The sequence below is a fragment of the Phoenix dactylifera genome, chromosome 17 (genome assembly GCF_051530095.1).
Source record: "Phoenix dactylifera cultivar Ajwa chromosome 17, Ajwa_hap1_PhDact_Kaust_v1.1, whole genome shotgun sequence".
Taxonomy (NCBI): domain Eukaryota; kingdom Viridiplantae; phylum Streptophyta; class Magnoliopsida; order Arecales; family Arecaceae; genus Phoenix; species Phoenix dactylifera.
The window spans coordinates 18993858-19126591 of record NC_143206.1 but is presented as its reverse complement, the minus strand read 5'-3'; the positions used below and the strand labels follow the sequence as shown (position 1 = coordinate 19126591).

The 132734-nt window shown below is 38.5% G+C and overlaps 11 protein-coding genes across 19 annotated transcripts; 7 read left to right on the top strand and 4 right to left on the bottom strand.

Moving 5' to 3' along the window:
- Window positions 1-3884: 3884 nt before the first annotated feature.
- LOC103721989 (triosephosphate isomerase, cytosolic) lies at window positions 3885-10848 on the bottom strand. Its single transcript, XM_008812391.6, has 9 exons — window positions 10566-10848; window positions 10293-10368; window positions 9280-9403; window positions 8065-8149; window positions 7244-7376; window positions 6630-6724; window positions 4974-5052; window positions 4673-4755; window positions 3885-4166 (listed from the first exon to the last, which is right to left on the bottom strand). Exons 1-9 carry the CDS (start codon window positions 10602-10604, stop codon window positions 4116-4118), a joined length of 765 nt encoding a protein of 254 aa, XP_008810613.1. The 5' UTR covers window positions 10605-10848; the 3' UTR covers window positions 3885-4115.
- On the top strand, window positions 10830-16635 carry PSF2. Its single transcript, XM_008812390.5, has 9 exons — window positions 10830-11322; window positions 11424-11498; window positions 11677-11791; window positions 11988-12087; window positions 12177-12207; window positions 12288-12380; window positions 12729-12881; window positions 15993-16114; window positions 16467-16635. Exons 1-8 carry the CDS (start codon window positions 11275-11277, stop codon window positions 16011-16013), a joined length of 636 nt encoding a protein of 211 aa, XP_008810612.1. The 5' UTR covers window positions 10830-11274; the 3' UTR covers window positions 16014-16114; window positions 16467-16635.
- Window positions 16636-24884: 8249 nt separating this feature from the next.
- On the top strand, window positions 24885-29620 carry LOC103721987 (cruciferin (DUF506)). 4 transcript variants are annotated; one of them, XR_606395.6, is made up of 5 exons: window positions 24885-25773; window positions 27446-27662; window positions 27738-28235; window positions 28338-28386; window positions 28469-28719. XR_606395.6 is itself a non-coding variant. In XM_026810370.4 (4 exons), exons 1-3 carry the CDS (start codon window positions 25393-25395, stop codon window positions 28220-28222), a joined length of 1083 nt encoding a protein of 360 aa, XP_026666171.3. In that variant the 5' UTR covers window positions 24885-25392; the 3' UTR covers window positions 28223-28235; window positions 29392-29620. The 4 variants fall into 4 exon arrangements, 3 of the variants coding, with proteins under 3 accessions (XP_026666171.3, XP_008810611.3, XP_008810610.3); XM_026810370.4 differs by lacking the exons at window positions 28338-28386; window positions 28469-28719 and adding an exon at window positions 29392-29620; XM_008812389.6 differs by lacking the exon at window positions 28338-28386.
- A 4004-nt stretch (window positions 29621-33624) lies between these two features.
- On the top strand, window positions 33625-66691 carry LOC103721993 (E3 ubiquitin-protein ligase PRT6-like). 3 transcript variants are annotated; one of them, XM_089928205.1, is made up of 18 exons: window positions 33625-33983; window positions 34864-35967; window positions 36263-37503; window positions 37595-37735; window positions 41992-42235; window positions 42326-43048; window positions 44240-44437; window positions 44708-45366; window positions 48166-48211; window positions 48303-48730; window positions 48839-48951; window positions 63620-63828; window positions 63935-64470; window positions 64550-64654; window positions 64779-64845; window positions 64930-65007; window positions 65637-65705; window positions 65947-66691. In XM_089928205.1, the coding sequence occupies exons 1-18, from the start codon at window positions 33912-33914 to the stop codon at window positions 66019-66021; spliced, it is 6108 nt and encodes a 2035-aa protein (XP_089784331.1). In that variant the 5' UTR covers window positions 33625-33911; the 3' UTR covers window positions 66022-66691. The 3 variants fall into 3 exon arrangements, with proteins under 3 accessions (XP_089784331.1, XP_089784330.1, XP_089784329.1); XM_089928204.1 differs by having other exon boundaries at window positions 48303-48951; window positions 65947-66047; window positions 66224-66691; XM_089928203.1 differs by having other exon boundaries at window positions 48303-48951.
- A 1693-nt stretch (window positions 66692-68384) lies between these two features.
- Window positions 68385-70650, top strand: LOC120112923 (zinc finger BED domain-containing protein RICESLEEPER 2-like). The gene is made up of 2 exons (XM_039133108.3): window positions 68385-70372; window positions 70461-70650. The coding sequence occupies exons 1-2, from the start codon at window positions 68434-68436 to the stop codon at window positions 70544-70546; spliced, it is 2025 nt and encodes a 674-aa protein (XP_038989036.3). The 5' UTR covers window positions 68385-68433; the 3' UTR covers window positions 70547-70650.
- A 1879-nt stretch (window positions 70651-72529) lies between these two features.
- On the bottom strand, window positions 72530-75374 carry LOC103700543 (glucan endo-1,3-beta-glucosidase). Its single transcript, XM_039133170.3, has 3 exons — window positions 74141-75374; window positions 72855-73143; window positions 72530-72754 (listed from the first exon to the last, which is right to left on the bottom strand). Exons 1-3 carry the CDS (start codon window positions 75275-75277, stop codon window positions 72726-72728), a joined length of 1455 nt encoding a protein of 484 aa, XP_038989098.3. The 5' UTR covers window positions 75278-75374; the 3' UTR covers window positions 72530-72725.
- A 1924-nt stretch (window positions 75375-77298) lies between these two features.
- LOC103721992 (protein TRIGALACTOSYLDIACYLGLYCEROL 2, chloroplastic-like) lies at window positions 77299-84757 on the top strand. The gene is made up of 5 exons (XM_089928206.1): window positions 77299-78374; window positions 79757-80086; window positions 81340-81455; window positions 84158-84248; window positions 84332-84757. Exons 2-5 carry the CDS (start codon window positions 79823-79825, stop codon window positions 84422-84424), a joined length of 564 nt encoding a protein of 187 aa, XP_089784332.1. The 5' UTR covers window positions 77299-78374; window positions 79757-79822; the 3' UTR covers window positions 84425-84757.
- Window positions 84758-90645: 5888 nt separating this feature from the next.
- LOC103721984 (metallothionein-like protein type 2) lies at window positions 90646-91942 on the bottom strand. 2 transcript variants are annotated; one of them, XM_008812382.6, is made up of 3 exons: window positions 91773-91942; window positions 91270-91350; window positions 90646-91097 (listed from the first exon to the last, which is right to left on the bottom strand). In XM_008812382.6, exons 1-3 carry the CDS (start codon window positions 91835-91837, stop codon window positions 90980-90982), a joined length of 264 nt encoding a protein of 87 aa, XP_008810604.1. In that variant the 5' UTR covers window positions 91838-91942; the 3' UTR covers window positions 90646-90979. The 2 variants fall into 2 exon arrangements, with proteins under 2 accessions (XP_008810604.1, XP_008810605.1); XM_008812383.6 differs by having other exon boundaries at window positions 90646-91073; window positions 91773-91935.
- Window positions 91943-95613: 3671 nt separating this feature from the next.
- On the bottom strand, window positions 95614-102194 carry LOC103721983 (uncharacterized). 2 transcript variants are annotated; one of them, XM_008812381.5, is made up of 5 exons: window positions 101545-102194; window positions 100534-100780; window positions 100248-100324; window positions 96885-98769; window positions 95614-96494 (listed from the first exon to the last, which is right to left on the bottom strand). In XM_008812381.5, exons 2-5 carry the CDS (start codon window positions 100691-100693, stop codon window positions 95776-95778), a joined length of 2841 nt encoding a protein of 946 aa, XP_008810603.4. In that variant the 5' UTR covers window positions 100694-100780; window positions 101545-102194; the 3' UTR covers window positions 95614-95775. The 2 variants fall into 2 exon arrangements, with proteins under 2 accessions (XP_008810603.4, XP_008810602.4); XM_008812380.5 differs by having other exon boundaries at window positions 95614-96497; window positions 101545-101729.
- Window positions 102195-109111: 6917 nt separating this feature from the next.
- Window positions 109112-113358, top strand: LOC103721982 (putative protein phosphatase 2C 4). Its single transcript, XM_008812379.6, has 4 exons — window positions 109112-110910; window positions 111002-111115; window positions 112568-112832; window positions 112930-113358. Exons 1-4 carry the CDS (start codon window positions 109225-109227, stop codon window positions 113043-113045), a joined length of 2181 nt encoding a protein of 726 aa, XP_008810601.5. The 5' UTR covers window positions 109112-109224; the 3' UTR covers window positions 113046-113358.
- Window positions 113359-119437: 6079 nt separating this feature from the next.
- Window positions 119438-130114, top strand: LOC103721980 (pectin acetylesterase 5-like). 2 transcript variants are annotated; one of them, XM_008812376.6, is made up of 12 exons: window positions 119438-119706; window positions 119852-119934; window positions 121027-121153; window positions 122274-122353; window positions 122455-122544; window positions 122961-123085; window positions 124738-124798; window positions 125217-125270; window positions 125399-125476; window positions 125564-125669; window positions 125772-125917; window positions 129768-130114. In XM_008812376.6, exons 1-12 carry the CDS (start codon window positions 119493-119495, stop codon window positions 129870-129872), a joined length of 1269 nt encoding a protein of 422 aa, XP_008810598.3. In that variant the 5' UTR covers window positions 119438-119492; the 3' UTR covers window positions 129873-130114. The 2 variants fall into 2 exon arrangements, with proteins under 2 accessions (XP_008810598.3, XP_088569894.2); XM_088713768.2 differs by lacking the exon at window positions 125399-125476 and having other exon boundaries at window positions 119444-119706.
- Window positions 130115-132734: the final 2620 nt, after the last annotated feature.

The following is a 132734-nucleotide window of genomic DNA, read 5'->3' as shown; positions in this document are numbered from 1 at the left end:
GTCGATTGTTTTTTATGCTATCTGACACGGTCTTTCCGTTGACAATAAAATGGCCAACGACTGACTAATATATCAAAGTGGTGATGCATGGAGCGAGGCATATGTCAAACTACCGTAGACCCATGCAGAATTGCATTCTAGTATATTGGTCTGCCGCATGACATTATTATAGGTTCTTGCATGTGCTAAAGAACATTATAAAAATTTATCACCACGATTTTTGTTATACCTACTGAATAGAAGAATCTAAGAAAAATACTGGAAGTTGGTGGAGATGATAAACCAAAGCACAAGAAAACAGCCACTTGCTCACCGATTGAGTCATCATGATGTAATATAATCAAAACCCAAGCCAGAAGTTCCTCATTGCAATCCACAGCTCAGAAAAAGATCACCATTTGACATCAGATGCTCATCATGGCGCTGTTTATTACTTTTATGAAATTTGTCTGTGCAGCTAGAATAATGTGTTTTGACTCCCAGTGTAAACTGCTAATATGAAATGGTTTCATACACCCAACCACACGGCGATGCTGTCATTGGATTTGAGATGGTCGACTTTTTAAAATAGTACTAACACAAGCAAGCTTAATTTAGTGAATCCCTGTGATAGAACTGCATTAACAGCTAAATAATCCACATCAAGCAAGAAGGACCATGTCCGTAGGAGATGGCCCTGGTATGGATAAAAATTTCATCAACGGTCTTCCTCCAGTTTCGTGTCGCAGCATTGCTCATTTATAATTCTCGCTTATAAACGAGCTATATAAGCCAAAAGTTTAAATAGTTAAATGTCGCAATTGCTCTGATGCATCAATCAACACTATAGTCAGCATAGCCTGCCCTATACGCTAGGGATAAAGTCCCAGTGACATCGCATAAGCATCGGAACAACTAAAAAATGGTGGTAAAAGAAGAGGATTCAGAGGTAATTAAATAAAGTGCCTGGAGAATTCCATGGATCAGAAAAACACCACTTTAAAGAAAAGAAAACATAGCCAAAAAGTTCTGCTAAGAAAGGTTGATCATCAGCTCCTCATACTTTTGATGAATTACATTACAGACTACGAGCAGTTGGATCCTCTCAGCTGCCACGCAGGGATTTGATTCTGAGATGAACGTTACAGGGAGGTAAACACACTAACAACCCATTCTAGTATCACAAAAATACAATTGATTGGGAAACTTAGTTAAGCCCGTCTTGTTACTATATGTACGATGCTATTTATTCTCTCCTTCAAAAATAGGGGAAAAAAACTACAATGATTTTTAAATACCAGTCCTAGAATGATGCCAAAATCTGAAAGCAGACTTGTGAACATTTCAAATGTGGTTGTCCGCTAATGTAGAAACTTGCTTCACAATGTAGTTATTAAAGTAAACGCCAATATCTTGAGGACTTGCTCTCTAGCATTATTCTATTAAAAAACCAGGTATCATTAACTACTAAATAAGGCAATTCAATCTTAATATTCTTTGGACACTATGGCCGTGTTTGGGAGAACTGTTGCCTGTTGGCAATAAAACTTTTAGAAGTAGAGTTATTGCGAGTAAAGTTTCAAATGGGTCGGATTACGGCCCGATCCGATCTGACCCACGTAGACCCGATCCGATCCAAATTTTAGAATCCGCGGGTTCGGGTCGAATCCTAAAATTGGACTCGAATTATTTTATGGTCGGATCTGAATTTACCGAATGGAGCCGATCCGATTTGAATGGATCCGAAGAGAGAGAGAGAGAGAGGGGAAAATCAAAAGAGAGTCTTTTCTTTTTTTTTTTTTTTGTGTGGGTCGTGGTACGATTGGTCATTTTTAAGTGAATTTATGGCGGGTTTTCAAGGCAGACATAAGGAGATATATATGGGTTTCTTAGGAGCTTGTTAGCTTGCTCCCTAAGGGATGGAAAATGGAGGAAAAGCTTTGTACCAAAAAAGAAGAAGAAGAAGAAGAAGAAATAGAAAAAACCCTAAGAGGAGTAGGATTCAAGCGTGGAAGGATAGCAGGTTCACAGGATCCAAAAGAACCTCGGCTCGTCAGGATTCTCTCTCGATCTATTACACTGTTGATACCTCTGGTGTCTCGGTAGCTGGGTTTTCTTTTTCCTTCTGTTTTTTGGTTTTTGTTTCTTTTAACTTTTGAAGGGAGAAAGTGAGGGAACACTGAACTGAGTATGGGTCATGTGCCAGTTTTCTGCAATGGAGTTGGATTTTGGAGGGTCTGGAATTTTTTTGTCCTCGTGGGAGGGGAGCGGGGAGACACCAAGTTCCGTCCAATCAAGTCATATAGATAAAAAATAGTATGATATGAAATTTGGCTTGTAGACCGTTAGTAAGTCATGGGTCATTGTTATGACTGGAGGTCAATTGCAAGTCTTTCAAGTCATGGGTCACCCAGCACCTCATAATTATGATATGACCAAATTAGATTTGCCCAAATTCTTTCCCAAAAGCGTAAAAAAAAAAATAGACCGATTCCGACCCGAATCCGATCCGACTCGAACTCAATCCGATCTCCAACCAGATCGGACCTGGATTCAAAATTAGAACCCGAATAAAAAACCGGATTAGGTCGGAGACACATAAGACCCGACCCGACTCATTTGCACCTCTAGTTGGAAGTAGAGTTTTTATAAAAACTTGTTTGCTGTTTGGTAACTATATTTCTAAAGTGGGCACTTTAACATGTGTTTGGTAAACAAACTGAGAAAGAACTTTTGTATGACAAAATTATCATAAAGGACATTGCATAGTATTATACAACAGAACGTAATAAAATATAACATATATTAATACATAAATATATGATATAGTATAATATTACTGCAATGTAATATAATACTATTATAATATAGTAATATAATACTATTATAATATAGTAATATAATATTTGTATATCATATTATAATAATTTAATATAATATTAAATTATTTAACATAACATATCAATGTATTATGATATAAGGTAGCATAATATTATATTTATAGTATAATACAATAATAAAGGTACAAAATATTATAATTATTAGTACATTAATTTTTCATAATATAACATAATATTAAATTATTTCATACAATATATTAATGTATTATGATATAATGTAATATAATATTATATTTATAGTATAATACAATAATAGAAAACAAGAATACCTTTTCTTGCATGCAAAGGAGTCTGATCCACGGTTAGGATTTTTTGTTAGGGCTCCAGCATATTTTTAGGTTTATAAAGGGACAAAGTCTGTAATTGTTATATTTTATTATAGGTATTTTGATAAAAACAGCAGCTTCCCGACAAAACTCAAAATAGCTATTTAGGAAGGCTTCAAAATAGATCTTCTTCCAAAAAGCTGTTTCTAGCTTTCTGAAGAAACTAAAATAGCTTTCCAAAATTTTTACCAAATACTTTTTCATCCAAAAATATTTTTAAAGGGCCAGAAAGTACTTTTTGGCCCTCCAAAAATTTCTCTAAATGGGGCCTATATATTATCATCAGTGTCTAGACTCCCAATAATTAGGGCAATTAGAACCTTAATATACTTTGAGATGACATGCTGTTATCAGTATTTCGATTATTAATTTGTATAACCCGCTATTCATTTTGGGGCTGCTACCGTCCTGAAAGAAATTATAGCACTGTTCTATGATTTAAAAGGAATAATAAATCAAGAAAAAAAAAACGCAACCGACACCTTATATGTCTTGATGAATTGTTGTGTTTCTACGTGCAGTTTCATTTAATTAATTAATGTCTTAATTTACGAATTATTTTGACCTTATAATGAAAAATACTAGCATTTTAATTCATGGACTATGCACAAAGGCTAACCGACAGCATGCTGCCATTCATGTTATGAGCAACCTGAATAACAATTCTAAAGCACGGAGATGCAACAAAACAAGCTTAACATGGTAATGTCCATTTGATAGTTTAAATAATTGAACAGCCGATGCTTCCAAGGTTCATGGAAAACATTTTCGGGTTATTAACATTCGTAGCCCACTTCAAATTCCGGGCAAAAACTACAAAAAGCAGTTTCTAACACAAGATTCAGGGAGTTCAACATAGAACACCGTTCTTACATCTTTCAGACAGATTTCACTGGAACGAGTAAACGCCTTAGGCAGATGACTTCACGGTAGCAGACTTGATGATGTCCAAAAATTCAGCCTGAAAGACGAAAGGGAAGCTGACAAAAATGAGAACACAAGGACAACCAACATGCCAAAAGGTCATACCGGCTTAGAAGATTAGATAAATTAATAAAATAGTCAATTTTTTCACTGGTCAGCGCAGAAAATAGATTTACCACCAGGAAGAACACACGACTTCCTGTTTAGCAAATCAGGTGGAATTTTTGGTTATCATGTCCTAAATATCAGGAATGTTGTTCAGTGTAATGACAGTAATCAATCCACTCGGTAAGCACATCAAATCCAAGTAGACATTTGTTTATGTTGTATCATAGGTCTCTATATGAACAGCGCTTGAAATAAATGGTGGCAGGGGCAAGCCCCTGTAAGCATTAAGCACCGGACAACAGGCAGCAGGTATTTTATGGTATACATTTAGCAACCATCAGGAGTAGCCTACTCTTCACGAAATGTTGGTGCTTTAATGATTTTATAAGCAAACCTCAGTGTGTGCCTAAAAACTAAGAAATAAAGGATAAAAACCTTCAAAGAAGCCCCGCCAACTAGAAAACCATCGACATCAGGCTGTGCAGCCAGCTCTTTACAGTTTGCTCCATTTACGGAACCTGTGGCAATTATCAGCCATTGGTGATCCAATATTCCATATAGATGGTAATGCAGGCAAATTTTTAGCATTCCATGCTGGCACAGAATTCACAAATTCAATGATGAAAGAAGTAATTAGTTGTTTCTAATTCATAGCACCAAATAAAATGAGGAATGGAATTGTATATACCAGCATATTTAAGAAAGAAAAAAGAATCAACTTAGTTGGAACACTTACCTCCATATATGATCCTAGTTGATTCGGCAACTTGCACACTCACATTTGTTTGGAGCCACTTCCTCAAAGCAGAGTGAACCTAACACCAGCACTCCAAAAGTTGAGATGAGTAGAAATTGAACACTTAAATGCTGAACTTCAGCAGTGCCTTGTTACGTAGTGAAAGTATTTACAAAGAACAATGAGTCTCTACATACTCTCTCAATGTAAGTTACAACTTGGAAAAATGCTCCATAACTACTGATTGGATCTAAATATAAGCATTTAAGTGATCATCATATGACCAGACATATATGTCATGCACTTCAGTAGTAGCTGGAATTAATCATCATCATGATGAAATATTTTTTCACGGGATGCATGACCAAGGGGGAAGCTCCACTTTTAAGTTATTGTTTTTGGAATAGCATTGATATGTCCTTAAAGTGGAAAAAATCAATCAAGTAAATAGTATTTTATAATAGATTAGTAGAATTCTGATTCCAGCATATGCTCGGAACCAAAATGGTAAATAGAAATCCCAGACTGCAAATAAATTCAATCCAATGGAAGTCTCAATGATGGCCGATTTATCCTTCAAAATGACGGAAAAGTACTTTGAAAGTGCTATCAGTGCCAGGTAAACCAGGTATTTTATCTTAGAATATGCCCTTCACCACAAAGTGCAAAAGGTGAAAGCAAAAGATTTCCATCAATAAAAAAAGTATAGCCTATGACAATGATGTGTTTTTGATATTTTGTTCTTGTAATTGTGCTGCTTTCTTTTGAGTAGGAAATCATTTTACTAAATGAAAATGGTGAACACAGAGAAAAATATCCATCGTTGGAGCTATGAGAGTGTGAAATGCAGCCTATGAGAATAGTCATTGCCACACCGATGTTTAGAAGTGTAGAATTCTAAGAATATCTGATTGGTGGTAATAAGCAATCAAAAGTTCGGCACAAGCATTAGCAGCAAACCTTGTAAAATTATCATTTAAACATGGAACCACTGACATAACATAAATTGTGTCTGTCTACTCAATGAATGTGTAACGACATTCTCTGAGCATCAATAGTTTACGAGCTGGCAGACCAGCTGATTAAATCAGGTCTGATTGGAACCACCAGGACATTGTTTGGCAAGGTTGGTTCTTCTAGTAATCCATATGAACAGATCAAACCAGCAAGTTCCAAGCAGATAAGCCAGGTTGCATATCAGTGGCATGTTTGATTTATTAAAAGACTGTGCTGAAAGCATCAGCCAAGGTTCAAGCGAATGACATTAATTTGGCATAGAATCACTCAATCACCAAACAATAAATCTAATTGCAACCACTAGGGCATTTAAATGTAATAAAACTTTAATATTAAAGCACCATCAGCTAACAAAAAACTATAGCAGCATTGTTTAGTTCAACTAAAATGGAGCAGACAATTAGAACATTTTGGACTGGACATAAACCTATCAATTCAATGCCTATCCCAGATTGACAACATTGGGCACGTGTTCAAGCCAAAATATTGCACAAGCATGGGGATGCTTGCAGATGTGTTAGGCTGTGAGCTCCTAGGACAAAGAATGAATATCTTGCAAGCTAGGAGGAACATTTTCGTTGAAGAAACCTACTAAGAGGATGATGCAAGTAACAAAACAGTAACATCCACCACACTTACTTCCTGAGCCTGAGCTGGGGTTGCAACCTTGCCAGTTCCAATAGCCCAAACTGGTTCATAAGCCACAACTACATTGGTCCAATCCGATATACGATCTGCAAAAAAAACAATCTTGCATCAAATGTAGAGAAACACTGACACGACCACTAAACGCCATAAAACTGGATGCCATAATATGGAGGAGCTATAATTATTTGAACAAGGATACATTTCACTTCAGAAGAAACCCATTTATCTTAATACAATCCATGAATATTCAGTTGCCTTTGAACATAATTTTGCAAGATTTTTATCTCTGAACATGCCAATTTCCAATGCAATCAAAATATATTCAATATATCTGGCTGGCACAATTATTTTCAAATTGCATTAACCACCAAGCAAGAAGCGAGTTTCCCTAGCCTAGATCTGATAATCTTTTTCGCCAATAACCTTTAGATGAACATAAACTTGCAATTGAACTGCCAAAAAAATAAGATGCAAAAGAATACTAGAAAAACAATTGTCAACACACATTCTAGGTAAGTCATGCTAACAGATAGGCATATGACAACATTTTGAAACCACATCAAGAAACAAGGGAGGGTAAAGTTTTGCAAGGACATGCCCCGTACCTGCAATTGCTTTCGTTTGTGCAGCAACTACATCCATGGTGGCTCCTGATTCCCGGTGTTCGAGGGTCTCACCAACACAAGCAATCACCTTTAGACCTTGAGAGAGTGCATATGCGACTTTATCTCCAACGAACTGCCATCAGAAAGATGTAAAGCATATGTTAAACAAGAAATTATTTTAATATATAGAAATTTGATGAAAGTTATTTCTATTAGTACTACGGTATTTTATATTGAAAATGGCAAAACAATAATTCAAAATGTATTAAATACTGTATCGCTTTAGGACAGAAATTATATGGTCTCATTGTGTTTTTGGTTCCTGTAAAATGCAAACTAATATTTTTCCCGATGTATTAGAGACCTTCATTTGTGGAACCTAAGCAACTATTAAATTTGCAAGCTATCAAAAAACTGACTCATAAATGTACCACAATATTGTGCAATTACTTACCAACTTTGTTTTATCTCGATTGATATCAAAAATTAAAATTAGATTCTGGTACTTAATTCCCTTACTAAACCATACAGTTTTTTTTATTTCACCTAAAATGCAATATCTGCTTCTTTTTATTTGAGAACAAAACCCAACATCTGTTAGTTATTTGAAGATAACATAGCATTATTATGAGCTCGAAACAGATTACACTTTCAGCTTAGCTTAAGATAAATAAACATACATTCAACAAAACATGTCTAGTCACTATAGTTGCTGAAGATAAATTGGCATGGAATCATATGCGTTACTAGCTAATCCACATGCATGTACCACATACATGATATACATAATTTCTCTAAAGTATGCATCTTGGGGAGATTACTTCATTTGATTCGCCCAATAAGAGTCTTCTTTCTGAGTGTCCAAGAACGACCCAATGAATGCCAAGATTTTTAAGCATCTCCGCACTGCATAAACAAAAGTTTAATCAAATATATATTTATTTTAATCGCTGGTACACTCTCTGTTATAGAAAGAACTTGAATGTTTAAACTGGCATGGGTACTATTTTGACCAAATAAAATTCTAGCAAAACCATAAGATTAATAGCAAGCCTAGGACTTCAATAAAGAGAGTGGAGGTGGTTTTCCTTGTCTTATCATTAGCTGAACCAATAAAATCAAGAATTAGACACCTTTTTCTAAGAGAAACCAGAAATAGGCACCTTAAATAATAATATATTTACATTTTCTCGAGTGGGATATGCTTGATGGTTATGGTCATGGTATCATATTCAGCTTGCAATGGATCACCGATGGCAAAAATTACCAAATACATCCTCCTAAACATTCTTTGTATAAGTTGAATCGCCGAAGTGCATTAAAAAAGTAAGCCTTGGAATGTCAAGAATCTGCTGTAGCTTATTAACTCAAAGATAAACATGAAGGGTTTACACTTCACGGCTCCATTTTAAATCTTACATATCAATATATGTAGACACGCCGATCTTTTTTAAAATACCATTCGATTCCAATTATTTTTTGTTCCATAAACATATATTACCCTCAGTCTATACTATGTTTCTTTAACCATCTGTTTTATCTTAAATAAACTATTCTAATACAAAATGCTTTTTCTTTTTGTGAAGATAACATTCACAATCAGCTGTCTTCTACAATTCTGAGACACATAAGCTACTCCTGATGGCACTGAAAACTCTTCCTTATATGGTTGCAACATCCAGGATTCCCATTCACCAGTGACAGGCTAACATATAATGTTGCAAGTCATATGACATATGCGCTCTTCGAACATTCCATCCCTCTTTCAGATGATTGCAACAGTCCCCTCTCTCGAATATATTATAACCATATTGCCATCACCTCTTCAAATGCTTTAGCAGTCTTTCTCAGATGATCATAAACAAACATACAAGCATCGATAGGAAAAACAACTTTCCATGCCCAAAGGACCCCACATGTCACAGTTTTCCAACATAAAACACAATATCGCACGCAGCAGCATTCATCATTGTTATGAAATCAAGATTAAAAATAGACAGCAAGCAAACGGACGATTTAGGGCGCTCAAAACTTGCCTAATCTCACCAGTGAATGCACCTCCTTTCTTTACCCAACAGTTCTGTGCGGCAACATGAAAATCAGGACGCAGCGAACTTTTAACCAGAGGAAGAAACACATATGGTGGGCTTATCACAACCTCTACAAGCAAAACCATTTGCAACATATGAGTAGTGATAAAGTAATTCTACATTCAATAACTATATTATGGTCAAAAATGAGAATATAGTATGCATTAATCTTCTTAAGAAGCAAGTTCTTAGGTGACTGCAAAACCCACTTCGGCTCTATCAATAATATTATCACTATCTGCACATGAGGAAAAAGGACGAACATGACAAGAGATTAAATAAGCATAATGGGCCAATGGCTATCGGAAGGCAATGCAGTTAGAAATTAAACAACAAAAACACAAACAGAGTCGGAAGGCCTAGGTAATGCAGATGCGGTGATCATAATTTCAAGATAACATGCTACTATATGTCTATCTGTTTATAAAACCAGTGTAAAAATATGAAGACCTGCATTTAATACGATGAGCAACTGCATACCAATCACAAAGATCATATTTTGCTTTAAGAGTTTAGTCCCAATAAAAATAAAGTCTCCAAACAAATCTGCCAAAATGTCTTGTAATTATGATTGAAAGGGATTAATTGCTTAATGGTTTCAAAGGGATCAACTTCCCTGTAGTAATCTATTAGTTTCCCTAGAAAGCATTCCTATATCTCGAGTCATGACAACCAGTTGCCTGCACTGCCCAACAGTCAGCGCAGCTCATCCCATGAAGTGGCGATAGTTGAAACCCATGAATGAAGGATTCCATGGGTAAAATTTGACTGCGCATTAAAGGCATATCATCAATTCACTATGAACATTTAAGACGACCCAAAAACCCCACTAGGGCGCGCAAGTACGATATCAGCATCCAAACTGATGCCTTCCGGCATAGTAGACCTCCATAAGGATGCTGGAAATACAGCAATCTGCAACAAGCAACGGATCGAGATCATAAACCATGTGTCCATACCGACGACATCTGATGACGGGACTTGGCCATCATTCAAGGTGCTGACGATCTTCTTAACTTCCTCGTTTGTCCCGTTCTGCACAAAGGTCCAATCAGCATCACAGTTAAACAACAAAGATCGAAATTATCTTCGACGGAATCTCGAAAGGAATCGAGTGAATCAAACCAGAAAATCGGAATCAAGTGCCAATCGTTTTCGATCTACAAACAAAGCGTGACAGACAATCGATTTTAATTGAGAACAAGAGAGCAAAAAAAGATTGGGAAGATTACGCATTTCCAGTTGCCGCCGACGAAGAACTTTCTAGCCATCTATGCGAGCGATGCAAGACGAGGTTCAACCCAAGATTTTGTTGGCTTGGTGAGGAAAGGGATGAGATGAAGCGCTTTTACATAGCAGAGACGAGACGGCGTTGGAAAGAACGCCCTGAGACGTAGTGTATCGAATTACAAATTTGCCCCCGCGGGTCATCGACCTTACGGTGCGCGACTAATTGGACGGCGATGATCGATTTGGCTGCAAAATGACATTCTATCGAACAATCATCGGCCATCCGGCTACTAATGATCCCCGTGCTTAGAAATAATAGAAGCGAAGCGGATGTTCTTGTTGGAGGGCGCGATCAAAATGATCATCCGCTGTTCTACCCCGAGTAGCGAACAACGATATTCCTCTTATACTTTCCGAACGCGTACACACACACACAAAAAAAAAAACCCAGCCGCGGTCGCAGAGCGTCTCGCTGAAGCGGGCGGAGAGGCGCTGGGCTGCTCCGGAAGCAAAAGTTAGTTCCCGCCTTCCGAAATGAAAAAATTCTTTCCGGAGCAATTGCAAATGACCGCCCAAAGCCACTATTAGGGTTTCTTTGTCTCCATATCTCCTGCCTCTCTCTCTCTCTCTCTCTCTCTCTCGAATTCTCTACCTCCAGCTGATTCGCCGGGATTTTAGTAAGAAACCCTCGTTCTCTCCAAACCCAAGGCAATGGCGGGGCAATCCAACCCAGATCTGTCCGTCTTCTCGGCTCCGGAGGCACGCAATCTCTTGCATAGCTTATCATTTCTAGCATCGTGTTCAATCTGTATTCTATATAGTTCCCAAGATCAATAATTTTCCCTATTCCCCTTTTTCAGGTGGAGTTTCTCGCAGAAGATGAAATGGTGGAGATTGTCCCTAACATCAGAATGGAAGCTCTGAACATGATCTGCGTAATTCCATCTCGTCCTTTATGCTCATATAAATATATAATTTGTTCCCCGATGAGTTTTGATAAGCTGTGAACAAAACTCTGGCATAACTTTGATTAATACATCTAGCGTTTGATTTGAGGTTGGTCTGGATCTGCGAGGTGCCTGATCCGATACTACTGGGTTTATGTGCCATCAGGGTGATTACGGCCCATTCTTCCCACAAATTGCTAGCAAAGTACCACTATGGCTTGCCGTCGCTCTGAAGAAACGTGGCAAATGCACCATTCGCACACCAGAATGGATGTCAGTTGGTGAGAGCTTAATTTCTTTCCCTCGTTGAAATCCTCATGTGTCCAGCTAGGTTTACTGAAATGTGCTTATTTCTATATTCTTTGTCTCTATTTCTTTTCTTAACCATGTCCTAGTTTGATGTGTTTTGCTGATGATGAAGGGTAAAACACCATTCATATTATGGTAAGGTAGTTAATTGATTGCTGCTTTTGCCAGAGAGGTTGACACAGGTGCTGGAGGCGGAACGAGAGTCCCCTAGGGAATTCCAGCCACTGCCATTCCATTATGTAGAAATCTCAAGACTTCTATTTGACCAGTATGTAGTTCGGACTTTGTTTTCTTCCATGGTCCTTTTGTTTTGTTTTCCATTTAAAGGACGCTGAACTTACTAGACATCATTTCCAGTGCTCATGATGACATCCCGGATTTATATATGGTGAGTTTTGAAACATGCTCAGGCATGCAATCTACATTTTTTTTACCATTTTTTTAATCTATAGAGTTGTAATGTAACAGGCAAGATCTTTGATTGAGGATATAAGAGATGTGAGATTTCACAAGGTTGAGACTGGTTTAGAGACAATATCCGGTCGCACACATGCAGTGAAGGTATATTTATGGGATTCAGCTTTTATCATATACCATGCGTCCAGCTAATAGATCTCTTATATGATCCTTTTCTTGGGGCTTTGCCACATAAAACTCCATTGGAAAGTGCAAATTGTTGTGCTGAGTTTCCTCAGGTTAATAATTGTGTATAATTTTTGTTTCTTAAGTTGAGTTCTTATTTAGAACCTTTTTTAAGTTTGCAATGATGATGAAGAAACTGCAAGCCCATCATGAATATGGGACTTCCTAATTTAAATCTTGTTCATACTTTTGTTGAAGGCTGATAAAAATAATTGTTTCTCATGTGAAGCTGCTTGTCATACATTGAGAATTATTCATTTAATGCAGCTCAAAAATCTTTCTGCAATGGAAGTGAATATAGTGCGCCCATTCATGGTTAGAGCCTTGCAAGCTTTCTATAAGCACGATAGCCCGCATTTGATTCAGCAACCACGGGCAATGGGGAGCAGACAACCACAAGTGGTAGATCGTGGCCCACGAGTAAGTTGGCTCACCTTCTTTGAAGTAGTTATTTACGGGCAAAAGAGCTCTGTGATGAGAGGTAATAAGTGATACAATTTAATTTCATTGCCTGCACCTGAATGAGCTGAACCTTTGGCTAATGCTGATATCCACTATAAGAATCTATTTTTACAGTCATATTCATCATATAGGATTAATGGATTGTTTTTGTTCAATGGATACTCATGGCAATATACCAGTCAAACTGTATAATGTATGCTAACATTTGTGGCCACTCTATTGTAAGAAGACTGCTTAAAATTCCTTCTAAAATCCTTTCATAAAGCACATATCTTCACAATTTAATAAGCAAGAGATGTGCTTGTGATATCCTGCTTCAAGTTTTTCAAGTTCTTGATGATTGTACTCTTCAACTTTATTATGCAATTAATATTATATTATTACATAAAATATGAAGCTTTAGATGTAGCCCTGACCTTTTCCACTTCTTTCTTTTCAATTATCCTACTTCATTATGTAACAAGAAAAAAGGATTTAGTCATCCATTTGTGAGTATTGGACAAATAGATAATGACATCTATAATTATCAAATTTAGCATAAAAATCTTAGATCAATGTTTCAATGATGCAATTTTCTCATTATATCAGACCCCATTAAAATCGTTATCAACCTTAAGTTATGATGGTTATAACAGCAGGTATTTCCATCAAACTGTCTAGACTGTGATTATACAAGACTAAAATAATGATGATTACAGTGAATGTTATTTGCTCCTGTAACAAAAAAATAATGGTCAAATACCAGAAAAAGGATATCATGATTTGCTTAGATCATTGTAGAGTTAAACAAAAAAATAATTCTTGGTTTATTCAATTTTCAAGAACTCCCAAGCACACGTATTAGCTAGAAATGAGATAGATAATAAAAGGCTTGTTAATTAACAGCATGAGATGACCTAAAGACTCCTGTGGAGGTTTGTTCTATTGGATCCCCTAGTCGTTCCATTTTAGCATGCCAAAATAGTCATGGCCAAATCAACTAAATTGATTTAAAAAATATGACTTTATCTTTCAATGAGAGAGTCCTCTCTTTGTTTGTCTCTCCAAGTTTCTACTACTAAGTTAAGTAGCACTTCATTTGCTCAATTATAGAATAGATTTCGATCAAGCAAGCAGAAGAAGGTGACCCTTTCATCCCTTTGCCTGCTTCATGGCATCAAAATTTTTGATATTTGTAGATGAGGAATAATGGACCCCTATTTGTCTTGCTATTCTGTCTAGTGATAGAACAAAAAATGACAAACTGTTTCATTCTTTTTTTCATTAAATCAAACAAAAATGAGCAATTCTAATTCTATAAGGTTGAAAAAAAAATTCAATTGACCATTTGGTATAATTGCTATGCTTAGTTTTAAATGTTACTCAATAAAATTTATTTTTCTAGTTGATACAAAATGCTGTAGTTAAAAATTATTATCTTATATAGTAAATGGATGTTAGATAATGACCATTGTTCTTGTCTTTTAATGCCCCATACAACGAAATAACAATCAACGAGAAAAAACTATGACTTAGTTTGCTCATTATTAACATATATAACAAGGACCTCCTCAGAAACCATTATAATGGCTCAACCTAAACATGATCGGTCCAACCTGTTTGCTGAGTTGGGTTTCTCAATAATAACTTTGCAATGGCAAAGCTTCAACTTGACCTAACACAGTCATTTAGTTGCAACCTGACCCAACTTATCAACTGCACTGCTGCCTGCCATGATCTTGCTCATTAGTCTAGCATGCTAAGGGCAAAGTGTACCTTGAAATAGAGCCAATCTATTGTACGATATGCAGCCGAGGTTGGAAAAGGATACACTGTCAGACTTTTATATGGGCAATATATTTGGCTATTGGGAACAGCAATATCACTCTGTGGCTGTTAGCATTAAATTTCGGCAACACAATCGCTGTATCTTCATGTGGAAAACTGCCCCAAGTTTCTGATCAACGACCTTATCTTGCTCTGTGTTATGTTGTAAAGTTGCTATGCTGATACCAGGGTTCTATTTGGAACTCTCTATATTCTAAAATGTAATTTAGTAACATTGGTTTTTCATGAATCAACCAAGGTACCTTCAGCTTATGATTTTTTTTCTCCCCTTGTCTGATTTCTTCTCACATTATGGCGCTTTTTAAGTGATCCTTGACATTGAGAGTTGTGATCATTTTATGTGGCCTTATAGAAGTTTTGATGTGAACTCCCTGTCAATAAACTAATTATGAATTAGAGAGAGGTTTCTAACAGAACCCTAACCCTAGCTGCGGAGTCATTATCGTTGTGGATCCCTAATCCTAGATGACATCCCGATCTCGGCATAGAGCATCAAGAGAGAGAGAGAGAGGGGGGAGAGGAGAATTGAGAGAGGGAAGGGGGGGGGGGGAGAGAGAGAGAGAGAGAAAGAGAGAGAGAGAGAGAGAGAGAGAGAGAGAGAGAGAAGTTGAGAAGGAGAGAGGGGGGAAGTGAGGGAGAGAAGAATCTAGAGAGAGGGAGAGGATCAGGAGGGGTTTCTATAATAAAAACAATTCAATTCTAGAACTGGATTGACCAGCCAAATCATCCCAGTAACTGAATGGTCCGGTTTGGTAATGCCCCAAAGTGCCCACTTCAGGAGGGTTCCACCGGTCCATGTTTTGATATACATAAGCTAGTTGTAAGGGACAATAATTCTGGTGCATTTGAATCACGTTGTTTCATCTTTCCCTTAGATTGATGGATATTTATTTGAAATGTATTAAAAAGCTGAAGCATGCAATCGCTGATGAAGGGTCCCTCAAACTGCTATTTTGCTATATCTTTTATGGGATGATTGGATGGCTCCTTTGTATAACTGGCAGACTTGGTATATCTTACTTTGACATTGCATATATTCAGTTGTACGCTACGAAGCTGTCCAACTTTGTGCTCTTGCTACACTGCTAGTGCTATTTCAGTAACCATTTTTTTTGTTTGTGAAGTTGTACTCTGGAAGCGTGTGGAAGGGGTCATGCTCACCCACCAAAATAATAGGAAACCACTAGTATGTGGTTGAGATCATTGATTATCTTTTCTTAACATATCTTTTCTGCTTTTCAGCGAGATCTTCGGCCTAGGTAGATTTGCAAGCTTTGCAAGTTTTCTGTTGACCATTGATAGGCTTCCATCCAGCTGAACATCTTTATCAAGAAAATAAAATGCACATACATCAGTGGGAGAAGGTAATTGTTATTCACTCTGCTTCTCATGAAAATATGTGTATTTTATCCACATGTATTGTTATATAAATGTTATTTATTATAATTCTTTCTCAAATGATGAATTCTCAAATATCAATTTCTGTGAACCATCTATTTATTTGATAAGATAATCTTTTCTTTATAATTTGTTCATACATAGGGTTTTACGATATATTAGTCTTTCAGGAATTCATTAATAAAGTTATTCATTAGAGCTTAACTGTTTAATTCCAGCATATTGTGAAAGCCACCTATGTAATCAACCTAGTCTTGTTGCTGTCGCTATTTTAGTGCTTGGATTTTGGCTTAGCAATTTTTTTCTTCTACCTTGCAGTTTATTTTCCCTTGGACTTATCAAAGCTATCAGGAACTTATTCACTGTGTTGGCCTTATTGAACTTTAAATTGCAAACAATTTTTGTCTTACACTTTTGGAATTATACTTGTTATTTTGTTGCACTTTGTTAACGGAAGAAGGTGCATATGCCAACTTTCTTGTTATTATTGTTGTTCTTGTTCTTTTTTCCGGGCGTGCATCAGTATCATTGCATAGATGGAATGTGATATGTAAATATGTTGCTCAAGTATAATCTTCTTCATGCCAAGATCTTTATATGCTGTACCGAACATCTAATTTTTTTAGATTCATGTTAATACTAACTGAAATCAAATTCCGGCCTTCCATTTTTTATCTTATTAAATGCAAATTGGAACAGAAATTTCCCTTGTTAAAAGATTATAATCAATGGCCAATTGAACTCCATATGTACACCATAAAGCCAGCATTGTAATTGGATTGTCCCAGATAATAAGCTTGATGAGGCGTCACTCTCATGCCTAATGCGTTGAAAAATGTTCAGCAGAGCTGTTGTGTTCTATCTACGGATTTCTAAAACAACACAGACTATAGAACCCTACAAGTTCAATTAGCTTTTTTGTTGTTCTGGCCCAGCAGCAATGCTATTTATGTATGTATGCTTAGTAAGAACTATCTCGTAATTGCAACTATGAGATATTTGAACTCTATAGTGTAGCCGCCATATGGAATCATATAAACGTTAGGAAGTAGGCAGCAATGAGATTAGCATGGGCTTCTTGGTAATTATGTAAATCTCCTTCTTGATTTCTGCTTCATGTTTATCTTTTAGGGCCTGTTAGAAAAATCTAGCAGGATTAGATTGGATTTTCTATAGGAATCGTGCCCGCTAGCTTGCCCAACCCTTATTCTTCTAAAGGCCTATCCTAATCTTAGCCTCAATTTTATCTGTGGGCTTGTTGGCATGCAGGAGGAAAAAAAAACCGTCATGGTTTTTTTTTTCCTTCCATGGGATTTGGGCTGGAAAAGTATTGGATTAATATGGGCTTTCTAAAATAGGCTGCCCACCCCATGAATCCAATGGGAAATCTAGTCCAATCCTGCTGGATTTTCCAAATAGGCCTTTAGGGCTTGTTTGGAAACAACGGGAATGGCCCAAATCCTGTAGGATCTTTGGATCCTAGGGATAAAAAAAAACTATTACCATTCCTTTTCCCTATTTGGCTTGCTGAACCACAGGATAACAGAATGGTGGGAAGTGACGGATCTTGTAAAGAAAAAAAATCTCCTCCGAAGGTCATTTTTTTCTTGTGATCATTGGGCTCTCCCTTTGTGCCCCCATCTTGTTTGCAATAGATCTTCAGGATCCTACAGGATGTTCATTGGCAACGAAGGCACGCCTAACATCTGCCATCTCCTACCTCCCCTCGCCACCTCCGTTTAGGTGTGTTTTCTCCTACATCCTTGGGCAATCTTCAGTTGCTTTCCGAGTTGTAACGTGTTCTTTCCCAAATGCCATGACCAGAGGCTATTCCTCGAATGGGATGAACCAGGAAGCCATAGATTTGTTCCACTGAAAGAGGAGAGAAGGGATCAATCATGATTCCTATACTTTCTCATGTGTTTTGAAGGCCTGTGCTTCTCTGTTGGACCTTTGCCAAGGTTAGGAGCTGCACAAATTGGAAATGTGGAGCGGGTTTGAATCGGATGTTTTTGTTTCTAATTCATTGATTTCTATGTATGCGAAGTGTGAGAGCCTAGAAAGCGGCATCAACATTTTTGACAGAATGTCTCAACAAGACACCGTGTCATGGAATTCCATATTGCCATATAAAAGCATTACTAGGATCTCCTCTCTTGATATTTACTCTATACACAACTCTTTTGTGATTTGAGTGATGTTTGAATTTTAGAGGATTATTTTTTTTATCAAATATAATTTGAAGTCTATGGTTGTTGGAATGCACAAATTGGTCGCTGGAATGCTTGTGACATGCTAGCTAGAGAGACAGCCTGATTATATATTGTTGAAATGGTTGCACATTTACTTTATGCCTATGGTTGAATTCCTATATTGGCATAATGTTTTATTTACTCTAGTTGATAGTGTTGTTCTGGTCGACTTGGTTTTGATATGAGAACGAGCGTCCTTCCCTTTTCCTCTTATTATCATGAGGTTAAAAAAGTGAAATAACAATTTCTTAGCTTAGTGGAAGGTATCTTAAGAATAGAAGTGAAAGGCTCAACTTAAAAGAATACTAAGTCAAATAATTTTAAAGACATTCCAATAATGAGCAAATTAAATTTTATTTCCAGCTCATATCTTTCTCCCATATAGCCCATGCAATAATTTTGGTCCTTAAAACCATGTCAAATCTAGTCATCTACCCATTTGTTGGGAACGTTGAACAGGGTAAAAGAAGGGGTAGAGAGAGGAAGGTGAAGAGGAAGGAGGGAGGCGGAGGAAATCCTAATTTTTTATCCGAACATAGGATAGGATTAGTTACATGGGATTTTTCTCCCATTAGGATTTTATGTAGAATCCTATAGGATCAAAACCCACATCCCATCATGACTTTTATCCTAAGGTTATAAATCCTAGTCACCCAAACAGGCCCTTGGTAGTATAATAGTGAAGATCCTTCAATTAAGAATGGAATTTCATGATACTGAATATAATTTGAACATAAAGAACTTAATTCTTTTTTTTTAGTTATGGATAGTTTTGTGCCCACCTAGCAGCTCAACTACCACTTGTTTCATGTCTGACAGATCAAATTCATCATAAGTAAGCAGAATTTGCCTTACTCTGTTTACTTAACAGAGATAAGGAAGATAATTCTGTGACCTGAATTCTAACTCTGAATGGATGGTCCCCTTTGTTCATAGAGCTCTTGACTTTTGCATGTGTTCCCATTTTTCATCCATTAAAGCTGTTTGTTCGTTTCTATACTGGAATGGCCAATTGTCATCACTACTTTGAAACAGTAATCTGTCCTCACTCCTGTCTAAATCAAAAGGGTCATGGGAGTAGAATGCCCTCAGTATCATTATCAATTTTTCCAGTTAACACGAGGAACATGTTGCCACGTAACATGCCTGACGTTTCCTCTCTACCTGCCAAATATTTTCAAATGGCCTTGGATATCCAGATTGATTATGCTCCTTGAATATTGATACCTGCTGTTATTTGTTTTCTCTGGTTTTTTTCTTGGGACTCTCTGGCTTCTTGTATCTACTCTACACTTGTAGACGTGACATTTTACAACAGGACTAGATTTTTCTTTATCCTCGGTTTTCAACAAAGCATTATAAAGGGACTTTATTTATTGTAGTATGTGAAATGGAAACTTGTGCTCTTATGCAAAGGAGACTTAGGGGAACAAGAACCATATATTCTTCACAAATTCGATGGATGAGCCTATGATAGTGCAACAAATGCAGTGCATGTATTGGTTTATGCACACTGATGATAATTTTAATTGCAAATGCCTGTGAATTGATCAGTTCAAGAGATCAGACAGACACAGAAGTAGATACCTGGGGGTTGATGGGACTCTTGGTTCCTAGAGCTATATTGTATGCATGAAAGTACAGCAGTTTTGTAGATGGGTGAGTTCATTGCAGATCTGAATTATAAATTAGAGGTTCAGTTGACTCTAGGAAGATTCTTGCAGTGAGGTCTTGTGAATCATTTAGTTCCTTAGCTGTCAACGATTAGCACATGGGAGACAGGTTGTCAGATGCCTGGATCTTTATAAATGATTCCAAGGCTAGAAAAAGAGAGTCCGAAGAGTCAGCATCCATCTCTTTAGTTCAAATTAATCATTATGCTCTGAGATGAAGTCTCAATTTTGCATTGTGAAAGGATTATGTGTTGATAACTTATAATTTGTCCATCAAATTGTCATTTTGCAAGAACCGTATGTAATTAATACATCGAAGCTGCAATTCCATGATTAGGGCAACTACCAGGGAACATGAAGCGAGAAACTAATAAACTCTTTAGTGTTCACTGATTTTCAAGTTGTTTTTGTACCAATTCATCAGAAAATTTTAGAGAGATTGCAATTTGTGCTCTTTGGAACCTATTGAGCACATATCATTGGGTCACCGGGCAACCTTTAGGTGGGTCGATCTTAATCTTGTGGAAATCCACTGAGCTAAGGATCGGTATTTCAGTTCATGCCCAATCCGATTCTCTTGGCTAAATGCTGTTAAATACTACAAATCTCTACTGCAAAAAAGAATTCAAATTTTTCTGGGTCTGAGCCACTTGTTTTCCACTGCAACATTTTAGGTTTGGGTGGTTGTCTTTTTTGGTTCCTTGTTTAGTTCAATCAACTTGCAGCCTTCTGCTTTATCCGACTCCAAACCCCATCAGAGGCTGTAGTAATATACTGACAAAATTCTCGCACTTATCTCGGTTGTAGCGTGCCACCCCTTAGTGGCCCTATTCCCGGTGGTTGGGACGTTAGGTCATGCATGTCCAAGATCAACGTAGTAATAAATCCAGACCCCATCAGAGGCTCGGATGGCTACTTTTTGGTCATCATTCAAGGTAAGACAAAAGCCATTATTGTTGCTATAATAAATTTTTGGAGGTGCATTGGTAATCACAAGCGTAGATGATTGAGACACAGTGGTTTGAGATAGAGGATGAGCAATCATGGAGATAATGTGATAAGACTATTTGAGTGGGTTGAAAGAGACTGAAACCTGCTCCTACTATCTGTTGTGGTTGTCCTTCCACGAGTATACATATTTAGTGATGGTGTTCTAGCATGATAAACATGTCATGCTGCGTAACAGATCCAATCAAACAAGCAAAGTATGAGGCGTTGCAGTGTGAATCAATTATCTCATCATTTTGTAAGTAATCTTGTAGCCACTAAATCCTAATTTGATTATGGCTCTAACCATCATGATCTCATCACTGTGATTATATTGGTTTGCAACATTTCTTTCTTCTTTTCTTTTCCTCCATCTTTCTAACAGCTTGCCGTAACTGTTGTAATAGTTAATAGCACAAGGATGTAGAAATTTTTATTCGTCGCTTTCTGCATTCCTACATCCATCTCCACTGTACGATCGAGGCCATGGGAATATATTGGAACATCCGCAACTGTATCTAACAAAATAATTTGTAGGCCCCACCATGCGTATTACCCTACATTTGCACCACCTGAATTATATTATATGTTCGTTGCTCTCTTCCCGTTGATGGTTTTAAGATCTTCCAAATGGGGAGAGTTGGCGGAGCGTGTGCTGGCGAAAGGTAGACGTACTTGCTGAGCTGCCAGAGCCGACGGAAGGGACAAACTACGACACGCCACGTGGTGTCCCTCTACGCAACCTTCCACGTGGTTGGTGCATTCTTTTCTTTCATGGGAGAAATTATTACAGGGATCAGGTCGAGCGGGTCATTTCAAATCTCGATCTTAAATTGTTTAAATGGAAGGGGATATTGTGGCTTGTTGGACTGGTTCGCTGGATTGTGGTCCATGTCTAATAATTAGATCCTTTATGGTACCCTACTTCTTTTTTTTTTTTTTTTTTTTTTTTTTGCTAAAAAAAAGGGGAAGAGGGGGGAAGGGCAATTTCTTTCAGAACGAAGATTCTCATGGTTCCGTGACATGATAGTGGCATCCTTCTTATAGTAAAGTAACTAGTGTAACCTCTTTTATAGTAAACCGTCCTATTCTAGCCCGCTTGGCCTGCGGAATCCACTTGGAAAAAGGTAAGTGCGGTGCAGCGAGTTCTTCTCTCTTCGTCCCAGGAAGATGCCTGTGGTTTATTTTTGATCTTGTAGCTGTTAGATGGACAATGTGAGGGGTCATAGGAAGGATAACAGAACTCTCCAGGAATTACACTTGTCTTTGCATGTACGGCTGTTAATGAGCCGAGCTGCTCGGGCTCGGCTCGGTAAAAGCCCGGCTCGGGCTTGGCTCGTTAGTCAAACGAGCCCGAGCCCGAGCCCAATATGAGGCTCGTTTACACCCGAGCCCGAGCCCGAGCTCGAGCCCGAGCAGCTCACGAGCCCAAACGAGCTCTAGTCTCCCACTGAAAAATTTTATTTCAGCACTATAGTTCATAAAAATTTGACCACATAAAGAAAAATAGCCTATTATCAAGCCCGAGCCCGATTACGAGCCCGAGCTTGACCTCGTTCTGGAGCTTGTAATTGAAACGAGCTTTACAAGCTCAAGCCCGAGCCTTGGCTTTGCCAAGCGAGCCCGAGCTCGAGCCTAATATAGAGCTCGTTACCGAGCTCGAGCCCGAGCCCGAGTCCGAGCTTCTGTGAAACAAGCCGAGCCGAGCTCTCCCAGGCTCGGGCTCGGCTCGGCTCGTTAATAGCCCTATTTGCATGAGACATAACAAAAGCTCATGGTTTAAGAAGCACATAGATAATTCAGTTAAATGAACAGGTAATAAATAATCATAAAAGCCGGCCTTTTGATATACAATTGTCATTAAAATCCAGACACAATCATTATTTTCTTTTGTTGGGAGATCATAGCTCCTCCCAACAAAAGAAAACGGTGTTAGTAAAATTATTTATTTTATTAAAAGTTGAAATTGCTCTTGCCCTTGAGCAAAGAGGAGGATACACATAAATTTTATATTCTTGGGAGGATGTTATGTCACTTAAGGTTATTTTAGTCATTTAAAATTTTTTTCTGTTGTGTCATTTAGGTTTCATTTAAGGTTAATAGTTTGATTAACATTTTGTTAAGTTATGTGTTAAAATGTTGGATAAAAATAAATTTTATGGAGGTAAATGTAGGTTTTTTAAATTATAGGATGTAAATGTAATTCATCCCTAATTTCAAAAGATTTTTGTAATTTAGTCAAAAAAACCCTAAGAAAATAAGGAAAAAAAAATAGTGGTGGTTGAAAGGATGTAACACGATAATAACAGTACACCTTTACGATATCACGTCCTACCGCTTTTTAACCCACCTGATGATCATACAACAAGAGCTAATTAGTCTGAATTTTTAAGATTCATGAATTGAATAGTCTTGATATTTATAGTTACAGAATAACAAAGTAGTTATCTCTTTCCGTGAAAGGCATCATGGCATAGCATATTCCCATAGGATATCCTAAAAAGATTATTAGGTCCAAGCACATTTCACATGACTTGGTTTGATTGGCCCACACATCATACACCGAACAGACTGTTGATCTAGTCTCATGCCATTCCCATTATCCATAGGGGGGTCTTGACCTCAACGGTCGTCGCAAAAATTGTTCCAACTTAGAATATGAAATATGATTCCTTGCCGTGTAAACAGACCTATCCCCACCGATCTGTTTGCGAGGATTAGGAGGAGAAGAAATGGGGAAGAGGAAGGAGAGTCAAACCAGAGAAGGCAGCCATCTGAGGCATTGGAGATGAGGGATCGGGCCGACCGCCCATTTAAGGCGATTAGTCGCAGCGCCCCCGCGCCGCTCGTGAACCTTCGCACGGTGGGCCCCACGCCACCGCGGCGAGGGAGCGTCATAGGGGGAACCCGCCAATACAGTTCTGACACGTGTCAGGTATACGCGCCCGGCTGCCGTGTGGGCCACGGCGTCGCGGATTCCAGTCTGAGCGACGACCGTTATCTTTCGCTCGCCGGTTTGGACCGCAAACTTGGTCGCCAAGGCATTCCGATTCCGTCCCCACATCCGATTTACGGAAATGCCCTCCCTGGTTGGTTCACGCGACGCCGGCCCCCTTTAGCCCGAACGCGAGTTCGCGGTTTGATCCCAAGTGGATTTGCCCCAAATTGTAGGTCTGTCATGTTATTATCGCAATGCGATCTCATCCTAAAACATGAAATTGTGTTTCGAATATCAAATCATATCTCATATTACATATAATTTTGATCAGCCCAAGCTATAGAAGTTGTTCTAGCCGAGTAGTGTAAATCCATTCGCACAACTTGTAAAACTTAGGCACGAGTAAAACCTAATTAGCCAATGCCAAGGAGATTAGCGACTGCATTCGAGTCATAGAACCACAGCGAACCATGAAACTTGGCTCTATCCAAGTTGTGCCTGCGTCTTGAACTGCTAAAGAACCGTCCCGCGAAGGTTATAGCCATATTCTCGTTTTAGCTACCAGGAGTTTCTCACGTTAGCCTGCTGCTTCGAGTTCGTGCCTTATTTACCACACAGCTGTTGTAACAAATGGCTGCTCCAAATGACCGACCATCAAAATCCCCACCTCTAAAGGCCGTCCAAACCGGATCAGACGGCTCTCACGAATCCCTCAGCTACCAAATATCGTGGCCCCCACCAATGCTGTCCCCGCATCAACGCGATAGACCCAGTGACAGCAACCCGTAACCGCGCGATGGGAACGGCAAGCCCCATGCTTCCTTCCTCTGCCCTCCACTCGCATCCTTCTGATACCAACTCGATGGCTGCGATTTCGTCACCACACAGAGCAATCCCTGTGGCGACCCCATTCTAACGTCTCCGTCCGTCAAGAATCGGGTTCGGAGGGGCTCGTTCTCCGTTTCACGCCGAGGGAGGGAGGACCTCCCCGTCCTTTTCGTCCTCGACGGCCAAACGGAGAACGTTGGGGGTATTATCGTCGTTTCGCTTTCGCCGATGCCCACGATATAGATACCTCCTCCTCGGGGCATTGGCTTCTCATCCTTTTGGGTTGCAGCGGGCTCTCTTCCTTCTCCCACCCATTTGGATCCTTCGAGAGATTTCTTGACTGAAATAAAACTAACTAAAGGACCCCCCCCTGTTCAAAAGAATTAGGGTTAGGGTTTCTGAAATCTCGTCGATTGAATCCTCGAATCGAGAAATTTATCTGATCTGGACGATGAACTCGCCTCCATTTCGGTGTTTTTGATGTGAAAATTAGGGTTTCTTGATGCTGCACTTGGAATTCGATTTGAGGATTTGGGGTTTTCTGAAGGGTTGGTGAGTTGGTTTTCATGCTGTTGACGCGGGAATTCGGAGTGCGGGTAGGGGAAGGGCTGTCACCGCCGGCCGCCTCGCGTCGCCATCCGATAAAGCTGGGCTCGTGGGGAATGGATCCGCGGACGCCCGGAGGCTCCCCCGACCGCCGGAACTGCGGCGGCGAGGGCGACTGCCGTATTTGCGCGGCCGCGGGGGACCTCTGGGTGAGGCTGAATGGGGGTGAGGGGAGGGAGTTCGTGGGCCAAATTGGGGGGTTCAGCCATGAGAGTGAGCATGACCTGGCGGTGATGGTCAGCGACTTCTTGGAGAACGGGAGCAGTGGGGCGGAGTCATGGTACAGCAGCGACAGCGATTCCGGGTTCCCCGATCTTAATCATCTCGCGGAGAAAGTCTTGGTTAGCTCCCGTTTCTTTCTTTGTTTTTCTTTTGTCGGATATATTTTTAATTTCCTTGTATTTTATGTGCTTATCTTTGCCTTAATTGTATGATATTTTTTTTTCCTGAAAGTTGTGTTCTTTGTTATACTTTGAGAACGAAAAACTTATTGCAGTATTTCTGAGCTGAATTTAGAATAAGTTCTAAACTTGTGATTGAATCAATGTTAATAACCTTCGAGCTATCAAGTGCACGCTTACCCCATACATAATTTTTTGAACAGGTGTGGTATTGCATTGTTAATGCAATTGACTTTTGATCATTATAGAATCTGGATGCTGGAAGAAGTATTTTGTAGTTAGACTTTAAAAACGTAGTTTTAATGGGTTGGACTGTTTGGATAATTGAATCTGGAGCATCTTTTATTCTCATTAGGTTTGAATATTTGGAAATCTTTACTGCCTTTCTCTTTTATCTTGGAAATCTTTACTGCCTTTCTTTTTTATCTTGTTCCAGTGAGTTATTAGTTGCATGAAGTGAACGTAGGCTATTGCATAAAGTAGGATGAGAGGTATAAAATTCATAAAAGGAAGTTGTAGTTGATATAAATAATGCTGACTGACTGATGTCCCAAAAAATTGCTAGAGGAATAATCAGGAGATATGAAAAGGAAAGTTTTGAAATTTTGTTGATTAATCCATGTTCCAAGAAGAAAAGTTAGGAATTTACTTGATTCAATAGTTCCCCTGGTAATTATTTACGTTTTAGTGAGTGTTGGAGAGGGAAAGAAATGAAATAGATGATTTTATGATGACTCTACTACATCTATATGTATGTTGGGATATCTTTACAAGAAGAATTCATATAAACCTTCTCAAAGTAAAGTGATAATTGGAAGACCGCATCCACCTTTTCGGATCTATGTATATTTTACATTTGGTCCAATTTCTTTGCCCCCCCCCCCCCACCCCCCGCCCCCCTCTTCCCTTCCCTTCTTCTTTCTTGGTAAACAATAACTTGATGGTTGACAAGAAGCTTTGCATCCAATTTAACCTTCAAGTATTAAATTTATGGCAGTATACCATTTAATATCATCAACCAAAGGTAAACCATCTGCCTTTCGTCGATAGCTTGTTTATATGACAACCTTCCATGACAGAGTTTCTTATTTTCAGACCATAATTAGTTCATGAAGCAGTTCATTAATTACATTAGTAATCCATATCTGTGAAGTTTTTCCGTCATTCACAAGAAGGATTTTTGTAGCCTTACAGGAATATGATATCAATCTTGGCAAGAGACTGAATTAGATGAAAAGTCCAGCGGGAGTCTTAAGTTTTAGTAGTCAGAGAGGTATATATTCTTTTGTGTTGCCAGTGTTTTTGCAGAAGTAATGATCATATTTGAGGTTTGCGAAATGGTTGATTTCGATGGTTATGGATATGCATACTTGCATGCCCTGCTAGCTAGTTTGAGTTATTCATAGCTGTTCAAGAAACCATTATATAATTATGACATTTGGAGTATGACAAGGCATGGTCATTGGCATTTGGCATAGGTTGTACCAGGCTTTATTTTTCTGAGCAATAAAGGAAAGTATATTCCATAGCATATCAAACTTGTTAACCTCTAACTACTTTAATGCTCTTAGAAAAGAATTTACCTATAGTCTTTTGTTCTCTCATTCTGCAGTTCTACAAGCATGCCACAGATCAATATGAGAATGATCTTTTATCGGTTGTCCAGTCCCATCTTCTTTCTATCAACGAGACAGACCTTCATACTGTCAGGGAAGGGCAATGCAATGGCATCTGTATTCGTCGGTCGCTGGTAAAGCTCCTCAAACTTTCTGGTTATGATGCGGCGGTATGTTCATCCAAGTGGCAGGGTTTTGACAAGGTTCCTGGAGGTATGCCCTAGGCCTTCATGTCATTACATGGAGTATAGCTTTCACTTTTTCTGATTTGCTTTTCTTTCTCATCAGGTGATCATGAATATATTGATGTGGTTACCAATGGCTACCCTGGAGGTTCTGAGCGTTTGATCATTGACATTGACTTTCGGAGCCACTTTGAAATAGCCCGGGCTGTTGAATCTTATAATGCAATCTTAACTTCTCTTCCAGTAGTCTATGTCGGCTCTTTGACCAGACTGAAGCAGTTGTTACAGGTCATGGTGGATGCTGCCAAATGTTCTCTTAAGCAGAATTCCATGCCTCTGCCTCCATGGAGATCATTGTCGTACCTGCAAGCAAAGTGGTACTCTAAGTATGAGAGGAAACATAATTATGATGAACAGAACTACCTTGGGAGCAGTTATGGTCACAGTCAGTGTATTGGACATTTGAAGAGGCTAAAAACCTCCCTCCAGTCAGAAATTGAGACAGAACGGTTGTTTAAACCCATTATTAATGACAAGAAACGGAGGGTGAAATTCGAGAAGCGGAGACCCTCCATGCTTAGTAGCTAATAATGATGTACAGGTAATTGGAGGAGAAGTTAATTCATATTTTTGGATATTAAAAAAGGTAAAGAGTTCGTTAGGTGCAATTTTTTTAAATGAAACAGTCTACTGCTGGCAGCAGATGAGGCATAACCTTGAAGCTGATGGGGTTCTTCTCGCTGCTGGCAACAGTAAGAATAACATCCCATGTTTTTGGAGGCACACATGTTGGAGTTCCATTTTTTGTAATTCATCTTTCCTCTCCATCTGCAGGAAGCCGTCAAAGTTACAGCATGCTTGTTGTGATCTGGCCCGGTGGCTTGTAGTATTACCTTACATTTCTTCCATTCGAATCTTTGGGTCTCCTTCCCTTATTTCAGTCATACAGTAATTTATGCCTAGACATAAATTTTCTGTGCCCTGTGCCATCCTTCACATTATATGGTTGTTGGTAATGTTTTTCCCATATTAATATGATTTTGTTACGGGACACAAATGAATAAGATGTTTAATTAAATACACAAGATTTTATTGAGTGTGCTTGGTTCATTTGTTGTTGTGGAATTCTCTCCTAAGTTACCTAGCCAACCGTCTGCCTCACCACATTTTCAAGTATTTATAGCTGCTCCCATTTTAAATCCATGTATCCATATTGATTCAGTTGTCGATCTCTCTGTGAGAGAAGAATCAGAGAGCTGCAAGGGATCACGGCTTTACATTGTTTGTCATGTGCCCCAGCACTAGTTAGATGTAGCTAGTCCTGGATGTCCTCCTCCTTTGGTGTTTCTGGATAGCTTTCTATTGCATGTCAGTGTAACATTATAATTGGTTTTGGGGCTCAAAGATATACCATACTGTCCGGTTTTAGATTGTGCATCATCAGGCATCTGGGCCTGGTTAATTTTCCAGCATGAGTACATTTCCCTCTTTTTAAGAAAAGCCACCTTTTGTCTTCTAAAAGAATGGTTGGTACATTAGTCGATTTCTTTTAACTTCTTTTCAGAGGTTTATCACGATGACCGCAACTTCTTAGAGATTTCATAAATTACTAAAAAAATTCGACTTTCATATCTCATTTGAAAAAAAAAGAAGAGTACAAGGTCATCACATAAGGATTTGATAAAGCGGTCAGACAAAATCTAGTGATTTGATATACGGTTTGAGGTTTCATGTCGCCTCTTGTTTGCATGCTGCAGGGCGTATTTGCTTCAGGCATGGCGTGAAGTTAATATATCAGCGGAAAGTTTGGCAATTTTCTTTGCCAATACTTAATTGTTGACTTAGTATAATGGGTAGCCAGACTTATGATAAAATTCTGGAATTACCCGTCTCCTGTACTGATAAACTGAATAGATGGCACCGGCTTCCTGCTGGAATCACCTGTCTCCTATACTAGTCTTCGCGAAGAGCATTTCATATTCTCTATAACTTTGTTTTGGATTTCTGTCGGTTTGGATGATTCAATGGTCACAATTCCGTAGCAGAAAAAAGGATGTTATGCATTTTGTCGTTATAGATGGGATTTTATTTTGTTACTGGATTAGTGCAAGATCTGCAGCTTGTTCCATTTAATCTTTTAATCAAGCACTTTGGATTCTATGCAATATCTATCAAGAAGTGCAATTTTCTTGATGTTTCAGTGTTGCCCTATTAAAAGTGATTTTATGGCCTTAATCTGCAGTTGGTTGGCTATTCTAGTCCTTGAAGTCTTTGTCGTTGTTTCAATTGGAGAAAATCATTGAAAGGGAAAAGACACTGCTCATGCTTTCTAAATAAATCATACCTATCTCTTTGTCTTCCATCGAAGAGTGGGAGTGGGGCCTAAAAACAGTGTTGATTTTTTTTTTTCTTCTTCTTCTTTTTAATTTAACCGCGCTTCCTTTCTCACCTCGCTGAAGCAGTAGCTGCGAGGCTTGATGGTGTCTCCATTTCCCACCGACCCAAAGAAAGGCACGTAGTACCTGATCGTTAAATGGTGAGCTTTCTCTCCTTCACTGGCCTTTCTCTCGACGCTTTGGTATTCCCTTTTCTAGTACGCTGCCTTCCTTTATTTTGGTTGTGCTGTCACACTGCTTCTTTAAACCAAATTACAGCTATATATGTCTAAGAATATTACAGAATGAGTCTTGCCCGAGGTTTTCTAGAGGATGGTGTAAGTTTCTTGGCATTTTATTAACTAGTATTTAACATGTGTTATGCATATAAAAAACTTATTTAAGCTAGATTTCTATGAGTAATTTTTTTTTTCCTTTAGAATTCTAACAATTCTAAATTTTTATTTTCTTGCAACTCATCGTAATTATAATAACTGGAAAGCATTTTTTTTGAAATTTTCTCATTTCTTGCTAGATTCTTGTCTTTTCTTATGTATAATTACGGATACCGACTTATCAAAAACTTATTGTATGTAATGCTGAGATGACATCAATCTGAAATCGTCCGCTCTAGATTTTAATATAGAGAAATGCTACTTATGGGCTTGTAGGTTGGAGAGACGCTTGCCATATGTCGACTAACAAGTCAAAATATTTCAAAAAGTACATGTGAAGTTAAATGCGATGAGGAGCGAGAATATCTCCAATACTAGCAGATTGGAGACAATAGCAACAAGGGTTGAGGGTAAGGAAGGAACTATCGGATTCTCATGGGTGATGGATGAGATGATGTGGTATCGGTGCAGGTTAAACCTACGAGGAAGAAAGAGAGACGAATAAAAGTCGGAGAGAAAAAGCCTTTCTGTATTTTTTATTAAAAATAAATAATAAATAAGCAATCATTTGCCAATCTGCCTCATTATTTTCTGTAGAAATTTTTGATGAATTGGTTCCATCTTGTTTTCAAACCAATTTCAGAAGGGAATTTTTTTTTCTATATAAAAGGACTACGAGAATCTGTGTCTTATATAAATAGGACAAAATAATTCCAGGAACAACTCCAGTGATGCTTTTTATATTAGATTGGAAAATATAATCTTGATTCTATAATGATAAACTCTTTCAATTATTCATGAGTCCACTCTCCAAGTTCAAAATTATGATAAAAAATATATATTACGGTTGTAATTATCAATTAACTTTAAATGGATGGCAGATGGTCCTATTTATCCTATAGTGGGGATTGGGCCCAAAAAAAAAGAACGAGGACTATGTTGGGATTGGACCGAGAGAAAAAAAAAGGTCAAAATTTCTTTCCAATAATGCCTTGACTTCACCAATGGCCAGAGTCCATCCCTTAAAATAAATAAAGTTAAATAAAACAAAGTACTGCAACAAAATTCTTATATTTCTATTCTAAGAATTCTATTTTCTTAGTGATTGATTAATTAAGAATTAGAAACTAAAATTGTGTAGCTACTTTTTTAGCTGCTTCAAATTGACAGACCAACCGACAAATTTAATTGTGTTAAGCACCATCTGGTTTCAATGCAAACACACAGCTTTTATAAGGATCCATCGTATGCCAATTAGAAAATAATTATGTTTTTTTTTTCTAAGTTTCCCCCTCTGGATGCTTCTTTGGGGCTCTCTCTAGCACCTCCCTCTACGGTCAATCTCTCTTCTACAAATCTTCCAGGTGTCTCACACTCAACTCATCGCACGCAATCTTTCCTATGAACCCATTTAGTCTTGGCTAACTTGTGCAACCTCCACTCCTCTCAGTCATCGTAGGTACATTTTCGATCGACATTTGCTGAGTGGTAGTTGAAGCATTTCATACCGTCGCATTTGTCAATGATGCATTCGGAACATGGTAATGCTTTTCCAAATTTTATTGCTTCTACAAGGTTTTCCCATCAAAGCATTTTTTTTTTTTTTTATATCGGCTGCTTACACTGCTCTCGCATGAGCACAGTCAGCTACATCACTAGCAAAAAGACTACACAAAATCAAAAAAACATAAGATTATACAAAGCAATATTCTTATAAGTTACCTAAAAAGTAGAAATGCTGGTGGCTTGTAAAGTAGTAATGACCTCGATGTTTCTTTAACTTGACAACTTGTGCCGAGCTTTACAGATAGCCAAAACTTTGGTGCTGTGTCCTATTATAAGGCCACTTGAAAATCATAGCCGACCCTGGATTAAACTTGGATCCTCCATTGGGTGATTTGGGTGGGACAATATGCTCCTCCATGCATTCACATGCACTCCAGGTGCACAAGGCTGGTTGGATGCCAAATCTAATTTTTTTTCATGTTTTAAAATATCTGCATTTTTTTTTAAAGAGAACATCAGATATTTAGGCGGTCTTTAGTTGATCAATAGAAAAAGTCGAAAAATAGTAAGATTTGAAGGATGATGATAAAATGTGATTTTGATAATTACTACTCAAAATTGAACTATTTAATGCATAATTGATGCGATGCCAATTTATTTTGCTCAAAAAATTAAATTTTTTTTAAAAAATATAGAGTATAGAATTATCTTAATAATTTAATTATAAAATATCATGATTTTTCAGGACATCCTAAATGGACCATTAATCTATGCCATGGCTTGAAACAATTGCACCAAATAATTTTTTTATAGTATTTATTAATTGCACATGAAAAGTTCATCGAGCCGGTTAAAAATATGCTGATTTTGGAAAAAACCATCCTCCATATACTTCATCAAAGTCTGCAAACATATTGATTTTGTAGCAACATGTAAATAAAAAATATTTCATATGGCCGAGACGAACACCTCTTAATATGATGTTTATGGCAGTTTTTAGCCATCTCGTTTGATTTATACAATTATGTAGCAACTTAAATAGCTGTCATTTATTATTTATTTTTATAATATAATAACATGTAACCCATACGCATGCCCAAAGTGCAATTTTTTCTTCTTCTTCCAATAATTCTTGAAATGCTACCCAAAATATATATAATAGAATATCCAAAAAATAAAATAGAAAATAATAGATATAAAAGCTTATTTATTTTTTAAAATAAATTTTTGAGCTAAACTATCCTATATAAAATTATAAAAGTATATGTATGTCTGCATATAGTAAAATAATATATTATTTTAAAATAATAAGATCGTGACCCCACATGCATATAATAAAAAATAAAAAGTATTGCATTCAAAACATATTTAAATGCAATATAACGGGATTATTAGCGGGTGTACTTCTATTTTCAAACAAAATTATGGCCATAAAATTTTTTTTTAAAAAATAATAATATAATCTAATGACGTGGGATATGGATAAGGTATAATACTAATGAATAGTATTTTCATTAGCGGCGGTGTATATTAAGTAAATATTTTACTATTAATATCACTAATTTCTGTATTAATTTAGTAGCAATAATGAAAAGTCCTTTATTTAATATAGTTCAATAAACTAATGAGCTTCTAAGTAATCATATTATATTGTTATATTTTGAAAAAGTTTTTTAAATAAAAATCTTACTTATTATCCAAAATAAAGAATTTTATTAATAATAAAAGCAAACAGAGGCCGGATGGAGAAGGGCGCAGTGGCGGCGTGCCAAGAAAACGCAGCAGAATACCGCCTTTTTCCCGGCCGAGTACCGCCAAGGTAAACAAGGGGAAGGAATGATCTCAGATTCCCAAAACCCTAAAACAATAAAAGAAAAGTTAGGGTTTGGTAGATAGGGAGAAGCCCGCCACCCCTTTCTTTCCATCTCCTTTTTCCTCTCTCTTCCGGTCCGCAACCCTGGGGGGAGGAACTTCGAGATCGAACTACTGGAGTTGGGGGTCATGGCCGGAATGGAGGTCGATTCACCGCCGGAGCGGAATTCTCCCCCGTCGCCCCGAGATCGCATCGTCCAGGCACGACTGCATAATCTCTCTCTCTCTCTCTCTCTCTCTCTCTCTCTCTCTCTCTCTCTCTCTCTGTCTCTCTGTATGTGTGCGTTTGATTTTCTTCGCGCGAGGGGTTGCGGGGGTTTCGGATATTTATTGGCCGTCGAGATCCTTTCTTTCTTTTCAGCTTCCGATTTCAGCTTTTGGGTTTTAATCTGGTATTTCTTTTTTTGGTAAGGAGTCTAGTTTTCCTTTTAGCAAGAAAGGGTTGCTTCGGAATACGGTTTATAATCTTGAAAGGAATCGAGAGGTGTTCTTTTGCAAGAAAAGCTGTTAGTGTAATCATCAAATCTTCTTGCGGTAAAGGAAGAATCTTTTAATATTTTTCTCTTATGATTTGTGTACGAATTTTGCTGATCCTTTTCTATTCCTTTTGCCTTTTTGGAGAGGGAAGTCGAAGAAAAAGTTAGTAGCTTTCTTCAGACTCCCGTGAGAATTCTTTATTACGTGGAAATTTGCTGCAGAATTAATGGTAGTGCATGACACTTGGAAGCGAGTTCACTTGAAAATGCTGATAGGTTTTACTGAAAATATCCTATTCGTGTGCACTCAGACAAGGGATAATTTGAAAGCTAGGAGATCGCTCAACTCCTTGTAGCCTAAAAGGAAATGAAGCACTCCCGGAGGACAACGTTTCTTCTCTCATAACGATGAACATCTTGTGGTTCATTAATTATAGCTGATTCCAACAATGCATTACACGGCCATATTATCTTCTTTCTTTTTTTCTTCTTCAAAAATTTCTACAATTTCTTGAATTTCTGATAGCTTGTTTATTATTTCACACTGTCTGACATACATCCACATTTATTGCTTAGTGATCATAGTATTGTCTTTGAAATTTCAGAGACTTGTTCGGCAAGGGGTTCCCCTGGAGTGGCTGGAACAGTCTCAGTTGGGACTTGTAACTTTCGTGAAGGAAAACAGATCCTTTATTCCAGAGATCGTGCCTGCCATCTTACCGACCGATGTAGATGTATCCGAGCCTCGAAGATCATTTAAATCAGAGACTGGAGGAAGCTACAGCAGCATCAATGTTAAAGAATTTGGTGAGAGCATGTTGTGGTTAAAATGGCTCATGTTTGAGGGTGAACCACAGGCATCTTTGCAGGATTTGGCTCAGAAAGCTGTTGGCAAACATGCCGTGTGTGGGGCTGTTTGGGGAGAAAATGATTTGGTCTACCACTGTCGAACATGTGAGCATGATCCGACTTGTGCAATATGTGTTCCATGTTTCCAGAATGGAAATCACAAAGATCATGACTACTCCATTACGTTCGCTGGTAGCGGATGCTGTGATTGTGGAGATATTACTGCCTGGAAACGTGAAGGATTCTGTTCAAAGCATAAAGGCACAGACCAGATCCAACCTCTCCCTGAGAAGTTAGCAAATTCTGTAGGTCCCATTCTGGATGCTCTTCTAGTGTGTTGGAAGGACAAGGTTTCATTAACAGAGCATCAGAAGCGGCTCAGAAAAGGTGATCATAGTGATGTGCGTTTCAAGGTTGCAAATAAGTTAACTTATGCGATTGTTGATTTGTTGCTTGACTTTTGCAAATGTAGTGAAAGTCTTCTCAGTTTCATCTCAAGAAGAATGTTTCAGTGTATTGGTTTATTAGATGTTCTTGTGAGGGCAGAGAGGTTCTTGGACAAGGATGTTGTGAAAAAGCTTCATGAGTTGCTCTTAAAATTGCTTGGGGAACCTCTTTTCAAGTATGAGTTTGCCAAAGCTTTCACGAGATACTATCCAGTGTCTGTTAGTGAAATCATTAAAAAAAGCAGTGATTCGATGCTTGAAAATTATCCACTGCTATCAACTTTCTCTGTGCAAATATTCACAGTGCCTATTCTGACACCACGACTTGTACGTGAAGTGAATCTGCTGGGTGTACTTCTGGGATGCTTGAGAGACCTTTTTCTGTCTTGTGTTGGAGAAGATAATCGTATACAGGTAACACGTCTATGCATTTTTTTTTTCCAATGTCATTGCATCATTCCCAAATTTTTTCTGTATTTGTCATTTGAATAGCCTCACTGAAAAAGTTTTGCATGCTACTTGTCAAGGATAAACATTTACTTACGTTGCTTATGAGATTAATTAAGGACGCGATACTCTCACCCATTAGCACAACAACTTGGTCTTACTGATCTATTGATTCTTTGGGGATATTCCTGTCATTCTTCAATCACATGGTTGGTTGGATATGTAACATCATGGTGAATTTTGATCAGAAACCTTCTTGCAGGCAAATAAATGGGCAAATCTGTCTGAAACGACAATTCTTCTGGTTAAAGATACATGGTATGTTTTGAGCCATGAGGAGGTTCCCAAATACATTGCTCATGAGAGGCCTGAAATTTCCAGAACTTGGATCAAACTTTTAAGTCTTGTACAAGGCATGGATGCTCTAAAGAGAGCAACGGGTCTTCACACAGAAGAGGAAAATGAAAATCTGCCTGAACCATTTGTGTTGGGGGACTATCTTGGCCATGTCCATACTCTTTTGGTGCCAGGAACATTATCTGTTGTTGAGTCTAAGGAAATAAAAGATGTTATTGGAATACAAGGTTTGAATGACAGTGATAGTCTGCGCAATATAAAAGTGGGAGGGCTTTCTCAAGAATGCTCTACATGCAGTTTAAGCAGCGGAAACAGCAGATTGGATTTTGGATTGCAATATCATGATGTAAATACTGATATACGGAATCACTTGTCTATTCCATCTTCTGCCATATGGTTGATTTTTGAATGCCTAAAAACTCTTGAGGGATGTTGGGAACCAGAAACTGCTCCAAGGAATAATTCCTTTTCTTCTGATGCTCTTAGTGGCGGTGGTTATAGTTTCTCGACTTTGAGGAGGAAATTGTTTAGGAAAAAGAAGAGCACAAATAGTAGCAAGGTTTACAGGGCATCTGTGTATAGGGAGCGTATTGATGGAGACCAGGTGCCTACCCCTAGCAAGCATCATGAGAGGCATCGCCATCCTCTTATTCATGGTGTAACTGATAATTATTCAATGGATGTTGATGGCACCACTGACATGTATACTGAACATGCTTCTACGAGTGGATTGTCAGATGATAGTCTACTGGAGGTAGACCCTGGTACAGAATTGGAAGCATTGGGTATGTTGAGTATGGCTGATTGGCCTGATATAGTTTATGATGTCAGTTCACAGGATATATCTTTTCACATTCCTTTACATCGTTTGCTTTCGTTGCTGCTGCGAGAAGCAATGAAAACATGTTATGGTGAAACTGAAAAGCTGGAGAAGGCAATTGTGATTTCTTCACCACCTTCATCAGCACATCACCACGAATTTTTTGGGCAGGTTTTGGGTAGTTTACAGCCTTATGGATTTTCTGCTTTTGTGATGGAGCATCCACTAAGGTTAAGGGTATTTTGTGCTCAAGTGCGTGCAGGCATGTGGCATAAAAATGGTGATGCTGCCATATTAAGTTCTGAGTGGTATCGTTCTGTCCACTGGTGAGTCTATAATGCAAATTTTTGAATTTACAAATAGAAGAAGATCCTTAGTAAATTAATCCGAGGTTTTCACTTTTCCTTTCCTCTCTAGGCTTGAACAAGGGCAAGAATCTGATCTTTTTTTGTTGCAATGCTGTGCTGCATTAGCTCCTCCAGAGTTGTTTGTCAGGAGGATTCAAGAAAGATTTGGTTTATCAAATTACACATCTCTGAATCTTGCAGAACATAATGAGTAAGTATCTAATTTCTCCATGTAGGCATATTGCCATGCCAAATGTGCATTTAATCTCTTCATGTTTACTTCATGCATGCACACCAAAAATTTGTGATAATGCCCTGTAGCATATTCTTTGTTAGTGGAAGAGAAAAGGTAAGCAAATAATGAAGCATCTGCTGCCAGTTTCATGTTGCCACAAATTTGTAGAATTACGGTGTTCTGATATTCTGGTATAATAACTTGTTCGATTTTCATATGAAGCTTTGCTTGCAGATGTCGTTTAGCTGTTTAAACTTCCCATAAGACAGTGACATACTTGAATTAGTAGAGAAAGTATATCTTAAAATTTTTATTCTTGTGAACTATGCCACCGGACACCACACCTTTTGTTTTTATATTTTGATGTTTGTGAAGATCTAGCACTCATTTTTTAAAATATTGTTCTTCCATGGTGCTCACGAAAATATTGCTGCATCAGAATCTGTCGTTGTATGTTTTCTGTTGTTCTTACAACCAGTCAAATTTGCATCCTTTTCTCTTCCCTGGTAAAGCTGTTAGAAAAGGTTTAGTAACGGGAAGCATTGCAAAATCTCAAAACATGGCTTGGTCGTTACTTCCGATTGTTGGTTTAATCAACTTGTTAAAAGCGAGGAGTGTGCATAACTCAAACTCAACTCAACTAAACCTTAATCCCAAACTAGTTGGGGCTGGCTACATGAATCCCTCTCCTCCATTCCACTCTGTCTAGAGCCACATGTTCTAAAATATGTGGAGTGTGCATCCTTTAGAGAATTCTATGCATTTCTTAATTGAAAACGATGCATACATTTGAGACTACTTTCTTGACTTTCGCCCAGAACTGGCAGGGTAGAATCTGTATAGACATTCTTGTCAGTGAAATAATGCTTGCTGTTTACGTCATTGTTTACATCAGGGAATACATGGAGTATACTTCTCCAGATTAAAAAAAAACATAAATATCGAGTTTTGGTGTTGTGGATCGATCATTAAGTAGTGAAAATTGAAGAGAAGCATCATGTGTCAAACTGGATTTTGGCTTATTCAACAATAATTGGGGAAAAATGCAGCTATTTTTCCATTTAGTCTGTCCTTGTTTGAATTAAGGTCTCCCTTCTGTATCTTAAGGTTTCACTGCATTTTCAGTTATCATGTGTTAGTGATTGAGTTCAGAATGAAGTCAAAAAAATTTAACTTCCTCAAAGTAGAGCAGATTGGGTCTACTCTTGATTTTTCCTGTATCGTGCAACTCAGCTGTGAGTTTACAGATAGTAGAACGTATCCCTGAATTTAACTACTAGCCGCCTAGGCATTTTTGTTTTCACAAGGTGTTGGTTTTGACTGCTTTAAACTTTATGTTGCATCTTTTCTCTTTTCTTTTTCTTTCTTTTTTTTTTGTTGGGGGGGAGGGGTGGTGGAGAATGAGCAAGTACCTTGACAGTGGTTCCCAGGGAATGAAAATAACAATGATGCAGATGCTGACTCAGGCTTTACAATATTGATTTCTTCCTTCTCTCAATTTATCTCTACCTTCATTTGCAGTTTGAGGAAATTCTAACATGTGGGAACTGGGAACTAGCTTCTTAACTGTTTGATAAGTGATTATGGTAGTAGCACAGTAACATGATTCTGTCATTGAGGAAAAATCTACCATACTTGTATCCATGTCATCTAAACTTTGCTTACAGCCTCACACCATATACCTATTTTAAGAATCTGAGCAAGTCAAGAACTTAATGCAGATGAATGGCAGGATATGGGCAAAAGGACTGACATAGTTAATATGAGTGAAGTTTTCACAAACAATAGGTAAGAGGTTTCCAGTTGAGGAAACCTCGTATGATTGTAGCCCAAGTAGTGAATTCCTGTGGAGATAAGAGAGTGAATAAGTTTGGCATGGGTGAACTGATTAGAAGTCAGTGCAGAGCAAGAGTTTAAAAAAAACTAGTATCAAGCGCCACAGCAAGTGTAGTCAGTAAATAATATGACATCTCAATGATGGGTGCTATAGTATATTTGATTTGAGCATACGAGTCAAATTACAAAGGATAAAATAATTAATAACAGAGGGAACTAATGAATTCAGAAAAAAAAACACAGAGAATCCAAAATAGTTAAATTTGCTATCATGTGCCCTACTAGCCAAGGTAGGTAAAGTTATGTTGGGTCTACGGAGCGATGTATGGCGATGGCTTGAGAGAGTTGAAGTATTTTATATGACCGGCTGTTGATAGATGTGTTGAAATTGTACTGGCCGTGGCTAATACAAGTTAAACATATTTTCTCACAATTACTGCTTGGCATTGGATTCCTTGGCACAAAGCCACAAAGGAAGATGAAGTTCGAACGAAATCATTTTGTTGGGCAGTCATGAGGTCTTTTGAAGAACATCAATTAGGGGGGCAAAAGCTTTAGGATAACCTTGAGGTTTGATGAAAAAAACAGTATTAAAGATGCTGGCATGATCTATTTTTCACCTTCAAAAACTTACAATTATTATTAGTAGTAAAACGGCAATATGGATTTTTTTTTTTTTTTTTTTGGGGGGGGGGGGGGGGGGGAGGGGGTGGTATGGGTTCAGCCTGATCAAATTATACTGTCCTTTTATTTTTTCGGTTCTTTGTAATTAATAATGGTAGTGGTCCTGCGATATGAAATGGTGTTTGAGAATGGGTCTGGGGGTGACAGAGAGGTATAGGTTGGCATATCTACTTTGTTGTTATTTTCTTTCCCCTACTCTTTGTAATTATTATTATTAATCTACAATATGTAATTACTGGTGCATACAGGAGTAAGGGAGGTTTATAGGTTAGGAAAATCTAGCTTCCCAGGATTGAGCTAGACATAACTTCTAACATCTCTTCTCGTCTCTTTTTCTTTGCTGATGACATTAAACTTGCAACTTTGTAACTTAGCTGGATTGAAGTTCAAGGTTGTTTTTTCACTGATATATTTTCCACTTTTTGATGTGATAAGGTGGGGGGGGGGGGAGGGGACATCACTGTGGTTGAAGAGAGTTGTCTGCTTTCTTTTTGAATTGAGAGTCTCCTATATGGTTTATGTAGTTATAAACTGGCGCACTACCAGCAGTTCACTGAGGGATAAAGAACACCTAGAATACTATCTTGTTAATTACTGTCCTTGAGAAATGTTGGAGACCTCATGCTCTACTTATTTGCTGCAGAACATTATTATTTATTCTAGCTTCATTTAATGTGGTCCATGCTTGGGATCATGATTTATGAACAGAGGACTGGATAAGAAACCTGAATATACTGGAAGATGGGGTGGGTCAATAATGCAGGTAAAGAATAATGTCAGTTACTACAGGTTCGCCATGGTGTATTGCAAAATTGAGTCAAATGCAGGTGATGTTACCCAAGGAAATTGATCATTTTTTTCCTGCAGCTATAACTTGATGAAGCCTTTTGCCCTTTATAGTAAAACTTATTTCAAAGTAGCTTTCTTCCAACCTTACTTGAAAAGCACAGTGTTTTACTAGTCTAATTTGATTTGAAATTTTCTTCTTTAGATGGAAAATTTAGTAGAAATATCGTTAACTGGCTGTCTTGAATCTTTGAGGGCATGAAATATGCAATCTTCTCGTGGCTATGGTAAAATTTTCATCAGTTCATAACAAGTGCTTATAACAACTCCATTATGTGAATTCAACTCATTTTTTTTAACTATCATTTTCCCTGTATGTCAATAGCTTGAACTTAAATTCTACCTTCTAGAAATTTGTCCATTATCTTTACCTGTTATTTTTTGTTTGGCTGAAGTTCCTTACTAGATTCAAATATGTTAGAATGGAACATTGTGTGCCAAAACTTTTACATTGAAAGCTTTTAGTATGTAAGAGATGTATATCATTGGGAATAGTTTTAGAAACCATGGTTTCTTGCACATTTTGTGCCTTATTATGGTAGAATAATTTTTGCTGCATTTATCGGAGAAACAGATTATCATCTATTTCTCTCCTAGATTTTTGCATATTCGCATTTAATAGTAGTAAGTGCTACTCTTGGCACGTGGACAGAGCAGCAGAACTTGTGTGAAGATTGCACTTCCTAGGGCATGTGTAATTACTTTCTAAAAACTTTGATCTATAGTACAGAACCTTCATATCTGCATTTTGTTTGACGCTTTTGTAAACCAGTTATACTAGAGCCCCCCCCCCCCCCCCCCCCAAAAAAAAACATGTTCTAAACAGATCTTTCAGTCAAATGCCTCAAGGAAAACATTATTTTCAGGTATGAGCCAGTTCTGGTGCAGGAAATGCTCACTTTCATCATACAAATAGTCAAAGAACGACGTTTTTCTGGACTTTCTCTAGTTGAAAATTTGAAGAGAGAGTTGGTCTATAAGCTAGCTACCAGAGATGCAACTCATAGCCAGCTGGTAAAAGCTCTTCCTCGCGATCTTTCAAAGAGTAACCAGCTTCAAAATGTTGTCGATATGCTTGCGGTGTATTCGAATCCATCTGGCATGAAGCAGGTTCTGCTCTATGTTGTAATATATGTTTCTCCTTTCGAAAATTTTGGCCTGTGATCAGTTAAGGTAAACTGATATCTTCCTGCATTTCAGGGTAAATATTCTCTTTGTAATTCTTACTGGAAAGAATTGGATCTGTATCATCCCCGCTGGAATTATAGGGATTTGCAAGTTGCAGAGGAGAGATATTTTCAGTTCTGCCAAGTTTCTGCACTTGATGTTCAGCTTCCTCGATGGACTGCCGTCTTTGAACCCTTGACTACCATTTCTAGAATCGCTACATCAAAAGCAGTTCTTGAAATTGTCCGTGCGGTTCTATTTTATGCTGTTTCGACAGTGTCTCGTACTCCTGACTCTGTTCTCATAACAGCATTGCACTTACTTTCTTTAGCATTAGATATTTGTGATTCACAGACTCGTGATAATCAGTCTTGCATGAGCTGTTCAGAAGATTCTTTTCCTATACTGACTTATGCTAGTGAAGAGTTTGATATGAGTGCCTCTAGTGAGTCCATGTTCTGGAAGAACCAAAGCTTGCTGTCACTGCTAGTTTCATTAATGAGGAAGCATAAGGAAGAAAGTGACAACAGTTTTTCTAAGACAAGGCAGTGTAACATTTTTTCTCTGATTGAGAATTTATTGAAGAGGTTTGCTCAGCTGAGTACTGATTGCATGGGTGTTCTGAAGCAACTGGCGCCAGATGTGGTCTATCGAATGCTTCAGCAGTTTCCTGATTCTACCGTTCAGAGTTCCGCACCATCTTCTGATGCTGAGGAGCGTAGGGCAAAAGCACGAGAGCATCAGGCTGCCATAATGGTAAGATTTTGTAGCTTTTTGTTTTTTGTGTGATCAAATCTAGATTATTTTTTTGACTAACTATTTTAAAGTTTAACCTATGTATTCATTTTGAACCTTCAAGCTTGATTAATCCTTCATTTTTTTTAAAAAAAAGATTCTGTGCCATAGCTGCGCAAAATTACATGGACGTGTGTGATGACTTATCAACTTGATATATTTGAGCCGTGTGCTCCCTAACAGCCTTTCAAAGTTATGTGTGTGGTGAATTCAGCATGTGGTTTCTTGCGCTTATCATTTGCAAGATTGTTTCCTTGGGGCATTTGAAGTTAAAGTCCCTGAAGATGAAAGACGTGAGAAAGATGATTTAGGTGATTGAGGAAAATTGATTTTATGTTTATTCACACTCTCAAAGAAAGAAAATATATGCATGTAGAGTTGTTGACCTGCACATGTAGTTTCTGTCAGCTAGATATATTCCCTTTGAGAAGCTTTTCATGAGATACGTGATATTCACCCTTACCAGAGTTTGTAAATTGTCAAATTCCATGTTATAGCCTACTGTTCTCAAATCTTTAAACCAGGAAAAAATATAAAGATCTTTCTCAGGTAATCAATCTAGAGGAATCGTATAGACTTCATCTTTTGATTTTCAAGTTGCCCCAGCATCGGATTACACTTTTTCAAACTTCATTGGCACAATAAGTACTGTACTCTCTTGGTCATCGAATTATTTTCGAAACAATTCTCTATGCTGTTATAGAGAAACGAGTGTTTTTGACTCCTTTATGCACAATTACAATATGTTATCACCTTTCATGTGGCGTGTGATGATATTACTAAACAATCTATATAAATGACCATTATAATATATAATAGACCAATATCTCTAAAGGATTTATTTGGCATTTGGTTTGATTGGTCATGGGGCTATTCATGAATATCAAATGTATGAAAAATAAGGCTTGATGTTTGTTTGATCCATATATGCCAGATAGCCATGCAGTAAATATTGCATGTAATATTAACGGGCTGTGGGCATGTTTAGAAGCAGCTCTTTTTCGTTTTGAGGAAATTGATCCTATTTGAACTTGTTGTTCTTACAAATATTGTGATTTTTGGAAAATTTGTGATGTGCTTACAGATATTGTAATTTCAAGAAAACTTTGTTTATTTTTGTGTAACTTGTCTTGTTCATTGGGTACATTGTAGGCAAAAATGAGAGCGGAACAATCAAGATTTATCGCCAGCCTTAAGTCCATGACTAATGATGAACCACATGTTCCGATATCCAAGCAAGAAGTATCAAACCCAGAAGTTGATCATGTCCCCGAGGAATCAGCACCTATTTGTGCTCTTTGCCATGATCCAGATTCCCAGAGTCCGTTGTGCTTCCTGATTCTTCTCCAGGTAACAATATGTTTCTGATAATTTACTTTAGAATGTTGGGCATTCTTCAGATTATATCATAGTGAAATACTTTTGTATCTCATATTCAGTAAATTGTCAAAAAGAATTGCTCGCTAGAGTGCTTGCAGATGCATACCGATCACTAGGTCTTCTCATGATTTTCACTTTTTACTGTCAGCGGATACTTGTATGCCATCAAGAAATTACTGGTTTTCATTGTTGTTTTCCACTATTGACTGTACTTTCATTTTCTCACTTTATTGAAATTAGAAATCTCGGCTTACAACTTTTGTTGAGAGAGGTCCACCATCATGGGAAGATGGAGGCCAGTCAGATAAGGAGATACAAGCAATTGGAAAAGAAGGGCTTGTTAATGCATCTAGTGGTGACTCAAGCAATCCAGCGCAATTAGTTCAGGTTGCGGGCCTTGATTTTTCCGTTGATATAGAACCTGCAGAAGGTGATGCATTTCTATACTTTTGTAAAGAACGGCTTCCTGATATTAGAAATCAACTGCCTGCTGTATCATGTGATACTGGCACAGACACATTGTCTCTGGAGATGATAGAGGATGAAATCTATCAGTCTATTATAGGGGATATACATAGTATTGAATCCCATTCAGAGGCACCGGATGGTAAACAGACATGTTCTACTTTTCATATTCCAGTAGTTTCAAAGAAAAGCAGAAACATAGGGTCTTCTGTGCTTGGAGAGTGCATTGCATATTTGACAAAAGAAACTTCAAGACATCACTCTTCCATTAGTAATTTGCAACATCTTGCAAATTCATCATCAAAGCCTACTTCTTCAACTGCCAAAATCAATAGATTTGGTCCGAGCAATTGTGATGGGATTCATCTTTCTTCTTGTGGGCATGCTGTGCATCAGGAGTGTCATGATCGATATCTGTCATCCTTGAAACAACGGTATGCTGTGTAAACTGGAACTTGGAATATATTCATTTGTTTACAGAAGTTTCATTTTTTTTAATGATGCATTTAACTGTTGAGCTTGTTTGAATAATTAGAATTTGTTTATAGAGTTCCTTTTATTTGATGTTTGATATCCTGCTTGTAGAAGGAAATGAAGAATGACCATGTGATAAAGTTGCCCTAATGTGTGTCATGGGTATGTTGCACTCTTTGAGAAGACAACTGAAGCTCATCTCATAATACCATGAATTTCTTGAACAGTTGCAATTTTGGACATCAAGTTTTCCTTTTTCCATAGATGATTTGAGACAAATCTGCTATAGGATATTGTGAGCACCTTATGTGGCTTCACTCCTCCATTCAAAAGAATATTAATGTTGCCTAATTGCCTCTTCACTTTCTTTACCACATCAGTTCCAATGCTTATGATTTTATCCCCTGTTAGTAGTATACCAACATGCGCTTTGTTAGAATTTCCTTGATGTTCTGACCAAGTCACAATAACATTTTTTTCTTCCCTATAGATTTTGAATGTGGATGTTCGCTACAACCATGTCTCATGAGAAACTTAACTTGCCTGGTTGCATAGGAATTAAGAACTTAAAAAGATCCTTATTTTTTTGCAATACAGTCAAGTGTGACATTTGGCAATTAACATCCCTATCTAAGTGTGGCTTTGTGGATTTTGGTGATCTACCAAAATTTGAATGTCCTATGATCATCTTTCAACCTGGAATACCATTGATTCTAGGTGGCCTACAGCCCTCCCTTTTCTTAAAAAAAAAACCCCTGGAATACTGTTGACAAAATGGTGCCGAATTCCTAGTTAAGACAATTTTGAGCAAGATTGGTCTTGTTATGAAAGGTAAAGACTTGCTGTTGGGTGTGGAGATGTGACTTGTTATGTATATTTATCTCATGCATCAGGAAGGTCAAACTTCTAAAGTTTCTCCAGATTTAAGGAGAAAAATAGGGAGAAATAGTATTTGTAGGTAATATATTCCTGTATTTAGCAAAGTATTTTTGCTTAAAATGGTGATGTTTCTTTTTCTTTTTCCTTCTTTTTTCATTTTTTCCCTTTTTTTGGGAGGGGGGGGGGGGGAGGGCATGGAAAGTGAAATTTTGAAGTTTTGGCAAAAATTGAAACTAAAACTGGAATCTGCTGTTTTTTGTTGGAAAAGAGTCAAACTCAGGGTCAGAACAAAATTGAGTTAATGGACGAAATATATTGATATAGACAATTTATGATAATTTAACGTAGATATTTTAAATTTATTCTGGCTTGGTATCCACCTAAGCACTGGGGTAGCCTAGCTGCCTGTTTACCATATGCCTCTTCAAAATTATAAACATTTAAAAATAAGAAAATAGGTCTAAAACAATTGATTTATCTATATTTTAGTGGATACCAAATTGATCACAGGAGGAAAAGGATAATTCAGAGTAATTCATGAAATTCATGCATCACTGAAGTTTTTGCATAATTATACTGTACAAGAATAATTTAAAGGATTATTCTGCCAGATAAAAAAGTGCAAGTAGTTTGCTTAGTTACTGTTTACTAAGATAACATCATGAATGTTGCAATAAAACGATCTTTATTCCACCAATTCAAGTTGTGCTAATCATGCTTCATTTCTACCTATTATGAGCCATATAGTCATTCATAGTGTTCTCCTCTAGAAGGGCAGCCCAATGCACAAGACTCCTGCCATTGTAGGGGGTTTGGGGACAGTCAGATATATGCAGCCTTAGCTCCGTGTGAGGAGAGGCTGTTTCCGTCATAATGTTCTTCTCAAACTTCTTTTATTCTTTGCTCACCATTTCTGTTCTTCTCTCTTAAGTGAAAGTAAAGTCCCTGTTTTTGGATGCCACCCTTAACCAAGCAAATGTTGTTTTCAATTTACGCACCTGTACCATCCCAATCTCTATCTTGCTACTTTCTATTGGTGCAAATGCTAGGCTCTTTTGCAGTTCTTGTACCTCAGCATCCCCAATCCTGTATTGCTCAATATCAAACCTTACAAGGTTGCTTGAGTCTTCTGGTTGTTTGATAAGTTGTTCCATGAAGTTGTACTGACAGAATCTTACAGCAGTTGTAATCTGTGTCTGCTCCAGTTTATATGTTGCACCGTAGGTGTTCTGAACTTCTGATCTTTATCTGTGTACTACTGTCTAATTGTATACAAATATTAGATATAATCATGCAGGATGTCTTGTGGCCATACAAATAGGCCTGACACTTACCTGCACACAGACATGGCAACTGCATATTGTGTGCTATCTTTTGTTCAACTAATAAAAAATGAAAAAAATACTTTAAAAAGAAGTTTTTGGAGAATAAAAACAGCGTGTACAGGATAGAAGTCAAAAGCAATGTGTGATGAGATCAGATACCAGCATTAAAACAGAAGCTGTCATCTTGATTAAAACATTGGGACTTCTGTGAAGAAGGCCAGGTTTTAGATCTACAAGTATGGCGATTTCAGTTATTTTGGTTATTAGCTGATGAAAGTATTAATCAAATTATTCTGACAAAGTATTCTGGTATGGAGACAAGGATCCAAATCCTATGATTAGCGTGCAAGGATTAAACTTACAAGACGTGCTCGTATTTCAGCTTTTGTTGGGCAAAATAGTACTGAATGACAATTGATCTTATCACACTTTATAATTATATTTCATTTTCATTTGATAGGATTAGTGAAATTTTGTTGTTGATAGTTGACTATTGCTTCTCTTTTCCTTGAAAAGAAAATCGTTGATAACTTTTGTTTTCCTGCTATGTTTCAGACGTAGGCTTGGTTTTGAGGGAGCGCACATTGCCGACCCAGATCCGGTAGGGTTTATTTCCGTTATAATATTTTGTTGCAATCAATTTTCCATGACTCATTATCTTACCTTTTCCCTAAAAACTTGGCTTTTTCCAGGGAGAGTTACTTTGTCCAGTATGTCGCAGATTTGCAAATTCTATCCTCCCGGCATTTCCTTCTACTTCTAATAAAGCTTGGAGGAAGACAGCATCATCAATCAATAGTGCGACACAGACTAATTTATCGTCAATATCATCAGGTTTGGCTGGTGGCGTTTTACGCCTTCCCGTTGCATTATCCATTCTTGAAAGCACAGCAAAAATGGTTGGACAAAACAGATTCCTAAAAGCCTACTCTGGAAAGCCGAGGGAAACCATAGAACCAGCTCTGGAGCCTGCACTTCAAAAATTGTTTATGCTGTATTTTCCTTGCAGTTATGGTAGCTTGTCAGCATCTGGCTGGCTCAGTCATTCTCTGATTCTCTGGGACACGCTCAAGTACTCTATTATGTCTACAGAAATTGCTGCTCGTGGGAGACTGAACATGTATTCTGCTGGTTCAGACTCTTGCCTTGAATCTTTATATGGTGAACTCCGTTCTTCTAGTGGATTCATATTGTCATTCCTACTTGATGTTGCTCAATCTGCTCGCAGTTCAAATTGTCTTGAAGTGCTACTGAGGTTCAGAGGCATTCAACTTCTATCAGGGTCAATTTGTTTTGCTGTATCAGGGGATAGCAATTTGTCAAATGCTGATGAGCCAAGAGGTAACGCTTTAAATGTTCTCTTCCGGACCTTTAATGGTGTCTTGTGAATATCAGCCATGCTATAAGTTGCATATGAATGGCATTAGCATTCAAAGCTGTTGAAAATTTCTGTTTTATTAAAACAAATGGGAAAAGGTAAACATTGTATGTGTTTTGGCTGTTGATGTTTATTTAGTAGCAGACAACGAACTCAAGTTCCTCTTGCAAGGTTTTTTCTTTCTTTTTTTTTTTGTGTTTGTGCATGTGTGCTTATTTTGGTTATCATAATGGTGCAGGGTAGCAATGTCATTTAGAAAAAAAATCCAACTGCCTTGTGGTTCATGTGGTGCTCTGTTTGCATCTTTTTTCTAAAGTTTGCTGCTCAGTAGCTTGCTTATGATTATGCTCTACTTGATGTCCTCATGTTGCAACTAGGAAATGTAAGAAATTGCCGTGATGATCTACTGTGTTTATGCACTTGTTGAAGGAAGTTCTGTTCTAGCAGATAGGATAGGTATATTAGTTATGATGGATGGTATTGTTGAGAAGGAAGAGTTTTGTGAGACTGGGCCGCAGCACCTCATTGTGAGCAGAATCATCTTTTTTTTTCTACTAACAAATAACTTATTCACTTTTTGGCTTTTAAATGGTATCCTTTTCAAGCACATTCGTTTTATATCATTAAATTTGTGTAATAGATGGCAATTGCTGATCTGATTTGGGAGTATTGTTTGATGTTTACCTACATGGGCTGTTTCTTTGAGTGTTGATTTTAAGATAAGAAATAATCAGAATCCCTATCTTTTTGAAATTAGGATGAAATTACGGTGTACTTGTCGGTTTTTTTTGGGGGGGTTGGGGGTTGGGGGGTAATGGTATATTTCTCATGAAGCTTGTTTGGATTAGATGCATGAAGAAAGACAAAGTGATGGATGAAACATTATGAACAAGTTATCTCTGGTCAGCATCGGCAAGGGGGAGATTTTCTTATTGGAATTTGGAGTAGAAATTGCCATCTATTTAATTATAATTTAGAATATGAACCGAAATAAGCATTTAATAGCATGGCGTATTTTATGCACCCATTAATTACTTTTCTTTCCTTGAAGTTTGGACTATGACAAGGTGGACTGTCAAGTTAAGAAGGATTAAAAGGAAATTAAAGATAAGGGGTGGTGAATTAGGGATCCATTTAGGGATACGGTTTATCATGAACAAGGGGGAAAGAAAAAGAGAAGGTTGTTTGGTCCTAGCACAAAATGGAATATGAATTTCACTACTTAGGTAAATGCTTCTTGAGGTTAGACTATAAGGGGGTGAAGAGAGAGCTTTATAGAGTAGCCATGCTAGAATTAGTTATTACATGGGTATTTGGGGTTATTTTTCTAGTATAGGATCTTCAATGTGGATAGGGGTCTTCTGATGGCTGGTCATTTTTGATCTTGGGATTGAGCTCTGTTGCCCAGTAGATACAACCCAAGAGGGGGGGTGAATTGGGTCTTTTAAAACTTTTATGCTACTTCTAAAACTTTTTGATTAACTATGCTAAGTTGTATAGATGCACAGTGAAAGTTAAACTTAGCAAGGGTTTGATGTATAGACTTCGACTTGATTAAATATGCTTGCAACTAAAGGATGTGCGGATAAGAATTAAGCAAGCAATTTATCTAAGTAAGTAAGTGTGTTAGTTAGACAATAACTAGAGGCATTACAAACACAAAGGACATATAGTGGTTCGGTGCACCCCAGCACCTACATCCACTCCCCAAGACCTCTTGGGAATTTCACTATAATCCTACCGATTACAGCCGGTTGTTTTACAAGCTCACAGCCCAACTTGTTGTTTTACGAGCGCACAACGAACTCGGTCGGTTTTTCCAGGCTCACCGACTAGAACCAACTCCGATTGTTTTCCCGGGCTCACAATCAAACCCTTACACATTGGTTTTACCCTCGGCTCACCAACAAACCTATCACCGTTGGTTTTTTCCTTTGGCTCACCAACAAACCTTAACACCGTTGGTTTTTCTTTGGCTCACCAACAACCCTTAACACCGTTGGTTTTTTCCTTTGGCTCACCAACAAACCTTAACACCGTTGGTTTTTCTTTGGCTCACCAACAAACCTTAACCCCTTGATTCAATCCCTTGATTGAATCAAGTTACAAGATATTAAAACAAAGTATAAAACAAAACAAAGCTTCTTAAACAAGCAAATATGACAATATAAACAAATAGAGTAAAGAGAAGCCCTCAAACGAGTTTTGAAGATGGAGGAGCTCGGCTTCTTCTTTACTTGATCCTCCTCTGATTTGGCATGAAGTAGAGGATCCCCGAGGCAGCACACGGATGGAGAGGAAGCTTTCGGATTCACTTGGATGCTCTTCTTCTCTCTATTTCGTTTTGGATGGCCCTTTTGTGCTTGTGGGAGATTTCCTTTGTAATCTCTTTGAGATCTCTTTCCTAGATGATCTCTCCCACTTCCATGAGTTCTCCCCTAGCTCTCTTCTTGTTTTTATAGCTTTAGATGGCGTGGAAACAAGAATATAGCCGTTAGAGACAAGAAAAAGAGCCGTTGGACACAGTCTGCATTTCCTGACAATGTTACCGTTGGGATCGGAGTCGACTCGCGCGATCAGGAGTCGACTCGCCTGTTGCAGGAGTCGGCTCGTGCTTTACTGGAGACGACTCGGCCACTGTTCCAAATTTGAATTAAAGTGCATGCCTTGACTGGGAGTCGACTCGGCTTAACCTGGAGTCGACTCGCCAACTTCTGGAGCTGACCTGGCAATTTCGGAGTCGGCTCATCCACTGAAGTCCGTGGATCCAATTTTGAATTTTGTCCTCTCGAGTCGACTCGACTGTCCTGGGAGTCGACTCGAATCTCAGAGCCCGAACTCCCGATCCTCTGTCTTTTGGCTCGTCCAGTCTTGGAGTCGACTCGAACTTCCTTGGAGTCGATTCGGCTCTCAGTTTGCGAAACACAGCCTTCTGCCATCTTGGTGTAGCGCTGCCTTGGAGTCGACTCGAGCTGTCTGGGAGTCGACTCGAATCTCAGAGGCAGTAACTTGGTTTTCTGTCTGTTGATGGTCGCGGAGTCTCGGAGTCTCGGAGTCGACTCGTGCAATGCGGGAGTCGACTCGAATCTCAGAGTTCCAAAAATGCTCTCTGACTTTTTCTTTGTGTTCCGCTGAGAGTCGACTCTTGCTTTCTTTGGAGTCGACCTACCAACCATCGGAGTCGACTCGCGTTCCACTGGAGTCGACTCGAATCTCAGACCCGAAAACTGCTCTCTGACTTTTCTGCCTGTGACTCCTAGGAGTCGACTCATACTTCTCCGGAGTCGACTCATACTTCTCCGGAGTTGACTCGAATTCCACTGGAGTCGACTCGAAGACTGTTCTTTTGAATTTTTCTTTTGATTTTACTCCTCCAATTTGAATCCTTTGAACTTTAAACTTGGGCCAATAAATTGTAGCTTTCTTCCAACTTGAGAGCTTTGGAGGCCTTCTTGTGTTCTTCCAACTTGCTATGTTCCTTGCAAAATAAATATCTTTCTCCTTGCAACATAAACATTAGTATCTATACTTCAAGGTTTTGTGATCATCAAAATCAATCTATGAATCAATCTTTGGGTCATCAATCTCCCCCTTTTTGATGATGACAAAACTTGGAGTATATGCAATATAAAAGATATTGTTTTCTAGAAGTAATACATAGCTAAGTTGCATGAAGTAGAAGACATGTATATTTAAAACATACTTCATGATAATGCTTTTAGATTTAATCAGCTTAACACAATCAACATAATGATTTGTATTCAATTCAAAGTAATAAAGCATTCTGAGGTATATAGCATATACTTAGATATTTCTCCCCCTTTTTGACAACATCAAAAAGATAGTGAAACATTAAGCACAAAGATCAGAGCAGAACACATCGAGTGTGAATTCAAGAGGTTTTCTAATTTGATACCACAGATAGTTTTCTAATCAAGTGTAGGTGGAATCTTCCTTAGGTTAATTCAAGAAGTACTACAAATGATATTCAAGGAAAAACATGAGTGGAAATCTAACCTCTCTTCACTGAGTATGAAAGCTTGTTCATTTAAGACCTTTTGCCCAATCTATTAAGTATTTTATCAACCATGAGAGCAATTTAATTAATTTTCTTAATAACTTCAAAGTTCTTTTATGATAATAGGAGCATTGGGGCACAAATATCAAAATATACATTCATGCAATTTTTGATACATCTTAGAGCTCTTTTAAAGACTTTCTTTTATTTCTTTAGAAAATAAGCACAATTTGATACATAAAATAATGAATTTGCACAAAATTGAAGTTCCAAAAAGCAAGCCAATTAGAGCTCATTAGTGAAGTTCCAAAAATAGATTTTCTAAGAGATACTCAAGAAAATTTAACACATTATTCTCCCCCTTTTTCATTAAATTAGAGGCTCTTAAGATTTGCAATTTGGTTCAAGAGTGATGCATGAGATATACTAACCAAATAACACGCCTCAGGGTGTATCATACAGATTTTCAGATTTAAATTTTAGATGATACATATTGGAGAGTATTAGAATCACTTTTCATTTAGTGTTCTTTCTCTCTCCTTTAGTTATAGATTTATGCGATTAAGTTCCATAAGACCTCTTCTTCTGAAATTTTCTTTCTCCCCCTCAATTGATCATTCCATTTAAGAGTTTAGAATCCTAAGATAATGTTCAATAAGATTGTCAATCTCAAAAATATATTTCAGCTTATTTTCATAAGACTCAAGGTTTGAGATAAGACAACCTTTATAGAACTCATCTCAAGGAAATTAAAGCATGTCTTGCAATATAAGGAGGTTCATCAAAATCAATCCATAAAATTCAAAGTATGCATCAAAATAAAGTGTCTTTGGGATAGGATACTGAATATCTAAAGCTCCCCCTCAAAAGATGCATTCTTCTTTAATCATTTTAAATTGTTGAATTTCAGATTTTAGTGATAAACGTGAATAACACTGAAATTCTGTAATATCGAGAATGTAGAGTAATCTAGTATTATTCCAAAATTTGTAGTAATTACTCTTTCTAATCCTTTACGAACAAGTTATGCTTTCTCTTAATCTTAGAGAAAATGTATAGAAATATTAATCAGAAAATGATTCATTTGAAGCTCAATTTCTTTCAAAAGCATTTACATTTTCTTTCTTTTAGAGTCATTTGAGTGAACTGAAATATTTCTAGTTTTAAGATCATTCACTCTATTGATGGAAGTCTTTAATAATGTAGGAGAGAAAAACATATAGATGATCATTGAAGTATATCTATTTATAGAACTCAATTTCTTAATTATAGTTTTTCTGCAATGGATACATGAAGCATAATAAATCTTTTTAATATCAAAATAAACTCATATATTTAAAAATATTTGTTTGCAATTAAGATCATTGAAAGACACATCATTTAGACCAATATTAGTATACTTTGAAGATAAGAAATGATATGTTTCGGATGCGTATCGGAGCAATCAACCAAGGCATCAAAATTAATTCTGTTTTTCTTAAATTAAGATTTTATTTAGAAATCATATTGAGTTTAAGCTTTTATACAAAATCAGATTCTGAATTTCATAAAGATTTTCAATAGAGGCTTTTAAAGTCATAATTTGAGATATGGATCTTCCACATTGTAGCTCATTTTAAATCATTATGATTGAAGACACATATTTCACACATATAAGAGGATATTCAGAATATTTGTATTTATGTTTAGCACATTATATACCAAGGTTTGAAGGATAGAACAAACTCAATTCATTTTGCCTAAATAGAAATATCCTTCTCTTCTCCTTTTTACAAATTTATTCACCTTTCAGATTTTAACGATGATTGTGAATGACAAATCTGAATTTTTTTTTTAACAATACAAAAAAAATTTATATAGTATTCCAAATATTCAATCAAATTATTCAAGTATGAAACATTACAAAATATTGAGAACCCATAAATCAAGACATCATACCATATGCAAAATATACCATGTGTTAAGTCATGCATTAAAATACTAAGAACAAGAATGTCAAGGATCAAAATCAATTCTTTTCAAATAAACTCCCCCTATTTAAATATAATCTTGCAATGATTTCATCCTTAAAGTGTGTTTTCAAGTGATTAAAAATTTGACTTAATTCTACTTTCATTTACTTTGTTTTTCATTTATAACTTTCTTATGCTCTATGCTCTATTTGCTCCCTATCCGGTGGAGTTGGGAAGGGGCACGAGGTACTACCACTAGCCTCCCTCTTGTGCCGTCCCTAATATGCCCTACACCGAATAGTTGGGTCAAATAGTGCCGGGTACTACCACTAGCCTCCCCATTGGCACCATCCCTATGATGAGCAATATAGAAAGGTTAAAATGTTTACTTCAAAACCTCCCTGTTTTAGTGTAATTAATTATGGATTTTATCCCTTCCAAAAGAATGCTCACACAAGTCTCACAAATGTGTCGAATATATTAAGTTTGTTTTGCTTTTCCTTAAGGTTGAAGTGTTTGCCTCTACTTGGATTTTACTTCTCTTGAATAATATCCATTTTCTTTTCTTTATCTCTCTCTCTTTTTGTTATTCTCAAGTAATTTTCATGAGAGAGCAGAATAGAGAATTAATCTTACGTATCATATATATGTATATCATGCAAACAACATTTTCATTATGCTCAAGGATTCATAACTTCTCACAAGTTATTTTACATCAACATTTTAAGCATATACTTGTGTATTTCATGGTTATGACATAGGCAAAGATATATTTTAGTTTGGGCAAACCATGAAATAATTTCTAAAAGTATAAGTCAGTCAATACACATATAGACATTATATCAAAAATTAATAATTAAAGAATTTAATCATGCCATAATAAGATTTAAGTTACTGACTTTGCTCAACTAATTTGTGAGAAAGGTATCTAAATTACCTATTCATTATATGTTCTTCAAGCCAAACTAGATTTCTTATGTGTGAACTTTTGGCTGAAGAAGATCCTCTCTCTTGTTTGCATGTGAATGTTTAGTGTATCTTACATGAAGATATCCTTCAAGTTGAAATTTCTCATTTTTCTTTCTTGAAGGAAGGTCATTAGTTTCTTTAAGATACAAAGCATTCATCCAACATATATATTTTTTTTAACTAGATGACTCAATATAAGATATGACAATAGTTGCATGTTGAGTCACTTTACTCAAGAGATTGCCTAAATATAAGTAAGCACATATCATTTGAACTAAAGAGATAGATTCATTAACCAAGATAGTTTAAGTCAATTTAGTTTAGATTCTATTTGCTTAAGATAATTATCAATAAGATATGTTAACTATGTTTTAATCAATTTATCTTAAACATTTGTTTCTATCAAAATTCAGATTATGATTTATTTGTTATCAATAAAATATGATTAATTAAAGTTAGATTGAAGTCTTGCACAAGGTCACATAATGAGCATACAATCTGGTCTACTAGCTGTAAAATAATTATTCTATCATGCTTCAATACAGCTTTAACACAATAGATCTACTTTGCTCATCCTTTTCAAATTCTACAAGATGGGGTCATAGATATACCTTCTTCATGCCAATCTTCTATAAGAGTTTTCTTGTGGACTAACGTTGGTCAATGAAGATCCCCTTTCCTGTTTGTCTTAATTTGGAGTTTGAGAGAAGATGTTAATTCATTCATCATATTTCAAACTCACTTTGCAATATAACTCTTCATTAGTAGAACCAAAAATGATGTCATCAATGCATACTTTGAGCAAATAAGATATCACAAATTCATCTTTTTGATGCATAGATTTATCACTATTACTTTCTATCAAAAAGGTTGCTTAAGCTTTTATATATCATGCTTTTGATGCTTGTTCTAAATCACATATTGCTTTATCATATATGTAATGTGTATTTTTAAATATGGTGGTTATTTTTCATAGATCTCCTTTTTAATGAAGTAACCACATAGGAGTGACTTCTACACATTCATTTGACAGAATATAAAGCTCATGAAGCAAGCACATGATAATGATGATCTTTACTTCTAATCATGCAAGAATCTTTATCAAGATCTATTTCCTCTTTTCTTGATTTAGTCTTTTAGTAGTCATCAATTTTTCTTCATTAAGTGCATATGTAAAAGATTAACCATATAATTTGATTTTAGTATTTTGATAATAAATCATTAGTCTCATAAAGAATAAAATGAATTGATACTTCTACAACTAGAATTTTTCATGAATGTTCTATATGCATTGCTTGATGAATGATATCCAAGGATAGAAGTATCTTTATCAGATTTGGCATTATTTTCATAATAACATGTACGACTGAAAAATATGAAAGATATGCAATGGTTCATTTTCCATTTTTCAGAAGATCAAAATTTTCATCAAAAATAGAAATCATATGTATGACAAGCAGTGATGATAGTCTTTTAAAAATTATTTAAGTAGATGACTATCATACATAATTGTCTTTTTCATTTCTTCAAGAATTCTATTAATCCTATTTTGCTTATGGTGTCCTTGGTGCTGAAATCATTGGATTTAATATTATTTTCTGTATAACCTTTATCAGGATTTTGGTTTTCAACACTGTGCCATGATTCACAGTTTGGAAACCTTTATCATTTGAACCACTTTTACAAGATTTAGTAAATACAGAAAAATACTTCAGTTTTATTTTTCAAGAATAAATCCAATGTAAGCTTTTGAAAAACTTGGAGATGGAAACATCTTTAGATTTAGAAATGATTTTTGTTTGTTTCCTTAGTTAGCATGCATAGCAAAACTTTGACCTTTAAGTAGATAATCTAAGTAAGCCTATGGCAAGGTCTTTTGAGATTAAGTACATACTAGCATGAGTTGATTTTATATGCCAAGGATGGTTTCTTGGTATTCATAGTGCATATATTCAAAAGCATACCAAGTACACATTATCATATCTATGATCAATAAACAATAATGCCATGGATAATAACTCTCAATCAAGCATATAGAGAATTCATAGAGTTATTCTTAATAAATTGATTAATCATTTAACAACTTATCCAATAGTGAGTAAAGTATACTAAAAAATGAAGAGATTTGATTATATTTCCAAAAGTATTTTCTATATCACAAAATTGATCACTACTAGCAAATCATATCAAATACTAAAGCACAAATAATGATGAGATGCAAGAATTACTGATTTCATTATTTTTTTTTTGTTAATAACTTTTTAAGTTTCTTTATGTTCCATAGGTACCTTGGTACACCTATGTGTACATCCTCATTTTCTCATTTTGGGTACCCAAGCTTGCTTGAGTCCTTGAGAGTTAGGACATATGGTTCCTTTTGGAACCCATATCTGTTTAATAGTAATAACTTTACCATTTAATTTAATTATACTAGAACGATAGGTAAAGTTGTTATTCCCATTCTTTTCATGTTTGAGATAAGTTATCTTATTTAATGGTTTGCATGGTGAATTGATAACCTTTTTCTCTAGAGGTTTATTGTTAAGTAAAGGAGTCAAGCCAAGTTTTGATTTATCATAAGCAACATATTGGCTTTCAAACATCATTTTCAATCGTTCTGAGCTTACGGTGAATTTGTTAATAAAAGATTTTAATTGATTAATTTCTTTACTTAAGTTTTGATTTTCTCTAATTAAGCTATGATTTTTCTGAATTAATTCTTCTGAAAATGAGCTTAAGCTTTCATTTTCAGAATTTAGTTTCTCTTATATTTCATCATTAGAATTTTTTTCTTTTGAAATTTTCAGATTTAGTTTCTTAAGATTTTTATTCTTTACAGCTAATTTTCTACATTCACTATACAAATCGTGAAAAGCATTTAATAATTCATTATAAGAGAATTCGTCTTGAAAATCATTTGAGGTAAAAGTAGATTCAGATTTTACCTTGTCTTCCTGTGCCATAAAGCACAAGTCCGTTACCTCTTGTAGTTTCTTGGAGCTAATATCATCATTGTTGCTCCTAACTTTTATTTTCTGGCTTGACTCTTTCTTGGTCAAGGCTTTCTTCCTTTTTATCTCTTTCTTCCTTTCTTCTTGCTTCCTCTTTTTCTTTGTCTTTAGGAAGCTAATTTGCCTCGGAGTCGACTCGGACCTTATTGGAGTCGACTCGGTTATCTTGAGGGTCGACTCTGAAATACTTGGAGTCGACTCGACTGAGGTGGAAGATTCAACACCTTTTTCTGCAGTCTCATTGTTAGAATGTAATTGAAGCACATGAGAGCTAATCTGAGATTTATCATAAATATTTTCTAAAGTATCCCAGATCTCCTTAGCAGATAAGCATGCAGAAATTTCATTAAACTTTGTTTCTTGAATAGCACAATATAATATGTTCATAGCATCAGCATTCAATTGTGCTAAGTCCTTTTCATTAAAAGTTTGAGAGAGTATGTGAAGATCATTTATTATGATTTTCCATAAGTAATAGTTTTGTGATTGAATAAAGATGCGCATGCGTATTTTTCAATGTGTATAGTTTATGCCATTAAATAGTGGAGGTGTATTAATTGATTGTCCTTCTCCTAGAAAACTATCTATTTGAGTTGTCATGATCTTTGGCTCTAGTCGGTTAAGACTACAAATAATATTTGAGCACCTGCTCTGATACCACTTGTTGCCCAGTAGATACAACCCAAGAGGGGGGGTGAATTGGGTCTTTTAAAACTTTTATGCTACTTCTAAAACTTTTTGATTAACTATGCTAAGTTGTATAGATGCACAGTGAAAGTTAAACTTAGCAAGGGTTTGATGTATAGACTTCGACTTGATTAAATATGCTTGCAACTAAAGGATGTGCGGATAAGAATTAAGCAAGCAATTTATCTAAGTAAGTAAGTGTGTTAGTTAGACAATAACTAGAGGCATTACAAACACAAAGGACATATAGTGGTTCGGTGCACCCCAGCACCTACATCCACTCCCCAAGACCTCTTGGGAATTTCACTATAATCCTACCGATTACAGCCGGTTGTTTTACAAGCTCACAGCCCAACTTGTTGTTTTACGAGCGCACAACGAACTCGGTCGGTTTTCCCAGGCTCACCGACTAGAACCAACTCCGATTGTTTTCCCGGGCTCACAATCAAACCCTTACACATTGGTTTTACCCTCGGCTCACCAACAAACCTATCACCGTTGGTTTTTTCCTTTGGCTCACCAACAAACCTTAACACCGTTGGTTTTTCTTTGGCTCACCAACAACCCTTAACACCGTTGGTTTTTCCCTTTGGCTCACCAACAAACCTTAACACCGTTGGTTTTTCTTTGGCTCACCAACAAACCTTAACCCCTTGATTCAATCCCTTGATTGAATCAAGTTACAAGATATTAAAACAAAGTATAAAACAAAACAAAGCTTCTTAAACAAGCAAATATGACAATATAAACAAATAGAGTAAAGAGAAGCCCTCAAACGAGTTTTGAAGATGGAGGAGCTCGGCTTCTTCTTTACTTGATCCTCCTCTGATTTGGCATGAAGTAGAGGATCCCCGAGGCAGCACACGGATGGAGAGGAAGCTTTCGGATTCACTTGGATGCTCTTCTTCTCTCTATTTCGTTTTGGATGGCCCTTTTGTGCTTGTGGGAGATTTCCTTTGTAATCTCTTTGAGATCTCTTTCCTAGATGATCTCTCCCACTTCCATGAGTTCTCCCCTAGCTCTCTTCTTGTTTTTATAGCTTTAGATGGCGTGGAAACAAGAATATAGCCGTTAGAGACAAGAAAAAGAGCCGTTGGACACAGTCTGCATTTCCTGACAATGTTACCGTTGGGATCGGAGTCGACTCGCGCGATCAGGAGTCGACTCGCCTGTTGCAGGAGTCGGCTCGTGCTTTACTGGAGACGACTCGGCCACTGTTCCAAATTTGAATTAAAGTGCATGCCTTGACTGGGAGTCGACTCGGCTTAACCTGGAGTCGACTCGCCAACTTCTGGAGCTGACCTGGCAATTTCGGAGTCGGCTCATCCACTGAAGTCCGTGGATCCAATTTTGAATTTTGTCCTCTCGAGTCGACTCGACTGTCCTGGGAGTCGACTCGAATCTCAGAGCCCGAACTCCCGATCCTCTGTCTTTTGGCTCGTCCAGTCTTGGAGTCGACTCGAACTTCCTTGGAGTCGATTCGGCTCTCAGTTTGCGAAACACAGCCTTCTGCCATCTTGGTGTAGCGCTGCCTTGGAGTCGACTCGAGCTGTCTGGGAGTCGACTCGAATCTCAGAGGCAGTAACTTGGTTTTCTGTCTGTTGATGGTCGCGGAGTCTCGGAGTCGACTCGTGCAATGCGGGAGTCGACTCGAATCTCAGAGTCCCAAAAATGCTCTCTGACTTTTTCTTTGTGTTCCGCTGAGAGTCGACTCTTGCTTTCTTTGGAGTCGACCTACCAACCATCGGAGTCGACTCGCGTTCCACTGGAGTCGACGCGGATTCGGATTCGGATGGGGATGCTGCTTCTCTCGAATCTCAGACCCGAAAACTGCTCTCTGACTTTTCTGCCTGTGACTCCTAGGAGTCGACTCATACTTCTCCGGAGTCGACTCATACTTCTCCGGAGTCGACTCGAATTCCACTGGAGTCGACTCGAAGACTGTTCTTTTGAATTTTTCTTTTGATTTTACTCCTCCAATTTGAATCCTTTGAACTTTAAACTTGGGCCAATAAATTGTAGCTTTCTTCCAACTTGAGAGCTTTGGAGGCCTTCTTGTGTTCTTCCAACTTGCTATGTTCCTTGCAAAATAAATATCTTTCTCCTTGCAACATAAATATTAGTATCTATACTTCAAGGTTTTGTGATCATCAAAATCAATCTATGAATCAATCTTTGGGTCATCAAGCTCAAATTAGGAGGAAAGAGAAGCAGCCTAAGACGGTGAAGAGACCCATGGGCTGCCCTTGCATAACTCAAAATGTTTTTGGTTGTTATAAAGGTAGTCCTTGTCAAGGATTGTGTTAAGAGGGAATGGAGTGGTCCTTGCGGATGAGGTTTATGAAGTTTGGCTATCATCTTTGTAGTCCTACCTTAGTCTTCTGTGCAAAATGTCTAGATTTTAGAAATAAGAAGCAAAGTGGGACCTCCCGTTGAAAGTGAAACCTCTACCTACCTCACTGATGGGGGCTACACTTTGATCTTCAGTAGTTGTGATGGAGACCATAAATGTTTTTGCAAGATTGTATCTCCTTGTTATCGGCTTTTGCTTTGATTTTTGATTCTTAACCTTGCATGGAAGAGAAGTTTAGGTTTGTGACATAGTTATTAAAGTTGTCCTGTAGATCAACTTTGACCAAGGGTTTGGGTCATCGGGTTAGTGGGGTCCAACTGCCAGGTGAACCAGTTAGACCAGTTTATAATTAGAAATATTTAAAAAATCTTAGGTTATTTAGTTAGATATAATATTAGAAAAATATGCATAATTAGTGATAAATTACCTATTTTAAATACAACCCTGAAATAGTATGGGTCTATATTTTATATTACTCTTTAATTGTAGTACGAATAGAAACTAATCTTAATTTATCTATTTTATAAAATATAAAAATATATAATATAGCAAAATAATGTAGAACTTATTGATATTTCTTTTGTTTCCATGTTTCAATGGTGTTCCCAATGTCTCTGGTGGGTCTTCTTGGAGGTTTTTGGAATTGTGGAAGCAAAGGAATTTGGACGTGACTGTATGATGATGCATTGGTATTATGCTTCTAATGAATGCTCATCCGTTTTCCATTTAGAATATTATGAAGAAAAATTTAAATATAAGAAATTCATCAAGAAAATTACTTCATAATGAATATATTCATGTGCCTAATATTTGTGTTCCAGTTGAAATTTAAAAGTTTCTAGTTTTTGGATTGTTGAGAATGGAATAACTAAATAAAACTAAATTTGTAATTATTTTAATACTTGGTTTCTCTTTTTCTTTTTTCTGTTGTTTTGCTCGTGGTGTGCGGAGCAGGGGGGTGGGGCTTGATTTAGTGTAAGGTCTTGTAGACACCAGGAAAAAGAAGAAAATAACAATTGTATTTTATGATGCTTACAAAGAATGCCATAGATTTTGTATTTGATTGAACATAAGAGATGTCTACGTATTTTGCATGTTAAACCAGTAATACGGAGAAATGACCTTTTAAATTTTTGGAAACCAACACTTAGACATCTCCATATCTTCTGAATACTTGCAAAAGCAAATTCAAATCTGTGACCATGCTACTTAAAAACCTAATGTACCACTGATAAACAAGTTTCCCTCTTCTTAAAGAAAGAAGAAATGACTGAATGATGTAGTAGGCATTAAATATGTCATCTTAGTAAAGTGATCAGTCTTGACTAGTGGCCAAAAAACTGGTGCGTATTGAAATCCCAAGTCCTCAACAGATTTTGGATTGATTTTTGATAAAACTAATTTATTTTGGCCAAAACACTTTGGTTTCAACCTAATGCTAAAGTTCTAGAAAAAATGTAAATACATGTATTAAACTAATTTCTTTGCAAATGTGTTCTAATAGGTTCCGATAAACAGTTTTGGCAGCTTCAGAATAAGTGCATGACTTTAATAAAAAGAAAAAGGGAAGTTAAATTTACTAATACAATGGCATTGTCAAATGCACTGATTTACAGCCCCCATTCATTTCGTCTTTGGCAGGTACATTCTCTTCCATGCTGGAATGCTCTGACAAGGGAGAAACCTTTCCTGACACTCAGTTTTGGAAACGAGCTGCTGATCCTGTCCTTGCGCAAGATCCATTTTCTTCATTAATGTCGGTCCTTTTTTGCCTTCCGCTTCCATTTATGTCATCCAGTGAATTCTTCATCCCTCTGGTGCATCTTTTCTACGTAGTTTGTGTTGTTCAGGTATAGAAACAGAGTATTGTTCTAAAAAACTTGTGGTTGCATAGTTAAGTTTTGAGCACTTTTTCATTATTTGTATACCTTAATTTAGGGACATATTACTTTGCAGGCTTTGATTGCATGCTATAGCAAACACAGTTTTGACATATCGAGCTTTGGTGATGGCCTTCTTAATAATGTTTGCAAGACTATGGTGGAATCTGTACTTGTTCGACAGTATTTTGTTGCAAATTATATCGATACCTCTCATTGTCTGAGGGATATGATCCGCAAATTAACATTTCCGTATCTAAGAAGATGTGCATTACTCTGGAAATTGCTAGAGTCCTCAACATTGGCTCCACTCTATGGTAGTTCCAATACTTGGGAATGGTCGAATCTTTGTACAAGCAATGATGCATTAGATACTGCTAACCACCTTACTATAGAGCTTAATGGAATAAAGGAATTGGAGGATATGCTTCAGATTCCCTCTTTGGAATTAGTTCTGAAGGATGAGGTTGTGCATGCTTTATCCTTAAAATGGTGTAAGCATTTCTGCGAGGTGTTCAGAATTCGTAAACATATAGGTGTCTTATTTTCCACTCCGGCGGTTCCTTTCAAGTTGATGCAATTACCTCGGGTTTACCAGGATCTTTTGCAAAGGTTTGGATCAAAATATTTTAAAGAAATGTGGTAATGAATGTTTTAATTAAACTTAACATCATTGATGGTCATCAAACAGGTACATAAAGCTACAATGCTCCATTTGCAAGACTATCCCGGACGAACCTGCATTGTGCTTGCTTTGTGGTAAATTATGCTCTCCAAACTGGAAGCCATGCTGCCGGTTCGTATAATACTCTTTAATTTTGTGCTGATAAAGTCGTTATCCATGATTTCCTTTTACTTTTGGTCTTACATCTCCATACCATCACAAATGTGCTACCTAAATTATTGATGCTCTCCTTTAGGACAAGTACATGCCTAAATCATGCGGCGGTTTGTGGTGCTGGTATAGGTGTATTTCTGTTGGTCAGGGTATGTCTATATAGTCAGTGCTTCAACTGTAAGATGACTTCATTTGCTTAGCTGTATCACTGACATTGATTGTTTTGGTTACAGAAAACCACAATCTTATTGCAGAGATCTGCAAGGCAAGCCTTTTGGCCATCTCCCTACTTGGATGCCTTTGGTGAAGAGGTAATTAGATTATTTTACAGATCCAAGACTATGATTAGAGAATCCGCCTCAAATATGCAATGTGTTATTATTGTATATTTGACAAGCATCTGCTCTCAAAATCAAAACTCAAGTCTGAAGTTTGTAGTGTTCGAACCACCCCCCACCTCCTTTTCTTGCCACTCCTTTTCCTCCTTTATGCACGGGCATGAGGAACTTATGTCTCTAAAGCCAATAATCAATCTCTTAAAGGCATTGATCTGCATTTCAAATTAACAGCTTTAAATAGTCGCCTTAACAGTCAGAGCTAATATTTGGAAATGAAAGAAACATGAACACCAAAGAAACTTGGATTACTTGAGTTCGTATTGTTAGTGTAATCAAGAAAGCGATCACTGAAGTGATGCTGCTACGCAATGGGAACAATTAATTTTAGTCTAAAGACTCGATGGCTTCCTATACATCAAGTTCAAGTGCACTGCATGATCCAATATTGCGGATACATAGCTTTGCACATGTGCATAATTGCAGGAACAAACACAGCATCTTTAGCGTCCTCTCAGACTCGTGATGAATTAGCTCACCACTTTATAATACCTTTTCTCTGTTCATTGATTTCTTTGTGCATCGTGCTTCCTCTTTGGGTGCAGGATCATGACATGTCTAGAGGAAAGCCTTTATATTTGAGTGAGGAGCGCTATGCAGCTCTTACATATATGGTGAGCAAATTTTACTTTCATGTTTTCTTGTGATGTGTAACGGGACAATGATTGTCATAAATGGAGAGCAAACTTTAAGGTGTCAAGCCCTGATTTGCTGATTGTTTTTATTATGCTTTTAACTAAAGATAATTGATTCTCTATGTCTTTTTCTTGAGCTCTCTTTCTTAGATTATTGTTTTTTCTAACATCTGCTGCATAAGTTTTCTTCTGCATCTGATTCAATTCCCACATGATACAGGTGGCATCCCATGGTCCTGATCGGACTTCTGAAGTACTTCGCCAAACCACCATTGATTTTTTGGGCTCTGATTAGGACTTTTGAAGAAACTCTTTTCAAAGGTCAGAACAACAAAAATTTGGTAGTGCCTCATCCTTCGAACTGGCTCTGAATTGAATGGTAGTCCGACCAGGCATCGTGTGTTTTGCTTGTTGATGAGTAATTGTATTCAATGAGAAAGGAAAAATGACAAGGACGGTTTCCTTGTATTGGGATTGAATGGAAAAGTGAAATGCAGAAACAGGTTCAACTTCTCCATCTGAACACCGAGAGTTATCTTTGGAGAGTAGTTGACCGTCCGCAGGGGAAGAGAGTCGAGCACCGACTTAAAAGGTTTTTGTGCACGATTCTATCATCACGATAATTTGCCAGCATTCTCAGTTCAAGCACGTCCGCTATTGCCCGAGAGAGCTCCCTCCATCTCAGTTTGTTGTATCGCGCACCTAAGCACTCTGGGAGCTGTGCGGGTTTCTAATCAGTAGTGATGCAAGCTGTACAAGCGGTTCCTGGGTAGCGATGGCTTATGGGGCGTTTAATTTACTTCTTGTTTTTAAATGTATAGCCAAAAAGCGCAGATTGATGTGTGTATTAAACCATAAACATGCTAGTGTAAATTGGTACTTGTGAATTGAGCATACGAATCTCACCGTGTACAGACGTGAATGAACTCAGGTAAGGAATGCCATTAAAAGTTTAAGCAGCCAAAGTTTGTGGCCTTTGTCGAGCTCTTTAGCTAATCTCAAGAGATCTTAAATGCCCAAGCGTGATCTTTAGGAATCTCAGCTCGGCAACCGATGCCGGTATCCCATGTAATGCAAATTTAAAGATGGGGCTAACTCGATCTGAATCATCATGTTTCAGGCCATCAACTTTGATAGGCAAATTCAATGTGATTTTGTATTCTAAACTGCGTTCTTGTTTGTTGTTTACCTATGTTTAGGGCTGGAAGTGGGCTCGGGCCGGCCCGAAGCCCATCGGGCCGGGCCGCCCGCGGGCCGGGCTATGGGCTAGGCTCAATACAGTTCGGGCCGGGCTCGGGCTGAATGATTTAGCCCATATGTATTTCGGGCCGGGCTCGGATATACCATGGGCCCGGCCCGGGCCCGTCCAAGTCAGAGCCCACCTCCAGCCCGAATCGCGGGCCCGTCTGCCGCCCGGCCCAAACCCGAATCCCCTAAATCCTGAATCGACATCGCGGGCAGCACTGAAGCTAGGGTTTCTACTTTCTTCGGTCTGAGCGAACGAGCAGTGGCCGGTGGAGGCGACGAGGCGACGAGGGTTTCTACTTTCTTCGGTCTGAGCGAACGAGCAGTGGCCGGTGGAGGCGACGAGGCGACGAGCACCCTATCATCGGCGTCATCGGTCGTCGACCGTCCAAGATCTTCATCTCTTCGACGGTCCGTCGTGGTGAAGAGGAGTCCCGACCACCCTATCATCGGCGAAGCTAGGTTTTGAGGTACGATTACCTTCGTTTTGGTTAGGATTTGCAGAAGCGCAGAGTGGACGAGCGGCGAAGGCGTGGAGCTAGGGTTTCTTCGCTTTTTCTTGTCAGCTCGTCGCCGTTCGCCAGCCATCGTCGTCGACCGTCCAAGCTCGGCGAAGCGGGGAAACCCTAGATCTGAGGGCTCTTCGACCGTCCATCACAATCTTCCGTTATCTTTATTTGTTTTGGGATTTGGCATTTAGTCCGCTCATGCAAGCTTCACTTGAATTTCTATCAATTTTGATTCTTTGAATGTCAGTTTTTGCCTTTTGGTTTTGGTAGTTTGGACCTTCGGTACTTCCAAGCTAGTATCACCGAGAAACTTCACTGAAAATTGTTTACTCTGGATATTATACATTGTTAGTGGCTATTGCTGACATGAAAACAATGGGAAAGATTCTCAAATTAGCCTATAAACAAATGGCAAGCCCATGGATGTATGCCTATGTTAAATTTTTGGTTCTTTTCCTTGCAATATTTTCTGGATATGGTGCAAATTGTTTTGTATTTCTGTTGCATTTTAACGGTTACTGTATACGGTATAACATTCTACATCTTCAGGCTACATAGTGCACTTGTCATTGAGGTTGACATGTAAGTATGTAACTCTTATTAGAATATTTTTAATCTTTGAGTTAACTGCAATGTTGTGCACCTGTAAATTTTAGTATCTGACAGAGTGACAGGTCATATTGTATCTACTTATAAATGTCTGTAAGACTGTAACTTCTTGTTTGAGGCATGATGAAGCTACATTGTGATAAATAAATTGTCAATGGTTAGTAATTAATCTTGCTTTACATGAATCATTTCTATTGGTTTTGGTATTTCTATTGCTATAGTTTTGGTATTCCATATCTTTATTAGTTTTGGTATTCCTATTGCTATAGATTAAATGATATTTTTTTTGTTATAGGTTAAATTTGTGATGTTTATTTTTTTATTTGGGCAGATTATTTTTACTAATGTCTCATTCTAAAGTGGGTGAAAATGAGACTGTTGAAGATTTAAGGAATGAGGATGATATAAATGAAGATACTTCTGAAAATGTTTGTGACAATTCTTCTAGAAAAAGATCTTGGGTATGGAATCACTTTATCGAGGAAAAAAATTCTGAAGGGTCAATAGCTAAGTGCAAATATTGTAAAAAAGTTTTAAGTGGGAGCACTAAAGGAGGAACGAGTCATCTAAAACGCCATCTTGAAAATGTTTGCAAGAAGTATCAAAAGAATCCGACTAATCAGTTGCTCTTACTACCAAGTTCAAAAGATCCGATAAAGTGTTTCAAATTCAATCAAGAAGAGAGTAGAAAAATTCTTGCAAAATTTATCATATGTGCTGAGCTTCCATTTCGTATTGTTGAGCACACTGTTTTTCTGGATTTTATGAGATCTCTTCAGCCATTATTCAAAATTATGGGACGTAAGACTGTAAAACATGATTGTATGGCTTTGTATCAAGAAGAGAGGAAAAAATTGCATGATGTATTCAAGAACCTAAGTTCTCGAGTTAGTTTCACTACTGATATTTGGACATCAAATCAGAAAATCGGTTACATTTCTTTCACAGCATATTATATTGATTCTGACTTTACTCTGCATAAGAAGATTATTAGTTTCAAGAAACTTCCATACCCTCACACCGGCTTTGCAATTGAAGATGCTGTAAAAAAATGTCTTGTTGAATGGGAATTGGATTATAAAATATGTGCTATTACTTTGGATAATTGCAGCACAAATGATGCTGTAATGAGAAGGCTCCGAGATCACTTTTGTGCTTCAATGTTGTTTAGTGGGGAGTACAGTCATATTAGATGTTGTGCACATATATTAAATATTATGGTTCAGGATGGAATAAAAATCATTCATGAAGCTATTGAATGTATAAGAGAAATTGTTAGATATGTCTCTGCATCCCCATCTCGAATGCAAGCATTTAATGAAATTCTACAGCATATGAGACTTCCTGCTAGAAAAGGACTCACTTTGGATGTTCCTACAAGATGGAATTCTACTTATGAAATGTTGCATGATGCACTTGGTTATAAAGATGCTCTTATTAGATATGCAACTGAGCATTCATGTGTATGCCCCACCAATGATGAATGGAAAAAGGCTTCTATAATTCTTAAATTTTTAGAAGCCTTTCTTGATGCCACTAAAGTATTTTCTGGTTGTAAGTATCCCACATCCAATTTATACCTAAAAGAAGTTTGGGGAATTAGGGCTTTGTTGATGGATGAAAGTATCGATACTGATGAAACAGTAAAGCAATTAACAAATGAGATGCTAAAGAAGTTTAACAAATATTGGTCTCAGTGCAATAATTTGTTGGTAATTGCTTCTATTTTGGATCCCAGATCAAAGTTGATATTTGTAGAATTTTGTTATCAAAAGGCATTTGAGTTGGAGGAGTGCAAGAAAAAGATTGATGATATTCGTGCTTGTCTTTTTCAATTGTATAATGAGTATGTAGATGCAACAAGAATGCATCCCTCTATGAGTTCAAGTGAGCGAACATCTAATTTTGGTGGACAAGGTGATATAAGTTCAGTTTCTTCCAAAAAAAAATTTGGTATGGACTTTGCTCAATTTAGAAGTCAAAGTTCTTCAAAACGCCCTAAGAGATCCGAGTTGGATAGTTATTTGGATGATGATGTACTTCCTGATTTGGAGAATAAAGAGTTTGACATCTTGGCTTGGTGGAAGAGCAATGCAGCAGTCTATCCTATACTATCAAGAATGGCTCGAGATGTTCTAGCTATTCCAGTCTCCACTGTTTCATCTGAGTCGGCATTCAGCACTGGTGGTAGAGTTGTGGATCAGTATCGAAGCTCTTTGAGCCCTTCTACCGTAGAAGCCTTAGTGTGTACCCAAGATTGGCTTCGTGAACAATATGATGAAGGTATATAAATCTTTTAAATTTATCTAATATTTTTTATTTGCTTATTGTACTTATAATTTAAACATTTATGATTGATTTGTGTTAACAGTTGCAAATTGCTCGAGTTCTGTAACGTTGAATGTAGATGACGACACCCTGGACTCCTGGAGTGGGCAATTTCGGAGAACTGAATGACGATACCCTCATCAGATCTAGTTATTAACTTATTGTGCAGGGAACAACGACTTCAGGCCGATGATTTTTTTTATCCTCCTGTTTTTGATGGAATCCTTTTGTTTGGTTTCAGTTGTATCGTTGTACTTGGTTGCATGGAATGAATTTTTTTGCAAGTTATCTTCAAACCATCAGATGCTATTTTGTTAATGATCTGTCTGATTGCCTACTTGGTCCATCTTATATTTGATTTAAGTTGAATAGGTTGTTTGCTTGTCGACATTTTTGCTTGTATGTTTACAAGAGCAGCATATGCAATATTTTTGTTGAATAAGGTTCATCTTCTATGCTTTATTGTGCTTCTGTCTCTCTGCTTTATGTGCACATGGTGAAAGTCAATGTATACCTGATGATCCCCAGAGTGAAGAAGTTATACCTGGTGAAAGACGGTGCCAATTGAGGATACTGTAAGCACTAACCTTTTAAATTCAAGTTATGGCTTGTCCGAGTTGATTTTTTTTGTGTGTGTTCTTTGCGTCAATGGAACCAACATCTGTTTTGGTGTTTGATAGATGGGGGGAGCTGAAGAAGTTGGTGGAAGAGGGCAAAGTGAAGTACATCGGGCTATCAGAAGCCAGCCCCGACACAATCCGGCGTGCACATGCAACATTCCATCACTTTCACTCTACCAGTCCTTGCATGTTGATATGATGAAATCGAGCTGTTTTTCTGTCTCTTTCCTCATTAAGATTTAAGCTTTTCCTGTGATTTTTATTGAAATGCTTTGCCGATATATATATTCTTGTCATAGCTGTGAGTTCTTGTACTGCTGACTCCTTTCCGGAAGGTTTATCAATATAGAGAGCTGATGATTCCACTCGGTTTATTCATAGGTGTTGCACTGACAGATTTCTTAAAGGAGTTCTTTCACGACTATTTTCAGAGAAGTATAAAGGTTAACTTGTTGCTTACTTGCAATCTATCACTGCATTTTATTCTTAGTCGACAAACTTACATTGCTTTCACTGGCTGTCGGACAGGATGACTCTTTTAAGCTTCTCGTGGGCATTGGATTGTTTTTTGTGCTCATTAAGCTTATCTCGTTATGCTTGGAAATTCCAAGGCGGGTATTTTTTTCTCATATTGGGAATGGTGGCTTGATGCAAGTCTTCTGGTTGTCAAAAGAGTTGCAGCACACTAAGGATATTGGGAATCAGAAAGAGCAAAGGTTGGATGCCTCAGTGTCAGAAGTTCAATAGATTGAAATGTGCGACTTTACCGCATAAAGAGATTGCTGTCGTGAGCCGGATCATGAGTTATTATGTTGGGCTTTTGCTGAGTGATGATTTCTTCCTCTGCTATTTATTTTATGTAAATAGATTTCATATAGTTGCTCCTGAAGCTTCTTTCCTCTTATCATTATCATTTATGGCCCTGATTTATCCTTTTTGATGCAGCATTGTAGCCTTGTAGGCATGCCTTCTTTTTCTTATATTATAGGTTGTTTTGCTTGTTCAAAGACTTGTTTTCCTTTTTGGGCCGGGCTAGGGATCGGGCTGGCCCAAACGAGCTGGCCCAAACGGGCCGGCCCAGGTTAGGGCCCAACCGGGCCGGCCCAAATGGGCTCGGGCCGGGCTCGGGCATTGTTTCTTAAAAATTTTTCGGGCCCCGGCCCGGCCCGAAGCCCGGAAAAAAAGTCGGGCCGGGCTTGGGTAGGGGTTTGGCCCGACCCGGCCCGGCCCACTTCCAGCCCTACCTATGTTTTGTCAAACGTGCTTTCCCATTGATTTGCAGCAGAATGAAGCATGCATCCAAAGCAGGGGCTCTGCCGGACCCTACTCTGTACCGCTCTCGAGGGAGCTCAGAGCTGCATGCGCTGTAGGCTTTAACGAAACGACCAGACCTGTGATTTAGAGAAGGATCACTCCGGTTCAAGAGTATCATCAATTCTCCCTACCAATCAGTGCCGGCCAGCTCTTTTGAACTCGTCGCAACTCGCCCAAGTTTCACTGCACGCCCACACGGAGCCTTTTAAAAGTTGCCAGGCCAGGCAAAATTGAACTGAACATAGTCGTTTTAGAAGGAGAAACAGAGACTAGCAAGTAATCGGTACTCCATAGACATAAATAAATAAACGCCGGGATGATTGATGATGACATCTCCAGAGGCCCGCCCAAGAAGGCAATTATTTGCCTGTCCCTTATGAGCTATATGCGCAATTCTCGTAACCTGCCAAGATATTTAAACGTAACAGATGGTCAAAAAAAGAAAAAAAAGGTGCTACCGTGAATGTGTGAAAGAACGTTAGGTAGATAGGATGACAACATACTTGGGTCATCGCTAGTGAGGACGCCGGTGTGGGCGAAGTCGCAGTTGAAGTCGTGGCGGCCGGCGGCCTGGTAGTAGGCGTTCATGGCGAAGGAGGCGTGGGCCGCCAGAGTGTCCGGGAGGTAGCAGGCCCCTCCCGCCTGGATGGGTCCGCAGTCCACCAAGCCGCTCCCGCACGAGTAGTCGATGTTCGCCTGCAGCGCCTCCGCGCTCGCGTCCGCCTTCGCCACGCACCACTTCCCGTGTGGACCCGATGACGACGGTGCCGCCGCCGGACCACCACCGGCGAACTGCTTCGTCGCCGACCCCCACCAAACCCCCACCCCCCCCCCCCCCCCCCCCAAAAAAAAAAAAAAATAAATAAATAATAAATAAATAGATAAAAATACAAAAATAGAGAGAGCGACGGGGATTTTTTTTTTTTTAGTGCTTTCTTGTTGCAGGCGAAAGACACGCGTCGCTTGTTTCAAACCCTCACGCAAAACCACAAGCACGCACAGCTTCGGGTTGCATCTCTCGCACGAAAGAATGGCTAATCTTCCTTCGAACGTCGACCATTAGATTGCATCCTGCACAAATCTCGGAGCACTCCGAACGACCGCATAAGGGACCATCATTCTGTCGCGCGAAAGATGCAACAACCCCTGTCCCGCACGCAAAATGGAAGAGAGAGAATATGGAAGACATGTGACCCCGGCCATGTCACATGTGGGTCAAAGCGTGGTGCCAAAGATCTGAATCTGACAGCTACTCGGACAAGAGAGACACGTAATATGCTGACGAAAGTGCACGAACCTAGTGTACGTAGTACAAGTGTCCAGCAATAAAAGCACGTCTGTCGGAAGGACATGCAGGGCCGACTCGTACCCTCGGACTCAACTCTGGCTACAAACCAGCTTTCCAACCGGATCGAGCCCAGTAATCTTATGGGTTCAATCCGTTCCCGAACCGGACTGTCCTCGTAACTTCGGCGCTCATCAAAGCTTTCACCATTTTACCAACGTGGCTGCGACCGCTGGTCTACACAATGTAAAGCTGGTTCGAATTTTTCTGAACCAGACCGAACAATTCCCTAAAAAGAAGAGAAATTTCTCGCTTTTTGGAAGAGGAAAAAATCCCCGGAAACGAGACAGGACGGCCCACTGTTCCTCAGAACCGAGGAGGCTCTGGCCGACGAACCAGGCTCGTTTGGGCCGTATACCTCCCACCAGTATATATCCCTGGTAATTAATTCCCTTCAAGAACCCTGATCGATCAATTTAGAAGAAAAAAAACAGTGGGGCTAACCTGGCCTCCTCGCATGAGCCCGACGTCGTAGACCTGGGTCAGGTCCGGTTTGAACAAGCCGAAGTTGCGCTCCGCGGTGGGCCCCGGCTTCAGGTCCTCGTTGAAGAGCGCGAATATGTACGTCTCGAAAGTCCGATTCGGCATCAGCGGCGTCCCCTTCCCGGAGTTCACCTTCCGGATCAAGTTCCCGTTGTACGAAACGGCGTTCTCCAAGCTAACCGCCGGCTGGTCTGGGTCCCCCACCGACGGCCAGCCCGTCTCCCCCACCGCGACCTCCACGTCCCCGTACCCCAGCCGCTTCATCGCCGAGTGCACCGCGTCCAGCTGGGCGTCGAACATGTTGGTGTAGTTCGCGCCGGTGACCGGGTCGAATACCCCCGCGTTGGGCTTGAACAGCGCGTAGTCGAGGGTTTTCTCCGTGAATCCGAAGTAGGGGTAGGGGTTCACGACGAAGGGGGTCTTGGCCCGGCGGTGGAAATCGAGCATGGGGGCGAAGATGATGCGGTCGTAGCCCCGGCGGAAGCGGCCGGAGGACGGGGGCTCGGAGGCGGAGAGGATGCCGAGAGAGTGCGGGGTGGAGACGCGGATCTCGGGGAAGCCGGCCTCCGCCAGGGCGGTGGAGAGGGAACGCATGGCGGGGACGAGGCGGGCGATGAGGTTGCGGTCGGCGGTGGCCATGACCTCGTTGCCGACGGCGAGGAGGGAGATGTTGGTGGCCGGGTGGAAGGGGGCCACGTTGTTGGCGATCCAAGCGCGGGCGGCGGGGACCTTCGCGAGGGAGGGGACGTCCCCGTTGGGGACGGTGATCATGAGGGAGATGCCGGTGCCGGCGAAGGCGCGGATGAAGTCCGGGTTGGAGTCGAAGAGCTTGACACGGTCGATGAAGGTGTTGGCCTTGAGGAAGGCGGCCACCTGGGGCGGCGGGGGGAGGTTGTCGGCGACGGCGCCGTAGTTGACGCCGATCGAAATGGAGAGGGCGGAGGTGAGGAGGCGAAGAACGAGGGCGAAAAGGAGGGCGGATTTCGCCATGTTCTGGGGGAAGCAGATGGGAAGAGAAGAGTGAGTTTGAATTATTTCGAAATTCTTAGGTTTTGCGTGGGAAGGGACTGGAAATAGGAGGAGGAGGAGGAAAGGCATTCATTTATTCTTGACTTCGCTCCTTTACTGGTTGCACTTTATTTTGGTGATGACGCAATCGTACCGTGATTGCTCTGACATCTGATGCACCTTGAGGAGGAGGAGGAGGAGGAGGAAAGGCATTTATTTATTCCTGCCGTCCTTACAGCTATAACCAGAAAAATGATATATCATTATCTTGTATCTGTGTGGTGAAAATAGACTGTGATATTCTTAGATCTGCTTGGCTACTAGTTGTTGACTTAAACAATCTGTCGACAGCATTGTTGTTGGATCAAGTCGACAGGCCCAAATTAAACAAAGAACGATACTTTCGGCCCCAAATTATGATACTTTTGAGTTGGATTGTCCTCAGTCCAACCCAAATTATGATATATTACTGTTATCAAATGTTGTCTCAGAGATGAGAATAATTTAACAAATCTAACCTAAATAACGGAAGTACCACCTTGGTGCACGAATCAAACAGCGAACATCTGATGACCCAACGTAGCCGTTTAAAAGCGCTGATCTGGTAGGTATGAACGGTTCCGAACGGACTGCAAGTCTCCCTTAAGATTAATAAACCCCTTGAGATTGTTGTTCGTGGGTGTTGCTTCTCTTTTGTCATTAGTGTGGGTCAGAGATCTTCAGGCACTGATCAATAGGGAGCCCATGTGGTAGATTGATGGAGATGTCTATCGACCAAAAGTTTGTTAGCCAGGCGAGGCGTTCGGACTACTCTGTGTTGAGAGTTGTGCCCAAACATCGAGAAGACCATCTGCTATGTTCTTCTTCGGTGCTCCAACGCCGTGCAGATTTGGAGGTGAGAGTCGGCAGAGGATCGTCTACAACATTGTTGTTGGATCGAGTCGACAGGCCCAAATTCAATGAAGAAGCCATACTTTGGGCCCCAAACCAAAGAAAGAAGCGATGCTTTAGAGTTGGATCGTCCTCAGTCCAGCCCATTGGCATCCAATAAACGGGGAAAACGTAAAACCCCGAAAGCCCTGACGGAGCAGTCTCCATGACCGTCTCCCTCCCTCCCAAGATGCCCTCCGGCCCCATTTCCCGACACCTCCACCTCCGCCTCCGCCTCCGCCTCCGCCTCCTAACGCTAACCCTAGTTTCCTCCCCCGCTCCTCTCCCCTCTTCCTCCTCATCTCCCTCTCCGCGACCCCAATCCCAGCTTCTTCCCCCGGTCCCCAAGAGCCTTCTCGACCAACAGCGGGGTCGAGGGCCGCGGCAATGGCGATGGCACCTGGAAGTTCTCGCCGGAGAACGACGAGGTGGGCTCCGTATTCGGCGAGGAAGAAGGTAGCCTCGCCCGGATCGCGGAGGGCGGCGAGGCTGCCTTTGGATAGGAGGCGGCCGCTGGAGCCGCCTTTCTGTGAATCACTGTCCTAAACTTACGAAACTCACAACTGCTGATTGATTTCCCATGGTTCTCTTGACCCTTATTGGAGGTAGCCTCCTCTCTCTGCACGATCGTTATGCTGCTGTCTTCAGATGTCCCATCTAAAGTCTCACCCCAAGTGGAATCATATCAAAATAACGTTTCCTAACGAAATATTAGTTGTTCTCTGATAACCGTTCTGTTCTTTAGTTCCTTTAAATACTGATTTGCTACATTAAGAAACATAGGATCCTGTATGTGCCACAATTGACAGAATGATGTGGCTGAATAACTGTAATTTTTTTTTAAAAAAAAGACCTTTGGGTTTCATGGCAATGGCAGGATACTGTTTAGATAGCCTGAAATTTCACGCACTATTTTTTTTAAAAAAATGTTTATTAATAATAAAATATGGCCATCAATCTGTCGACTCGCAAACTAGGGGAAATTATGATAAATTACTGCGATCAAATGTTATCTTGGAGATGAGAATAATTTAACAAATCTAACCTAAATAAGTGGTGCACGAATCGAACAGCGAAACATCTGATGACCCAACGTAGCCGTTTAAAAGCGCTCATCTTGTAGGTACGAACGGTTCCGAATGGTCCGCAAGTCTGAAATTAATAAACCGCTTGAGATTGTTGTTCGTGGGCGTTGCTTCTCCCTTGTCATTGGTGCACTGCGGCGACGGCGAGAGACCACCAACCGTCGTCGCCGTCGTTGGACCCAAGAGAGAGAAGCGAGGGAGGACAATATAATAATCTAACGAGTTTTCTTTTTCTATCTCCATTCCTCTCCTCTCTTTTCAATCTAAGTTCGGATCAAAAAAACCCATCTCCAGGTTGCTTCCATGTCCTTCTCCCTCTTCAAGAATTCTATTTTTGATTGATGTTTGAATCTCTAGGGTTTTCGTTCTCTAGGGGTCTTATACTTTTATTCACTACGAGTGACTACTTGCACCATTGTTGTTAGTTCTGTACGGTTTCTCTTGCATCGCACCTTCTCTACGTTCAGCTCTTCTCATGTTTTCTTGAATGTCGTGACCCATTTTAGGGTTTGGTCGTACGATCTCCGGCTGACTGATTAGGTTTAATTTTAATCGAAATCTCAATCACATGTTTGCTTTCTAGTTTTCCCCTTGGATTCAAGCTAATTTGAATTCACAGCTGAAATATCCACGCATTGTTCGATCTAATTCCGATTGGCAGAGCAAAGATTTAGTGCTGGAAAGATGGTCGGCGGTCCATGGCTTCAGGCCTCCTCTTGTAAGTCTTTGATTTCACCTTTTCATAATTCTCAAAATTTTGTCCCCCATCTTCAAAGAAACTTTATCAAGTAAAGGCAAGTTCTGGGGGCGCGGGTCGGAATCCATCATCTTCTCCAAGAGGAAGGAACCCGCTGGCACTTGTGCTTGAAGTTCCTGGGACCATCTGGAAGCAAACTTTGCGACCACTTAGTGATTTTGCGTTTGGTCGGAAAAGCATCTGGGAGGGCGGCATCGGGCTGTTTACGGTGTCCGGGGCAGCTCTTCTTGCCCTCACACTTGTGTGGCTAAGGGGCTTCCACGTGAGGTCAAGGTTCAGGAAATATCATGCAGTGTTTGAATTCTCGCAAGCTTGCGGGATTTGCGTGGGAACTCCGGTCAGGATACGAGGGGTGACCGTCGGAAGTGTGGTTGGTGTCAATTCATCTTTGAAAAGTATTGATGCAACTGTTGAGGTGCGTGTGCTTTGCTCTATCAAACATTTCTTTTACGTGCAAATATTTAGATATTCTTTGGTTGTTGTTACGTATTAGTTCCTTGCAGATCACTTATTTGGCTTCAGTGAACTTTATAAACTGGATTATTTACCCTCATTCAACTTATTTTTGATTCCATATAATATTCTTCTCATCTATCCTGCGGTACTCATCTTGGAAATTATTTTTGGTTTCTACTAGTGTATCATTTCTTAGTAACAATGATATCGCATTTGCCACTGAGGCTTGGGTGTGTTTAAACTTGTACTGTGATAATTCAGAGAACTTACTTTTTTTATTATTATTATTAACGCTTCAGATACATGTCTTTATTTATATGCACATACATTTTAACATATTCTTCTCGGCATTTTAATTTCCATCAGTTTAATGCTTGCAAATGGTTTCTGTTTGTAGTTTAGTTTCACGTACTTTGACCTGTACAGGATCCTGTTTGATCTTCTTTTAATAGAAACTGTCCATCATCTACAGATCTGAAAATGAAAGATTGATTTTTAAGCCAGTAGATCAGGAAAAAAATTAATACTATTGGCTTCTTGGGCCTGTTCTTATAAAATAGTAGGCTAGAATGACCCTAGGAAGGAGGGATGAAGAGTTGAGGGATGGCAAATTTGATGGGAGTAATGGGAGATGATTGGAATGCAGTTTGCTATTTTAAGAACTTGTCCTTGAATAGGAACCAATGTTATAGAGTTAATCTTAAATTTAGTGCATTTTAATGTGATGAGACTACTTGTTGATGTCTCATATATATCCCATAGTTATGTTATTTATCATACTGAATGAATATTTTCTGAGAATACCGTAAAACTTCTCTTTTACAATCAAAGAGAATGGAAAATCTTTCCATAAAACCAATTGCACCGCATGCATCAGGTCAGCCGATTTCTGAGATTTGATTTCCATCTTCTGAACCAGAAATATGTCTTACTCTTAAAGTTCATCTTCATTTTTATCATATTTTCCTTAACTGCAGAGTAACATAATTTAAACTCTTGATTCCATTGGCAGTCTTTCAGATCTACAGGTTTTTATAGCATTAAATCTGAATACAGTGTTTGACATCCCTATATTCTTTGGTGAAACTCGCAAACTGCATTTAGAAAAGATTTAGACTCTGAAAGCTTGTCATTTGTTTTAAACAGTAAATAACATTGTATGGGGAAGGGTTTAATAGCAATTGCATGTTTTCTTATGATGATTAATGAGCTCAAAATCCACATACAAGATTTGCACTAACATAATTAAAGATTTTTAAGTGCCTGCAGTAGTTTCATTGTATAATGGATCAAATATTCAAAATTGATATATAATTAGTCCCTTAACCTTTTGTTTGGCAGTTTGAGGATGACAAAATTATTGTACCTCGTAATTCTTTGGTTGAGGTGAATCAGTCTGGCCTTCTTATGGAGACTCTGATTGATATTACACCACGAGATCCACTTCCCACACCATCTGCTGGTCCTCTTGATCCAGATTGTGCCAAAGAAGATCTTATTGTTTGTGATAGAGAGAAAATAAGAGGACAACAGGGGGTAAGCTTGGATGAATTGGTTGGAATATTTACCCGTCTTGGACGAGAAATGGAAGAAATTGGTGTTTCTCAAAGCTACAGATTGGCTGAAAAAGTTGCATCTGTTGTGGAAGAAGCACAGCCCCTCCTTGCAAAGGTGTGGACATTTATATAGTCTATTCATTTGTACGTAATATTTAAAACTCTACAGCATCTTCTATTATTCAGATGATAAAAAATCTGTTGTGATCTATCTGTTTTCGCACGCCTCACAGACCCGGTATTAAAATAAATTGGATACTGATCTATAACAGGGGTATCCAGAGGAATATCTCAGTCTGAAATTAGTCACTTGTCTCGTTAGCTTGTATGCAATATAATATCAGCAAAGAAGTAGTCCTTTTTATGATCATTCTGCTGTGACTCTGGTGGTGTATTGATCATGACAGAGTAAATGGACTATGTATTCATGATGGATGCGTAATCATGACCGAGGACTAACTTGTAGTTTCGATTAAAAGATGCTTCTCATACCCATGCAATTGAAGGCATGAAACACCTAGATACTATTTAAGAAATACGAGCCAGATTAAAGAACATCATCAGCTCATCTGATTTTTCCAGTCAATTTTTCTTCCCTTTTCCCTTAGTCTCCAAGGTCTTAACTTATTGAATTGATTTTGAAATTCTGATCTTCATATCTCAAATGATCAGTCTTTGTAAATCATTCTTATGGCCAAATGAGGAGTTGATTTCATTTGTGGATGAGTAGGTCGTGAAGGAAACCTTTGTTTCTTTTCTGGACTTTTAGGCTACTGAAAGTATTCAATATTCTTGTGAATCTATTCTTAATACTCAAAGAGGGACCAGTATTTTGTTTTCTGTATGTTGAATCTTTCTTGCTAGTTTGTGTTTATGGCCAGAAGATGTTGCCTTGACTTTTAAGTCCAGTTGGGTTAGCTGGTCATGCAGGAATAATTCCATGGTTCTACCTGGCTTGCAGAATCTATCGGTTATATTTTGTAAATTAGTTGAGGGTACCAGATTGAAGTGGCAATATGTTCATGAAACATCATACTAAGTCCTGAAAGTAAACCTTGATGACTGCTACTGTAAGTTTGAGACATTTCCATGAAGTTGGTCAACATCCTTATGTCTACTACTATGGCAAAATCTATCATAGCTTTTCTTGCTTCCTCTCTCTATCACAGCTTTTATCGCTTCCTCTCAACCTCAAGCAGACTTCACAAGAGAAGGAGCATTTTTTCATGCAAATTCTCAATATTTTAATGGGTCCATATATTTTTTTTTCGTCAGCTGTTCTTTTTGTGTTTAAGAATATAAGCATGATCCATAAATTATAAGCAACTAGGCGTGCTTACATAGATTTCTGCTGTAGTGATGTAACAGATTGAAGCCTTGGCTGAAAATATACAACCTTTGCTTAGCGAGGTTCGTGATAATGCTCTGCTGAAGGATGTGGAAAGTTTAACCAAAACGCTGGCTGATGCAGCAGAGGATTTGAGGTACAATAAGTGAACCTCAATTTTCGAGGCCAGCTTTTGTCTTTTGATTTTTATAGCATCTTGCTTCTATCATATGTTTTTACAAGTCTATTGATGCTTGAATTCTTCATAAATTGCTTGAGTGGTGATGTAATAGGATTTGTATCAGGTTGCATGTGTATACATGCTTAGAGTTGTTTTGGTAGTTTTAAGGGGTTTGGCATGGTTATTTTTCCCATTTTTCTTGAAAAAATAATGCATAAATTTGTTCATGACCCTTTAGGGCATGTAATAATCTTCAAGGCTTTTCTAAAACTTATCTCCTTTTAGCCTTTATAAATTCAGTCAAGCATTACACTTTACAGGAATTAGCTTAAGTTTAGTGATGACAAGATTTAAGGTTAATTAAGATTTATTGTTGTCTGAAGGTTAATTTAGTTTATAGATTTTAGTCATTGTTTTGGTTATGATAAATCTGTACTTTTACTCATTATTGCATATTATAGCTGGCATTGCGTTCTGATAGAAACAGATTCTTCATATGGCCCTTAGTCTGAGCAACTTTTTGTTGGTTTGTTTGTTTTTTTTTTTTTTTTTTTGAGTGACCTTGGTTTGAATCCATTGAAAACTTCAAAATAGTATTTAAAAGAAGGGATTTAGCAACTTCTCTGACAGTTATCCAAGTAGATCCTCTTTATGGATGTCCAAGTACAGTTACCAAAACAAGCTGTTGCTAGAATAGTTCCTTAGAATTTCTGTAGCTGCACACCTCCTTTTTTCTTTTTGTGCCTGTGACCTAGTCCAGCTAACACTTACATGTAACTGAAGGCCTGGTCTGCTGTAGTTTCTTATAGTTAGCTGGCATAAACCATCTTGAAAATTACAGAACAGCCTAAAATTAGTGAGCGATCCCTTGGGAATCAAGAAAAACTCTTGTTTAACTCTATCAAGTTTTTAATATAATTTTCTGAACTGAAAGATATAGCAATGAGGGATTTCTCTGGATTTGGATTCAAACTTTAATATTTACTAATTAACAAGTCTCAATGCCAAACTATTTGGGATTGGCAACGTGAATCCTTTTCCTCTATTCCGCTCGATTTAGGGCCATACTTTCTGAGAGAAACTTTAATGTCTGATGCATTAAATGATATCTAATTCATCTTCTGGTAACCCAAGCCATCTATAAGTATGCTTAGTTGTGTGGTTGATCATGCATTCTAACGGAAATAAGAGTGGTAGTTGAGCTAATCCTTCAGTGGAGTTTTCTTTTGCCTTATGTATAGACTTGATTAATGTGGTTGGTATGACTTCAATCATCTAAATACTGGCATCACTCTGGCAAAGCCTTAGCAAAAGTGAGGCTCCAATTTATGCTAATGTGCAGAACTAAGGCACCCCTCTGAGTAACCTTCTTCACTATTGTAGTACACCAATGGAAAATGGAACTTTTGCTCTCTCACTCTTTCTTTTTCTTTTCTTTTTTTTACTTGTTATTTTCTTTTTGTCTAGAGTCTCTAGACTCTTGCTAATGTCAAGGTAACCCCCCCTCTTGCAAAATGATTTTTCTGGATTCTAGGCAGGCCCATCTCTTGACCTGTTGTGCATTGTCATGAAATAAGCACCAATTTACAGAGGGTTGACAAACATATATCACACTTATGATAAAGCTGAACCATTGTAGTTAGAATAGGTCTTGCTGGTTATTTGCTTTGTCTTTTTATAACTTGTTGGATTAGGTAATAGGTCTTGCTGGTTATTTGCTTTGTCTTTTTATAACTTGTTGGATTAGGTATTTCTTCCATAGTCCATCATGTCTTCCATGTCATAGATTTCAGTTCTTGAGGAGATTGTGGATATTTTCAGTAAGTAAATTTGGTAAATTTCAGAGCATATCATAGCCCTTCCTATTTCCAATCAGGTTGAAGTTTGGTCTTATTCTATACTAGTAATAGAGTTTTCTGGGAATTACTAGTGATCCTTTTGAGAAAAAATGGAGTCAATATACAATTTCCTCAGAACGAAGTTGATTATGTCTGCACTCTCTGGGAATTCATTCATGATAAACATGTGGGGAATAACAGATTCAGAGAAAAGATTCAAATAATATAATTCAACCATGCAGAGCAGAAGTAATTGTAAAAGATTGTTTCCTGTAATTTTGTGATGCTTAGTTTTCTTCTTGGACTCTGCAAACTTGTGAGCTTATCTATTAAAAATCTAGATAATCTGGATTCAAATTGCATCAATTGTAGCACACCTACCCAATAAGTGCCTAGATGGTCTCTATTTCTATTTTACATATCTTTCAAACATGTTAAAATTCAAATCATTCAGATAATTACTTTGAAGGCTAGAGTGGTAACTTTTTTCAAATACATGTACACCTACTTTAGTTTTGAGTGCTCGACTACATGCTTGGATATTTTTTTTTTTTTGAATGTGCCTTCTGTTTGTTTTTTTATTCAGTCTTCACTATATTATTTTTATGTCTTTTATCTTTTTTAAGATAAGTATTCAATATGACTTTATTTCAAGGATTATGCTGCATATTTTTTTCCTTTTTGTTCCCATCAAGGTGAATTTAGATGGAAATCAAGGATTAGAGAAATTCAAATATGAGTGGATAAAAACTCTTATTCGTGAAAGGTGGAGATGTGCTGCACTTGGTCGAACATGGTGGTTGCGCATGTCACTAGCTACTAACCTTAATGATCTTGCAGAAAGATGCAGTCTGCTCTTTCAACTCCTGAGAATGGTGAACTAATCAGGCAGTCTATTTTTGCTTTTATATTCACACTGAAAAATATTGAGGTGGGGCCCTTGTCCTCTTTCTGATTTCCTACTTCTGTGCTAAAAGTTTTTATTTATATTAAAAATCTCTAATAAATTTGCAGAGTATAAGCTCTGACATCTCAGGCTTCACGGGTGATGAAGCTGCAAGGCTGAATCTGAAGTTGTTAATAAAGTCTCTTAGCAGACTGTTGTGAAGTTTGCTGAAGCCAACTGTGTTTGGTTCCAGCTGGACTACTGCTTTAAGCTTTTAACAGCAGAAAGTTACATACGGGAGGGGAAGCAGGAAGAAGCACCAGGCACATGTACAGGTCTCGGATCTGTAGTATGAAAGAGAGAACTAAGACACATAATCTGTTTCTCTAAAGAATAAAAAAAGAAATTTTGATTAGTTTTTTATTTCATTATTGGAATTGTCAATCTTTGTGGGAGTGACTTTGATTAGTCATGTATAATTTGCCCTTCTTTTCATATTTGACCATTCTGTATTGTGAGTTGGTATGTACGAAGTTACCGAGCTTGATGATTCAGTGAGACCTCCAAAGCATAGATATTTCTGTGCTGCACCTTCCAAAGTGCAACTTGGTATGAATTGAATTATATTGCAATACCACATATAATTCTTTATGAAAGCATTGGTAAATCACATTGCTTGCTGACTTCCAAATCATCTTACTGAATCCTCTGTTCTTATTAACAAGGATTTTGTCTCATCTGTCTTCTAAGATCTTTGCAGCCATTCCTTGTTTTCAGTGTTGATGTAGTCGTTACTGTGCAAAAAATTTTCATCCTGCGTTAGAACATGGGCAGGATGTGGTAGCGAAATGCCTAAAAAGAAAATAATTTGTCTGACCTGACCATAACCCTGTAGCACCTATAACTCAAGAGTATATTGAAGCTAGGGCCAAATTGAGCACTCCAAATAAGTAACTCCAGATTATTGTCGACTTGAAGTCTGCCGGGGATTGCTAAATGATATGTAGTGTTCCTTTCGTTGTCGCAATGTATTTGCACTCCTGTTACAAGATGTTAGGCTGCAAGTGTCTCAGGCTTTGCGAAAAAGAAAGCTGATGGTATGACCTGCCGATTTACCGTCGAATTCCTCTTGTTGTGTAGGTTATTGAAATGCCAACAGGAGAGAAGTACTCGAATTCGCCTTTCACGTGGTATCAGCAAATCTGTTCAGGTACTTTGCAAGAGATGCCATGGTCATATAGCAATAGATCCAGGGGACTTTGCAAAGCAATCAGGCATTTTTCTAGGTACAGATTCATATAACTTGAATTATCAAATTTGTTGAATGACTGTTAACAACACAAATTAATAGTAGCTTACATTGGTGGATTGGCTGTCGCTGAATGATCACAAAATGTGAATTATCTGGATAATAATAAGGAACAGCTAATGGGAATATGCCCATTTCTTCATGGTTCCAGTACTGTCATCTTTTGTGCTAACCTGCAGTGAAACAGCTAGCTACCTGCCTACCTCTTTTCCTATCTCAGAAGAAGGATATCTGCTAAAAAGAGAGCACAATTAACCATAGGCACTGAAATGGGTTTTCGATTTGACCATATTAACCACCCACATTCAACAAAAGGAACCCTAAAACACAGCATACTCACCAAATTTTCAGTATTAGAGAAATAAACAACAATGGTATCAAAGAAAGGGAAAAAGAATTACTTAGTGCAATGAGACGATATGCACATTGAGATCATCAAAAGTTGACCATTCCTGGTTGCAATTTTTCTACGGAATCAAAATCAGCTAAACCCGTTCAAAAGAATCAAAAGAATAGATTTTCTAGGGAAGACACACAAAAAATAGGGAAAGACCTGTCGTAGCCCCGTTCGAAACCGTATCGACGCAGCTCCTCTCTTAGCAACATATTACAAGGCTACTCTAAATATGAAAGTGGCCGTTGCATATAATGGTATTGAGGAATACAAACGACATAAATGCTTTACTAATGACAAAGATGCTAGATTCATTAGATTGATGAATAATATAACAGAGGGATGTCAAAGAGCTGTGTCTTGGCAAAGCATTCTTAAGTTGTGTTTAACCCCACCCCACCTCCCCCACCAAAAAAAAAAAAACATTTTAAGATTTTAAATAAGCCCAGTCCAATGAACTACTCCTCCAATTTCCTGCCCAAACAAATAAGCTCGTGATGTTGTATATCATTCTGTAACAACAAATAAAGTTTATGATAATATACAAGTAAACTAGTTAAAAACAATTGATAGAAACTGTGATTTTTTTTTTTTTTTTGGTAAACTGGAGTTTCACCGCACATGGAAGTGAGTACGCTACGAGCAATCAGAATACAAAACACGATCGAGGCCCTGCGGAATGGGGCCATTGTCATCCTATAAGAAAGCCCAGGAGTGATGAGCTGCGGAGGAGGCGTCCCAGTCCGCCGCACTGTTCGCCTTCCGAAATACATGTGCGACCCAGAAAGAGTCGAGATTGACCAAAAGATGGCATACATTCCCGACTAGTAAGTATAGATCTGGCATGGCACGTCCGCACCGGATCCACTTAATCACTGTAGCAAAATCACTCTTCAAAAATATTCGTTGAGCCCTTAAATATACTCTAGCATATACGAGGCTCTCTCATGCCGCGTGCAACTCTGTCTGGTTGAACTTGGCCCGTGTTGGCGTGAGGTGCCGACTTTAACCTCAGTTAACACGTGAGTTGGTCCGCATGTCATGCTTTCCTGACCGGTACTTTGCTTTTGACGCACGGACTTGACACGCGAACACCGCACTCTATTTTTGAGGAAATCGCGCTCGGGAGACTTATCCATTTGTTCGGGGCCCCCATCACATCCCCAAAAAGTTAGAAACCCACCTTAAAATCTAAAATCCGGTTAACTCTTGGTAACTCGAGAAACCTTTTCATGTAGGGCTCGTTTGGTTCGCAGGAAAAGGAGGGGGGAAAGTGTGGTCAACGGAAAAGTAATGAAATGCCTCTTGTTTGGTTGGAGTTTTCAAAGGAGAGAGATGGGAAAGTTGTATTCCCATGGGAATATGATTCCCATATTTCATGGGAGACTTTCCCATGAGAAACATGGGAAAGTTACTTTCCCATGAGGTGGGAATCACTCCTTTTTTATTTTTTCCCAAAAAGGCTCTTCAGCATTAAAGAGGCATTAAAGACCTAATTTTTATTAAGGGCATAATAGGAATTATACATAACTTTCCTAGGAAAGTGGATGGTCAACCAAACATAAGCACTTTGGAAATTTGTCGCTTTCCCATGGTTAACCAAACATGCCAAAATTACTTTCCTAGGTATTCTCTTCCTAGGAATATGATTCCCAGGAATCAGATTCCTAGGAGGGAAAATACTTCCCGCGAACCAAACGAGCCCGTAGGGTAAATCTAACTCGCCAGTGCCGGGATAAAGGTAAAAAATTCCAATTAACTTATGGAGTAATATGTTCAAGAACTCTGCAAAAGGTTATTTTTTTAATGTTGATGCTAAACTGAATAAGCAATAAATCCAGCACATTGAGCTATTGCTTCCAAAAAAGCGGATAATATTTATCTCCAAAATGATGAAATGTGAGAAAGTTTGACATGGAATTGTTGCTTAAAGTCATCATATTCGGTTATAAGAAATAGGTGTAATTCATAGAAAAAGAGGCCACTTTTCCCTGGCATTATGTTTCAGTGGTATATATGCATTGAATTGTTGTATGAATATGATTTTGTATTTACTTTATCTATCTAGTAAAAGTAACAATAATGGCTATCATAATTGGCAACAAGGAAAATAAGGTAATGTGGGACCTCTAGCTTTGGCGAATGCTTTGTTCTAGTCAGACTGACTTCTATTTTCCATTAAATTACTTATAATTGCATTACAGGATGGCGTGTAACTTAATGAAGTAGAGGACATGCAGGCTGAGTTATCTGATGTATATGGTGAGACCACATCGCCTTCTCCTTGACTTGTTTTCACTGCTGCAGAAGAATGTGATGCTCGGCGGTGCAATGACTGGGGCACCTATATCGGCCAATGCCATCGTAGATTCATAGCCATTGCTGCCGAGTTCAACTACCTCACATAAAGGCTGTGCCAGATTTGCATAATTAATGTTGCCTGCACACTGCCGTATGGACTGCTTCCGGCCATGCTCATAAGCATCATCTCATCAAACTTTCTCCGGCAACGCTAGTAAGCATCCTCTAAATCCGGCTTCCACCGACACTTACAAGCATCGTCTTAGTATAAATCCTGCCGACGCTTTTTATTTGGCGCGTTGCCTAAATTGTCGACTCTTCCTTCTAGCGTCGGCAGATTAGAATCCGAAAATACTATTTTTCCTGTAGTGACATAATTGCATCAAGTATTTTGCCTCCATTATCAACAATCTGTTTCGGTGCAGAATTCAAATCTGTTATCAAAAGTGAGTATAAAGTTGCCATCATCTACTGGATTAAATCAAAGGTGGGATTACGGTGATATATTCTTCCAAATCATAAGCAGCTTTAAAATTCAACCTAGTATTTGAGTTCATTGATTAATTCATGAAGCTGGCCCCATATAGGCATGGCGCTGCTTGCTTTTTAGAAGGGAAAGTGATCGTCTCAATTATGTCTCAGCAGCTGCTTTATTAGATGCTTCAGAATAGTTTGTTGGACCTGCACTCCGCCTTCAGGCCATGAGGCAAGGTTAGGGTATTCTAATCTGTGACAACAACATCACTGCCTCTGATCACTTTCTTTTCTCATGTGAAAAGAGATGAATGTTCTTGGCAGATGGGGCCATTTAATTGCTTCCCGTTTTTTTTTTCCACAGTAGGAGTTCTTTCAATTGTTTCCGGGTACCTAGAGCCTGACTATCAAAATTTGGGTTCATGGAGACATGCAAAACATCATGAAATGCCAAGCAGCGATAGGCTTATGCGGAACCAGCACAATTCTTTATCTTCAGATGTCGTTAGATGGTTGTTACTAGATCATTTTCAAGTCTAATTACCAAGACGACTGTGATCTTCAAATCATATGGTATAAATCCACAATATTGATTCTGGACTTCAGAAGCAGCTCAAGTGTTAAACCTGTGCTGCAATCAATAAGTTGGGGTGTAGCTGAGGGAACTCAATGGTTCTCATCAAAGTTAAACTGCACTCAAGTTATTGTAATTGATATCCTTGCATGCCAAAGTTCCTGCAACTCGGCAACCAGCAATCAAAAAAAATGAACTATTCGGAATCCCATAGAACAAATCATTCCAACATAATTAGCACCCTTCAGCATCACCTCTACCCTCTAAGCTATATTACAGTTCTTCAAACTCAAGGAGGAGCTGTCACTGCTAAACGTGCTATGAGATCTTTGATAACAAAGGAAGGGAAAATGGAAATTTTAATACGCTTGATTTCATCATTTCGATGGAGACCACGAGAGCCTTGGCACTAGAAAAAGTCATGGAAAGTTCCGATCAAATTAGCTGCTGAAGGAACTAGTTATTTATTGCGATGGTCACTTGCATCCGATCTGTAGAAGATGGGACTCCCCGTCACACAGCAAAACAGGTATGTAGGTACCTTTCATGTGAGGCTCGACGTATCAAGAAATAGCGAGATGCTATGAATTTGGTTCTCTCTTTTTACCAGCATGAGGAATTCACGTGAGAATTAGATCCTTTCGATCCGGTCAAGCTAATGGATAGAAAGAGATGTTCGTATCATTCAGGCAAGCTTTCTCTCGCCATGAAACGATGACAAGCAAGTTACGGTGACTATCGTATCCCACTGGATTAACAGTCCCCTATGGTTGCGGGTACTGCTATCAAACTTTTTGCTAGATTTTCTTTTGGAGCGTGACACGTTGACTGTTATAAACTAGCATCCATTCTAGTAGGCAATAGCGGCAGCTAAAAGTAAGATGCTGCTATTATTTGACGAAATCACTGTTTATGGATTCTAGCATTATTCTTATGAGGATGATGTATGCATATATTTATCAAACATATTAATACCAAGATCATAGTTTTCTTGAACAATAAAATGATCCACTAATGGCTTCTGTTCCCATGAATATTAGTTATGACAGACCATAATTGCCATTATAACATGGTAAATACCAAGCAAGAAGTTCCCAGAGATATTTTATCAATCAATTAGCTTATGAGTATTTTGTTCTAATGAGTGGTGATAGATATTTTTAGCCGGGGATCAGCAAGCGATAGCAAAAAATTTCGGTAGGCAAGAAGGATCGTTAGAATAGAATAGAATTCTTTTTAGCCACAAGAATTTTTAACCTGCTATTATTCTCGAACATTCTTGTCAATAATGTGGCTGAAAGGACCTGGGAGACAAGCCGGGCCACTTCGATAGAGATGCCGTTCGTAACATAAAAAAGCAAACGAAAGAAGACAAGTCACGCGGTCCCCGTTAGCCGCAGAGGATAAGGCTTCTTACTTTTACTAAAAAGCTGTCTTCAGTTTTTCACATGGTAAAAAGCGACACACCACAGATAGCAGGACACCTACTCACAGCCACAGGACGCACAGCTAAACAAGCAGACAAGAGAGAGGTCTCTTCTTTCTCGGCCATGGCAGTACCAACTCCCACCGAAGGAGGGTTACTCAGAGCCATGGCCGCTTATTTTTAGCTCTAAGACTCTATTCCAAGTCCGGACACAAACTACAGACAACAACATAGAACTAGAAACAAACAGCAGTGTTCATTCCCTTCCTCTCTCTCTCTCTTTCGAGGCTTTTGCGTCTCATTTACAGTTGCAGGGATCGCAGGTGCAGTTGGACCCACATTTGCAGCCACCATTCTCGGATCCAGCAGTCACCTCGAACCCTTCAAAGTGCCTGCAAACAAAACCAAAGGCGTGTCTAAAAGAAAATATCAGGAGGGGAAGAGTAAAGGAGCTTTCAATAACTGTTGGCTCCCTTCTCTAGAAAATAAATACAAGGGATGTGGCCTAGCAACAAGATGGGAAATCTTTGGTTGAATGCCACCTCCGAAAAGAATAGGGAGTTAATGAGACGGGTAGAAGAGACATACCCCTTCTGGGGTGCAACCCCCATGATCATGGTTTGAGTGGTGGTGCTCCTTTCCTCAGCCATGTCAGGGTACATCTTGCACCTGCACTCGGTGATCGACCAAAACAGAGAAGATACAGCATGAGCTTTTTATGGGGGGCAAAAGTTTAAAGCATGGTTGCATGATAATCTAGAACTAAATCTTTTGGAAACTCTGGGAAAACTCGCATGCGATCAGGACCAAGGATCACGAGATATCCTGCACAAGAACAACAGAAACCTACCAAAGCGGAATAGCAACGCATGCATGACCTCTTATGGTACCCCAAAAACCACAGAAACAAGGAGGAAATAAGACATGTAAACACTAAAAATCAGTGATGAGCTGATCAGAACCAGGAACAACCAGAGATCAGAATAAAATAAAAAAACGCATACGGGAGAAACTCAGAAAGAAATAAAACATAGAAACTTCAATTAAAAATTCTGAATTTCTTTCTCTCCTTTTTTTTTGTTCTCACTTACCCTCCGCATCCGGTGCCACACTTGCAGCCAGATCCGCACCCGCAGTTCCCTCCGCAGCAAGACATTTTCTTCACTCAGAAAATGGAACGGAGATTAACAGACAACTCCTGATCAGGTTTCTCTTAAACCAGCTATTTCTCTTCTTCTCTCTGTCCTCTGCAACCGTGGAATAGGCCTACCATTTATAGAGGCCGGAAGGAGAGAGAGTGAGGTTATGCACCGTCAACGTGTCATCATCCGGTACCTCGATATCCCGTCCGTGTCGGTCCAGCCCAGCTGCCTCTCCCACGATATCCCACGTGAGTCCGGATACCACCCTGTCGGTTGGCGTGTGCATTTAGCCCTCTTAAATTCCTCCTGGGTCCCTCGTTTTCAAACCTTTTTTACTTCCAAGACCTTGTCTTGGTCGCGTGATAAGCCGGGATAAATAGTAGTATTCAAGTTTGTCCAGGATAGCTTCTCCATGAATAGTAGAATTCCAATCAAGGGCCGTTATTCCTTGTTAGACCGGATAAAAAATTTCTTTCATGGGCGGGTGAAATAACGTCAACCTTCGCATCAAAAAAAACTTCAACCTTGGATGGGAGATGACATTATTCCCTCTAAGTAACATTTATGCCCCTCCTCTGGCCCGATCATATGGGCACCACCATCATATGGGCACTAGATGAGTGTCCACCAGGTTCATCGCCCGATACCAAGAATAATGTATGTTACATCTAAATAGAAATCGGATTTATCTCTTGGACAAGAGAATCTTAGAGGAATAGCCAAGAATAGAGATTGCTATCTCCGATTTTTTTGTCCTACAACCAAAGTATTAAGAAAATATTTCTGTACATGTTTCTTGCATTTGGAGCTTGGAAGAGAATCCAATTTGCCGGATAGCAATAAGAATTTTATTTAGTTTATTACATAGCATTATCTGCTAGGCGATCGAGATGCGACATCTTCCTATAAGAAGAAGGCCAGTCGCTAATGGCCTAGAATGCGCAGACTCGAGGGGTTTCTTTTATTTATTTTGCCGTCGGTTAGCGCAAGCCATGAATTATTATACATTTATCTACTCAGAACTATACAACAACACTATAGAAGTAGACAATACCAATTATTTTTTCAATAAAACACTTGCATCGATTATATTTTATTAGTTGGTAATCTGGTGGAATTCTCAATTATATTCTACTCTAGCATGTAATTTGATTACGATTGGATAAAATACTGTGCTTAGGAACAATGCTATATTTTAACCAGTGAAAAGAACCAACAATGCAACACTCTTCAAAGGGGTAATGGCTAGCATGTTGATGACGAGATTCCTTCCTCTTTTGTACCGAGCCATCCGCTGTGCGGTCCTCTCTGACCCTTTTTAAAAGATGCCCTTCTTTTATCCTATTCTTTGCTTTGGATCCTATTACGCCTTGCTGCCCCAATTATGCCGTTGGGACCCTCCACGCCTCAGCATCGCCTTTTGGCTTTTGGTGGATGGTGGTGGCGCCTTTCCCTGTTCTAGATCTTTCTTTGGATAAAATTCGGTTGCATTCTTTTCTTGGTGGTGGCTCTTCGGCTGATCGGCTCCACCCCTTGTGGGCACCGCACTAATCTTTCATAAAGAAGCACCTTATTAAAGAAGATCTCTATGTTCCAAGATTTTTCTTTTTTTGGGCATTGTCTTCTTTATGCCGGTAAAAAAGGGAGGTCCACTTCTCGTCCTGAAATAGAAATAGAAATACTCAAATCCCTGAAAATTTAATTCTAGCTCTTTTTCATTCCTCCATACTTATTTAAAAAATAATTTTTAAAAAATTAATTTTTGAGCTAGCCAATTCGGATTCCAATCACGAGCTACAGGCGCTAGAAAATATGATTATTCTGATTTCTGTTCTAATGCATTCTATTTTCGGTTCGGATCATGAACCAAATGCAGCTTCACTTTACTGGCTAGGTCCAAATTATCATTATTCTAAAGATCAGTGGTTGGGTTTGCGGCCTGACACACTCACTGCTACTAGCTAGTTAGTGCTATAGTGTCCACCGGACCCAAACCTATTAGCAGTTTGACTCCAATCACGACATTCCCAACCTGCCGATCACTTGGCCTAACTTCTACCATACTAGAACCATCATGGGCCACAACTTCCACAGAATGAAGGCATAAATGTCCTTGGGTGGAAAACCAGAAGGCAATTTTGGATCTATGTACGAACTTCATTTATTTGCTATATATGGAGAAATGATTGGGTGAACCCGTTAGCCTTGATGCTTCCCTGGATACGCCATCAGCATGGCCATGGCCTTGACTTGAATGCGATCATTTGGAGACTAAATCAGGATTCAGGACATCCAGAATTTGACAAAAATGATGAATTAAAATCGGCAGATTTGTGTAGGCATCAAGGGTTATGGTCAAAAATTGCCATCTAGGCACTAATATTTTTATTGATCTTGATGCACTCGATCACCATTACCGTTGCAAGTAGAGAAGCATTTTGTTTCCTCGTCACCTTTAGATACACAAAACAATCCATGCGTGCAAGTTGGTGCACAAAACAGTTCATGCAGAACTTAACAGGCTCCATGGGTTTGTAACTACCCAGACGCTGCTATGTTCTTCTAACGATCTCTCTGGAACGAGTTAAATTCGATTTCTTTTTGTGCTGCACATGATGGCATCCGGAATGTCGCAAATCAGCTAAGGTTAACTTCCTTACGTGAAATGTGCGTCATGCACGCATTGGGTTGGCCCAAATGGACTTGCCCGGCATTTTATGGGCGGGGTTTCCTTCGGGCTCGGGCCTTCCTTTTGTGGGGTCCATGGCTTCTTTCCGTTTAAAGGCATGCCATTCTGATTCTTTTTCTCACTCTCCTCTCTACTGCCCATAAATAGGTAGCGTTGGCTTCAACCATCCTTCAAGCCGGACATAGAGCCACAAAGCCGCCTCTTTGTGGTATAGTTCTTTCTTGTAAGGTCTCGGGAGAGAAAAATACATGCAATTGTGGCAGTAGAAGAGAATTATTTGGATTTGGACCTTTAGCTCAGGATACTGAAGCTTAAATAAAGGAAGTATGTGAGTGAGGATCTATGCTGACATGTATTTAGTCCTATATCAACTATACGCTAAATAAATTTTGAGAACTTACCGAGAAACCTAAATAATATCTCCTAACCATTCTTTTTGGATGGGATACCCTGAATTGGGTGGAGAGGGGAGCACCACCACCAAAGCCATTCTCTTTTTTTTTTTCCCATCTTCTGACAATTTGCCTTGTAAGTCGCACTAATTTTAGTGGCAGATTCATGTCAAATGTTTATGTCTGTAGATTTGTAACATGATGGCTAACCTTTTGGCAGAATGCACAGCATACCGTCATCAAGAAACTCAAGTTCTCTAATCAAGCCAGTCTAGGTTGCTCTTACGTGGGTTCGACGAGTAAACGGATCAAAAATACAGAAACAAAAAATAAAATCAGGATTTAACAGCTAACCCTTCTTCCCTTGCCAATGGAGTAGGGTTCAAAGCAGTAGAAGACTGAAGATCCATTTTATGCCTGCAATTGAGCTGGATTACCTAAACCGGTAAAATTATCCATGCCTGGCCCCTGTGATACAATTCTATCCGATCCATTTTTGATCCAGTCAGACATAAGACAGTAAAATTCAAATCGATGTTTTTGCAACGTGGCAACCAGGCCTAACTTTGTGAGGATATCAATGACCACCTGTCTGGTGACATTCAGTTGCATTTATTGAGTAGGGGGAAAAGAAGAGAAATAAACAGGTTGCTGATTCTTGCATCTGAGAAGATTTGTTGAGATAGAACATCAATCAAACACAAAATCATGCAACACAGAATTTAAATTTATTTTCTTCATATCCCCGATTACAGTACATGTATGTTATTTCACCATCTGTACAGATGTATATGAACAGTGGGATAAAATACACCCATGGTACCAGAATAATGGAGAAAAAAGATATCTACATGCACAACACACAAGTAAACTAGGAAGATGCAAAACAAGGGTCTGTGATATCATCAAACTCAAGTATTAGCTCATCTAGCAAATTATCCAGTATCAGACCATCCAACTCCATCCCTACACACTCCACATCCCACTGGAGGTTCAACCATCCATCATTCTTTGCAAAATTTCGAGCCATTATACTTTCAAGTGCGCGGTTTACCTGTTTTCGTGAACTAAGATGCCAACTGATTTTTCCCCATACTTCCCTAAGGACATGGTGTCCCACAAGTAATGGTTTAATTTGAGAAACAAAGCATGAGAACCAGGGGCTACTAGCAAAAGATGATTCATAAATTTCCAATAGAACTTCATGGATGAGATCAAGCAGAAGTTCATGATCAAGAGACATATCATGGTCATATGCTGCAATGTCGAGTGCGTTAGGCCGGCCATCCACTTCACCCAATGGTAAGGGGTCTGCTTGTTGGTAAGGAGAGTTCCATGTTCCAAGGAACTCCTCATGAACAAAACCACATTTCTTTAACACAGCCCTCACATAATTGAACTCAGACTCGTCCTGTTGATCCACTTGAATGTGAAAAGCATTGACGTTGGTAAGGCCTCCTAGATTTATCTTACCAGAACTAGATTCAACAATCTCCACCACATTAGAGGCATCAGCACCCAATGGGTTTTCGGCAGTGGGTGAATCATCCGGTTCCTTGCAGTGGAGGCTTCTAGGCTCCAGATCAGGATCTGCTATTGAAGAAAAAGACAATTTAATTAAAAGATGTCGTTAATGTCCTAACAACAAAATGCAGTCAAGTTTGGTTGGCCTTTTTTTATTTTGTCTGTTGTCTGTGTGCTTGTTTACAGGTAATGGGTTTTGACATTCCATGCTCATCCATCTAATAATTCTGAAATATGAAACTTAGAGACCAGAAAAAAGAGAAATATATAAATAAACTGATCAGGATCAAGTCTTGCAGTTCTGAGACCTAGACAGTGACTACAATTCCACATATCCGTGCATTGAATGATTAACAATTTTTTGTTATTATTTAATAGAATGCAGGTTCAAAAGCTACCTTGTAATATCTAGTGAAAGTGCTAAAACAATATTGTTGATAGTTTAAGAGAAGTCACCTTCTAGAGTTAAATACTTTGCTGAAGTGACAGGATCCTCTTCCAAAAATGAGTCAAGAACAGAGATTGAGCTTTGTTTATCGGTTGGATACATTTCAGTTCCACTCTCCTTCTCATGTAGAGAAATATAGCTAGTGTTCTCTTCTCTTAAATCTGAAATATCTTGTATTTCATTCTGATCATGCTCGCTAACTAACACCGGCTGCCTGGAAATTCTAATCTCTACCTCATGCAGAGGAATATGACTAGTGTCCTCTTTGGTTGGATATGAAACCTTACTGATCTCACTCTGGTCATGCTCATTCATCAATAAAGAATGTTCTAGACCTCCATCTGTTATCGTACTAACATTTATATCTATACTATGTTCTGTAAAAGTATCTGATTCCTTGATCTGCTTCGTATGCACAAGAGTTTCCACAGATTCTGGCCCAAGAGAATTATTGATATTAACTGCTGCATCACCATCCAGGAGACCAGCAGCTGATACCTCGGATGGCGGTGCTTCATGAAATACTTCACTTTGCACAGCCTTAGTAAAAGAATGTGACCTAAACCATTCAGGATTAGAAAAAATTCTGCCGAAGGTTTTGGGGGTCTTCTTGTTCTGCAGACCACTGTCTTCATGGCTCGACTTCAAGCTCTCAGGCAGACTTTTGGATTCTTTCATTGAAATGGACTCAAGCAAATGAGAATACCTGTCCAAGGATTCAGTAAGCGAACGAGACCTTTGAATACTTCGATGCGGATACCTATTACCAGAAATCACAATCTTGTCTCTTGTGCTTTCTCTGTCACATCTAGATGAAGCAGACCGATGTAACTGTTCTTTCATGACATCCTCGGTTACTTTCTGTCCGTAAGGCACTTTATGGAGAACTCCGTCCATTGAAATCCGATGACTCTCCTTCATATTCTTGTTTATTACATCTTCTAATCTCTGCTCAAGGTCCTTAAAATGATATAAAATAGTCTCATGATCCCTCTGGCTTTTCAGTTCACGAGTAGAACCAGGTAAAATCTCAGAACTGGAACCAACTCCAGAAACATCCACAGATGCAGATTTTGATTTTAGAATATCAACCTTAATACCAGCATTTGATGCCATAGCATCTGCAGCCATGGTGCTTGAAATTGAAGGGGTGTTCCCAAGTTGGGACTTCATTTCTTCGTCTACAAAGATTTCACTTTCCTTCCACTTGGAATTGAGTCTAGATGGACCAGCTTTCCTGCCTGACAAGCCTGCTCCTGGGAATGAGCCAGACTTGGTTAATATTTTTTTCGGACCGGAACTATGATGTCTCTGTAAAAAAGCTTCCCAGACAAAGTTTTGATCTTTAAGTATTTTTAAAAATAACTCCCTGTCGGTCCTGTGTAACTCCAGCATATTGATGAAATCCCTCAAAACATCTCTTCCCAAGCCTTTCGCATCCACATGCTTCTGCTTTGATAAGGATTCCTTTGCTTCATTTAACATCTCCACCAGTCTTGCTTGCTCCTCTACTAAAAGATCCCCAAACTCATCAACAAGGTTATAGTCCATATGATTTAGAGTATTCATGGCCCTACATGCCTCAGATGTTTTACCAAAAATATGCCCATCTGGGCCACCGGGTAACAATGGAACATGTTCGCTGGCTGCAGAAGAATCAGACTCATGCGAATTGAAATAAACTGTTGAAATTTCATTGTCAGAAGTTTCTTCATCAGGAATAACATAATCATTGCACTCCAAATGATGGATGGAAATTGTACGCAGCAACCGTGGGGTTACATGTAGCATTTCCTGTTTCTGATCTTGTCTCCTAGCCAAACTTTTGGAAAACAAAGCTCTGATGCGGCCCTTGCTTGGCTTTCTTTTCAAAGTGTTGCCTTTGTTTCCAATCTGATTCAGTTCAAAGATAATCAGTTAAAGCCAACATACAGAATAACCAGACCATAATACTAGAATAACTTGGTTGAACATCAACTTTATGATTCACAGAAAAGGTTTGAGTGTATAACCAGATTTGTAGCACTAAGTCAGTGCATGAGTTAACAAGAAGATAGATAGATTGGCAGCATATGTTGAAGATTTCATATGTCTTAACTGCTTCAAACAAGTAGAACATAACAACTGAGCAAAGAGTAATTTTCATATTTATCGACCCATATAGTTTTCTAGCATCAGGCTCGTCCAAATATACATGATGCTTAAATTTTAATAGATGAACAGTTACGATTAAATATACAACTCAGGGACATCACTTTTTCTTGTTATATACTTAAAGAGGGCTAATTACTATTTTCCCTTTTTTAATTAAATACCCACCCATGTTACCATACATCAATATCCGCTCCACCCATCAAATATCTTTTTCTTTTCTGATGTAAACACGCATCAAATATTCAAAGCACTAGACAAAGCCCCAAAATCCACAACCCTCTAACCTAACTCATGGTGTTTCAGGCCACGTCCAAGGTATAGGAACTCCACAAACAGGTATCCATTAGAATCTCTCTGGGATTAGTTGTCTTCCATAGAAAGGAAACTTTGGTGATTATGAGTCAGATTTAAGTAAAACTGTGGGTTCCTCGAGTTTCACTTCGAATTTATCTAAGAATTTCTATCTTGATTTTCTGTTGAATTTGCAATCACATTTAAGTAAAACTGTGGGTTCCTCATGTTTCTGTCACATTTAAAATTCTATAACTTTGCATAATTTTTAGCAATTATGCATGCATGAAATGGAAAAGTTAGAAAGATGATCTCCCATTATGGTAGAGGGACTGAGCTCTGGGTTTTGACAAGTATACATTCTTGTATTAGGAGAGAACATGCAGTTCTTTTTGACACAGAGAAAAATGCACATCTAAAAGAAATATCCTCAATTTTCTGGGAGAGATAATCTTAATTCTGGAAGAACAGAAGTGTATCATTCACTGTATCTATGAGTCCATAAATTGTGATGCCAACCCTTCCTTTTTCTTTTGTTTCACAAAGTTTGAAAGACTTAAAATATAAGGGTTTCCCAATTTGTACACCTTTGAGTAAATGGCATATAGAGAAGTTTATCACAAAACATGTTGAGAGATATTTCTCAGTCCGCTCAAAATACCATTCCAATTAAATAAATACATAATGTCCTTCCGTACTTGCTGAATTCTCTAATGCTCAACAGGTGAAAATAAACTTGATATAACAAAGATTTACCAAAAAGAGAAACTCTCATGGCAGGAGGCATGCAATGATTGAGGATATATTACATGAGAAAAATAAATTCTACCACCCCCGTATGAAAGCCATGGAGGAGAATATGACATTACATTGTGAATCTAGGGAGACTACAAATTTTTCTAATTGAACAATTTGATCGAACTTACCAGGAAGTTTGTTCCACTTTCCAAAATGTCATGTTTTTCACCAATTGAAGGAGCATACGATTTTGGAGTTTTAATTCCTACATAAGAAATAAGATCAATAAACATAAGCACAAGAGTACGTGTAGTGAACAATAACTATTTGTTTCGCAACACACGATGATATAACCTAAAAAAGAAGCATGATTTACGTAATTTGATTTGAAAGATCTCTTAATTTGAAACCAGGACAAGTAAAAGAAGACGAAAGGCATGATACTCAAGCTCAATGCAGAGGTATACTTCTTACCTGCATAACGTTTGCCATCACCATGGCACCGGTCTGTAAGCTTCTTTCTGATGCGAAGGCGCTGGTGGAAATCCAAGAAGTGAAAGAAGCTCCACATACACCCTGAGTATTTCTTTTCATACGCCACATTGGAGTTCTGGTGCTGCAATTGTTTGGCCATTTGACAATGGCAGCTGAACAAAGAGGTGTCCTATGGACACCTCTCTTTTTGCTCACACCAAAAGATCGCGGCTGCTACCCAACGAGCCTGGCAAGAAATAGGGAAGAAAAACCCGCATCGAATTAGCAAACACCACAAAATCGATACCTCCCCAACGCCGCCAAGCTGAAAAGCACAATCGAGATTTGTATATAGAGCGAGCACATCGGTAAAAAACGAATTTTTTCCTTCTAAAGAGTTAGCACATAGGCAAAGATCGATTTCTTTTCCCTCTAAAACAGCAACTAATAAAGCATCATGAAAAGAACCAAAAGGCGATTGATATCCCAAAAACCAAGATAGCGTCAGTAAGTTTGCTCTTCTTTTTGCTTGTTTTCTTCTGCTCTCGCCAGGTAACTGAGGCTGTCTGAAAATACTGAATTAGATTCTCCCCTGCTGCTCTTGCTCTGATTTAATTCAAAGACTTCTCCCTGCTCTTTTATGCTATCCATATCGAATCTTTTGTATATTCTTACTCGCTGCACATTCTTTACCGTTCAACTTCTTGTGCTGTTTTTTGATTATAAGTTATGGTGATTACCGGTGGCTGAAACCCCACTAGTCCCCATTTTCTCCAAAAAACGACAAAAAAAAAAGGTTCCTCGATTCATCACAACTCTAAGCGATACCGAGATCCTAGAAACGATCAAATAAAGACAGAATTATTTTTTTTAAAAAGGAAAAGAACCACGAAACAATCGGGCAGAACCGATCAAATTATCACTCCATAACAAAAATAGCCGTCGATAATTTCAAGAAATCATACAAAATTATAGGAACTACAATAATTTGTTAAGCAAGAAGGGCCGTACCGTGCGATCAAGATGGTGTGCTGCGGCGAGAGAGAGAGAGAGGAATCAGGGATTTGGCGGCGGACGGAGTTGAGATCTTCCACTTAGGGTGTGAGAGAAGACAGAGGAGGCAATCGATTCGAGGCCTTCTTCGCCCATCGTCCCTTTTCAGGCCCGCCGCCTCTTCCGAAATTTTATGATTCTCCGTCCGCATTTCCTGCCCAAGCATCTTTCACCAGCTGTCGGGCCCTACATTTGCCAACCCGGAATTTTCCAAAATCCGGTCCGGTCCGGTCCGGTCCACCAGGATGCGATCATTGTATAGGTTCATTTCATCCAAAGCGAATCTCGTCCGCTCCTGGCAAATAAATATTAATAGTGATAATCCCCGAAGCGAATCTTTCCAGGTGCACTGGATCGGGCCATCCGCCTTCTTCTCGCTTGCTTCGATACTCAGATCTTTCTTTCCATAAATAAGCAATTTATTAGCTATATAAAACCCCGTTGGATGGGCTGGTTTGAGTCTCTCATTGTCCCACGGCCATAATAAATTTGCGGAGTTCCCCTTTCTCTCTCTTCTCTCGTTCTCTCCAACTCCCCCGCTCTTCGTCTCGAGCGCGTCACGGCTGCACACAGTCTCCACTCTCCTACTCTCCCCCTCTCTCTCTCTCTCTCTCCTGCTCACTTTAATGGAGGCATGGTTTGGGACAAAACTAAACCGGGAGGGGGGGGGGGGGGTGTCTACGTGACGCTGGAGCTAGTCCCGACCCCAAGTTCTTATCAATTTATTAAGAAATATTAAAATACGGATTACGATTACTAACAAGAAAATAAAAAACGAAGAGAAAGGGAGTTACAACGGCGAGGAGAATAACAGAGCTCTCCGACAGCTCGATAAAGATATTACAGCGGCGTAGAAAATTCTATGGAAACTTTTCTTCATTGCGGAGAACAGACCGATAATTGAGAAGTTTTCAAGCAGATCATAAAACAGAGGCGCAGAAGGTATTCTTCTTCACAAAGATGCGAGCATTAGGCTCTTTCTAAATGCACCAGGATGCGAGCATTACCCATCCAATCACATTTTGCACAGATCTCTAAATATATTTTTTTATTCATCCATACACATTAGATCTCAAAAGCAATTATTACGTGATTCAGTGGTAGATTTGCATTAAAAAAAATTTATTTTATTTGTACGAGAAATACAGCCCTGTTCCCCCAAGTGACAGCCACGATCAACTAATCCTAGGCTGTTTGCAGTAGCGTTTTTAACTCAACAATTTTAAGATCCCTACGCCCCACTACAAATTAAGGCTAAATGAAACTGTGGTCCTCCATAAAAAATAAAAAGAAAAAGAAATTATAGTCAGCCCTACACCCATTGTCAATTTCTCAAGCTGAGCGACTTCACATTTACAACATATGGCTCAAGATTCTTAGCAGTGGGCTATTTATAGCAGAGTGTTGTACGACACTCCAAAGCTACCATAAAAAAACAAACGGCCATCTCACAAAGCATGCCATGTAAAACCTCCTGATCTGATAGTCTTTCATCTTCTAACGGCAGCTATCAAATATTGTACGTACATCACTCAGCATATCCCCTATTAGATTTTTAGTGGTGAGTTATTTGCACCATAGAGTGTTTGTACAACACTCGATAGCTGACATCAAGAAATAGATGGCCATCTCATAAAACTTTCCAATTTGATGGTCGCCCATCTTCTAATGGAAGCTATCAAATATTGGTGCAAATGGCGCAAAATTCATTCTCTACACATTTATGCGCTCCCATCGCCACCTACAGTGATGCCGGATATGAGCAATGAGATGTAACGGGAATTGGCTGAGATGTTATGGAGCGGGGAACACGGGAATTTTGTGGGTCTACCTACTTGATGGGTGCTTGCTTGGTGAACAACACCACTCACCAACCTTCCACTTAATTGCCCTTGTGAAGGTTGGTCAGGGTAGGGTAGCTCTTGTTGGTTAATTTGGATGAGATGGCATAAGTATCATCACCTAAGAATGACCTAGCTCAATTCTATAAATGATTATATCTTCTTTGTTGAGTGTACAATATCTTCAAAGTAACAAAGATCCATCCTTCCCACATTAAAAGAAAAATTAGAAGAGTTCAAATTTATACGTGAGCCGTGGCATGCATGTCATTGAGGGTGTGGTTAGACCATTTCATAAGTAACAGGGATTTAATTTTAATTGAGCATGAGATGATAGGCCACTCTTCACCTAAGTCAGGGAATGTGGCCATGGGGCCTTTCAAACACGCATGAGGCTATGTTTAACTGAAAAGAAAAAGATAATTAAGAGCTTGTTTAGCTATTCCTATAAGATTGAGTTAAAATTCCTTTAAGATTTCTGGATTGAGCTGTTTATTTAAGTATGGCCTGTGTCAATCAAACTCCATTCAATCCAAATCTCATGGGAAGAAAAAAAAGACCTCCATAAGTTTTTATTTGTCAGATTTTTTCTTTTTGAAGCTCAAAGGCTATGGGCTAGGTTTAGATAGATTTTTAGAAAATGTAAGCTAGATGGATCAATAAGTCCGAATTTTATAAAGTGTTTTGCTCGACCTTATAGGAATATCCAAACAGAACCGAAAAGAAATGAAAATCAGCAAGAAAATGTGCCTGAAATAAGACATTTCCGCCATTATGAGTTCTTTTAGCATACTTTGAGACTGACCAATGACAAACTAAAGGGCTGAAGAAGAGTATAGAGTTGTAGGATGGCTGGTGATTTTATAATTGAAGTCAAGCTGTGTAGAATGTCAAGAACCAAAGAAAAACTGACTTATTGAAAACCTATTTAAATAGTCGATTAACATATGCATGATGGGGGAGTGATCTTAATTAACAGGTTGTACGTGAAACACGGGGAGTCATTTTTAGGTGGGGCTTGGAACCTTCATGGGGTTTGAAATGAGGCAAGAATTAGTCTCGAATTCCTATGAGTAAATATCTAATATCTTTGGACGCAGCTGGAATGTTCTGAGCTCACCACTTGTTTTCTCCGAGTCCAGACATGAAGCGTTCAACTTGAAATATAAGGGAGTCTATTAATGTTCGTTGAAATATAAGGGACGGCATGTAAAATATCTTAAAAATAGATGGTCAGAAGAAGATTCCTCTAATATGCTACTAATGTTCGTTGAATGCTTCAGGATGGCATAATTAATATTATTTTATTTTATCCATTTCGATACGGTGGCTTTCGAAGTGACCCAACTAGTAATTGGTTGATATGGATGGGGCATGTTCATCAAAAATAAATAAATAAATAAATAAAGAAAGAAAGAGGCATGATCCAAACTACGTACTAATCCTTCGAGCTTTGGTGCATACAGTTGTATGCATGCTTTTATATGTGTATATATATATATATATATATATATATATATATATATATATATATATATATATATATATGTAGACGTGTGAGTAAAGAAACTATATCCTACACCGCATGCATCACATCAGCGATGTACCACAGAAACAACCTGAGATGAGGTGAGAGAGGCAGCAATCTGGCACAAGTGCATGATGAATATGGTCTATAAGAACGAGACGAGATGATTGGTGCGATGTGCTGCTATATGATGCATATGATGTAGGGTATAATTTCTCGTTTGTACACGAGAGGAGGGGTATGAGGTCAGCATGCCGGGAGCTTACTAGGGGGAACAACTTAGGGATCTCTATTGCCACTCCTATTCATGTGAACAAACAAGCTTGGGATCCCGGCAGCTAAACAAAAGGCAAGTCCGGATAACCGAATAATTGCTATTCATGTGGTATATGTGGCTACTGGTGGCATGGGCAAAGAATATCACAGACTTGGGCTATAAATTTCCAGGTAGTTAAAATAAAATAGATAGTTAAATTTTTGACCGTAAAATAAAATACATTACTGGATATAAGGCAAATTAAATCAATAATATATCAATATGGTCATTTATTCTCCTAAAAGTTTGCAAGTACTATATAAAATTAAGTTAAATTATAAACATATTAGGATAGTGAGATGTAGATTAAATAGTTGTCTATCTAAATTTATATTTATTTTTCTTCAATGAATATAGATATAGATATTAGCTAGATGCTCAAATTTAGATCTTATCCATCTAGGTAGATTTAGATTAGAAAAATAGATCTAGTCTATTTTGTCACCTACCCTAATTTACATGCCTTTGCCCATTTTGCTTTGTGATTTGCATTGAAAGTAAGGTTAATTGGCTGTTCGTGAAGACCTCCGTGGAGTACTATATAATTCATTGATCATAAATCAAACTCATTCCAAACTATCATATACTTATTCTAGGTGAAAGCAAACATCGCGTCAGATTGATGGAGTAAAAATAGAAGGCAGAGGACCAGCTAAATTATTTGATATGGCTCTATTTGCTATTTTTAAAATTTTATCCAACAACTCAACCCGTCAACTAGATGGCGGCATATATCCAAAAGTCAACGTCCAATTAAATCTCCGATGAATTACAACTTGACGCAATCTAATACGTCTGGAAAATAATATTATGACTGATCAGTAGATAAGAAAAATACCCGATCACAACCTAAAAAGGAATATCTTAATTGCTCCGATCAGTAAATATGGAAAGAACTTAACAAGTCATCCATAAATTGCACGAACCTAATCACGCATATTCGTATCTTCTCGTCAACTAGATGGCGACATATATCCAAAAGTCAACGTCCAATTAAATCTCCGATGAATTACAACTTGACGCAATCTAATACGTCTGGAAAATAATATTATGACTGATCAGTAGATAAGAAAAGTACCCGATCACAACCTAAAAAGGAATATCTTAATTGCTCCGATCAGCAAATATGGAAAGAACTTAACAACTCATCCATAAATTGCACGAACCTAATCACGCATATTCGTATCTTCTCTTCTATAAATGTCAAATATGGATATCCTCAAGATAGGAAGAAAAATCAAAATACTATATTCTCATGGTTTTTTTTTAGTCTTTTCTTTATTTTTCATTGAAACTCCATCTGATTTAAATATTGGAGGCCTCTAGTCAAACACGTTTTGGCAACCTTTTTTTTATCATTTTTTATGGCTGTAAAATAACTTCAGCATTGTAAAATAACTTAAGCATGTCGGTACGTAGAATTGTTAGATTAGAGTTTGAACGACAACACAATTAAAACACAAAATATCACGTAACATAACTCGACGAAAGCTTGACACAGCTGAAGTGGACTAGGTGTCACGGTCTTATCGCCTGGGTGATCCCCCGTCGGCGGGACTAAGGCCCTGTTTGGGGGAGCTTTTGGAGGGTCAGAAAGCACTTTCTGGCCCTCCAACAGTACTTTTAGATGAAAAACTGTGTTTGGTAAATTTTTCAAAAAGCTGTTTCAGCTTTTGCGGGAAGCTGAAAACAGCTTTTGGGAGGAAGCTCCAATTTGGAGCTTTTGGGAGGAAGCTGTTTCAGCTTTTTCGGAAAGCTATATTTTTGACAAAAATGCCCATATTAAAATAACATAATTACATAGTTTATCCCTGTATCAACCTAAAAATCTGCTAGAGCCAAGAACCCAAGCCGTCAAACTCCCTTCCGTAAGAAAAGGTATTTTTCTTTTCAATTTTTGTATGCATCTCTTGAACCACATTTTAGAAGAAAAAAATTTTAATCCTTTTCCATACCTTCCAAAATCAATCTATTGTTTTTTTTTTATCATCAACCTCGCAGCCCACGCTGAGGTCCTCCTCGAGCGTGGACCATGAAGAAGAGCCCCTGGACCGCAGAAAATTATTTTATGGAAAATTATGAAAAATTATTATGGAAAATTATTTTATACTAATAATTATAATATTTTTGCCCCGAAAGCATTCCATTCCGTCCTAACTTACCTTTATTTTTGTATTATACTATAAATATAATATCATATTATATTATATCATAATACATTAATATGTTATGTTAAATAATTTAATATTATGTTATATTATGAAAAATTAATTTATACTAATAATTATAATATTTTATACCTTTATTATTGTATTATACTATAAATATAATATCATATTATATTATATCATAATACATTAATATGTTATGTTAAATAATTTAATATTATGTTATATTATGAAAAATTAATTTATACTAATAATTATAATATTTTATACCTTTATTATTGTATTATACTATAAATATTGTATTATATTACATTACATTATAATACATTAATATGTTATTTTAAATAATTTAATATTATGGTATATTATGGAAAATTAATTTATAATATTAATTATAATATTTTATACCTTTATTTTTGTATTAAACTATAAATATAATATCATATTATATTATATCATAATACATTAATATGTTATGTTAAATAATTTAATATTATGTTATATTATGGAAAATTAATTTATACTAATAATTATAATATTTTATATCTTTATTATTGTATTATACTATAAATATTGTATTATATTACATTACATTATAATACATTAATATGTTATTTTAAATAATTTAATATTATGTTATATTATGGAAAATTAATTTATAATATTAATTATAATATTTTATACCTTTATTATTGTATTATACTATAAATATTGTATTATATTACATTACATTATAATACATTAATATGTTATTTTAAATAATTTAATATTATGTTATATTATGAGAAATTAATTTATACTAATAATTATAATATTTTATACTTTTATTATTGTATTATATTATAAATATAATATATATTACATTATATCATAATACATTAATATGTTATGTTAAATAATTTAATATTATGTTATATTACCAAATATTAATTTACTCTAATAATTATATTACTATTATGCTATATTAACATAATATTATTTTATATTACAATAATATTATACTATATCGTATATTTATGTATTAATTTATGTTATATTTTATTATGTTGTGTTGTATAATACTATGCAATGTCCTTTATGGTAATTTTGTCATATAAAAGTACTTTCTCAGTTTGTTTACCAAACACAAAACAAAGTACCACAGCACTTTACGAATGTAGTTACCAAACAGCAAACAACTTTTTATAACAGCTCTACTTCAAACAGCTCTACTTCCAACAACTCTACTTCCAACAGCTCTACTGCCAACAGCTTTCCCAAACTGGGCCTAAGTCCGCCGGTCATTGCGCGGCGGAACCGCGTACGCCTTGGTTCGTCGATGCTGACTAGGTTGGACGTACTCGCCCGACGCTCTCCTCCATCGCCACGTGGCGTCCACTACCTCCCCCGCCACCCCATGGCCCGCCTTCCCAAGCCCCTGGGTCCTTAAGATCCCGCCGCTGGTTTGACTTTTGAAATAAAATTAAGAATAAGTACGTTAATTTTTTAATTCTGAATTTTCCTTTGCCCCGGGCTCCAGTTATCTAAACCCAACTTGGTTTACCGATCCCCGCACCAGTCAACGCCCAGAAGGGGACTTCCCGCATTCAAACCCCAACTCCTGCCCTCCCAAAGTCAAAGCCCCACCCCTTCTCCACTCTTTCTATCTCCCCTCCCCCCCCCGCTCCCCGGTTCGGCCCACCCAATTCCAATTTTGGCAATCCCCAATTTCTCCAAGTTCTCCAATGCTCTTCCCATTCTAGCTCACCTCCATCCCAAGAACTCTCCTCCCTCCTTGCTCCTCCTATGGGCAACGGCTTCGCGAAGCTGACCCCCTGCTTCGCCGGCGACGGCCACGTCCCGGTGACGTCGGAGCTTCCCGGCGACGAGAGCCTCGGTCACTCCTTCTGCTACGTCCGCCCTGACCTTCCCCTGGGACGTTCCGGTTCCTCTAAGGTCTGCCACTCCGAGGAGACCACCACCTTCCGTTCCATCTCTGGCGCAGCCGTGAGCGCCAACGCTGCCACCCCGCTGTCCACCGCCCTCCTCCTCCTCCTCCACTCTGAGCTCACCTGCTCCTCCGCCGCCTCCTTCGAGAGCTCCACCTCCTTCTCGTCCGTCCCCCTACAGCCCGTTCCCCGCTTCTCCGGGCCCCTCTCCGCCCCCCTTGCCGCCGACCGAGGCTTCATGTCCGGGCCTCTCGCCGCCGAACGGGGCTTCATGTCCGGCCCCCTCGCCGCTGAAGGGGGCTTCATGTCCGGCCCCCTCGCCGATCGTGCCGGAGGCGGCATCCTCTCCGATCCCCTCGATCTCCCCTCCTCCCTGTCCACCTCCTCCTCCGGCCACTTCCACCGCAACCAGTCGCAGAGCCTCGCCCTCCGCCGCCTCCGGCGGCTCCGCCCCCGCCGCACCGCCTCCTCCCTCCTCCGCGGCGCTGCCAAGGCCATCGCCCGCACCATCGCCGCCGCCTCTAAGCTCCGATCCAAGTCTTCCCCCATCATCAACTCCAAAGAATCCGATGATTCCAGAGCCACCGAGACTACTAATCCAAGCAGCGGCGACTCGACTACAAACCCAAGCAGCGGCGTTAGCGGCTCGACGCCCCATCCGATCAGCGGCAGTGATCAAATGAGCGTGGAGGACACCGAAGACTCGGATTCCTCCGAAGCCCCGACCAGCAATCTGCAGTGGGCGCAGGGGAAAGCAGGGGAGGACCGCGTCCATGTTGTGGTCTCGGAGGAGCACGGATGGGTCTTCGTCGGCATCTATGATGGCTTCAATGGCCCTGATGCCACGGATTACCTCCTCTCCAATCTCTACTCAGCCGTGAACCGGGAGCTCAAGGGCCTACTTTGGGAGGACAAGTACGATGGTCCAGAGCCTTCCGATGACTCCATCGAGGAATTCGACACAAAGGCCACTACCTGTCACCAAGGGTATGATGGATGTTGCAAAGAAGGAAGGACGAGTTCAACTACTACTGGGAGGAGGTGGTGTAAGGGGCCAGCCAGGAAGTGGGAGGAAAACCAGAGAAGGTGGAGGTGTGCATGGGACAAGGAAAGGTTGGAGCTTGACCAGAAATTGAAGGAGCAACTGAGCCAGTCGAGCTCGAGAGGCACCGTGAACCACAGGGAAGTGCTGAGGGCTCTGTCCCAGGCTCTGAGGAAAACAGAGGATGCCTACTTGGACATCGCTGACAAGATGGGCTCGGAGAATCCGGAGCTGGCGCTGATGGGCTCGTGTGTCTTGGTGATGCTCATGAAGGGTGACGATGTGTACTTGATGAATGTGGGGGACAGCCGTGCAGTTCTAGCACGAAAGGCCGAGCCTGATATATGGAATTCGGTGGGGAAGGCGACACAGGATTTGGAACGGATTAAGGAGGAGATGCTGCGCGACCTTGAAGCAAATGATCGCGGTGATCAGATGGATGGGGCACCAGCTTTGGCTGCCCTGCAGCTGACCTTGGATCACTCCACTTGTGTTGAAGAGGTATTACCCCTCGAAGTCTTTATATTTTCTATTCTGATGTATGATCCTGCTCTCATTTGTGTGGCATGGCTGACGTCTTGTTGCGATTCAGGAAGTACGCAGAATTAAAAATGAACATCCTGATGATCCTTCTGCTGTTGTGAATAATCGGGTGAAGGGTTCACTGAGGGTGACAAGAGCTTTTGGAGCTGGCTTCCTAAAGCAGGTATTGCTAATATTTATCTTGTTTTAATTGATGTTCTTGTAATCTATAATCCAGATTATAGTCTTTACGTCTGAACCAAATGTTAACACTACATTTACACTAGAGCAACATAAATACACACATCTATTGTCCAAATCATATATGGGATCATAATTTACCTTTTGATCCATTGTTTTGTTTAAAAGAACAGCTTGTGGTTATCCAGATATATTGGCTCTCTCTCTCTCTCTCTGTCTCTGTGTGTGTATGCATATATGTTTATGTGTGCGTGTGTAAGACTGTATATGTTGCTGTGTGGTGGTATTAATTTGTATTAAGCCAACCATACGATGCGACCACACAGATTCTTGTGTTTTTATATTTGGAGTTTCATCATTTTGTGACCTTATGGGGTCCTTGCAAAGAATGATGGCTCTAAGATCTTCAGATCATGCCATTCAGCCAATATGCATTTGAGCTAACAGCTATCCAGCTTTCAGAGGAGCTGGCGATTGTGAAATTTGTCTAAAGAGCGTTCAGGTCTTTAAGGAACTACTCCATGAATATATCTGGATTGCAAGAGTATGGTTCAAAGCCAAAAAAATGGTCGAAAATAACTATGCAGTCTTGATGTTGTGGGATTGCACAAGGAAAATGCCAAAGCAACAGGGAAAAATAAATTTTAAAAAAAATGCTATTCTGAACCTGACAGGAAGAATTTCTTTTTTCTACCCCTGAGGTTAGTAACAGGAAAAAAGTAGAACAAGAAAGAGTGGTATTAAACTCAATATCTTCAGCTGCCTCGGAATAGATTTTTTTAATCCAGAATCTTATTGGGGAACTGAAATTATCTGTTACAAATTCTAGATTCTAACGATACTTCTGGATGAAGAACAACTCCTCTAATTTCTTTATGTTAACTTGAATTGCCCAAGAGATCATGTCCAGAATGCGCAGTTCTCATGCTAATAATGAGAATCTTAGCCGTCATGCATCTAGTGGATGAATAAATTTTCACTAAGTTGGAGGGATCACTAGGTGATATAATTGACTGGAGGATATTTTGGATGTTCATGTTTGCCATAGTAATTTAGGACATGGAGCATTTGGCTCATCAAACATATCATGAGCCTTTTAGCTTCTCTTAAATTACTCCGAGCACGATTCTTATTTGCAGCATAGAATGTTACCAGCAATATTTTCCAACATAACGAATGCAATCAACAACCATTAACTTTTCAAAGTTTTCTGGCCCTGTTTCAAATTTAAAGCTTCTCTGTTATATAGGCAGAAAGGAACAGCTTTAATCATATAATATTCGATCCATTCTCAAAGATTAAGATTTTAGCAAGTTAATTTTCGACAACATGCAGGTCCATTGTGAATTCATTTAGTTTTACTGGTTATAGGAATTAATCTTCCACATTTATGGTTTTGTTAGACTCCATGTAACATTCTGCTTGTCTTCTGCAGCCAAAATGGAATAATGCACTCTTGGAGATGTTCAGAGTTGATTATGTGGGGAGCTCCCCATACTTATCATGCAGTCCATACCTCTTTCACCACAGGCTTAGCCCAAAAGACAGATTTTTGATACTTTCATCTGATGGGCTTTACCAATACTTCACTAATGAAGAGGCGGTTTCTGAAGTTGAGATGTTCATAGCAACAATGCCTGAAGGGGATCCCGCACAACACCTTGTCGAAGAAGTACTTTTTCGTGCGGCAAGGAAAGCTGGTAAGACCAGAATGTCCATAAATATTTGTGAGTAATGAAAAAAGAGGAAGAGAATACTTAATCAAAACCTTTGGTATTTCTGAATGCATGATTGCAGGGATGGATTTCCATGACTTGCTTGAAATACCACAAGGAGTTCGACGGCAATATCATGATGATGTTTCCATCATAGTTATCTCTTTGGAAGGAAGAATATGGAGATCTTTCATGTAAAATAAGGACAAATACAACGAAGATATAGAGATATGGAAAGTTTGGGCTTCTTTTGTTTTTTCCATCGCCATTGTACCATAATATTCAAGCTCTGCGAGAGATAAGAGTGCCCATGCATTGGTAGGTGGTGCAGACTGTATAGGAGCAGAAGCTGCTTCAAAATGAATTTAGCTGTTGTAGAAAGGAAATATGTACTCCATCAAAAAGAAAAACGAAAGGAAGTATGTACTCTTCTAATAACTGGTTCTCCCTAAGAGTTCCATTATTCAAATTAAAAGTGAGACGCATTTGTCTCATTTCTTCTCGCCATTTATTCCCATTTCCTCATCTTTCTGTTGAATTATTTATTTTTATTTAAGATTTACCACTATATAATTGAAATAAATTGCAGAACTCTGAAAATAAAAGCAAATGCATCAAGCAATGGAGACGGATACTTGAATAAAAACTGGTGCATATAAAGTATGAACGAGTCTCAAGTTGAAACTACAGGCTTTAAGGAACAAGGGTTTTAATTAAAAATAAAATTACCAAATTATACAGTAAATATTGCTCAAGGTACATTGTGCAGTGACTTTCTTTTTTAAGCCTTCATAAACTGTGCCAAAATTATCATGACTTTCATCAGAAACCAGTTTTAATGAAAAAAGTTGGCGATCCTTCTATCCTTAATAATAGTTGGCTTATTAAACAGAAATAGTCATCAATTCCAACTTCTGATCTTGTTTTGAACTAGTCCTGCTTTATGGCTGCCATCTATAGGTCCATCTTTATAGTAGTGTTTGATTGATGTGTCATTGTTATCTTAGAGAAGCTTGGTGCTTGTCAACTTATATTGCCGGCTTTCGCCAATATATATATACCTGGCTTTTTTTGGCCTTTTTCTCTGCACGGAGTATTCGTTGTTATCAGCTGCTTGCTGGGTCAATGGAAGGCTAACGTACGCGAGCATAACTCTCCGATCATGCATCGCACTGATGATGCCACTAGCAAAAGCAGTAGTGGGCTTCTGCAAGCTGCCACTTTGCCATTGCTCGCCAAAACTGTCATTGCGTCCACTGCCTTCTAGCATTAGCTCTAGCTCTTAAACAATCAGTAGTTATGCTGACATGGTGATGGACAGGTTTTTTGATTCTGACATTCTACTAGAGGCCCACCATTATCTTTTCTGGGACAGAAGAATCAAGGAGCAACTTGAAACTGAACTATCATTCTGCTGCTTTTGGTTGCCTCATCTCTAGAGTTCACCACAATCTTTTTGACTCCTGGCAATCCATGGAAGCCTTTTTAGCTTATGGAGGATGACTGCCATTGTCGAGCAGCAGAATTTGTTGCTGGTCATAATCACTCTTTATCACTTCACTGCACACCTCTGCTTGGTACCCTGTGAATGTCATGGGAAACTTTGATGCAGATTACAGTCTACAGCAGCTGACTCATGAGTGATCATCATAATGCCCTGTTATTAAGATCCTTGAATATGCTCGTGCCCTTTTCCTTTAACACCCTCAGCAGCATCTGGAGTATGGTAAATATCACCTGAGGATTTTCACCATATGGCTTGTCTAGTGTTGCTGCTAGAATTTGGGTTGAGGTCGGTCTCCATCCGAGGTGTATTGAGGTCGGCTAAAACCGAAGTACGACGAGATCGGATGATACTAAGGTATGTCGAGGTCGGTTGATACCGAAGTATGCCGGGGTTGGCCAAAACTAAAAAGGAAGGCGGGATTGATCTATAAAGAAGTCCACTTACCGGAAGGTTTTTGACGGAAGATCCTCTAATGCTTAAGTTAATGGAGGAGTGTTCTAGAGAAAGGGGGAGCTTAAGCATACTTAATTGAGGATCCCCCGGCAAACAATTGCTCTTCAGGGAACGAGTCCTTGATGGGCAACTGTGGCACTGAATCATTAAAAACTAGCCGTGATAAATGGTCAGCAACCACATTCTCTACTCCCTTTTTATCTTTGATAGTGATGTCAAATTCTTGGAGTAGAAGTATCCATCGTATTAAGCGTGGTTTAGCCTCTTTCTTATCCAGTAAATATTTTAGCGCTGCATGATCCGTAAAAATTCCTGTATATATATAGGACGAAAACGGTGTCTGTTATCTGATTTGTCAGGAAGTGCCATGACCACACGATAATGGCTAATCGTACATTAATAGCATAGTAACAATTTTCCACGATTGACATGCGGCGATAATCGCATTGATCATATTTTTACTGATGTACTAGTGTAATTGCTGCTAAAACCACAATTGCAACTCATTCAATGACTTTAGGTGCTATTTTTGGAAAGGACCGACCAAAATAGCACATCGGCCAATACCGAAGTTATTTACTTCTATTAAAGCCGAGGTTAAGAAAGTCGGAACAACTCGAAGTCAGGATGACCAATGTTTTTCTCATCATCTATCACTCTTAATTTGCATTATTAAGATCTTTCCTACAATGCCGGACGTAATTGCAAGATGATCATGATCTGTTTTTGACGAACATAAGCCCCCAGAAGTAAAATTAAGAAGCTTGTGTTCTCTTAAAATCCATAACATTTATTGCTTCAGTCCACCATATTTCGTACTTAAATAGGCTAGCATCTTTGTTTAATGCCGCGCCTCGCACAATCTGGCACTAACTACTATCTCTTTGAATTTATTTGGATATGATAGGATGAGACCTGATCTCGATGACCTTATATAATGCGGAAAGCAAGGGTGGTTTAGAAAGAAAACTAAGGATTTAGTTCCTGCCCACCGAGTTGCAGGTACTATAGTGACCCATGTTCGTATATTGTAATTAAAATCACTTCAGACAACGTCTGGTGCGCAGAAAAAAAAAAAAAAAATCTACATTGAAATATTATTTTTGAGAAAATAATTCTAAATATGATGCTTGAAAAATAATTTTTATATATTTAGTTGATTCTGAAAAATAATATATTTTAAAATGACTTATGTTTGGTTGAGCACCTACTTTTTTAGAAAAATTATATAAAATACCTATTATACTCTTAATAAAAGGCTTATGAATTTGAATGGCTTAAAGATATTTTTAGAAAAAATCACAATTCTCTATTGGTAGAAAAATAGTTTTTTCATATCTTCATAAATTATTTTTTATCAAACATAAAAATCTTATTTCCATACAAATACTATTTTTTATTTTTTTAAAGATAATAAAATATAAATATATTTTAATTTATTTATTTACCATATTTTTTTTCTTCCTCTGCAAACCAAACTAATCCTGTGCGACCAAATGTCCTCAACGGGAGGGAAGGCCAGTCACCTGGAGCGGGAGGGGATATTTGCCGGGCGTGGAATTATCATATATAAAACAAATACATGAAAATAAAACTAATATACAAATAAAACTAATGAAATTATCAATATAGTCAGTGGCGTCACAATGACGCACGTAGAGCCTTCATTATGGAAAAAGAGCTGGGAAAGTGGAAAGAAAGCTTGCCGTTTGAAGAGAGTAAAAAATATCGATATATATATATAAAACTCCTCCGGTCAAAAGTAATGAAAGCATCACTGCGTATACAGCCGGACAAGCAGGAAGACGAAGAACATCATCAACTAGAAGCGAATCCATCCGTTCGCTCTCTCTGAAGCGGAGGAAGAAACCCTCGGTTCTCCGCGGCCGATGACATGGAAGTCCTCAGCCCCTCCGTCGACCGCCTCGTCAGTGACCTTCCGTCGCGGTCCCGCCGCGGCGGAGGGAAGGCGACGGGAGGCTGCATGCGGTCGTGGGGAGGTCGCCAGAGATCGAAGACTCTGGCGCTGCTCGGCCTAGTAGTAAGAGGAGATCAGCCTAATGGAAACCCACATGTAGAAAAAAATGGCTCGTCAAACTCGCACGTAGTCAAAAATGGCTCCGCAAACTTCGCACCGATAGATCTCTCGTATTCAATGGCTTTCCTTCAGGCGAAAGATTAGTGTTAGACCAACTCCATAAATGACAAGGAACGGTACCTTAAAAAAATATTTCGGGAGACTTTGAAGCCCTGGTGTCCACAAGTTAAAAGACAAAATAGCTCGCGTGTCCTATCACTCTATCAGCCGGAGGTGATCTCACCGGATGGTGGGATTAAAAGTAACGCTGGACCAAATTTTGTCCCACATCTGGAGCTGTTATATTTACGAGCGCTTAAATGTTAAAATCTTACCTTGCGCGTGTGCTGGCAATAAGATAAATAGCCCATACTGGTCGATCATACAATACTTTGGGGATGGAACGAGAGATTATCATCAGATCGTTCTTAAACCATATGTTAGGTTTTCTGACAGGCCATATATATATATATATATATATATATATATATGCTAAAGCGGATGGATCATACCTGACGAGTACTGATGTTTCCAATAAAATCAAAAAATAAAATACCTCTAAGTGCTAGGGGTAACTTCCCATCTCCAGCCCACAGGTACTACCAGAGTGACTGGCTAGTGGCTACATAAGCAGCCATCCAGTTCACAGCCTTATTAGCTTCACAGAAAACATGCTTGGCTTGAAAGGCTCCTCCATCTCCTGCCATTGGCCGGATATCTCGGAGCAATGGATGGACATAAACTTTAACCCCCCTTTTCCTCTTTTTTTTTTTTTTTGTTGCACTTGAACCTTTCTAATATAGTTAGATTTTTTATGTTAAATCTTATATAGGTTAGGCTGATTTTTTTAAAAAAAATAAGAAAAAGATTCTACTCATGATAGGAAGAGAAATCGTAGTCAAGCATACATAGTGTCGCATCTTTATATGTCAGAAATTGATATAGTCTTTATCTAGATATGGGTGTAAAATTAGCATGATAAAATTGTAAATTTTGAGATTATCAGCAGTTCGTCCTCAATCCTAAATTTTTTGATAGACCATATATATATATATATATATATATATAGTGTTTCCATATCATTTTTTTAGTCTTACAGGTTTAAGTTAACTTCAACCCCCTTCCTCTTCTCTCTTTTTTTTTTTTTTTTTTTTGCACTTCAACGTTTCTAGTATGGTTAGATTTTTTATGTTAAATCTTATATAGTTTAGGCAGTATTAAGAAAAAGATCCTACTCATGGTAGAAAAAGAAATCCTAGTCAAGCATATATAGTGTCACATCTTCATTTGTTGGAAATTGATATAATCTCTATCTAGATATGGGTGGAAAATTAACATGATAAAATTGCAAATTTTGAGACATATAGCTTTACTATTTCATGCTTATGCGCAATATATCTTTTTTGCTAGATTTAGTGGCTTTTCTTTTATAGAGACAAACCTAATTTATGGTAATATATAGAGTGACGACATTGTCAATATTTATATCCACATTCTCTAATGAAATTATAGTTGTCTATATGTTAAAATATTCATCCCATCATCCTTTAAGTTGAAAGTATGAATGAGCCATCATCTCTCAAGATATAGAAATTCCTACGTCCCTTGTACTCATCTCAAATCCTCTGTACCCTCCTTTCAATTGGTGCTTTGCAATGCTGGTTCCAGCAATTTCTTCGTGAATTGTAGTTTTTCAGTTTTCCTCATCAAAACCTGAGAATAAATCAGTGAAGCTCCTTTTTGGCAAATCTCCGTCTCTATTGTATTTCTTTTTGGTTAGTATCTCTCGTCTCTTTTTTTGGTGAAAAGATAGAAGGGAAGAGAGGAAATCTCACCCATATAGCAGCTTTCACTGAGCCCCCCTCCACCAAAAAATATTCGATATAGGCCGTAAGTTTTCCGCGTACCCTCTCGGACCCATAGATTTTTTCCACTGGGTTCCTCACCCACATATGAATACGCCATCCTAGCACCACCTCAGTAGCAGTGGACCAGAAAGTACTTCCATCATATGCGTCCAAGCGGAGGGCATCCGGTCTCTATATTTAATCGACGCCCGCGCGTTTCGAATCTGGACCATACTGGTGGAAACAAAGCCACGTTTTATCTGTGCTACCACCTTGGTGGCTCTCTCTTATGTTTCAAGAAGGCACAAACTGGATACTTTTTTCCAAATACATTTTTTTGTATACATTATCTGCGGTTGCATATCTTTTCTTTTATGTTCTACTACATTATGGCAGCGCAGACTCTTTCAGGCTTCAGCTCAACCATATTAAATTTGGATAAAATTAACTTTAAATGAAATTTAATTAAATCTAGATTTGATCCACCTTGGCTTAATTACTTTCCCAGGGAACGGGCAACTCAGTTTAGTGAATCACATGTACGCTCGGGGCCAGAGCGTGACCAACGGCCGAGACCCTCTGTGGTGGATCGATCTCAGCCAGACCCCAGTCCACGAGGGATGTTCAATCTTCCAATCTGGACCGTCCAAAAGATCACGTGGGTCTCCGGGATTCCCTCATCTCATTAATGAGAAGAGATCGTTCCGAGATGAGCAGTGCCCCTCTCTCTGTCATCAGAAAGTCAAACCTCGCTGGTCCAAATGGTGGAGTTGGGGAGGAGGATCCGGCGGTTTGGCGTCTGGATCCGGCGAGGGGGCACCGAACGCGCGATCGCCGGTTCCGGATTAGCCGTTCTTTTGCTCGCCGTCTTCATCACGGTGAGCTTGTGGGGGCGGGAGCGCCGCCTCGTCGGTCCGAGAGGAGGGGCTGTCGTCGATCTCACTCTCCTGGAGAACGCGGACGAGAAGGGCGCGCGTAAGACAAAGAAGTTCCTCCTGATCTCGTCCCGATTATCTTTCGTTCTTTCTTCCGTTTGAACTTTGGAGATCGATATTACCATGGATGTCTCCCGCTATCTGCTCGCTTCTTTCTTTTAGGAAATTTGACTTCTTGATTGCAGTGTGTTTAGATGGAAGCCCTCCAGGGTACCATGTCCAGAAGGGTTTCGGTTCTGGCTCAGATAGCTGGCTTCTGCACTTGGAGGTACTTGCTACACTTGGATTGCAATCATTTCTCTCGTTATTCCTTCCACAAATAAAATCTTTTGCATTCATATATTAGCTTCTCAACGATATAGATTGTCTCAGGAATTCTTCTTCTTCTTCTTCTTCTTCTTTCTTTTTTCTTGGGGTTTGGAAGAATTGATCTTGAGAAATTTTACCAAGAAAGATACATTTTTTTTCTTTTTTCTTTTCTCTGTTTTCTTTTTTTTGTTTTTAACGGGTGTTCTGTGTATTAATTCTCGGCCATTGGGTTGCTGGTGTTACATATCATCAATTTCTTCTCGAATAAGAGAAGGAGATGTGGTGTGTGGCGTTAATGTTAGTTTCCAGAACTTCTTATGGCTGGATGAATGCGGTAATATTTACCTCAACTCTCCATTTTCGACTCATTAGGAGATTGATCGCTCAAGATAAGATTGTTTGCATATGGAAATAGAGTTTGGGTTTCTAGAAATAATAATCATATCCTGTCATTCCCTTACGATTCTTTTGGCTTAGAATTCCCACTCGACCCATCACATTCCCTTCTACTGTAATTGGATGGTTATCTGCCTCGTTGATTCATATGCTTGCCATATAATTGATTGTTTTCTTATTCAACTCTAAATTCAATGGATGGAGTGCATCTAAGATCAATTGCCCTGCCTTTTGGCAAACAACCAGAAATACTACTGTAATGTAAGCTACTACAATACAAAATCATGAGTAAATTGGTCCTTACAGGTTATGCTCACATAATGCTCTATAATTCTAACCATGTGGAGTGTTCTTTGTGTGAAAGTACACTTAATATGAATTATTGTCAAGTACTTGCTCGACTTGAAATTTGGTGATATCTTTATTTCCTTAAAACATTATTCGTGATTTTGTTTGATACACCTTTAAATCTCATGCCTTCCCTGTCTTTGTGATTGAACAAGACTTCAGTTCACATCCAATAGGGTAGTCTCTTGCTGTTCCTAGTTATTGGACATTGACAATATTGGTAATTTATATGTGGGTGACTTGTTATTGATTGATTTTGTCAACATTTTGATGTTTCCTTATTCCAATTATTCTTCTTGTGCTTTAGGGCGGAGGTTGGTGCAATAGCGTGGAATCATGCACTGAACGCACAATGACACGATTTGGCTCATCTCGCTACATGGAACGTGAGGCCTTTGTTGGCATTTTAAGCAATATCCAATCAGAAAATCCTGGTATATATTGGTTATTGTTTTGTATGGCATGGAACTGATTGCATAATTCTTTTGGCCGAGGTTATGGTTTTGCTGTGAGAGTTGTTTTGTTGTATCTGCTTATCTCTGATGTTGTTGACCATGCATAATTCATGTCACCTGTTTACATGTGCTTTCTTATAAACCTTCTGTTTAGTTGCTCAGACTGGATTTCTGAATCACAGGTGACTTATGTTCATGTAATGCATGACTTTAATTCCAAGCTTCTTTTATACGGCAAATAGTCCAATCCGTTATGGTGACATACCATTTTGTAACAAATAAATCTTTTACTTTGCTTTCCAATATATAATGATAAACTAGTTTCTCTCTAGTTTTAAGTTTGGCATAACTAAAACTCTGGCCCTTTTCTTGTCTTCATGACAACATGGAGGAATGCTTTAGAAATAGATATTCATTATGCAGCTTTTTATCCATCTTGTTCCCCATTAGAAATGGATATTTTTAAGGCCTGCAGCCTAAGATTGTCAAAATCCATTTTGGCAAACAAAAATCTGCTGCAACTCATAAATCTGTTTGTAGTCTTTAGCCTTTAAGTTGGTATCTGGTTAGTATAGCTAGATCTAGGAAGTTCTAAACATCTACAAATTCACATCATATTGCAAGGGGTATTCACAATATCTGCTTTGTATGATGGCACTTGTATGTGCATTGCTAGGCCTTGATGTCTTGGATGCCAATATATCAAAAATTCTGCAAGATTATTTCCTTTTATATAAATTATTCAGTGTAAATATGTTTTATTTGATGAGCTTTTTTGCATGCAGCAATTGTATATCTAGTATTTTGGACCATGAATTATTAATGCTTTAAACATTTTTCTTAACTATTATATTTATGTATTTCTATATAATTTCCTTTGGATTTTTTTTGACTTTCCTCTTCTTTCAACATTATAGTAACTTAATGCCGCACCATATGATTGCACTCTTTATAAGCTCAATTAATTCTTCATTCTCCTGAGTATTTTTATATTAATTTGATTCTCTTTTGTTATTGATTACGTATATGATATCTCCTCTTACTTCCTGTTTTCAATTGCTAAGGATTTTCTAAATGCGTAGCTCTGTTTCTTTCTCAGACTTCTATAACTGGAACAAAGTAAAGGTACGGTATTGTGATGGTGCCTCTTTCGCCGGGGAAGGGGAAACAGAAGTCCAGGTATGGGAGTTATTTACAATAACTTGCACATAGTATGATGGTCATGCAGATTGTTTTGAGTTATATATATATTTTTTTGATTTTTATATGCTGGAGCATAGAATGGAAAGAAGCTCTATTTCCGAGGACTGCGTATTTGGAAAGCAATTATGCAAGATCTCTTACTGAAAGGCCTTGAAAATGCTAAAGAGGTCATTCCTTTGTAACCTTACATGGTTTCTAGTTATTTTATTGTGTTATGTTGCATAGCATTTGATTTCCATTATAAAAATAATAACCATCAGTATTCTGTACATTCATTTTGCTTCAACATGTTCTTAAGTTATCACATTTAAATATCATAGTACTTTGGTTCAATGTGACCCCTGACTTTGAAACTCTCTTATATTGTTCCTGTTTTCTGATCAAATTTTACTGATTTAGATTTTAATTGTATTATTCTTTTGTTATAGATAAGACCATGATTAAAGCATGTATCCATAGACTCAAATTATCATATTTAACGCATATGGGGAGAGACTAGTTCTCCAGCTTTGGATTTTTTTTTGGTGCAATCAGAACATTAAGCTGCAGATGTGGTGCTAATACGTGTTTTCTTGGTTTGCAGGCCTTTCTTACTGGATGCTCTGCTGGCGGTCTAGCAACTTTCATACATTGTGATGATTTTCGTGCACTTCTACCTAAGGAGGTCACTGCTAAGTGTCTTGCAGATGCGGGGTTTTTTATTGATGAGTATGTTTCTGTCAAATTTTCATGCACTTCATGACTAATTCTTCTTCTATGTTGTTTTGGGACATAGGAAAAGCTAACATCTCATTCTAATTTTTTCTAGTTAAGCCTTTATTCAACAAATGCAAATTAAAAAGCGTGTTTGGTTAGATGAAAATTGAATTCTGACATTATGTGGTGGCCCACTTCCATTCATAAGAACCTATACAAGCATTGCGGCTCATTTGACACTGACAAATTTGCCTCCCACCTTGTGGAAGTGACTTTTGTTTATAAAAGAATAAAAATCAAAACCACTAATAAGAGTTCAAAATGACAATATTTGAGTGTTTTTTCTCAATATTTGTCGATCATGATTGATCATATCCGACCATGTCAATTCCACAAGCATGGGAGGCTGTTCATGTTGATCATTTCAATTTTGTTATTTCTTAAAATCTACTTTCTTTGTAGGTTACCCAGTAGTGGAACTCAAATGCCAAAAACTCACCTCCTCAAAACACACTTCCAGCAACAATCATATTTACATGCAACCAGACTCTCCCTACCGGTCGGTTTTAGCATCCTTGCAGTATATTATTATATTAAATTATATTTTTCCTAAAAAACGTAGGCTAATAGCCAAATTTTTTTTCAATTGATTGATAATAGGTCCACTGAGTCTGTTTGAGGAGTTATATATAGTGAGGAATGCAGGGAGTATAATATTTGGTCATATTGTCGACATAATATTGCCTATGTTGGTTGGCAACCAGGGAGTATAATATTTTGTTGACAAAATAAGTAAATCAGGACTGCTTTCTCTGACCGCTCTTGAAGTGCATAAACTGGGGAGTGGTTTGGGTTCAAACACAGCTGGTGGCGTTTTCACCATATTATCAAAAACATGCTCTTTACGTGAATAATTGGTTGTTTCTGAGATCCTATCACATGACTGTCATTGTAAACTTGCATCACATTTGTCAAATTAATGGATTGTTCATATGTAAATCAGGATTAAATTACATATATAGTTTAATTTAACTTGACATTTCTATGAAAATTAATGGATTGTGAAAGAAGCCACTTCTATGACCATTAAATGTCTGGGAATGCATGATGGGTGTTCTCCATCCGTTTTTCAAAATAAAAAAAAAGTCTGCAAATACATAATTGTCAAACTCAAAAGAGACCTATATCCCACTTCACTCTATAGTTTCTTTAGAGTCGGACATGCAAAGTGGTATAGTGCTTGCTTGCTATTTCTGCAGGCTTGAAAATATGTTGAAATTGTAAAATGATGATATTGATACTCCAAAATCCAAATGAAATGACCACCTCTTCTTCATTTGCAAGAAGATACTAACAATCCTATTTCAGAAACATTATCGATGTTTGCGGTGAATGAGAAAAGAGTTAGTGTCTTTTTATGAAACACTATAGGGGTTACAGAGAAGAAAATCTCAAACTATTTATTGGCCACTCTAGCAATAAAACCTTTGATTCTTCTCAAAACCATTTCAGATGTAGGAAGTAAAAAACCATTCATTTTCCAGTTAAGACCTCCAAAATAATTAGATAAAATGTTAATTGCCAAAATGACACAGCTGAAACCCAAGAAATTATGGTTTGTGTTTGACTAGTTCTTTTTCATTGTTGTTTGCTTTTCAATCCAGGAAGGATATTTCTGGGAAAAGGACGATAAGATCTTTCTATAATGATGTTGTTCGCCTCCAGGTCTGCTCCCTTGCTCCAGACATATTTCATATTGAATCATTTCTACCATTTTTCCTCTGATGTCTACTGTTACGTGGAACTTCTGTGAACTTCAATTATAATGTATTCATATTTTTCCTTGTATCTTAGTGCAATCAGGGTTCTTTGTTAAAATTTACTTAACATCTCATCTACATATTTCTAGTTTTTCTTAATTCATGTTGCCCTACTAAATATGAATATATTTTCTGATAATTTTCTATGACTGAACAATAGTTTTCTGGCCCACTGTTAGTTTTAGAGTTCCTTATACTTCTGACATTACGCACAGATCCATCACCACCATTAAACTGAATCCTTGCATTAGAATTATAGAATTATAAATTTTGCTCCATTCAGTTTGTATAAATGGATGTTTCTTTAACTAGTTTACTTTCAGAATGTAGGAAAAAATTTGCCAAAGGAGTGCATCTCTAGGATGGAAGCATCCCAGGTATTCTTTTTTTCTCCCATCTATCACTCCACAATTTGGTCGATCAATTTTATGCATTTCTCGAAGTTATAGTCTTGCATAGGTTGCAGCTTCTTTTTTTTGTTTTTCCTTTAACCTTTTCCTGCCAGTGTTTCTTTCCAGAGGAGATAGTTAACAACATAAACACCCCACTTTTCATTCTTAACTCAGCCTATGACTCTTGGCAGGTAATCGTGTATCTAATATGCTTCATTCTTGTTTATTGTGAAGATCTATCAATTGTTTACCCATATCTCTCTTTGTAATGTTTCCAGGTACAGCATATTTTGGCACCCGAAGAATCTGATTCTCAGCAACTATGGCGAAAATGCAAAATGAATATTCATGATTGTGATTCCAGCCAGATTGAAGTCCTCCAGGGTCATACTTATCTTAAGAGTTTTTGTCGTACATTTTTTTTGCCAAAATTAATTAAAGTTTTGGTTTCCATACAGAATGATTTACATGCCATTTTGTTGACAGGATTCAGGAATGCATTACTTAAAGACTTGAGAGAATTTCAGAAAAACAGTAATGGAGGCATGCTTATAAATTCATGCTTCATACACTGTTACTCGATGACTAGTAACACATGGCACTCCCTAGATTCTCCGAAAGTTAACAATAAGGTATAGGTTATTGCCCCCTTTTAAAGTTAATGCCTTCATGTTGATAAAAGCTTGGACTAGTTGGTATTGTCTGCATAACTTATACTGGCCGAAATGTTCTGATTACTGACACAGGGAAATCATGATTCTTCACTTGAATAAGCTAATAGCAAAATAGTGACACTAGTGCGACGACAATGGCATTTGCTACTTAGCAAAGTTCCACCTTGATGTGGCTGTAAATCGTGGGCCATATTTTGGTTTATGGATCAGAATTTTTATTTTAGAGAAAGAAAAACTTCTTAATGAGGGTAGAATTGGGCATTTGAACTTAAACTGAAGATGACCACATCCATATTCCCCTATCTCCTGCTTCTTTCATTCTAGCTTATGGCTGCCATCGGACTTCTTACCTGCATAGGTCTTGATAAAGTCACCAACACAATGGATATGCAACAATCAGCAGGACATTTATGCAAAAGAAATTGAAAGGAAGCTATGTGGTGGTCTATTTATACAGATTTTTTTATCACTTGTTCTCTGGCTTTCCAATGACTTAGGATATTAAATGACTAATTATAGATGTATATACTTTATGTAGGTTAGCATTTATTCACAATTTTTCCTTGAATTGTTCACGAACCAACTAATTAGTTGAGCAGTTTCCTATCAAATTTGGGCAAGCACGGAGCAAAACTGAAAGCTAAGCAGGCTCCTTGGATTATATATCAATTTACCATGAAGCCAATACAAATCTATGCTAATTCTGTTCAATTAGGCTAGATGGTTGCTACGAAAGTCAAGTGGAACTTGGTATGGGGAAATCTATCTTCATCTTATTGTTTATGCAGTTTATAAGCTTGTACAGGAAGGAAACAACCTCTACATTCCTTAAGACTTGGAAAAAATTTTAGATGAGGAGACAAGGCATGATTTGATATAGAAGACTGCAATTATCTTAGCATACAAATTATAAATCATAGGAAACAAAAAGAGAAACTCAATGTGTCAAATTCTTGATAATGCTTAATTATTTGTTTCGAAGAAGAAATAAGCCAATGACAAGAGATGCTTGTTATGCCCCTTCAGTTGCCAAATTATTGACCATAATTTGAGAAGCTTTTTGGGTGGATCCTAAGGATCACTATATGTAAAATAGAGTCCAAAGTCTATAGCTTCATTCAACTGGTAAATTTGAGCATATTGCATTGACCAAGGAAATGAAACTTTCTGTTGGTTTTAATCTAGGTGCTTTTTCTTTAACTCGTGTTCCTTTTAGAGTTTGTGTAAGCAGACATGTTTTCTGCTTCCTCTAACTTGTATGTGGTTTTATTAACCATGAATACCTGGATAGCGGCTTTGCACATCCCAAGGGAGGGAGCCAGCTGATTGGTTGGCTAACTTGGGTACTTCTCTAGGGTCTATGACTGTGTGGACTTCAAACTTCCCTTCTGGTCTCATGTACCTAGTTTATATGGATGTGTTTGTTTGTTTGTAAGGATGGAATCAGGGCCGAGCCCCCACCTTCACCAATAAAAAGGAATACCTGAATAGTGGCAAGGTGGGTTATGACATGTGTTGATCATTGAACAGAAGTTTTCTCTTTGGAACAATGCCATTGAACAACTACCTGTATATTGTTTCCTCCCTACTGCTGTTCCTAACTTGAGAGTCCTATAATTAGGAAGTCTTCCATTGCTTAAAAACGTTAGCTTTATTCCATCTATTACAGGTTGGCTATATGTATGAGTCAGTAAGGTATGATCTATCAAATCTTGACAACATTCTATGACCAGTTCCTAACCTGACATCAACCCTTTGAATTTTTGTTGATTCTCTTGTTGAGGCAATGTGAAGCCTCCCCTTAGTTTCCTCCCCACTGCTGTTCCAAACTAGAGAGTCCTATAATTAGGAAATCTGCGATTGCTTAAAAGCATAATCCTTATTCCAGCTATATGGGGTTGGGATTAAGTCACTATGATATGATCTGTCAAATCTTGAAAACATTTTGCGACCATTTCTTAACCTGACATCAAGCCTTTAAAAAGTGTTGTTGATTCCCTGGTTGAGGCAGCATGAAGACTAAAAAGCAAACTGCCACATAGGAGACTTGCCATGCCACCATGCAGTTCAGTATCATCCAACTAAGGATCTATTGTGAGACTACAACTGAAGAGAGAAGGGAAGGTTTAATATAGAGGACTGCTTGTATCTCTAAGGCACAGATTGTACGCCACTATTTACTCCAAAAAGTTCTGCCAGGCTGTGTGGCTAGGGAGAAATCAAAAATTTTTTAGTCCATCCTTTAGTTGAAGTGATTTTGGTGTGAATAGAACCTCTGGAGCTAAATACTGCCACTGGTGTTAATTGTACTCTCTGGAGCTAAATATTGCTACACAGGGTGATACTTCGCCTAGCTTTTTTTTGATGCAAAAGATGCGGAAAGGACCACACAGGGCGACACTTGGCCTGCCCTTTTTTTTTATGCAAAAGATGGGGAAGGACCACACAGGGTGACACTTCGCCTGCCTTTTTTTTTTATGCAAAAGATGGGAAACCACACAACACAGAGTGTGACACTTCGCCTATCTTTTTTTCTTTTTGATGCAAAAGATGGGGAAAGGACCCCATCACTATTTCATTAAGATCATGACAATGGAGCATTAAAACTGCAGGGCATCACTAGGGTTGTTACATAGGGGGAAGGGGGTACCTTGGCTGCTGGATGCCCACTAGCTATTTAGGAATTTGCTTGCGTTTGTAATTAATTACATTTGGATTTGGTGGTTTCTTGTAACGAAACCTAGATATCTTCATTGGCCCTGTACTTCTTTGTCCTCTTAAGAAATTAGGTCTAGATTGTTACCTTACAGTCAACATAACAACCACATACAAGGATGAAAAGCTTGGCTGGGACTATATTGTATCGATCACACCTGAAATTGCTCACAACATCTTGCTAGAGCATTAAGATTCCCATTTCTGAGGAAATCTATCCCAATCTGGCATATGTAAATGTACGCAACCCATAAATTGGCTTTTGGAATATCTGAAACTTCTTGAACAAAGGAGCATACATGTCAAAGACTGGATTGAATCAAATGAAGCATGACAACCATGCTTAGCAGAATGTTCCCCGAAAAATTATTACCTTTACTACCACGAGCAACCTGCAGGTAATTATGATAGAACACTTTATAGAGCCCTTATTCTAAAGATTGTGTGTCACAGAGCCCCAAGTAAGGTGCATACTGCAGACATTATTTTACCTCAATGAATATGTACAGAACAACCATGCTGGCTGTTCTTCCAATGTACAGTTAAAGGAACAAAAGGAGATTCACTTACTGTGATTGAATGGATTAAAAAGCACCAGAACAATGCATCTCCTCTTATCAGATATCCTAGATTGTGCTGCAACTTTATACCTTTTCTTCGTTTCCCATGTGCTAAGGGAAGGCAACCAACTGGCTGATAGACTTGCAGGTTTTGGTTCGGTATCTCTTTTACCTCAAGATATCAGAGCACTGGTGATGACAGATGCAGCTGGAACTTGCTTTATTAGACACTAGTATTTCTCTATTCCTTTGCTTCTGTTTGGGGTCTTAATGACCCCCCACTGTACCAACAAAAGAAAAGGAGCAAAAGGCATTAAAAGAATCAAAGATCACGATCCAAATTATGAATTCTGGCATGAAATTCTAAATGACCCTTTCTTCTAATTATTTGATAATCATCTTTCTTCTCAGTTCTCAATGAATTGGCTATATGCTTGACTGGTGATGATTTGAACTAATATATCTTTACATTTCATTATAATTTTTGTGCACGAATTTACTGATATTAGCTATATATTTACTCTGTTAAGCAGACAATTGCCGAGGCTATTGGAGACTGGTATTTTAACAGAAGAGAAGTTAAAGATATTGACTGCCCCTATCCATGCAATCCCACATGTGTGGAACCTATTTATTAGTTCATTGGATAAGACTAAAGCATGTTGGAGCATTGTTTTCTAAAATGCTTAATGCCAGCTCTTTGGTTGCATATATAATTTGTTCGATGCGCCATTGTATTGGAAGATCAATACTACATCAAAATGATTTGTTTGTGTACATTATCATGGAGCTCAGACATAGATGTGATGTTTGTTGTTGTGATATTTAATGTTATTTTGGAGCTGTGAGAACTATATAAACTGGCATGATGATTGCTCAAGAATTTCGTTGGCTGTTGGATGTTAAACCCGATCATCAGTTTGGAGCATTTTGATTGCCTAAAATGTTGGAGTGATGTCACAGGATGAAAATTTGGTTCATCTGCATGGGATCTAGTCTTATGATGTTCGTCCCTAGATAGCACATTTTGAACGCTATCATTAAATTTGCCTATTGTTTTTTGTTTAATATAGGGCTATAAGTGCTTTGGAAGCAATTTATACGCTAAAATTCAAGCTTTTGCATGTTATTGGTAATTCTCATGCCTCATCATTTAAAAATTAATGCTTCTGTTTTATGTTTTTTTTTTTCAATCAGCATATCTACAAATTCTTTTATTTAAATTATTTTTAATTCTTATTTTTATTATAAAATAATAAATTTAAAAATATATTATAATTATTTAAAATTAGGAGCGGCAATGCTTAACTATGTAATTTATTTAATTTAATTCAATCGATTGGAGATTGAGTTATCTATTTAATAAAATGGTTAAGTTCAGATTTAAATTTTTGATTTATTTAATAAATAAGTTAAATATAGATTAATATTTTTTTTAATTTATTTTATTTTCGATCCTATATAGTGTAGTGATGAAAAACACTTCATAATATATTAGTCATGCTTTCTCTCAAAAATGACCCGTTATGCTGCTGCCGCTGCCATGGAGGCTCTCTGTTTGGTTCAGACATGGGCAGCCAGAGCTTACACGTGCCGCCTCTCAATGGAACCTATTCCGCGGCATATGGATACGGATGATATGCGGGTGGTTCTATATGCACCCCCCCTATTGCTCAGGACACCCCCCAAAAATTAAAAAAAAATTAAATACTCTCTACACCCCCCCATTTGCTAAGGACACCCCTAAAAAATTAAAAATTCCTAAATTACCCCCCACCCTCCCCACCCCCTCACCTAAATTGCTCTCTACACCCTCCAAACCCCCCCCCCCCCACTCCGCTCTTCCCCTCCAAAACACCCGCCGGCTTCTCCCTTCCGCCCAAAAAACCTCGCCTCAAGCACCTCGCCGGCGGCCAAACCCCCTCCGTCTCCCTTTGAACTGTTCCGCCCAAAGCACCTCGCCAACGCCCAAAACCCCCCCGTTCCCCCTTCTCCCTCTCGTCGCCGGCATTCTCCCGATCTCCGACCACCTCGCCGGCTTCTCCCGGAACCACCTCCCCGGCCATCTCCCGAGCAACGAGCACCTCGCCGGCGCCTCCACGACCACCTCGAGGTAGCTCCCCCCCCCCGCCTCCCCAAATCGTTCGGCACTGGTTCTTTGAACCAGTGCCTTCGGTTCGGCCCCATGGGGCCGACCCGCTGCAATTGGGTCGGCCCCATGGGGCCGACCAAAATACATTGGTTCGGCATGGGGCCGACCAAAATACATTGGTTCGGCCCCATGGGGCCGACCCAATGTATCTTGGTTCCCATGGGGCCGAATCCAAATTTTTTTTTTTTTTTCTGTTGCTAGACTAAGGATTATTTTTATTCCCAAATTTTAGCCTAGATCACGTCCTTAGGGTGAATTGGATACCCAACATCAAGGACAAGTTTTTCATTACTAGATTAGATAGTAATTTGAGAAGTAGGGATAATTTAGAATCATTATCATATAGCATTAACATGGTGCATCCAAATATGATGATCTTGTTACCTTCATCGATGTCATTCTTGATCTTGGAATGATTATCTCATATCAAATGCTCTATCAAATAATAAAACCACAACATTAGTTAACAAACAAAAACTAAAAACAAAAACTAAGAACTGCGGCATAGTTTTAGGTAAAGTCTATTATTGAGTTATGTCTTGAGTTTACGAGTCGTATACTTTTGAATTATCATTTATGTATGCAATTGAAGTAACATTGAATTATTTATCACAAAACCCAATCATGTAGATTCCAAGAAGTAACTTGTTTCTTTTTGGGCTTGTTTTATCATTTATCATTTATGTATGCAATTGAAGCATACAAAATAGCTCGCTAAACTAATACAAAATTGCACAATACATTATAATACCTCGTAAGTTGTAAATTCGCTTGTGTAATCCAGTACAAATTCTGATCCAATTATACTCGATTCGGTTGTAGCATAGCCCTACATATAAAATAATTTATCACCAAGAATTAATGAATCAGAGGATCTGTTCGGCACAAAATTCAGCACGGCACGCGATTTGGCACCAGAAGCCTTCTGTTCGGCTGCACAGTGCCGAACAGAAGGCTTCTGTTCGGCTGCACAGAGCCGGACAGAACCCTTCTGTTCGGCTGCACAGTGCCGGACAGAAGCCTTCTGTTCGGCACTGTGCAGCCGAACAGAAGGCTTCTGTTCGGGTGAGGGTTGCCGAACAGAAGGCTTCTGTTCGGCACTGTTCAGCCGAACAGAAGCCTTTTGTTCGGCGATCCAGTGCCGAACGGAGCACGAACCGTGAAAAAAAAAAAAATTTCGAAACAAGGTGGAACACGTACCTTTGCGGCCGATTCTTCGTCCCAAATCACTAGTTGCTTGTCCATGCTTCGAATGGGGCTTAAATCTCCTTCAAAGATCGCCTAAACGATGTAAATGGATCGAGGGGTTTAAGGGGGGTTTGAGGGGTGTTTTTTTTTTCTTTTCAAA

What these genes read in the sequence shown, in the direction of transcription:
- LOC103721982 (XM_008812379.6), top strand. Translation starts at nt 109,225, where the DNA reads ATGGGCAACGGCTTCGCGAAGCTGACCCCCTGCTTCGCCGGCGACGGC. An exon ending in ACTCCACTTGTGTTGAAGAG is followed by an intron (nt 110,911 to 111,001) that starts GTATTACCCCTC and finishes GTTGCGATTCAG; the next exon opens with GAAGTACGCAGAATTAAAAA. An exon ending in GAGCTGGCTTCCTAAAGCAG is followed by an intron (nt 111,116 to 112,567) that starts GTATTGCTAATA and finishes TGTCTTCTGCAG; the next exon opens with CCAAAATGGAATAATGCACT.
- LOC103721989 (XM_008812391.6), bottom strand. Translation starts at nt 10,604, where the DNA reads ATGGCTAGAAAGTTCTTCGTCGGCGGCAACTGGAAATGC. An exon ending in TATTGGGCGAATCAAATGAA is followed by an intron (nt 7,377 to 8,064) that starts GTAATCTCCCCA and finishes TTCTGATGGCAG; the next exon opens with TTCGTTGGAGATAAAGTCGC. An exon ending in TTGGCGGGGCTTCTTTGAAG is followed by an intron (nt 4,167 to 4,672) that starts GTTTTTATCCTT and finishes TTCGTCTTTCAG; the next exon opens with GCTGAATTTTTGGACATCAT.
- LOC103721993 (XM_089928204.1), top strand. Translation starts at nt 33,912, where the DNA reads ATGGCCGGAATGGAGGTCGATTCACCGCCGGAGCGGAATTCTCCCCCG. An exon ending in AGCATCAGGCTGCCATAATG is followed by an intron (nt 43,049 to 44,239) that starts GTAAGATTTTGT and finishes GGTACATTGTAG; the next exon opens with GCAAAAATGAGAGCGGAACA. An exon ending in AAATGCTGATGAGCCAAGAG is followed by an intron (nt 48,952 to 63,619) that starts GTAACGCTTTAA and finishes CGTCTTTGGCAG; the next exon opens with GTACATTCTCTTCCATGCTG.
- LOC103721980 (XM_008812376.6), top strand. Translation starts at nt 119,493, where the DNA reads ATGGTGGAGTTGGGGAGGAGGATCCGGCGGTTTGGCGTCTGGATCCGG. An exon ending in CGCGGACGAGAAGGGCGCGC is followed by an intron (nt 119,707 to 119,851) that starts GTAAGACAAAGA and finishes TCTTGATTGCAG; the next exon opens with TGTGTTTAGATGGAAGCCCT. An exon ending in GCCTTGAAAATGCTAAAGAG is followed by an intron (nt 122,545 to 122,960) that starts GTCATTCCTTTG and finishes CTTGGTTTGCAG; the next exon opens with GCCTTTCTTACTGGATGCTC.
- LOC103700543 (XM_039133170.3), bottom strand. Translation starts at nt 75,277, where the DNA reads ATGCCTTTCCTCCTCCTCCTCCTATTTCCAGTCCCTTCCCACGCAAAA. An exon ending in GGCTCATGCGAGGAGGCCAG is followed by an intron (nt 73,144 to 74,140) that starts GTTAGCCCCACT and finishes GCGACGAAGCAG; the next exon opens with TTCGCCGGTGGTGGTCCGGC. An exon ending in CCTCACTAGCGATGACCCAA is followed by an intron (nt 72,755 to 72,854) that starts GTATGTTGTCAT and finishes ATATCTTGGCAG; the next exon opens with GTTACGAGAATTGCGCATAT.
- LOC103721983 (XM_008812380.5), bottom strand. Translation starts at nt 100,693, where the DNA reads ATGGCCAAACAATTGCAGCACCAGAACTCCAATGTGGCGTATGAAAAG. An exon ending in TGATGGCAAACGTTATGCAG is followed by an intron (nt 100,325 to 100,533) that starts GTAAGAAGTATA and finishes TTTCTTATGTAG; the next exon opens with GAATTAAAACTCCAAAATCG. An exon ending in AAAGTGGAACAAACTTCCTG is followed by an intron (nt 98,770 to 100,247) that starts GTAAGTTCGATC and finishes GAACTGAATCAG; the next exon opens with ATTGGAAACAAAGGCAACAC.
- LOC103721987 (XM_026810370.4), top strand. Translation starts at nt 25,393, where the DNA reads ATGCTGTTGACGCGGGAATTCGGAGTGCGGGTAGGGGAAGGGCTGTCA. An exon ending in ATCTCGCGGAGAAAGTCTTG is followed by an intron (nt 25,774 to 27,445) that starts GTTAGCTCCCGT and finishes CTCATTCTGCAG; the next exon opens with TTCTACAAGCATGCCACAGA. An exon ending in TTTTGACAAGGTTCCTGGAG is followed by an intron (nt 27,663 to 27,737) that starts GTATGCCCTAGG and finishes CTTTCTCATCAG; the next exon opens with GTGATCATGAATATATTGAT.
- LOC103721984 (XM_008812382.6), bottom strand. Translation starts at nt 91,837, where the DNA reads ATGTCTTGCTGCGGAGGGAACTGCGGGTGCGGATCTGGCTGCAAGTGT. An exon ending in TGTGGCACCGGATGCGGAGG is followed by an intron (nt 91,351 to 91,772) that starts GTAAGTGAGAAC and finishes CACCGAGTGCAG; the next exon opens with GTGCAAGATGTACCCTGACA. An exon ending in GGGGTTGCACCCCAGAAGGG is followed by an intron (nt 91,098 to 91,269) that starts GTATGTCTCTTC and finishes ATTTTCTTTTAG; the next exon opens with ACACGCCTTTGGTTTTGTTT.
- PSF2 (XM_008812390.5), top strand. Translation starts at nt 11,275, where the DNA reads ATGGCGGGGCAATCCAACCCAGATCTGTCCGTCTTCTCGGCTCCGGAG. An exon ending in AAGCTCTGAACATGATCTGC is followed by an intron (nt 11,499 to 11,676) that starts GTAATTCCATCT and finishes ATGTGCCATCAG; the next exon opens with GGTGATTACGGCCCATTCTT. An exon ending in TCAAGACTTCTATTTGACCA is followed by an intron (nt 12,088 to 12,176) that starts GTATGTAGTTCG and finishes CATCATTTCCAG; the next exon opens with TGCTCATGATGACATCCCGG.
- LOC120112923 (XM_039133108.3), top strand. Translation starts at nt 68,434, where the DNA reads ATGTCTCATTCTAAAGTGGGTGAAAATGAGACTGTTGAAGATTTAAGG. An exon ending in TCGTGAACAATATGATGAAG is followed by an intron (nt 70,373 to 70,460) that starts GTATATAAATCT and finishes TTGTGTTAACAG; the next exon opens with TTGCAAATTGCTCGAGTTCT.
- LOC103721992 (XM_089928206.1), top strand. Translation starts at nt 79,823, where the DNA reads ATGGAGACTCTGATTGATATTACACCACGAGATCCACTTCCCACACCA. An exon ending in CACAGCCCCTCCTTGCAAAG is followed by an intron (nt 80,087 to 81,339) that starts GTGTGGACATTT and finishes GTGATGTAACAG; the next exon opens with ATTGAAGCCTTGGCTGAAAA. An exon ending in TCACACTGAAAAATATTGAG is followed by an intron (nt 84,249 to 84,331) that starts GTGGGGCCCTTG and finishes ATAAATTTGCAG; the next exon opens with AGTATAAGCTCTGACATCTC.